Genomic DNA, 144,179 nt, shown 5'->3' with positions numbered 1-144,179 from the left:
CCACATAACCCTATTCTGCTAACGTTACCGTTATCATGAGAAAAAAAATAGGGCTTAAAATAAGGCTTAAAACCTGCTTCTAGTGTTTGCCAAATAAGGCTTAAAATCACAATTCAGAATAAAAAAAATCGTAATATTTCATGTATACAAATTTTTAATTACATAATAACGTTTATTATAAATTTACACACTTTATGCAATTTATTTCACATTTAATAAAAATTATTTACATAAATCACATGTATATAGATTATATTAAAAAGTTTAAAATTGTAATAGTTTTTAAGTTTATGATATCATAATTTAGGTTGAAAATAAAAATTAGGTTTGATTTCACATCTTGTCAAGCTTATGGTGCCAAATTTTTACATTTGTGAGTTATGCGGTTAAATCTCACAATTGGCTAAAGCTAAATGTTCAGTTACTACTTTTGTGGGCCTAGAGTTGCAAACTTTTGAGCCACGGAAGTGTGTGTTACTGTTTATCCAAGTTGAACAACCAATAAAACTGTTGGGTTCTCTTAATTGATGATGACATACCCATTTAACTTGTGTTATCTTAGTTTACTATTTCAGGTTTAATCGATCAATTTGCTAGTCCTAATCACTCAAGGATCGTCAAGTGTTTGCTACCCAAGACATAGAGTCGTTTGGTCATGCTATGTAAAAGTTGAAAGAGTAGAATACTTGTAATAGTGACACTCTGACATACTGTTACCTGTAATGGGTAGTAGTATGCTTGACTATCCTGTTTGACCCGTCACACTTGAAGCAAAACTTTCATTTCAAATATTTCACAAATGGGCCTTCTTAAACCAGTTTAACATCTTGAAATATTTGAAAAGGTGGTTGATGAGTAGCATTTTAGTCGTATTTTACCCATACTTTTACTCTTATTCAAGTCGATTTTGTGTGCGTTAAATAACTTAATAGCTCATTTATTTAATAATTTTTAATAATTAGTTGCATTAGTTATATTTAATATTTAGTCGGATTTTAATAATATTAGTATTTAATAATTCGATTTTGTCTATAGCGAATAAATATCTATATATTTATTAATACATTAGTTTTATTATAAATGTTATGTAAATAATGCTTTACTTTTGTGTTATTTAATTATGTAGGATTCAAATTCGGGAATAAAAGAAAGGTTAAGTGAAGCGGATTGGATTAAGGCCGAGTCAAATTAAAGGGAATGATGATGAATAATAGAAAGTCAATGCTTGACTTTGTCTAGCACCAACCCCAACTCCTGCACATCGTCTTCAACCTCCCTTCATACTCATACATACTCCATCTTATCATCACCATTTCACAACAACAATACACCACCAGTTCACTTCATCATCAACCTTGCATCACCACTCAACTCCCCATCACCATTTTCATTCATTCATCATTCTTCATCACCAATATCGCCTTCTTCACCCTCCATTATCAATCCCCTGCCATCATCACCATACATCCTAACATCCACCATTTATTCATCAACTTCATTCATATTCATCATCATCACCATTCTTATCCACCCTCCATTTATACCGCCTGCATCACCAACGCAACACATCACTGGCAATTCAAACCCGGTTTCGAAACCCATTCACCCTCACCCACTCAACTCAATTCACATCATTATCACCATTAATCAACCCGACCACCTCCATTATCGCACCTCCCAACATCAGCTGCAACTATATCATCACCTCCATCATCAGTCATTCACCATCATTCTCCATTCATTCATTATCATTAATTCACCATCACCACTGGTCCACTGTTATTACCCCGACATCACCATTAACATACTACAACAAACTCAGGCCGTCATCAAAGCAACCACCAACAACCCGTCATCAATCCACCATACCATCGTCATCTCCATCACCTGCAACTCGGCATCAACACCAAAAGTTCGTCCCTCCTCTGCTTCATCGTCATCATCCAATCAACAACAGCAACTCCACCATCACCAAAGCACAATCAGATTCGAACTCGGAATCGAAACAAGTCATTTGGAAACCATTGTTCTCTATGCCGGCCAACCGGCAGCCGACTCCCTCAACCGGCAGGCACACACTCATTTTTCCTCCTTTTTTGTGAAGGTCTCGCTACCGGCAGCCGACGAACCGGCATAACGCACCAAATCAAAATCTCGCATCAACTTTTGTCTATTCTACCGGTGCCCCGACAGTCGGCCTATCGGCATAACGCACATCACATTAATTCTGCCCCTTGCTTCATAAGGCCTCGCTACCGGTGCCTACCTCGGCCGCCGGCTGACCGGCAGAACCCCCTTTTGGTGATTTTGAGTCCCCTTTTCCCCTTTCCCCTTTTATTTTGTTTGTTTTGTTATGATAGGAAATTGTGTCGATGTTTTTTTTGAGAGAATTAGAGTTATTATTATTATTATTAGTATCATTATTATTAGAGTAGTATAAAGGGGATACCACATTACTACTACTACGATATGACACTACCATATTACACTACCACCTTCAATTTAGAATAGAAATTAGACTAGCTTAGATTATTTCCTCTCAAATATTGTAGAACCCTAATATTTCCCCTCATTTTCATTCAATAAAAAGTTGTAATCCTTCTTTAATTATTAGCTTAATTCTTCCTTTGTTTATGCAAGTTCTTCATTTTCTCAATAGTTTACATTTAATATTTGGGTTGTATTTGGAAGACAAGAAGAAATTCATCTTCCATTATTATCCAAGTTGGTTCCTTTCCTCTTTATTGGTATTAATTCTCATCTTTTGTTTACATTTACTTCAATTGTTTACATTTCTTATGTTGTTTAATCATTATTCAAAGTAGTAACCTTTATCATGTTTACAATGTTTACTTGTGTTTTGTTGCAATTTATTGTTGAATCCTCACCCTTGAATATGTGTGAGTAGTCTAATCTAGGGTCTAGGGGGAATTTGGGTAATTAAGGGGATGAATTTGGGTTGTTAACCTTTTGAATTGGGTGATTATGTGGTTTCTACTCTTAATGCATTTGAAGTGTTTGTGGAAATGCCTCAATGAGAATTGGACATTTCATTAACATGTTTGGCTTACCTTGGTGCATTGTGCTATTAGATAGTTTTAGAAGTGCTTATCGATGAGTTTTAATGAAAGTTAGAACATCTCTTTGATGCATTCGATCCGTCTTGGTGCTCATGCTTTTGGGTAGTCTTTATGCTTTATTTGTAGCTAGTTCATCTCGATCAAGTGACAACTTATTGAGGAGTTTAAGGTGACTAAGAAATTAGTCTTAAACCCTTGACCACTATTATTACCCTTCTCTTGTTAGACCTTGTTTCTCCCCCTAATTTCCCTTTGTGAACCCAAAGACCTTAGCCTCCCCTTATTAATTAAAAAAGCAATTTCATTTAGTTTAGTCATTTATCGTAGTTTGCATCTTAGTTTTATATTAATCAACCTCTTATTTTTATTTGACTAAATTAAGACTTAAACGGACTAAGTATACACCCCCGCCATCTTTGTGTTCGACACCCGAATAAATACTACTTTTATTGGGTAATTTATAAATTGTTTTTGATTGGGAAATGACGACAAACCCTCACTATCAGTACCCAAGCTACTCGATCGAGTAGCCTCTACTCTATCGAGTACCACTCACTTCTAAAGCCAATCAAGGCACAAGGTAACTCCGACACGCATCACTAAGGGCCATTGTCTGCCCCCAAAGGTCGGTCAGCGTCGGTCAACGGGTCCCTAAAAGGACGGGTATTGCAGCAGCCATCCACAACCGTCACCCACCATTGTCTCTGATGACAAATCAGAGAAACCAAACCCCGCGTATTATACGTGGCTCAAACAAGATGGCTTAATCCTCGGTGCCTTAATGGGCACTCTATCCGCCACCATCCAGGCGATGATTGTCCGTGCAACCACCTCGAAAGAGGTGTGGGACATTCTCGCTCACACATATGCTGACCCCTCACGCACTCACATCCTACAATTAAAGGATCGTCTCGATTCGATCCTTAAAATCACAGACCAGTCCATAACCGAATATATGCACGCTATCAAAGCGTGTATCGACCAATTAGCCCTAATGGGCAAAGTCTTAGACCCCGAAGATGTTGTTTTCAAGGTCCTAAAAGGCCTCGATTACAATCTCTTTAAACCCGTCATAGATGCCGTCCGAGCACGCGACACACCAATCTCGTTTGAATCCCTTCACGAGAAACTGCTTCAACACGAGCTCTTACTTAAGCAAACCCCGACTAATGACCCGTTTCAACCCACTGCCAACCTAAACTACCAACCAGTATCGTGGCCAAAACCACACCAATGTCACCACCTCTCATGCTGTCAACCCACCCACTGGCCAATCCTCCACCAACCCGAACCCCAGGCCCTTCAAAGGCCGCTGCCAATGGTGCCGCCAGGTTGGTCATGTCATAGCAGATTTCCCTCTGTTTCGCAAGCTATTTCCAACCATCGTGTTTCATGCTCCTCCCACCCGTCAACACCATCACACACCACAAGCCAACACAGCCACAACTCAACCACCAAACCCCAATTTTATGCTCGACAGTGGCGCCTCAAATCATGTCACATATGACATTGATACCCTTGCTCTCCACTCGCCGTACCTCGGTTCCGATGACCTTATTATCGGAGATGGCTCCGGACTCAACATCGCTAATATAGGTTCATTAACTTTACCTTGCTCTTCTGTTAAGTTATCTAATGTTTTACATGTTCCGAAAATTTCTCGAAATATAATTTCAATTTCGCAATTATGCAAAGACAATTATGCTTACGTTCTTTTTTCTTCTTCTCATTTTTGTGTTAAGGCGATAGCAACGGGAGCGACCCTTCTCCAGGGCCAAGCTAGGCACGACATATACGAGTTGAGCCCATCAAGCAAAACCGTCAACTCAACACAACCCGGCTCATCTCCAATCTCGTGGCATCATAAACTAGGTCATTCTACAAATGATGTAATGAGAACCATTAATAAATATTTACCATTTAATTTAGCAAAATTCTCGTACTGTGATTCTTGTTTAATTAGCAAAAGCACCAAGTTACCATTCGCGAAATCGTCCATCAAAACCAACGCACCACTCGACCTTATTTTCTCCGACTTATGGACTAGCCCAGTCCTATCACGAGAAAAATATAAATACTACATTATTTTTGTTGACCACTTTAGCAAATACGTATGGTTGTTTCCGCTAAAACAATAATCCGTAACCACGCAAATATTTCTTCGCTTTAAAGCACTAGTCGAAAAATATTTTAAAAAACAAATACGACAATTTTTTTCCGACAATGGCGGAGAATTTCAAAAATCAAATCCCAACCTACTCGACAATGGGATACGTCACTTTACTTCCCCGCCTCATATCCCGGAACATAATGGATATGCAGAACGATGACACCGTCACATCGTCGAAACCGAGCTTGCTCTCCTTTCCCACGCGGGCCTACCCACCACACTTTGGCCATTTGCCTTTAGTACGGCCACATACCTCATCAACCGTCTTCCTACTAAAACATTAAATGGTCACAACCCATATTTCTTGATGCATAACCAACAACCCGATTACACTAAATTACACAACTTTGGTTGTTTTTGTTACCCATGGCTCCGGCCTTATACAAAACACAAACTCGACTATCGATCCACACCGTGCATTTTCGTTGGCTACTCTTCCACTCAAAGTGCTTATCATTGCCTAGACCCAAAAACATATCGCTTTTATACCTCTCGTCACGTCAAATTTATAGAAGATGAATTTGCTTACACTCACCTCCTTACCACCGAGCCATCCACGTCTACCCACACCAACCCGGATGATTGGTGTTCACTAGTTCTTCCTATCCTCCCTCCACCTCCCACGACTTCCACCTCAGCTCCTCCATCGGATGTCCATCACCAACGCCCACCCATCACTCAAGTGTATACTCGTCGCCAACAACAACCTCCTATTACCTTACCTCTCACGGCTTCCACACCCAATGATATAACTATGTCCACACAACCAACCTCCTCATCCTCTATTCCCTCCCCTCACATGATGAGCAACCCCCCTTCAAACCCACCACCTCTTCCCAGCCGCACCATTGTCACTCGTCTCAACAACAATATCCGTAAACCCAATCCCCGATATGCCAATCTCGCTCATGATTCCGCTTCACCAAACTCGCTACCCAACACCGTTAAACAAGCCCTCATACTGCCCCAATGGCGGCACGCTATGAAGGAGGAATTCCAAGCTCTTGAACGCAACAAGACTTAGATAGTTCCCCGACAACCGTCTCATAATATAGTAGGTTGCAAGTGGGTCTATCGAATCAAATATAACCCTGATGGCTCACTCAAACAACACAAAGCGCGTCTAGTTGCAAAAGGTTTTAACCAACGACCTAACATTGATTACACCGAAACGTGTATACCATTTTGACAAATATTTTCAAAACCGACCCAAAACAACAAATACTTTATTTTTTAACATTATTTTAAAAACGAATTCATTTTAGTTTCACTCTTCTATATTGATGGGGCATATTCTGCACCCGCTGACCGAGTCAACATATTGACCAAGGTCAAAGCTAAAAGACAACAAGCCTGTGCAGACGGCCTAACCGACGCAGCCTGTCGGCCTGTCACTTGGGTCTCGGCTCGGCAACTAGCCGGCCGAGAGGCATATCCGCGTACTCACATCCAGTCCCCTCGGCATGGAGTCAACCAGGCCTGCCGGCCTGCCATGGGTCCCTCGGCCGAGGGTAAGATAGTCTTTCCACCTGCTCTGCCACTTGGCCACTACGTGACAAAAGGTGAAAGTCTATAAATACTCCACTTCTCTCATTGAGAAAAGGATCCCAAAACCAACGAATAATTTGGTATAAACTCCCTTATCTCTCTACAATATACTTTGCCAAGTTAACACATAACTTATCTCTCTAAGTTTACTGACTTGAGCGTCGGAGTGAGTACGCTCGGCCCCAAGCCGAGCCCTCAGTTTGTTCATCTTTACAGAAAAGAGTGAAAGGAAGAGACGAGCAACGACATAATTCTACAAGCTCACGTGGTCACAAACCTGCTCCGAAATTACACCCGGAACAATTGGCGCCGTCTGTGGGAACACTTACTAAAAGCTAGTCACCTACCTTACACAAAAAAAACAAAACCATCCAAAGAGCTAAGAAGATGTCAAAACAACAAGAAATTGTGAGTGAAGAAACTGCATTCTACCAGGATGACACGTTCCCTAATTCTGAGATCAGGCAGTCCCCCACCGGCCGGTTCATTGAACCGGCGTACGGGATGCCGAAAGAGCCAGAAACACCGCTGCCCGCCGACCAAGTCACTGTCATGGGACATGTGGTCGATGCAGCCAAATTGAAGCTATTCCTGGACCTGATGGGTAGTACGCCGGTCACCCCTGTCACGACGACGGTGACGGCAGCGCACCCACAGGTGACCAGGGCCCATAGAGTGATTCCGAAGAACTTGTCCGGAGCGATACAAGGAGCTGGGCAAGCTAGGACGCCGGCGGAGCCCGTGTTGCCAGTGGCAGACCTGAGTCCTTCCCCCACTCGCGGGAGGACAGCGTCACCGCGGCAACAACGAGGCCCGCCCCGAATAAATGAAAGAAGTCCGACTCACCAAAGTCGGACAAGAAGCCCTTCCCGCCAGAGGGAGGTAAGCCGGACTAAGGGTGCGAGGAGCCGATCGCCACGTGTCATTCGACACGTGGTCAGACAGCCCCTCAGTCCCCATGTCCTAGAGATCCCTGTGCCGACTAAACTTAAGCTGCCGCCCTTATCATACAAAGGAGATAGCGACCCAGCCGACCATGCCGAGGCTTTCGAGTCGTACATGTCGGTATGGGAGCAGCCTGATGAGGTGTGGTGCCGAGTCTTCCCAACGACCCTGCATGGGATGGCTCAGAGTTGGTACAAGGGGCTACCTAATGGCTCGGTATATTGTTATGCCGACCTGAGAGACAATTTCATAGCCCAGTACGCTTGCAACAAGAGAAGGGACGTGGAAACATCAGGTCTCCTAACTATCCGACAGGGGGAGGACGAGTCCCTCCGAAGCTACGTCAAAAGATTCGACGCTAAGGTTCAGCAGATCCGTGAGCTGAACACCGAACTGGCGGCCTTCGCACTAATGAAAGGCCTCCGAAAGGCGAATTCAAAAACGAGCCGATCAAGTGCGAAGACCTCAACTTAGACTCACGCCGAAAGATGGCCGACCGAGCCGTAAAGGTGGAAGACTATCACAAGACCTGGGTAGGCCACAGTGAAGCTGGGCACCCAGAGAGGAAGAGCCGCCGGGATAACATAGATGAAGGTCGCCGTGACGGGAATAGGTCACGACCTGAGAGATTTAATAGGAAACAGTTCTCGGCGGGCGCCGGGGGGAGTTCGGGACCGTACCACCAGAAGCGGTACAGTAGTCTCACCCCCCTGGTCGCCTCTATAGCCGAGGTCTTCACCCTAAGCAAGAATGATGGACAGAAGTGGGCAAGGCCCCCCAAGGCGAGGGGGGACGGTGACACGAGCCAGTACTGCGAGTAACACGACCACACCGGCCATAAAACTGACAACTGCCGTCAACTAAGGAACGCCATCGAAGAGCTAATCCGAAAGGGGAGCCTCAGCAAGTATGTAGCCGGAGGCCCAGGAACAAGCTCCAACGGGGCGACTAGAAAATCCGTTTTTCAACGGATGGGAGTAATCCAGGTTGTCATCGGGGGAAACGAGAACGGTGGATCAGCTAATGGGCACAAACGGCATCTAAATGAGTTATACCAAGCCATCAACTTTGTGCCCAACACAGCGATCCCCGCTTCCACTATACCCGATATAACCATTGGAAAGAAGGACTACGAGGGAGTCGTCGCCCCGCACAGCGACCCGCTTGTTGTCCACCTGGATATAGCCAACCACTTGGTAAAAAGGTGCCTGATTGACACAGGCGCCTACACAAACATCATGTTCAGGGAGTGCTTTCTTAATCTCGGTCTCAAGATTGGAGACCCGAGCCCCGCACTAACCCGCCGTATGCCTTCTCTGGGCCGACTGGTACCCACAGGGTCAATCGATTGCCGGTGATGTTCGGCCAAGCGGACGCGGCTAAGAATGTCTTATCTGAGTTCGTGGTTATCGACGGTTCGTCTGCCTACAATGTTCTCATAGGCCGGGTCACTTTGAGCAAGGCCGATGCAGTGATGTCCATCCGGGCCCTGACATTGATGTACATCTCGGACCGGGGGGAAGCACAGAAGCTCGTCTCAAAAGACGAAAATGATGAAATAGTCAATATCCAAGTATCTGCCAGAGGGTGCAACATGCAATCTCTCAAAGTGGCGAAGAAATCATACAAAGGGAAGAGCCCATCCTTACAGTAGGAGGGCGAGCCGATGAATACCGGCTGACAGACATGGAGGGTGTGCTTCTAATGAGCCATTGGAACACAGACAACCTTAGGAAATACTTCGTATGACGGCGGAGGTGTCCGAGACCGTTGTGGGCACCCCAACGCGTGATTATATCTTATGAAGAATGATACAAGTTTTCCATCGAAATGCTTGTCCCCTCCGAAGTCGTACCAAAGTAGACGCCACGGCCAAAGCCGGGCAGTCACTACAAAGTAGACTCCACGGCCGAAGCCGGGCAGTCACGCCAAATGCAGTTGATACTCGCGAAAGCGACCAACATGCCCAATGCAGTTGATACTCGCGAAAGCGACCAACATGCTTAGGAACGTATAAGTACATTTGAGACGCAATTCTAGTCGCCTCGGCCAACCGAAGGCCTGGCAGAGGAAGCGATCAATATGTCTACAGATACGAACGCTGTCGAGCCGTAACCTCGATGCCTCGGCCAAAGCCGGGAGTGACGGGGACACAACGACCGATACGCTAACGTGTTCACAACAGCAGTTGGGAAGCGCAAATCTGACCGCCTCGGCTAAGACCGGGAGTGGAGGAGGAAGCGACCGATATGCCAACATGTTTAAAAACGGTTAAGTATAGTTGAGATACGCAATCTAACTGCCTCGGCCAAGCCGAAGGTAAAAACGAAAAAGCGCTCAATGTGTTAAAAACGTAAGAAGACAACTGAACGGAGGGCAAATAAACGAACTTTATTAAAAAGGTTTACAAGACAAAGTCGACGGCCGTCCCCATAGGGATAGCCTAAACACAACCTACCAAAGTTTAACAAAAAAAAGGGAACAACAAAAAGTTTCAACATTGAGACATGAAGCGCCAAAAGGATGGCAGGGAGGAAAGGCTCAAAAGTTGGCCCCCGAACAGCTGAAGCTGTCCGAAATGCCAGGTGAGTCTGGTAACGACCGCCCGTCTCCCTATGCCTGTTGCCCACCGGCAGAAGCAGTAGCATCACCGTCGGCGGACGGCGTAGAGGACGACTTGGCAGCTTCACGTGCCTTTGCCTTCTCAGCCTCCTCTCTAGCCTCCTTCACCCTATCATCATGGGCCGCCTTGGCCGCAGCTTCCCGAGCAGCTTCCTGAGCAGCCTTCGCCGCCTTCGCCTCGGCCGCGGCCTTTTCCTCCGCAGCAGCCGCCTTCTCATCCAGAAGCTTGTCAAAATCTTGCCACGGAAAAGTGCCTTCAGGAAGGAGCTCCTTAATCGCATCCCTTGTAGCATCTTCAGCTTGGTCCCGGTACCGGGCACACATTTGGGGGATGACGACGGTTTTTAGCGTCTCAATATCCTTCTCCCTCTGAGCAAGGATAGCCTTTGTGCTCTTATGCTCCTTCGCCTCGGCGCCATGCATGGCCTTCCTGTGACACCCTTAAATCTAGCCTTAATTATATACGTAAATTCTACAGAAAAACTGGTAGGATATGTTTGTAAATGGTTCAACTAGTCCAAAACCTGCAATTTCAAAAAATTTTCTAACTAAACCATTCACAACCAATTCCAACTCAAGAAGAGTGTCATAACCCCGCAAAAATGATAAACTAACTTACATATATAACTAAAGACGCGGAAATATAAGGATACAAACCAAAAATAGAAAGGGAGACATATGTCCCTTCAAATTATATACAAACCAAAAGTGTAAAAGGTTTACTAATAAAATAGCCAAAACTAGGTCCAAGGTTCCATGCTCACTAGCCGTCTGTGACCCCAACTAGCATCAACAACCCACAATCGCATTTTATACAAACACGAAAGCCACAATTCAGTGGGGAGTAACTTCGAGTCCTCCCAGCCACGAATCGTCAAAATTAATGTAACATGTAGTGTAACATGTAAACAATTTGATAAACCATTTACTTATCATGTATTCTAACAAATGACCCCTAAACTGACCCAACTAACTATCATGTGAATCATATACCAAATTGTAATCCAAACTCTATCAACCATAGCCGGCTTGCATCTCACCTTCTATGATTCATAGAATCATCAAACAAGAAAGGGCAATATATCAAAGACATGCATAAGTTCTTAGCACCGTCAATAGTCACTTTGTAACTCAAGTCTATACCACGAGGTAGGGAAGGTAATCGAACCGGTATCTTGGCTCAGCGGTTACTATTAAGAAAACATGGCCAAGAGACAACACAACCCTAGCCTAAAATCTGCGCAGACCTAGACATGCGGATACACACCACCGCACCCAAGACTCACAACTTTTTTTTTAAAACAAAGTGAAGTGAGTACCCTAAGGACACCACCGAAGGGTCGGCTAGTACTTAAGCTGACCCCATACTATCAAAATAAGTACCTGAGGTCATGCCCCAACTTGGATAAACATCCACTAGTCAGGAACACAAAGGCTATCAAGCAGTGAACATATACTCGTCAGAGACTATAAAGACCTATCTATGATGAAGGCCGAAATACTCACCTAGGACCTAGTCACAAACTAGTCCCGGCTTGAATATTTTAGCCCACACCACCCAAGACTCACCACATAAGTCAAGTAAGACACCCACTTAACCTTAAGAGGGCAAAAAGTCCTACTTACCAACATAAATTCTAACATTCTATCATGTGAAAGCTATATAAATGTCTATTTACAAAGATACAATCCCAACAGTTCCTCAATAAGAATTCAATACTAACTTCCAATTCTAGCAATTTTAACAATATTAAAGGCTTTAGGGGAATCTAGGGCCATTACTACAAAATAAGAAGCTATTTAAATTCAACTAACTAAATAAGAAGCTATTTAAATTCAACTAATTACACATGTGAAATAGAGATATAATAAATGGCCTAAAACAAGAAAAAGGCCGATTATCTAATTCATTCAACCGAATTTTTACCCGCAACCCCAGCCCTGCGACAGGTACGGGTCAAATTGCGGCTGACCAATCACTCAATTAACTGACATCGCGTCAGTCAAAGGGACTAAGGCTCAGGTTTCGGCACAATCAACAAAGCATTACAATTATCCCTATACAATTCATTCTGAGCCTATTATTTACAAATTCATTTTTGTAAACTATCCTAACATGTGATAACTATTAATATAAGCACAATTTTTCCATTAACATAATTTTTGTTACTAGTATGCTTCAATTCAAATTACTACCCTTTTGTTACTTATACTATTCTAATATTAATTAACCCGAAAAGACCAAGATTGTACGAAAACCCGCGAAACAAGCACGGACCAACCCGGGCCAACCCCAAGACCGGCCGGGGCTGCCGTGGGCCTGCCGGCTGCTGCCGGGCCCGCTGCCGCACCATTTCTCCTCTTTTTTTTTCATTTTTTATACATTATAAGACCGTCTGAACATTAATTAATCGTCCCAAATTCAATTTTGATAATTTAAACTAACAATTGACATGCATGCAACCATTCTAAACATGTGAAAATTTCTACACCAACAAAAATCACCAAACATACAAAAATAAAAAACATGTGACGATCTTTCGTCGAGTAACTCGAAATATGTTACCTTAAGCTAGAAAAAGAGCAATTAACACCTTGAAAACCCAAACCCTAACGACACTAGCCGCTATCCTCTACAATATACGAGTCCCCTAACTCGTCTTCCAATCCTTCACCTAAATAAACAATTAAAACACAATAATTAAGCAAAAATACCGAATTTCCGAAAATTGGTCTTAAAATAACTTAATGAAAACTGAAATTAGAACATACTAAGTTGTAGATCGTGGCGAGGGGATTCTGGAAAGGTAAATTTCGCGAAAAACGGACAAGAAACGAAGGATTTATGGCGATTTTAAGCTTGAATTGGTAAAAATGGTGTTTGGAATTGTTTTAGACGATTGAAGAAGATGAACAAAGGCCAAAAATCAGAAAAATAAAGGATAGGGGGAAGGGGAGCCGTGTAAGAGGAAAAGAAAGGACGGGATTCGGGTTTGAGTCGGGATTTTTACGAGTCGGTTTTGACTCGTTTCAATAATAATTAAATCCGTAAGTCAAATGCAAATTCCGTCAAGTCCAAAGTCTTTAAACACGAGATTACAATAAAATTGAGTATTCATACGACCCACTTCCAAATTCGTTTACCCAACGTTCAAACGAGTTGTCATTTTCCCCCCGATACGCCCTTATTTCGAAATAAAAGATTTTACACGGTTTAAACTATTTTTAAACATTTCAAAACTATCAAAATAAATACTTTTCTTCAAAATATAATAAAATTATATTTCTTTGAATTATTTTTACTTTAAATACATTATTGTCAAATTTTACTTGATTAAATAATTATTTTCGAAACATATTAACGGTCCGAAATTTACGGGGCGTTACAATCACCCCTCCTTTTAAAAAGTTTCGCCCTCGAAACTTAGAAGGAGAAATTATAGTTATAAGAAAATATAGGTATCTTTTCAATGAAACGGTGATACTCTTGTTGATCAGACAAGAACATCCATATTCATATCAAGATATACAAATATTTCTACACCAATAAATGAGAAAATCCATTATTGGGACGTTTCCAACAACGAGATTTAACATTCACTAATGTTAAAACCATTGAAAATCATAAAAGCCTTTTCAACCTTTTAGTTTAAAATTCTATAGTAAGAATACTATCTTTACTAAATATGATTATACAAGGCTTAGAAACTCGGAACAAAAGTAAGAAAAAGGAATACCTTACGGAAATAAATCAAAATTTCATTTTCAAATCCTTAAAAATAGGTTAGATTTGCAGAAGTGACATAAACTTTCAAGAATGAATCGAAACTGGTAGCTTGAAATATTTAGAAATTCCCCGAAGTGAAAAGTAACTTAGACCTCATAGGAGCAGGTCTGCTAAAAGGATTCAAGCTTAACTGATCAAAAAGAGCTATGATGAATTTTATGGGGTAAGAATTGAAGTCATAATTACAAGGATGTCAAAGATAGAGTTTTATAGGTTACCAACATCAAACTTACGAGAGGAGTATGATGATGTAAGGAAGAGAGATATGAGCGGTAACGCTCATGATCAAGGAAGAAGGGGAATTAGACACCAAGGAAACGCCAGACACTCATATCCCCAATAACAACATCACTCCCAAGAGTCTCCTCAATTGCTTATGTTACTTCATCCTAACATATTCCCTGGAACAAGATATTTCACTATAAGTGTGATCTCAACGCTCCAAATTCTCAAACATCCCGAAACGACTTTCACAAGCCTAAGGTCAAGACTTCAACAAAGCTGTATTTGTATCCCACTAGTGTCAACTATGGGTTCCTCAAAAAGTAAACCTTCAATCAAGAGTCCCAATACCATGCTCTAAACTCCAAGAGAAGGTTCCTCAAAAATTCCACAAGGTTCTCATTTCAAAACAAGGTAGTAACATACCAACCTCAAATTATGAAAAATCAATAGGATCTCAAATTTCTCTATCCTTTTACTTATTAAGGATTCTCAAAAGCAGAACTACACCCAGCTCCAACATTGTCTCATCATCTCAAGCACTCAATGCGACCTCAAGGTCTATAAAACTATAGGATTAACAAATTCTTCTCAACACTAAATCTCTCTAAACTCAAGAACTCTCAAGAGTCAACTAGAATGCCAAATCACATCACCAAACCATTATGGTCATCAACATCCCCAAGGAGTATTCTTTCAAATTTGATATCCTAAACTTACTTACCATCAAATTCTCAAGGTACAAGGTCATAATTGTAACAACACTTTATCACCTCAGAGTTTCTAAAACCATAAATTGAAATTAGGTTCCTTAGCCTAACAATTGGTGTCATCCATACCATTACCCTTTCTAGTTACCAAAACAAGTGCTAAGACTTCCCAACAATGTAGCTTACTCTCACTCTCATAACATACTTCAAGTAGTAATCAATATCACCCTCTAAAACCAACAAATAATCTCACATTTAACATTTCCCACATGATAACATATACACTATCAAACCCTCATATCCAAAATGATTATGGAAGCCCAACCCAAACTCGGCTACTTAGTCAAACCTATATCCTCAAATCACATCTTACAAACTCTGTAAACATGGTCAACAGGGTACCAACTATACTAAGGAGGTAAGGAGTGATAACGGAATAGAGAAACAAGAAAAATTTTAAAGGGTGCATGCATCTGACAAGTTAGGAAACTAAGGAGTCAGACCGTAAAGATAACGGTTGACAAAAATAAGAGGTATTCGAGTTAAGAAGATATCTCGGGAAAGAAGAAGATACGTAAAATTTAGCATAAAGACAAGGTTCAACGATCGTTAAAGAGAAGGAAAGGAGAATAGAAGCGGCACAATGAAAGGGTTACCGCTTACTAAACACTCATCAAAGCTTATGATCGATATGATAAGGTTACTTCACTAAGGTGCTCAACAAAGCCCTAAATGTCTACTACATCATAGGACTAACAAGGATTCCACAATGGTAAGTATTCCTCAACTCAATTGATTCTAAAAGCCAAAATCAATTCACCACACAAATTCATTTGTTACTATCCATGTCCCAAAGTATCTCCCTTGCAATTCTCATCCTCGAACTTCACTTACTATGTCATCCCCAAGTACCATGGCTTGTTTACTCCCTCAACTCACGATTTAATACTTCTAGTCTCCGATACCATAAATTAGAATCACAATTTTGAACTCACGAACTACATCGAACAACATTCCACCAAAATTCCCAAATTCAGATATGATTAATAAGGTCAACAAGGGCTACCCTATACTAGATTTGGTCAACTCAAAAGGTTTAACAAACTAACTAATTCCAAAGTACAATACCAATCCATTAATCAACATCAATGTCCTATTGTATTCCTTTCAAGGCCCACAAGGATTAGGGCTAACTATCATACCTTTAATTCTCCACAAGAAATATCGAGACTCTCAAATGAAGTAGCTTAGGTTCATTCCATCCTACGTGCTAAGGTAGTACCCATGCTTAATCATCTATAACAAACAAGCTCTCTATAGACATAAATCCCAAGGTATTTCTCAATTCACTAAATTCTCATATCAAGCACAACTAACAAGACTAACCAAAGGATCCCAAATTATATTCTCCTATACAACTCAAACCTTAAACAATCAATTTCTCCACTTGTTCACGCCCTCCAATGATACATTCTCTCAAAACTGGGTTCTCTTGAACAAGGGAACTATCCTGTGGTATAAAAGGAAGGTGTCCACATGGACTTTATTATAAGAAGAAAACGAACCTAAGATGAAACGGGAGAAAGAATTGAAAGGTAGTTACCTAGGCGAGATAAGAGGAATTTGAAAGACGAATGACCAACGAAAATGGAAGATTAAGGTAAGATACACTGAATACGAAAAGAAATATCAAGAAAGTGGAAGCATTCTACATTTGGCATAACCAACCTTTAGTGGCACCAAAACTAATAACTAACAATCAACAAACCTAACAATTAACAATCACAAACAGACTACCACATAAAATCCTAATTCTACCCATCCTACCCTTCTCTCAAGTTTATTATTTTAAGGTCAAGTGATTTCTAAGTGGGGTGCACAAACGTGTGTCGGGAGCAATAGGCTCTGATACCAACTGTGACACCCTTAAATCTAGCCTTAATTATATACGTAAATTCTACAGAAAAACTGGTAGGATATGTTTGTAAATGGTTCAACTAGTCCAAAACCTGCAATTTCAAAAAATTTTCTAACTAAACCATTCACAACCAATTCCAACTCAAAAAGAGTGTCATAACCCTGCAACAGCTGATAAACTAACTTACATATATAACTAAAGACGCGGAAATATAAGGATACAAACCAAAAATAGAAAGGGAGACATATGTCCCTTCAAATTATATACAAAACAAAAGTGTAAAAGGTTTACTAATAAAATAGCCAAAACTAGGTCCAAGGTTCCATGCTCACTAGCCGTCTGTGACCCCAACTAGCATCAACAACCTGTCAATCGCATTTTATACAAACACGAAAGCCACAATTCAGTGGGGAGTAACTTCGAGTCCTCCCAGCCACGAATCGTCAAAATTAATGTAACATGTAGTGTAACATGTAAACAATTTGATAAACCATTTACTTATCATGTATTCTAACAAATGACCCCTAAACTGACCCAACTAACTATCATGTGAATCATATACCAAATTGTAATCCAAACTCTATCAACCATAGCCGGCTTGCATCTCACCTTCTATGATTCATAGAATCATCAAACAAGAAAGGGCAATATATCAAAGACAGGCATAAGTTCTTAGCACCGTCAATAGTCACTTTGTAACTCAAGTCTATACCACGAGGTAGGGAAGGTAATCGAACCGATATCTTGGCTCAGTGGTTACTATTAAGAAAACATGGCCAAGAGACAACACAACCCTAGCCTAAAATCTGCGCAGACCTAGACATGCGGATACACACCACCGCACCCGAGACTCACAACTTTTTTTTTAAAACAAAGTGAAGTGAGTACCCTAAGGACACCACCGAAGGGTCGGCTAGTACTTAAGCTGACCCCATACTATCAAAATAAGTACCTGAGGTCATGCCCCAACTTGGATAAACATCCACTAGTCAGGAACACAAAGGCTATCAAGCAGTGAACATATACTCGTCAAAGACTATAAAGACCTATCTATGATGAAGGCCGAAATACTCACCTAGGACCTAGTCACAGCTAGTCCCAGCTTGAATATTTTAGCCCACACCACCCAAGACTCACCACATAAGTCAAGTAAGACACCCACTTAACCTTAAGAGGGCAAAAAGTCCTACTTACCAACATAAATTCTAACATTCTATCATGTGAAAGCTATATAAATGTCTATTTACAGCATACAATCCCAACAGTTCCTCAATAAGAATTCAATACTAACTTCCAATTCTAGCAATTTTAACAATATTAAAGGCTTTAGGGGAATCTAGGGCCATTACTACAAAATAAGAAGCTATTTAAATTCAACTAACTAAATAAGAAGCTATTTAAATTCAACTAATTACACATGTGAAATAGAGATATAATAAATGGCCTAAAACAAGAAAAAGGCCGATTATCTAATTCATTCAACCAATTTTTACCCGCAACTCCAGCCTGCGGCACAGTGCGGTCAAATTGCGGTGACCAATCACTCAATTAACTGACATCGCGTCAGTCAAAGGGACTAAGGCTCAGGTTTCGGCACAATCAACAAAGCATTACAATTATCCCTATACAATTCATTCTGAGCCTATTATTTACAAATTCATTTTTGTAGACTATCCTAACATGTGATAACTATTAATATAAGCACAATTTTTCCATTAACATAATTTTTGTTACTAGTATGCTTCAATTCAAATTACTACCCTTTTGTTACTTATACTATTCTAATATTAATTAACCCGAAAAGACCAAGATTGTACGAAAACCCGCGAAACAAGCACGGACCAACCCGGGCCAACCCCAAGACCGGCCGGGGCTGCCGTGGGCCTGCCGGCTGCTGCCGGGCCCGCTGCCGCACCATTTCTCCTCTTTTTTTTCATTTTTTATACATTATAAGACCGTCTGAACATTAATTAATCGTCCCAAATTCAATTTTGATAATTTAAACTAACAATTGACATGCATGCAACCATTCTAAACATGTGAAAATTTCTACACCAACAAAAATCACCAAACATACAAAAATAAAAAACATGTGACGATCTTTCGTCGAGTAACTCGAAATATGTTACCTTAAGCTAGAAAAAGAGCAATTAACACCTTGAAAACCCAAACCCTAACGACACTAGCCGCTATCCTCTACAATATACGAGTCCCCGAACTCGTCTTCCAATCCTTCACCTAAATAAACAATTAAAACACAATAATTAAGCAAAAATACCGAATTTCCGAAAATTTGTCTTAAAATAACTTAATGAAAACTGAAATTAGAACATACTAAGTTGTAGATCGTGGCGAGGGGATTCTGGAAAGGTAAATTTCGCGAAAAACGGACAAGAAACGAAGGATTTATGGCGATTTTAAGCTTGAATTGGTAAAAATGGTGTTTGGAATTGTTTTAGACGATTGAAGAAGATGAACAAAGGCCAAAAATCAGAAAAATAAAGGATAGGGGGAAGGGGAGCCGTGTAAGAGGAAAAGAAAGGACGGGATTCGGGTTTGAGTCGGGATTTTTACGAGTCGGTTTTGACTCGTTTCAATAATAATTAAATCCGTAAGTCAAATGCAAATTCCGTCAAGTCCAAAGTCTTTAAACACGAGATTACAATAAAATTGAGTATTCATACGACCCACTTCCAAATTCGTTTACCCAACGTTCAAACGAGTTGTCATTTTCCCCCCGATACGCCCTTATTTCGAAATAAAAGATTTTACACGGTTTAAACTATTTTTAAACATTTCAAAACTATCAAAATAAATACTTTTCTTCAAAATATAATAAAATTATATTTCTTTGAATTATTTTTACTTTAAATACATTATTGTCAAATTTTACTTGATTAAATAATTATTTTCGAAACATATTAACGGTCCGAAATTTACGGGGCGTTACACTTCCATCTTTCCCTCTGCTCAACCATGACCTTATAGCCGCCCTGAAGTTTGTCTCTCTCCTCCCGCAGCTTAGCGGCATCAGCCAACAGGGACTCAGCCTTAGCTCTCTCGGCCAGGACCGCCTTGTCAGCATCCTCCCTAAGCTTTCGCTCAGCGAGGAAGTCCAGCTTCGCCTTCCCGGCCTCCCCCTTGGAAGCGGCAAGATCAAGCTTAAGTCGTTTGAGCTCAGGGGCAGTTTGAGCCACGAGCTTTTCTTGCTCGATAAGTTGAGTGCCGGCAGTTTCAGCCCACTTCACCAGCCTTTTGGCCAGCCTTATGCCGTCCTCCCTGAGCTGAACACAGGAAGCCTTCTGGGACGAGGCGTCGGCGGAGACATTTTGGTCACCCGTCTGCACAGGCTGCTTCTCCAATTGTCGTTCGGTGAGAACAACAGCTGGCGACGGCTGATCTACAAAAAACCCTGACAAAGCGTCCATGTCAACATTCATTGACATATCAGAAAGCCTGTCATCAGGAATGCCTAAAGAACCTGCTAAATCCGAGCCATGGGTTAGATCCGTACCAGTCTTAGCCTTCTTGGACAGAGGGCCGGCTGGCCCCTTTTCTTTCCCGGCCTCGGTAACAGCAGCAGCAGGCGTTGCCTCTTTTCTCTTATTTGAAGGAGGAGGACCCTCCACAACGGTGACCTCCTCTTCAACATCGACGACCACCCGCTCCTTTTGGACTACGGGGATTGCCGCCGTGGCCGCCGTAGACGTTGTCTTTGGTCTCCGGCGCGGCACGTTACTGCCAATCTCTGCCTGAGTCGCCCCCACATCCATAGCTTTCAACGCCTGCTCCATGAGTTCGTGAGGGGCCTGCTTGCGATCACGCGGCGCGGCTTTAGGGTGCAGCACAACAACTTTCCCGTCCTGGTCAAGTCCCAACTTGTTTAGGATGGAGACAGACAGATCCCGGCCAAATCGATCTGCAAAAGAAACAAGACAGGAGTTAAGCACGAGAAGTAAACCGGGGCTATAACATCGAAGCATAAAAAGAGGGGCCTCACACCGACCCTACTCACCCTGGCTAAGGGCCGGTATGAGGCCGACGTGGCAAAGCGGCTCGTCTTGAAGGACGATCTGCGTCGGAGGCATCCATCCCTTCGGCGTGCCATCCTTCGTCGCCTCGAACATGCTCATGGCCCGCACTTCGTCGTCATTAAGATAGACCTTCTTCGCGTCCATCTTAATCTTATTACGGGAGACATATCTGTCATGCTGCCCCTGACTCTCACACCGCAAATTGACGCGGCGCTGGAAGGACCGGGGCAGTGGATAATCCTCCGGAACCTCGACGTATACCCACCGCCCCTTCCAGTCCTTGCAAGATGTCAGCTTGGAAACGGTCACATAACCCGGCTCCATATTGTGACACATGGCTATGTTAGAATCTCTTGAAATAATGTGTTTTGTAATCCTACAATTAATTAATTATGACGGCATAATCAACACTACTTTTATATCTTGAGTTCCTAACTCTTTATTTCTATCTATTTATTGATAATTAATTCCTTTTACCAAAACAATAAACTTATTGTCCATAAATTTTTAAGTGAAATAATGGGTGGAGCTAAAACATGGCATAAACGAAGAGCCATATATACAATAACATAAAAATACTAGATTGAGTAGCTAATATAACTATACATGGTAGAATAGAATTACATGGTAGATAAAAAAAAATTAAAAAAAATTAAAAATGGAACACGAAAAGACAAAGTAGTAATCACCCATCTTATGTAAACTTTTATCTCCCTAGCATTAGTTCACCCAATAATCACAATATTTATCTCTCTTTAATGCAAAACTTTCAAATTCTACAATTATGAAAATACAAGATTTTTTTTTTTGGGAAAGGAAATTTATATTAAATCAATTTCCGCCAATGCCATAATAGCATCCGGAAAATTTTCAGAGTACAAAAGGTCCATATTCGCTGATGGTGACAACCAAGCGACATGGTGAGCTACTGTATTCCCTTCTCGCTTGACATGAGAAAACTTACACCTAGATAACAAACGGGCACGACTACAAATATCCCTAACACAAAGACCAAACGGTGTTCTAGCAAAAGACCCCGAGACCACTGCATCAATCACCATCTTAGCATCACTTTCGACCACCAATTGCCCCCAGCCTCCATCAAGCGCCATTTCCAAGCCGAAACACAAAGCCTTCGCCTCTGCCACCTCCGGTGTCCACCCTCCCACCACTCTCCTCGAGCCCACCGATAGGACCACTCCATCCTCATTCCTGACCACTGCCCCTAGCTCGACCTCTCCATTTTCAAAAATTGCAGCATCTGTATTAACCTTCACCCACCCCTGCTCAGGCCGACTCCACCCCACCACGGTAGACCCACCACCATTTTCCCCCAGAGCCCTTCCCTGCACCTTGAAGCTCACATACTCTTCAACCATTTTTAGGAAACCCAACATCACCACATCCCGCTGGGGTTCAATTTCCTCAAAGATTCGGGTATTACGGATATGCCATATCACCCACACCAAAGCCAGGTACCTCGGGAAAGCCCTTCTGTCCAGACGCTCTGCCATCCACACGAACCACCCTGCACAGGAAGACCGCGGGGCTCCGTGGTGTAATTCAGCAAATTCGCTTTGTTCCCAAAACTCCGTTGCCCATCCACAATCAAACAAGGCATGAATGATGGTCTTAGGAGCACCTAGACAAGTAGGACATAGAGGATCTTGCACACAGTGACGGAAAGCGAGATTTGCTCGAACACCCAACAAATTAGTGCTAGCACGCTACACGAAATGAGCTAATTTCGGAGGGATTTGGAGCTTCCAAATCTGTTTCCACCACCCTGCAACGCCCTGTTCATTGTTTAAATGCTTCACAGGCGAAACCGATAATCACAATACTTATCTCTATTTAATGCAAAACTTTCACATTCTACAATTATGAAAATACAACAAATTTTATGTATAAAAGGAGATCAATTGAAAAGAACTGTATGTAACATGTTCTTAGCAAAAAAAAAAAAAAATCGTTAAGGTACCCCTTTTTATGATTTACTCAATTTTCATTAATAAAATATTTAATTTAAATATTCGATTAGATTTTTCAAAGCTTTCTGTTGAAGAGATAAGAGGAAAAATAGAAGAAACTAGAAGAATATGACAAGTATTTGTATTGTATAGTTCGTTCTTGGTGTTGTTGAATGTTGATGAAGTCATTTGATATCGTCGATGATCAAATATGACTATCTTTTATGGTGGAGGGAGGTTAAGCTTTGGTGAACAAACTCTAGTATCTTAGCCAAATTATAATCTTAGTTTTTTAGCCTCATATCTTTAATAATGACATAATGTTTTTGAGAAAATTTTAATGTATTCATAATTGATAATGTGTAGTGAATATGTTTGAATTGTATTAAAGTATAATATAATTACAAATGTATCGACCAAAGCAAGTTTAGTATAATTTGTAAGTATAGTATTCTCTTATATTCTTAAGGAACTTGGTTAAAGAGTAGCATGTCTTTTAATTTCGAATTTTTAATGTGAGAATGTTTCATGAATATCTATATGATTTTATCTATTATGCCAATCCCATTTAATTTTTTTTTCCATTTGATTAATCGGTTAAGAAAAATGAGTGAGAAATATTTTTAATGATTAAATATCATTAATTATTTTCAAACTTACAACAATGGGAATACTACTTACTACTTTCATAATATTATCAATTTAATAAAGTTGCAAACTAAGAAAAGTATTATACCGATGTCGAGCAAAAACAATATCACTCCGTTACATTAGTAAAATAAGAATAATAAAAACATGATTTAATAACCATTAAAGAAGAGTTAGAGAAGTCCCGTGATTTTCACGGGAAGCTAAACTAGTTATCATTAAATAATCCTTTTTTTTTTTAAAATAAGAATGTCGTTTTTTAGTCTTACATTACAACCGTGTGAAATGAAATTTTGTAATTTAGAAAACCTCACCCCTTTGTTTGTCGCTAGAATGATAATATGACACAATTATGTTGGTCCACATTGGATATTTATTTATTTATTTATTAACTAGTTTAGATCCCACGCAATGAATGCGCGGTATTTATAGAGTTTTTATTTTTGTATTACTTAATCATGCTAACTTAACGCCTTATTAATTTTTCATATTTCACGTTATTATATTCTTGATATGAGAAAAAAAATTGAATTGTAAAATTATTCAAAAAAACTGAGTAAAATTGAACGGTAAAATAATAGTGGTATCTCATCAGTTATTCATTTTTCTCGTTATTGTATTTTGTTTGGAACACAAAAAAAAAGAAAAACTAAAAATTAATCGAAGTTAATTAAGTAATGTGCTAAAATTTTTTTTTTCTCAAAAAGTATTTTTTATGGCACTAAACTAACGTAAATTTTTTTGCAATGATTGATGGTTTTATCTACGTTTTTTGGCAATCAATTTTTACATTATTTTTTGGCAATCAAATTTTACATTGATATGATCTACATTTTCTGATATCTTATAATGATTTCAGCAACTATAATTTGCAGAATAATATATGCAATCAAATAATCATCCTTGGGCAAGATAATAAGTTATATTTTGCTGAAATCATTATCCGGGCAATCGAATAATATAATATATGATCTACATTTTCTAGCAATCAAATAATATAATATGTGATCTACATTTTCTGGCAATATTTTTTATGTTATTTAGCACTTAGTAGAATAGAAGTTATACATAATATTTTTTGAGAATCATTTTTTTTTACATTATACTTAGCCTATAGTAGAATGCAAAAAATAAAAGCCCAATTAGAAGATAAAATTTTAGGCGGGAAAAAACGTACATTGGCCTATTCATTTGGTAATTAGGGGATTACTCTATAACTAGTATAGCAACCCGTGCTACAACACGGTAATTTTATAAAGGTTAATTCTAGATATTTAGTATATTAATATTATTTTAATAAATTGAATATGAATTAATTTAATGTAAATGTATTTTTATATATAACACGTAACCATAAGAAATATTCCATATATGGAGGCATAGTGATTGACGTCAATATTATTATTGATTGTGTAGAATATTGTAGTAGAAATATTCCATATATGGGTTGACTAAAATATTTTGACTACAATATATTAGAAGAGAATATTTTAGAAGGAAATTTCCGTATGGGGGGAAGATGAGCGGGAAACTTGAGCGGGAATAACACACAGATGTGTTATTCTTTTAGTCTATAGGAGATTTTGAGGTCATTGTCATTTGACGATTCAAAATTGTTACAATTCCCAATTTTAGATAATTGTTTTATTGATTCAAATTCAAATTTAGATTTGAGATACCCGTTTTATTGATTCAGAGTAAAATTTGGCTTGTAACAATGTCATGTCGAGTGTCGACAATAAATTTAAATTACATTATTTGAGACGGTCATATTGAGCGATTAATCACACATGAAATAACTCATCTTTTAAATTCTACGAGATATTGACCCATGTTTTATCTATCCTTTAGGGACTTGCTAAATCCTGCACTAATTTCCAGTCTTTCCCGACTTTACCCCTCTTATTTACACCACACAACCTTAAACTAATTTAGAATAGAGAGAAGGGAGAACACCACTGTGTGACGGACTGGCGACTACAAGCAGGGACACGGACCAACGACAACGACGCGGCCCACTGCCCGCCAGCGATAACGTGGGCGTACAGGACACGAGACACATGCGACAACTCGACGACCGTAGACCACTAAATCGACGCGCTAACGGCTACAGTTGGGCCCATATACCCTAGGCAGCCGGTTCGACCACTGGTTCGACACGCTCACGACTATAGTAGCGTGGGCTCAGGGATATGAGACGAAGGTGACGAGTGTAGTTGGGCCCAAAGACCACGGCGATAAGTCGACGGTAGACTACCGGTTCGACACGCGCGCAGGTGCTGAAAATGGGGGAGGGAAGTTGAGTAAAAGCGCGGCCATGCGGGGGATGGGGAGAGTGATGCAGTCAATGACTTGATGGCCGAAGGCGCCGGGATGAGTAAGGGGGAATGGGGGTGAGGTGAGGGGCGGTCAGGGTGGTGAGGGAGAGGGGTGTCGGGGGAAGAGGCTGTTAGTTTTAGTTTTTTTATTATTTTTTTAATTTTTTTTTGTTAAGAGGAAGGGTAGGAAAGGAATGAATTAACAAACATAGTTGCTCATTCATGATCGCACTTTACTCATTCATGGACTTTTTGTCATTTGTTTTCCAAACTATACCCTTCTAAAAAATAACCAAATTATCTCTATCTCTCATCCTCCCTAAAAACTCATCAACACTCCTCATCAATCGATTCAAATGATTCAATTATGGATATTAACACTCATGTTACTCAAGTAATGGTCATGATTTAATTAATTAATATGTATGAATCATAATAAATTAGAGAGATTTAGTTAATTATTAAGGTTAATAAATTAGGGTTTATAAATTTTTGTGTTGATGAAAATTAGAAACACAGGAAGGCTGCTGAGGTGGAAGGGGAATGGGCAAAGTTTGGAAGTCGTAAGGCGGCGTGTGGTGGCCGGCGACGTCAGAAGGCGAGGGAGAGAGACGGAGATACGGCAGGGATGCGTGTTACTGCTGGCGTTTAGGGTATAATGTTAGTGTGGTTGCCGACGTTCTGGTGTGGTGCAATCGTGCAAAGGCTATGATTCTAGCCAGTCGCCTCACAACCTTGATTCCGGCGAGTCGAAGGGGAGGCGACAGGAAGAGGAAGGGAGTGAGGGACGGCGGTAGGGAGGCGATGGTTGTGGCGTGCAGGTTCACGGGGTCGGGGTGGTGCGACGGTTCTGAGGGAGCCCTATATGGCCTTACTGGACATCGCTGGGTGGGCGGTGGTTGGTAGGTGGTGGTTGGAATGAGTAGTTGAAAGGCTTATTTAATTGGAACAAAGTGGAAAAACATGTCACAAAAATGACAAGGGTATAATGGTTATTCGTGTACATGATTGAGTAAAAGCCGTCCATAAATGAGCACCACCCTTGACAAATTGTGTAGGATATAGTAAAGGTTTGCGGGGAAGTGGTGATTGACCCCCATAACTTTGTGCAATTGTGAAATTAACCCCCATAACTTTCAATTGGAGTAATTTAGCCTCATAACTAATATAATAAGTGAAATTAAGCCCTTTTATCAAAATATCATGAGAAATTCAATTTATCTTATAAAAAAAAAAGGCAATTTTACCCTTTTATTATATTTATTATATTTTTTTATTCCGACTTCTGATTTTAACACAACTACCTAACAATTTTTTTTTGCAAAATGAAACTTGATGGGGCATATTCTGCACCCGCTGACCGAGTCAACATATTGAGGAAGGTCAAAGCCAAAGGACAACAAGTCAACGTATTAGACAGCCTAGCCGATGCAGCCCATCGGCCTGTCACTTGGGTCCCGGCTAGGACAACTAGCCAGCCGGGATACACATCCGCGTACTCATATCCAAGACCCCTCGGCCGGCCTGCCATGGGTCCATCGGCCGAGGGTAGAACGGTCTTTCCACCCGCTAGCCACTTGGCCACTTGGCCACTACGTGACAAAAGGTGAAAGTCTATAAATACTCCTCAACCCTCATTGAGGAAAGGACCAAGAAATATAACCTAAACCACTCATAATCTGGTATAAACTCCCTTATCTCTCTACAACATACTTTGCCAAGTACACACAACTTAATCCCTTTAAGTTTACTGACTTGAGCGTCGGAGTGAGTACGCTCGGTGCCAAGCCGAGCCCTCAGTTTGTTCATTGTTGCAGGAGAGGCCGAAAGGAAGAGTCAAGCAAAGTCATCATTCAATAAGCTCACGTGGTAACAATACTCCTCCGCAACCCGGAACAATTGGCGCCGTCTGTGGGAAGAGATACTAAAAGTTAGTCAAATCCCTTAAAAACACAAAACAAAACCCACCCAAAAAGCTACGAAGATGTCAAAACAGCCAGAAATGATTGTGAGTGATGAAACCGCATTCTACCAAGATGAAGCAGTCCCTAATTCTGGGATAGGGCGGTCCCCCACCAGCCGAGTAATTCAACTGGCGTACGGGATGCCGAAAGAGATAGAAACACCGCTGCCCACCGGCCAAGTCACTGTCATGGGACATGTGGTCGATGCAGCGAAGCTGAAACTATTCCTGGACCTGATGGATAGTACGCCGCTGACCCCCGTCGAAACGACGGTTACAGCAGCGCATCCGAAGGTCCCCAAGATGACTCCGAACAATCTAACCGGAGCGTTACAAGAGGTTGGGCGTACCAAAATGCCAGCGGTGCCCGTGGTGTCAGTGTCCGACCAAAGTCCTTCCCGCACTCGCGGGAGGACGGCGTCGTCGCGGCACCAACGAGGTCACCCCCGAAGAAGTGAAGAAAGAAGCCCGACTTTCCTAAGTCGGGGAACAAGAAGTCCTTCCCGCCACGGGGAGAGAAGCCGGACTAGGGCTGTGAGGAGCCGATCGCCACGTGTCATCCGACACGTGGTCAGACAGCCCCTCAGCGCCTACGTCCTCGACGTCTCCGTGCCGACCAAACTGAAGTTGCCGGCCCTATCATACACAGGGGAGAGTGACCTAACCGACCACGCCGAGGCTTTCGAGTCTTACATGTCGGTATGGGAGCAGCCTGATGAGGTATGGTGCCGAGTCTTCCCGACAACCCTGCATGGGATGGCCCAGAGTTGGTACAAGGGGCTGCCTAATGGTTCGGTATACTGCTACGCCGACCTAAGGGATAACTTCGTAGCCCAATACGCCTGCAACAAGAGGAGGGCCGTGGAGACATCGGATCTCCTCACTATCCGACAGGGGGAGGACGAGTCTCTACGAAGCTATGTAAATAGGTTCGACGCAAAAGCTCAGCAGGTCCGTGAGCTGAACACCGAGTTGGCGGCCTTCACACTGATGAAGGGCCTCCCGAAAGGCGAGCTCAAAAATGAGCTGATCAATTGCGCGGACCTCAACCTGGACTCCGCCAGAAGGATGACTGACCAAGCCGTAAAGGTGGAGGATTATCACAAGACCTGGGTAGGACACAGCGAAGTTGGCCACCCAGAGAGGAGAAGCCGCCGAGATAACAGAGATGAAGGACGCCGTGACAATAATAGGTCACGGCCTGAGAAAGATAATAGAAAGCAGAACTCGGCGGGCGCCGGGGGGAGTTCGGGATCATACACCGCGAGGCGGTACAACAGTCTCACTCCCCTAGTTAAATCAGCGGCAGAGGTCTTCGCCCTGAGCAAAAATGAAGGGCAGAAATGGGCAAGACCCCCCAGGACAAAGGCGGAAGGCAACACAAGCCAATTTTGTGATTACCACGGCCAGCCCGGCCATAAGACCGACGACTGTCGGCATCTGAAGAACGCCATCGAGGAGCTAATCCGAAAGGGGAGCCTCAGCAAGTATGTAGCTGGAGACCCAGGACAAAGCTCCGACGGGACGGATAGAAAATCCGTTTTTCAACGGATAGGAGTAATCCAGTAACTCCCATCCGGCCCCTGACTCTAATAAACGTCTCGGACCGGGGGGGGGGGGGGGGGGACCACAAGAGACATGGGGGGTGCCATTGGAACACGGATTTTCTAAGGAAATACTTTGTATGGCGGCGGAGGTGCCCAAAACCATTGTGGGCACCCCAACGCATGATTATTCCTTATAAAAGGTGATCCAAGTTTTCCATCAAAACATTTGTCCCCTCCATAGTCATGCCAGAGTAGACGCCGCAAATTAAGCCGGGCAGTCACTACAGACATGTTCACAACGGCAGTTGGGATATCAAATCTGACCGCCTCGGCTAAGACCGTGCGCGTAAGAGGAAGCGACCAACATGCCAACATGCAAAAAACCGCGCAGTCCATCCTTATTAGGAAACACGACTTGCCAACAGCAAGTTGTTACTCGCCACAACGACCAGCTTGCTTAGGAACGTATAAGCACTGTTGAGACGCAAATCGGACGCCTCGGCAAGACCGAGAGTGAAAGATAAAGCGGTCAACACGTCTACAGATACGAACACCTCGGCCGTTAACCCGAAGAATGACAAGAACACAACGGCTGATTCGTAACATGTTCACAACGGTGGTTGGGATAGCAAATCTGACCGCCTCGGCTAAAACCGTGCGCGTAAGAAGAAGCGACCAACATGCCAACATGTTTAAAAATAAAAAACGTTAAGTACAGTTGAGATACGCATTCTAGCTGCCTCGGCCAAGCCGAGGGTAAAAGCAAAAAGAAAAAAGCGCTCAACTAATAACGTACGAAGACAACTCAGACAAAAATGAGAAAAAGACCTCGGCCAAGCCGGAGGCAAAATAAACAAACTCTTATTAAAATGTTTACAGGTAATACAAGAAAGAAGTCGACGGCCGTCCCCGTAAGGGATAGCCTAAACACTACCTACCAAGGTTTACAAAAAAAAGGAACAGCAAAAGGGTACAGACTGTAACACCCAGGATTTGTAGGAGCGTCGTTGACTGACCATGTTGACTAAACAGACCTTAGGAATGATTTGTGAGAGATCAGACTGGTGATAGGAGACATTTTGATTAGTTACTCGACCTAGCGGAGGCCACTCGGCCGAGTACCACCAATACTCGACCGAGTGGAGTCTACTCGGCCGAGTGTTCTTATACTCGACCGAGTAGGGCGGCTGTCGACGCGTTATTATAAATGCGAGTTCGCGAGATTCATTTCTATTTTCTCATTTCCTCGACAGTTCCTATTTCTCTAACCCTAGACCATCCCTTTTTCCTATCACTCCATAGCCTCATACCTCTAAGGAGTTAGCCTAACCCCTACCATGGGAACGTCGGGACTCGCGGAGCAAGGAGGTCGTGAAGGGTGGTTGTCTATGTCGTCACCGATGTGCAAGGTTAGGTAAGTTACCGCCTTGGGTTCTTTTGAGTGATTATTTGAGTATAGTTGTGTAATAGGATATGGTTACCATTGTTAGGGTGCTTAATGGAGTCGCGCGTGGCTATGAATGGAAGTCTTTCATGCTTTGTTATGAGGTAGGGTCTCCCTACTCAGTCTACTGTTAATTGAATTGAATTTTATGATTGTATTGTGAATCATGGCTATCCGCTGATCATCGGAGTATAGTGGTTGTGGTAATGTTGACGTTGTCGTGTGACAGCTGTGATGTTGTGAATGAGATTGTGGTGGAGTCACTTGCGGGAGTGGCTTCACACCCTAGTTCGCCCTCCGTGGAACCCGCCACGGGAGGGGATGTGCACATTAAGGGACAGGGACTGTTAGTCGCTCGTTGAGGAGCTGGACTAGGTGGGGATGGGCTGCGGTCACCCACTGGCGGCGAGGATTACCTGTTGCGATGGGTAATCTGGAAGGACTACGCACTTCGTGTGTAGTCGGTGTGTATACGAGGTGGTGAGTTGGGATAGTGGATGATCAGCTATTTACGTTATTGTTTTATCTTATATTTGATTAGCCAGTACTGACCCCGTGTTGTTTTGTGGTATCTGCGGTGATCCATTCGGGGATGGTGAGCGATTGGCTTAGCGGTATTGTTGATTACTGGCTGCTGGGATTGGAGGGATCGAGTCATCACGCTCATCGGTCTAGAGATGTAGAATCACAAGTGTTGTAATTGAACCGTATTCTAGGGAACTTGAATAGAATGGTATTGTAATGATTCTCTAATGATATAATATTGTTCTTGTATTGTCTAATTTGATCTACCTCCTCGAAACCGAGATGGTGACACTTGTCATACACACGGAATGGTCCTTGGTAAGGCGTTACGGTGTACGGGGTGTTACAAAGTGGTATCGAGCCGAGCGATTTTTGGAACCTGAACTAAGGAAAATAATGAACATAGGGTGTCAATTAAAATGAACCTGGTGTATGTACGTTGGGAGCCCCAGCCGATGCTAGATTTTGGGTGAGTAGGCGCCCTCATTTCAAAATCATGGCCCCATCGGACTTAAGCCAGACACGGGAAAAAGGTAGCTAGTGTGAGTCGTGAGTTGCTAAGTGTTGCGTGCTGTGTGCATCCATTGTGTGTGTATCTATTACTAGTGTGATATGTGTTAGTTAAATGTGTAGAAAAGTGGAAGTGAATATGGACTTATTGCAATGTGTGATCAATGACAACTTAATTAATTTGTTTCGTTTGGGACGTGTAGGTGTGGAATTATTGTATTACAAATGTGAATAAGGTGTATGTTTGGTGATTAGCAGAAGTGGAAATGATGTGATATAGAACTAAACCTGGTAATTATCGTAATTAGATTGTGACATGTGCCTTATGGGTACAGTAAAATAGTTTCTTGGTATAGTGAGAGATAAAGTGAAAGTAATGATTGTTGGAGATGAATGTGCAGGTATACGTGTTGTTGTGTGTTTACGTGGTAGGAATCAGCTTTAATTGTGACGAGCCGGAATCCCGGAACTCCGAACGATGTTATTTGGTTTTGCAGGAACAGTGAAAAGTTACGACTCCTTCCTTATTTCAAAAATTAGATTGAGTAGATGCGAGTACTCGACCGAGTGGACCTAACTCGGCCGAGTGTCAGGTTACATAACCAGGTGCCCATTTTGTTAGCATAATAATCTATTCTGGTCCTCAAGACTCGACCGAGTAAGAATGGTACTCGACCGAGTATTGCACACTCGGCCGAGTATAGTAAGCACTCGACCGAGTAGTGAACACTCGGCCGAGTATTCCCAACACTCGACCGAGTGTTTCTGTAGCAGGCCAATTGCGGGTTATACAAAAACCCTAAATTCGTGCCTTTCTTTCTTATTTCCGCCTCCCATCTTCATCTTTTCTTCTCTCTAAAACTCCATATTCCTCTCCTCTCAAGCTTTTGGGTAAAATCTTGGTGCCACACTTGTCCTTAGTTGCCCTAACTCAGTTTAAGGTAAGATTTAAACTCAAATTCCTTTATTGTTTTCAAATATTTTGTGTATCAACATGCTATATTTCGATTTCTTGCTACAACAATCTGAATCTTGTCCTAAACTATTTGATTTTTGAATGTGAACACATATAGAACTTGTGTACATCTTTGGTTGATTGATTTCATGAGGTAAAAAAAAAATTCACTTTCTGAATTCTAGGGTTAGCAAAACGAAATTCTTCTTATTGTTGATGAGTATTTCCTGATTTGAAGCAATTTGAAAACTTAAAACTAGGTGAATTGTAAAATACATGATGATTTCTGATAGTTTATCTTCCAAAGCTTATTCCAAAATCGATATACAAGTAGAACAGTCCGTCTTTTGTATTAAGAACTTTCAAGTGTCAATCCTTTGTTAAAAATGTTTCTCTTGCAGTATGGTGAAAACTAGAGGTTTACCCAACAAGAGACCTCGCGCGGAGGTCCAACTCGAGGTTGGGCAAGGTAGCAGTGGACCGGTTGTACCGCCGGTGGCGGCTCATCCATCAGTAATTTTCGCTAACTTTGATCATCGTAAGGCTTTCGTGGCTCTTATGCGTCGCCCTTTTCGCCCCACCCGTTGTGTCAACCCTAGTATTCTTGAGACTCTGGGGATTAAGGAAGACATAGTTCACATTTTCAAAATTTTGGGCATGGAGGGGCTGTATCACTTGAGAAAGAAATCATACCCTCACTTGACCCTAGAGTTTTTGAGTTCTTTTGTGTATGATAAGAAGGGAAAGACCGTCTCTTTTCGTCTTATGAATAAGGATCATGAGCTTACCATGGATGAGTTGGCTGAACATTTAGGTTTAGAGGCTGAGGAGGATGACTACCTTAGTGACGTGGCCAAGAACAGTGGCGCACCTCAGTACCTACCTTATTTGACCGCGGACCCGCCCCTACCGTCGATGCCATGCCGATTAATGATATTCAACACGTTTCCCTTCGTATGTTTCTAAGGATGTTGACCTGTCTACTTTACTCGAGAGAGGACGTGAGTAAACTCAACTCTCACGAGGTCATGCTTCTTGTGTCCTACCTTAACCTCCACCGCCGGAAACCGTTTTACTACAGTGCCCCTGGTATAGTGTGCTCTAGTCCGAGCGCATGGCACGATCCGAGACCCGATTTATTGCTTGCGGGGCCATAGTGACCCGCCTAGCTCGGGCCGATCGGCCGACTTTGAGGCCCCACCTCCTGAGGGGAATGAGTATGTTGAGGTTGTACCTACCATGGACGCCCAGTATTGGCGTCAGAACCGATGGTTGAGGAAGATGGATGATGGGTCGTATGCTTGGAGGGTGAGAGGTACTATGTGGATGGTGCTTCCAGACCCAGCTCACCTTCCTGTAGTTGATCATTTGGCCGAGTGGGAGCCTTGTGGCATTCCTAGACCTGAGCCCCAGACTTACCTGATTGACCCGCGGATCCTTCTGAACTTACCTGAGCCTGTCACCGTGCCTGAAGGGCAGCAGCAGGCACCTCCCCCACCTAGGGAGCGTCGTGGAGTTAGGCAGCCTAGGGTAGATCCAGTTGTGTCTGAGCCCTCTTTCTCTGTCCCCGACTCTTACCCTTACCACCCCTACCAGTTCTCGCCGTACCCTACGGTGCATGACCCTAGGATGCAGCCTCATGAGCTGGCTGAGCGGATCTCTTCTACTTTGGTGCTCCGCAACCTTCATGAGATGACCCTTAATCAGGGCATCGGGACTGGTTTGGCACAGCCTGTTTGGTGGAGAGGACCAGGAGTGGATACGGGAGTGTTCCACAGTTATGGGGTGGACCCGAGTTCCTGGAGACCTCCAGAGGAGATCGAGTTTGGCTACCTCGCGGACCGTGGGGAGCCAACTCCGGCCGCCGGGAGGGGGACTACTTAGCGGCAGCAGGTTTTCCAGTGCGGGGAGTTCAGTGCGGTACCTGCGGCGCGCAGTGGCGGTGATGACATGGAGGAGGGTCCTCGTTGCTGATCTTGGATGTTAGACTGATTTAGTTGATTTCTTGGATGTTAGACTTATTTGGTGGTGATAGACTTGTTTTGTTGTGTCAGAATTATTATCTCTTCTTTAGATGTTGCTTTCGGTATTTGGTATTTTTCGTTGGATGATCAGATATCCGCCATAAGGCCGTTAGTTAGTTAATTATCGTAGGCGGATGTGTGGAATGTCGACTCGGTTGGGATTTGTTATGTTTGTTCTTTAACTGAAAGTATTGTCTTTGTTAATTGTGAATACTCTATGTAAAATCGTTAAAACGCCCTCTGGATATGAAAACTCGGCCGAGTATACGCCGTACTCGACCGAGTAGTGATCACTCGGCCGAGTAAACAAATTCACTCGACCGAGTATTGCTCACTCGACCGAGTAGCCCTCATACTCGGCCGAATGTTGAGTTCACAGAAGGCACAGGTGTAGTTTATATGATAACTGTATAGAGGAGTGGTCCATGTCTTATCACGTTATTTTATACCATAATAATCCACATAGGTGAATAATAGTTATACCATGGATACGTGATTGAGTATGTTTTGTGTTACGACGTTGCTTGGATTGTCAGGAACTTGAGTGGTTTCAGGGAGGCAGACTCGAACCATTGAAATTAAGTGAAGGGTAACACCTTACGCAATCAGCGTAGTGGTTGTAATAAGTTTTATATGGAGATATGTTTGGTTACAGTGATAATTACCTCAACGATTTTCGCGTCACACTGCCATTTCTCATTAATTATACGGACCGTGTCATACGTTATTAGGTTGCTGTAATGTTTTGGTCCTTATGAGTCACGAGCATGTAGTGTCATAATCTGGGGTATGCTACAAGGGTTTATGAGTAATGTCACCGTCATGGGGTGCGCGTTAGCTTTAGTTAATAGTGAACTTCGGGGACGAAGTTCCTTTAAGAGGGGAAGAGTAATGTCGCAGAGTTAAGTATTTAATTAGGTAAGATGTGTGTTTAGTTATACCTATGATTTTGGAATCACATGTATGTAGTTAGCATTCGAAATTTATGTTCATGTTTCCTTGAAGCGATAACTTATGTCGATGTTTCCTTGAAGCGATAACTATGTGGTATTTGAGTAATATAAAGATTATACTATACACGGGGGTCTCAACTCAACTGTTATGACAAGTATTTCATTTATGAAAAATGTATCTTAATTATGTTTAAGTAGTTAATTTTATGAAATATTTAGAATCATATGTATGTTAGGTATGCTCACATTCGGGATTACTGGTTTACAATTATGTTTTCTTTAAGCTGCATCTATGTTGTACTCAATTAATATGAAAAGTCTTATGGCGCAAGGGTATCAAGTAATATGAAGATTCGATTCAATTGATGATAAATGATATACGTGTTCGGAATGTGGTGATGGTGTAGTTATGTGCTTCGCAATGGTGTATCGCCTTGCATTCGTGTATTGAATATAAACGTATGGAACGTGGTAGTACAAGTGTGTATGGTTTTCGTACATTGTGTAAAGTGTTGCAATTGCATATTTGTGTAGGTATAGGGCGAATACTGTTTTGTGAATAGGTTAATGTTTACGAAGGTAGCTGTGATAGGTGAATGTTGTGGAGTAAGATGGCTAATGGTAATGTATGGATAGTGCGAATTGGTGTACCTTTGTGAAGGTGGTTAAGGTCATGGTACGTAATCTTGCGGGGAGTGTTGTGCGGGCTGAACTTCGGGGACGAAGTTCTTTTAAGGGGGGAAGACTGTAACACCCAGGATTTGTAGGAGCGTCGTTGACTGACCATGTTGACTAAACAGACCTTAGGAATGATTTGTGAGAGATCAGACTGGTGATAGGAGACATTTTGATTAGTTACTCGACCTAGCGGAGGCCACTCGGCCGAGTACCACCAATACTCGACCGAGTGGAGTCTACTCGGCCGAGTGTTCTTATACTCGACCGAGTAGGGCGGCTGTCGACGCGTTATTATAAATGCGAGTTCGCGAGATTCATTTCTATTTTCTCATTTCCTCGACAGTTCCTATTTCTCTAACCCTAGACCATCCCTTTTTCCTATCACTCCATAGCCTCATACCTCTAAGGAGTTAGCCTAACCCCTACCATGGGAACGTCGGGACTCGCGGAGCAAGGAGGTCGTGAAGGGTGGTTGTCTATGTCGTCACCGATGTGCAAGGTTAGGTAAGTTACCGCCTTGGGTTCTTTTGAGTGATTATTTGAGTATAGTTGTGTAATAGGATATGGTTACCATTGTTAGGGTGCTTAATGGAGTCGCGCGTGGCTATGAATGGAAGTCTTTCATGCTTTGTTATGAGGTAGGGTCTCCCTACTCAGTCTACTGTTAATTGAATTGAATTTTATGATTTTATTGTGAATCATGGCTATCCGCTGATCATCGGAGTATAGTGGTTGTGGTAATGTTGACGTTGTCGTGTGACAGCTGTGATGTTGTGAATGAGATTGTGGTGGAGTCACTTGTGGGAGTGGCTTCACACTTAGTTCGCCCTCCGTGGAACCCGCCACGGGAGGATGTGCACATTAAGGGACGGGACTGTTAGTCGCTCGTTGAGGAGCCGGACTAGGTGGGGATGGGCTGCGGTCACCCATCGGCGCGAGGATTACCTGTTGCGATGGGTAATCTGGAAGGACTACGCACTTCGTGTGTAGTCGGTGTGTATACGAGGTGGTGAGTTGGGATAGTGGATGATCAGCTATTTACGTTATTGTTTTATCTTATATTTGATTAGCCAGTACTGACCCCGTGTTGTTTTGTGGTATCTGCGGTGATCCATTCGGGGACGGTGAGCAGTTGGCTTAGCAGGTATTGTTGATTACTGCTGCTGGGATTGGAGGGATCGAGTCATCACGCTACTGGTCTAGAGATGTAGAATCACAAGTGTTGTAATTGAACTGTATTCTAGGGAACTTGAATAGAATGGTATTGTAACAGATTCTCTAATGATATAATATTGTTCTTGTATTGTCTAATTTGATCTACCTCCTCGGGAAACCGAGATGGTGACACTGTCATACACTGGAATGGTCCTTGGTAAGGCGTTCTGGTGTACGGGGGTGTTACACAGACATAATGCATGAAGTGCCAAAAAATGGCAGGGAGGATAGGCTTAATAATTGGCCCCCGAACAGCTGAAGCTATCCGAGATGCCGGGTGAACCTGGTGACGACCGCCCGTCTCCCTATGCCTGTTGCTGCTCGCCACCGGCGACATCAGCAGCATCATCTTTAGTGGGCGACCCAGAAGGTGACTTGGCAGCTTCAGCTTCGGCTGCCTTTAGCCTCTCAGCCTCCTCCTTGGCCGCCTTCACCTTTTCAGCATGGGCCGCCTTCTCCGCAGCCTCCTCTTCCTCCTTTTTCACCGCTGCCTCCTCCGCAGCCTTCTCCTCCGCGGCCTTCGCCTTAGCATCAAGCTTGTCATCAAGCAGCTCGTCAAATTTTTGCCACGGAAAGGAGCCATCAAGAAAGAGCTCCCCTATCACTTCCCTGGCAGCTTCTTCGGCCAGGTCCTGGTATTGGGCGCACATGTTAGGAAGAATGACGCTTTGGAGCTTCTCAATGTCCAACTCCCTCTGGGCAATGATAGCCTGCATATTCCGAAGCACCTTCCCCTGGGCCTGGAACATGGATTTCCATTCGTCCCTCTTCTTGGCAGTGAAGTCAGCAACATCCTGAAGCTGGTCACGCTCCTCCAGCAACTTAGCGGCACCAGCATCCGCAGCCTCGACCTTGGCTCTCTCGGCAAGGACCGCCTTTTCAGCGTCCTCCCTAAGTTTTTGCTCAGCAAGGACCGCCTTTTCACCTCGGCCTTGGCCCCCTCGCTTCCTTCTTCGCGCAGCGAGCTCAAGCTGGTTTTGCTCGAGCCGCTAAGTGGGGGCAACTTCAGCCATGACTTTTTCCTGCTCCATCATATGAGCACCGGCCACATCAGCCCACTTCGCCACCATCATGGACAAACTCAATCCCTCCGACCTAATCTGGGCGGGGGTAGGCTTCGGGAAGGAGGAAACGACGGTGGCATCTTTGCCACCCGTCTGCGCAGGTCGCTTCTCAGCACGCCGTTCAGTAGGACCGGTAGACGGCGGCGGTTGATCTACAAAAAATGCGGACAAAGCATCCATGTCAACATACATAGACATGCCGGAGAGCTTGTCATCGGGAACGCCTAATGAGCCAGCTAAGTCTGAGCCACAGGTAAGATCCGTACCAGTCCTAGGCTTCTTAGGCAGAGGGTCGGATGATCCCATTTCTTTGCCGGCCTCGGCAGCAGCGGCAGCAGCAGTCCCTTTCCTCTTACGAAAAAGAGGAGATTCCTCTGCAACGGTGACCTCCTCCTCCTCAGTAATATCGACGACCACCCCTTTTGGACTGCAGGGATTGGAGGTTGAACTAAAGTCGACGCCGTCGCCGCCGAAGACTTTGTTTTTCGCGTCCGGCGCGGCACGTTACCAGCAACCTTCGCCTGGGCCGCCGTGACATCTAGGGCCTTCAACTGCTGATCCATGAGGTCATTTGGCGCCGGTCTGCGATCACGAGTCTGAGCCTTAGGATTCATATTAACAACTGTCTTGTCCTTGGCAAGCCCCATTCTCTTGAGGAAATCCTCGGACAGATCCGGGCCAAAACGGTCTGCAAAGGAAACGAAGCAAGAGTTAAGTGAAAGAAATAAATCAAAGTTCAAAAACAGAAACATTAAAAGCAGAGATGGGCCTCACACCGACCCCACTCACCCCGTTCGAGGGCCGGTATGAGGCCAACGTGGCAGAGCGGCTCATCCTGAAGAATGATCTGCGTCGGGGGCATCCATCCCTTCGGCGTCCCATCCTTCTCAGCCTCAAACAGCTTCATCGCCCGTTTCTCGTCCGCATTGAGATAATGTGGACAGCGGGCCGCCCACGGGGGCGCTTGGGATGGAAAAGAGAAACAAGCGTTTGCATTTTTGTATGGAGTCGCCACCAATTTTTATGGGAAATTGGAACCGTTCGAATACCTCATGTCATGTCAAGACATAAAGTAGTGACATGAACACTAAGCAATCGTTACCCTTAGCATTCTATGTCTAGAATGACTCTCGTGGATGCCAATGAACACGGGTGCTCACGGAGATCTGGAGTAAGGGGTGAGGGTACGTATTAGGAAGCTCTTTTGATCGAACACCTAATCCCGCCCGCCTCGATAGCGGCCTCTACTAATGATTAGGGAAGTTATTCATACTTGATATACCGTCGATTGTATGCATGCAATGTGACATCCATAAATTAATCCTAACATGTGAGAAATTAACTAAGTCGGTGAACAATTAGTTTAACATACAATTAGGTCGAAGTAGGATTTTAATGCTCAATTACGTGTGAAAACATTCAAGCAATAAAAGAAATACAATAATTATAAATTACAATAATGAAAATTACAATAATTACATTGGATTAGGCGATTTATGTCGAAAATACCTTTAAAACGGATAATTTGATAAAAAGGGAGGAATAGAAGAATAAAAGAATAAGAAATTAAATTAATGAAATAAACGAACAAGAATTAGCGTGATATTACGAATAATAATCAATTAATACGTAAGCTAAATAACTATGTCAAGGCAAAAACGGAGTTCAGGGACAGAACTCAGCCAGGAACAGGCGCAGCAGAGCTGCGTCCTTTGAATAGCGCGCAGACGCTGCGTCTGTTCCTTGGCTCGGTCCCCGGCCGTGAAGCCGTAATTGCAAGCCGTTAATGTTAATTGGTGAATTTAATGATCAATTGGTATTATTTACTCGGATAGAAGTGATTAATATGTTGTTTAGCATATGAATGAGTCATGAAAACAGTAAAACATGGATGAGACGGAATTAAGATGGATGAATTAATTACGATGAAAAATATATGAATTAAACTAACAAATGAATTAGATTAGTTGAATACAACGGATACGATGAATTAATAACAAACATATGATGAACAAACAGGTTAGAATATATCAATGACGAATTCCAGAAACTCAATATGAACAAATTGAACCTCTACAACCCGAATTTGAATTTAATGACGAAAACCCGCAAATATTGAATTACTTGGGATTTAAGTCGGATTAGCAATGAATTATACGTGTTAATGATGATTAATGTACATGTGAATAATTACTGTCGTGAAGAATTAAAGAACAAACGAATAACAAACAAACAAATACGAAGACGAATTGCAGAGGACGAAGGAAGAAGAAAGGAAGCAGGAACTGCGGCAGCCTCACGAAGAGGCGCAGCGATATGCGCTCCTTCAAGAGGCGCAGCAGTTGCTGCGTCCTTTCTCGACGTCTGTCTACTGGAAATCCGTAAAAAAGGTTTCTTTAAAGACGGTTTTAGAAATCGGTTTTAATGGTATTTTCGACGTAAATCTTACAATTGATGATACAATAAATAAAATACAATAAATAAAAGAGAGATTACACCCTCAGACTTACATGTTGACGAAACGAGAAGGACTAAGATATCGATTAGTGATGCTCGACGCGAATGTAAAGAAAGTGCCCTCGTAAGAGGAAAACGATTAAGTTGATTGATTAAGTTGATTAATTAATTGCGGAGTTGGTCAAATTGGTCGGTCATGCAACGGAAAGGCTGGTACTCAGAAAGATCCGAGCTTACGTGGTCGAAAGTTCAAGCACGTAGACGCCAAAAAGTAAGAACAAAGTCTAGAATGCAAAGGGAGAAGAGAAGGGCGGACACTCGCGTGAGAAATATGAGGAGCGAAGGCTCCTATTTATACTAATCACGTGAAGGAATTAGGGTTTCGGAGACTCTTTGGAAGTGAATCTCGGAAAGATATGAAGAAGATACGAGAAATACGCAGAAAAGGGCCTGGGAAGAGGCGCAACAGCCACTGCGTCTCTTGGAAGAGGCGCAACACCTGCTGCGTCTGTTCCCAAGGAGTTTCCTCCTGCGAAAGAAAGATCTCCGTGTTTGAGTTATGGTAGGACGGAAATGTTGGGAAATGTGTCCTCAACAATAGTGCGATCACATGATTTAAATATCATTATTAAATCTCATTACAAGAATACGAAAGGGATGATACATTACATATATATATAGTCAACTGGTCCACACATATCGGTAATGATTGGCTGGCTAGAGTTTGACATTACTGTCGTGCGACGGTGGTGATCAGTTGATCCCTTGAGGTCACACCTAAAGGACGATTCCCTTAGTTGAAAAGGTTAATTAGTTGTATACCGATACAGATTAATTAATTCCTTAAAATTGAACAATTCGATTTGTGAGAGAGAATATTGATATCTTATTGTAATGGGATTAAATAAGATTTATTTTAGTAATAAAATGCTTTGTTGCTAAAATTATTTATTGTTTGAGAAACAATAAAAGATAAGAATGAATGGTTAATTATAATTACAAGAAGTTGTGAATTATAACTATATGACCCATTTTATTTATGTGATCAAGTATCACTAGTCAATTTGTTGTATGAAATTTAATTAATTCATAAAATGATATTTATGTGATAAATATGCATTAAATTAATTAATAACATGTATCATGCTACATATAACATATTGTGTGACAAATGACAAATTGACAAAATAAAATGGTAGTCCATTTTAAGTACAATGGACCGAAAATGGAGGGTGTGTTAGTGGGTTTTGGTTGTTTTATTTTAATTGATAAAACAAACATAATGATGCCTACCTACTACTAGTCTTACACCTCTTACACACCTACTATTTTTGAGAAGAGTAAAAGGAAAAGAAATGATGCCAATGTTGGCTATTCCAACCGTGACACTCCCTCCTTTTGTGGGTGGTTGGTTATTTTATTTTCCTTACACACATTCATATGATGATATAATTCATTCTTACAAAACATGCAAAAATGGTTCATGTTTCTCTCTCTTCTCTCTCTTTAATCTTCATCAAAAAGGTGAGATTTTAATCCAAATTTGTTCAAAAGATTACTAAGATTACTAGAAGTAGTATATGAGTATTAGTAATAGATTTTAAGGTAAACTACACTACAAACATCTAGTACATGTTAGTTTGTGGGATTAAGGGATAGTTTTGGGTGCAACTAATTGGAGAATCTCTACTTTGGGATTTTTGTATGTTCATCCATTTTTGGAGAGCTCAAGAACTAACAAGAAGGAGATCTTGTTGGTGCCCAATATGACCGAAATTATTATGGTGAGAAAATGTTTTCTTATCTTCTTTTATTAAAGTTTGCATGCATAAAATCCACTTTTAATTTTATGACAAATTAATTTTAACATATATGAGTATGTTAGTATGTATATAGATCTACATTTCCTTCAATTGGTATCAGAGCCACGGTTGTTTGCATGCAAATTGGTTAAAAGTTTTTCCGAGTTATAAGAATAACAAATAAAACTTGTAAAATTTGTGTTATTATGATATATCACGAAATTATTACATGCATGTTAATATTTCTGGTCCTAAAGTGTTTTAGGATATTTTGGTTAATTTTTCGGATTTTTATTGTTCATAATTTACAATAATGGCATTTAAATGTGATTTTATGAGTAAAAATGTCATTTTTGGTCTAAAATTTGCTATACTTCGAATTTTCCAGTAATTTTTGGATATGTTGTCACATATATTATTTTGAGATAACCTGTAAATTTTCATAATTTTAGGACTTGTTATGCTCGAAAAATGGATTTTTCATTTTTAATTCGGATTTAAAGTGAAAAATAGGTTAATATGAGTTAAATTTCGAATCTGGTCATAGAAATTTTATATGTTGTCACATGCAATTTTAAAAGATGTGTGTAAAATAATTGGCCATAAAGAAGTCCTTATGCATGATTTATGGATTTTTGAAGAAAAATAGCATAAATAGTGACATTATTAGTTAAAAATTAATAAAACATAATCTATGACTTAGGAAAAACGTCTAATGTTGCATTTTATTATCATTTTCAGATCTAAAATTGAAAAGTTAATGAATATAATTTTTCCTCATGTTTTATGATTATTTTAGTAAAAATCGATAAACCGCAACATTGTTTTTCCGGAAAAATTTCGAAATGTTTTAACCTAAGATTTTGAACATTATGAGTGTCATGGTATTTTTCCAGAATGTTCATGAATTTAAATTTCAAATTTTGAATTTATTTGTAGTTTTGTGACTTATTTGAAGTTTAATAGCTTATTTTTGTAATTTTTGGTCCATTTATGAACAATTTTATAAGATATGGGTTAATTATGGTCAAATTATTAGTGAAGACTAAATTTTGAGTCCTAAGTGGTTAGGGTAATTAACTTATGCATAAATATGAGTTTATGTATTTTTGTGATTATAAAATGTTGAAATCACGCAAATCCGTAAAAACCGAGTAATATACGATATTGGCAAATTAAAGGCGATTTGGCATAAAATGGAGCATGTTCATACATATTATAATGCTGCATTTTTCTTATGATTGTCATAATTTTAATTTATGTAATTTTGAATTATGTAATTTTACTTAGTATGGCCTTAGATTTTCATTGGTATTTCCCGAAATGTATGGGAATATCGATTCGGTTGTAATTTTATTGTGATCTCGTATCACCGGTTTGTAATTTAATAGATTTATTTCATTTTAGTTACAAATGTATAATAGGAAATTATGTAATTTATTATGTAATTTTATTCATTCCGGAGTTCCCAAAGACGGATTTCTTCAAGAATGGCGATACATAAAGACGGTGTTACCTCGAGATGCGTGCCACAACCGAAGTTCAAGGGACCAATGGAGTTGGTTTCCGAATTTGTAATAGTTAAAGAGTTTTTCTATTTTAGGAAAGGCCATACTAGGATTTATTTATTTTATGCTTGCATTTTACTTTATGTCACATGCATTGCTAAATCGCCATAACTAAACATGCATTGTCTTATCGAGTTTATCGACCGTGTCAATTAGAATTATCGTAGTTCACCGCTTTAGTTCACTTAAAACGTGATAGATAATAAATTGACATGACCTCTCGCTAAAACAATTAATTGAGACATAGCCTTACCAAATAGTAGAAACCATGAAAACCTATTTCGTGAGGGAGTGCACTCGGCCACACCGGGGTACAAACCTTGTTACGTAGGGGAAGTGGGTGATAAATGTCAATCCACCGAATTCATGTTGATGAGGGTTTCATCGGCCACACCGTGCCCAAGTTAATGTGGGTTTGGATCATGGACACATTTATTCGAAGTTTGGATTGAACTCAACAAAAGTTTTTCGATAAGGGTTTCATCGGCCACACCGTCCCCTTGTTGAATGTGTTTTGGGCTAAAGATAAATGTTAATGTAATATTATCGACCAAGAGTTCTAAAAGTAGAATCGATTAAAGTGTTAATCCACCGAGTTATATTGATAAGGGTTTCATCGGCCACACCGTGCCCAAGTTAATATGAATTCGGATCTTGGAATCATTTATCATAGTTGGGTAGAGGTCACTATGTAAATGCTTTACTTGTTATATACAAGTATTAATAAAACGATAAATGTTAAGTTTTCCACTATTCCGTTTTTATATTGTTCTATTTCTTTACCACAATTCATATACGATATCTTTTCGTTTTTGATTCAAATCTCCATTAAAACATCGTAACTAAAGACAAAATTTGAATTTACTTCTAAAAACCTCATATGAACCATTGTTAAGGATCTCTTGCAAAGAGTATAGATTAATGTTATTTATTATCAAACAGGTTTTTGATTCTAGACTAACACATCTACTTACAATGGATTGTTTTTCATATACTTAAATGAATTAAGTACCTTGAAGCGATAAATTGTTTTGGTAATTAGATTTGTAAGAATTCGTAATTGACCAAAATAACGCAACCACTTCAATGAAAGTTTTAAGACTAAAACGAACAAATGAAGAGTGATCTTCATGAATTCAATTTTGCTTCTCAAAGCAAAGACTCATTGAAATAAGTGGGAGCATTCTCTTAAACCGTTAAGATGAGGACGAGGTTCAAGAAGTAAAGATTATAATGGAATTGATACAAGGTAATGTTAAAAGTAAAGTTGTTGAGAATGACGATACTAAACCTATCAATCCCGACCGATAAAGTTTCCATTGTCTTAAATGTTAGACACTAGAGAGGAAACTACCCCAAATTATTGAAGAATCAACAAGTTAGTTGTGGGACATCTAATGGGACCTTCTTCTTTAAATGTTTATTTGATTAAACATAAAATTTTGCTAATACTACTTCGTCAATATTAGAAACCGGTGGTGGTTTTCATCATTATGTTTGAGACATAGGATGATAAGAATATGACGACTAGCAACAATAAAGTCGAGAGATAGAGTAATTGTGTACTCAATCTAGTTTTTGGATTTAAAGTGGTACTTAATTGTGACTATTAAGTGCATAAACTCTAAATAAGAATATAAACTTGTTAAGAGACAAAAGAGGTTTTCACTTTTGTGACCCTATACACCACGATTTGATATATGGCTAGCCCATTATCAAGGTGATTATATTCTAAACCAAAACTAGAATGATATGTCATGTAGATGATGTAAGATTCAAATTGGTAACCCAAGATTAAACCTTAAAAGATGGAATAATGAACGCAAAGAGTTATCGAGTACTCTTGAAACCATTAGATCGTTAATGGTATATGCGTATCTTGTATTCAAAGCAAGATGTCTCGTGCCTTTTTGGTTGAAAAGGAGATCGAGGTTGTAAATCATTGATCCAAAATAGGTTGATCATTTTCTTTTACCAACGATTTAAGTTGACACTAGTGTGTTCACTTAATAAGGTAAATAGAGAAATCTTTGAAGAAGTTCAAGAGTTCAAGGAATCACGATTTAGTCATGATGGGATTATCAAAGTGAAGACTTTGATATAAGCCAAAGGAAATGTGATATTGTATCACATATTAATCTCTCTTAACACACATTATGGAATAATGTGTGATTGGATAAGAAATCAAACGCTATTCGATATGGTTTGGACTTCAATCAAGTTACTTTGAGTTACTTGATCCTTTTGGGGATTTTATCATTTTTGTCTAAATTATTTTTCCACTAATATCAAAACATATGAGATATGAAATGGTAAGGGTACCATGCTTGTAAGTTCTCACAAGAAACAAATGCTCATTTTTCCCTTTCTATTTTCACGAGTACGACGGGTTTGCGGCTCATGAAGCTGTCTTTCTAAAATACAAGTTTATTTTTAGAAGACAGAGTGGGATAAATTATTCAAAGAGCCACAAAGATGTTATGTCGCAAGAAACTGGTCTTTCTTGGCTACGTGAGAAGTTTTGTGTAAAACGTTGTCGCAAGAAACTGGTCTTTCTTGGCTACATGAGACGTTTTGTGTAAGACATTGTTTCTTCAAAACCTAGGAGGTTAAAATTCGTCACTTGTTAAAAATGATGAATTCATGTTACTTTTAAGAAAGTAAAGAGCTTATAACTTACAAAAGAAATTGTTTGATTCAAGTTGATTACTTCTAGAAAGTAATGAACATATGACTTACATAAGAGTGTTTAAGTCACAACTCAATATAAGGCTTAGAGCCATGAGAATCCGAAATAAAAGGCTTAATTAGTGACAAAGGGTGTTGCACTAATAAAGAGATATTTCAAAGCAAGATTGGTTGCAAAGGGTTTTGCACTAATTGAATTGCTTAAGTCTATTTGGATCTCCTTAGGGATTGTGTTTCATTATGAGGTTATGAAATACATAGCGAGTGAATCTAAAACCCTCTTCTTCAATAGAAGGAATGTATTCAATACATGTCATGAGTTTATTAGATTCTTGCAATCCTAAGATAATGTGAAACTTAAGAGACGGTCTTAAGTAGGACATCAATGAGTAAGAATCAATATTTTGATCATGTGATAAAACGTTTCTCGATAAGTCGAGAAGTTGTGTTTATACATGGAGTTTAGTGGGAGTTACGGAAATTTTAATTAGTCCGATATGTGGATGACATATTGATCATTGAGAATGATTTAAGACTTTTGGAGTATTATAATACATCTTGAATATCCGGATTTATGAAGATAAATCCACATGATAATAGCGTCAGTAAGAAGTCTTATGTTGATAAGATTCATGACTAGTTCAATTAAATTGAACATATTTGATTGATTCCATTTGCTTCCGCTGCCAAATCAATTAAATAGAAAATGATGTATAGCACTTCATATACTTTGAGTATGATGAATTGTTTCAAAATCGAATTTAAGTAATCTTTACCTAGTATGTAAAGATTACCCTTAAGTGCATGCAGAAGCATTAAGGAAGTAAAGCAAAGTGTTTATGATGCAATTTTGTGTAAGGGTGTTACACAAGTGACAATTGACAATTGAGGTTGCGCATGGTTTCCGACAAAACCATAATCAAAACACATTAGGATGGTTAAGATACCATTGTTGCTATGATAATTAAGAAGTAGATTTTCTAGAATCGTTCTAGGCAATAAAGAACAATGAGAGATATTTATAACGGAAATTGAGTACACTTGCAATCATGAGATGTGCAAGAGGATGAGTCCCGCACACTGTGAAACCAGTGGGAGCTATTCTTAGGCTAAGAGGGCCTATGTCTTGATTGGATCTCGACACGTACTCAGAAAGTTTTGTAATGCAAATGTATACATTACAAAGGAAAACGAGTATGTAGTGAGGTTGAGTAAGGTACAAGAAATTGATAAAACCTACTAACCAAAGCCTTTTCAAAGGCTAAACATGATGAGTCATGTCATTTCAATTGAATTGAAATGAACAACTACATACAAGATCAAATTAGATTATAGAATATGAAATAGTAATCAGGCATTGACTATTCATATGTGATAATCGCATTTGTCGTTCGAGTTTTTCTTTAAAAACTCCTTTTATACTTTGTTACATCCAAACGGGTTGTAGTGACAATTGAACCCCGTTAAAGTGAACACGAATTAACATTGTATTCGCCCATAGTCACTTGTATGAGGTGACGTCTCGAAGTGACTAGATTGTGATGCGATTGATGGCAAGTTCAAGTGCCATAGAGTCATGTGAGATGACTAATCGATCACATAGGCAGATTGTTAGGAACACCTTGTCGGGCCTTATGACCGCTTATAGAGTTCTGGCAAATTTATAAAGCCTGGTCGTGGCGAGAGCTACTATAGTATTCTAATGAGTCGATTCTTTTGACTAAAGACTGTTCACCTAAGATGGCACAGTTTCAGATTAACTTTGATTTGTGTTACTACGACCTTCGTAAATGGGGTCAAATAGGCATATTTTGGGTTATGATGGCTGTGGCTAGTCGAAGGGAATAAGTGCGATAGGAATTGTCCATCCCCTTGTCAGGGTTAAAACAATATCTCAGGGCCACTCGAGGAGTAATGAATCGAAATGCGTGGCCACGCTCGGAAGGTATCCGAGTGGATAAATCCGGTCAATCGCTTATTCTCCAGGATCGAGGAAACCACTCTCGATATGATCACTTGCAAGTACGAACCAAAAGACACCTTGCATTGAGTGGGAGATAGTAATAGGACAAGAGAATTGGTGACGCACACTTGTCGAGGACAAGTGGGAGATTGTTGGGAAATGTGTCCTCAACAATAGTGCGATCACATGATTTAAATATCATTATTAAATCTCATTACAAGAATACGAAAGGGATGATACATTACATATATAGTCAATGGTCCACACATATCGGTAATGATTGGCTGGCTAGAGTTTGACATTACTTGTCGTCGACGGTGGTGATCAATTGATCCCTTGAGGTCACACCTAAAGGACGATTCCCTTAATTGAAAAGGTTAATTAGTTGTATACCGATACAGATTAATTAATTCCTTAAAATTGAACAATTCGATTTGTGAGAGAGAATATTGATATCTTATTGTAATGGGATTAAATAAGATTTATTTTAGTAATAAAATGCTTTGTTGCTAAAATTATTTATTGTTTGAGAAACAATAAAAGATAAGAATGAATGGTTAATTATAATTACAAGAAGTTGTGAATTATAACTATATGACCCATTTTATTTATGTGATCAAGTATCACTAGTCAATTTGTTGTATGAAATTTAATTAATTCATAAAATGATATTTATGTGATAAATATGCATTAAATTAATTAATAACATGTATCATGCTACATATAACATATTGTGTGACAAATGACAAATTGACAAAATAAAATGGTAGTCCATTTTAAGTACAATGGACCGAAAATGGAGGGTGTGTTAGTGGGTTTTGGTTGTTTTATTTTAATTGATAAAACAAACATAATGATGCCTACCTACTACTAGTCTTACACCTCTTACACACCTACTATTTTTGAGAAGAGTAAAAGGAAAAGAAATGATGCCAATGTTGGCTATTCCAACCGTGACACTCCCTCCTTTTGTGGGTGGTTGGTTATTTTATTTTCCTTACACACATTCATATGATGATATAATTCATTCTTACAAAACATGCAAAAATGGTTCATGTTTCTCTCTCTTCTCTCTCTTTAATCTTCATCAAAAAGGTGAGATTTTAATCCAAATTTGTTCAAAAGATTACTAAGATTACTAGAAGTAGTATATGAGTATTAGTAATAGATTTTAAGGTAAACTACACTACAAACATCTAGTACATGTTAGTTTGTGGGATTAAGGGATAGTTTTGGGTGCAACTAATTGGAGAATCTCTACTTTGGGATTTTTGTATGTTCATCCATTTTTGGAGAGCTCAAGAACTAACAAGAAGGAGATCTTGTTGGTGCCCAATATGACCGAAATTATTATGGTGAGAAAATGTTTTCTTATCTTCTTTTATTAAAGTTTGCATGCATAAAATCCACTTTTAATTTTATGACAAATTAATTTTAACATATATGAGTATGTTAGTATGTATATAGATCTACATTTCCTTCAGGAAATAATTCGATTTTCCTTAATATATTATGTGAATATTACGGGAAATTGTTTACTAAAAGATAAAATTTATGAAATATGGAATAGAAATATCCGGAACATTCCAGAACATTCTGACTCGGGATTTAACGGTTATCAGGAAATGGAGACGGTTTTAGGCCCGGACTCCGAATGTTCTCTAATTACTGCCAAAACGACCGTATCGGGACGTAGATGACAACTAAGAGGTAGACATTAATATTTGAGCAATCACTTGACGATAATCTTACGAATTGTCACAAATCGTTCCGCGTAGCAAACATGCGGCCCAATCATCACCGGGTGGTTTGCGGAAGGTGCAGAAATGAGGTATCTACAGAGCCCCCACTTTGACTGAGGCTTGGACAAGGCGAAAGTCAAAGTATAGCCATCAGGTCAATCGAAGATTACAACCTGACGACTATGGCGACGCGAGGCGGCTCAAGGGGTCTGAGCCAAGGACCTGTCGTCGGGAACATTTTAGAGTCTGTCGACTATCGGGGAGTGTCGTTTAAAGTCCATTAGACTACGTAAGGAGGCTCGCCAGCCATAAGAAGAAACCATACCTGAGATACCCCTGGGTGAAGCGGGACTGAAGACGCTTCGGCAAAACTCTTTGGTCTGAAGATAACTTAGTGTCTGAAGGCATTAGGGGTCATAGGGATTCTAAAGAAACTTCTTAACACTTCTGAAGGCTAAAATCTGAAGGCTAATCCCTCGAAGGAAAGGCTGAAGGATAATTCTCTGAAAAAAGGGCTTAACTGAAAAGGGTTATCTGAAAGATTACTGAAAGTTTCTGAAAGATATGAAGGCTTTGATTTGGGAACTTCTGGAGAACGACACCCTTGTCGCATTCTGCAGGGAAACTAGAAATATTGTGAGTAGCAGGACACAGGCGGGAACTGCTGAGGAGAAAACTGCTTCGGGTAGTCTTCGGGAAATAATTGCGAGTAGCAGGACACAGGCGGGAACTGCTGAGGGGAAATCTTCTTAGGTAGATGTCAATCCTCGCGTCTTGAGAGAGACAGTACGTCCGCTTACTCTCGCTGGAGACACGATTGGGAGTTATTCTTCTTGTCATGAGAGGGAAAGTATATCCGCTTACTCTCGCTGGAGACATAATGAAGGTGTGTAGAAGTTTGTGAAGGAACAAATGCTCGTTGCGACAAGCAAAAGGTCTTGGAAGGAATAAATGACGTGCGGCAGTCAGCTGTTGGCTTGGAAATGCGGGCCGGAACGAAATAAAATCGCCAAACGGACCAAAAGAATAAAAAAAATTGGGGAAGAGGCGCACCAAAGATGGGCCCACAAATAACGAACTCATAACGAATTTTCGAAAATCCGTATGGAGGGAACACAAGGAAGAGGCGCAGCAAGAGCTGCGTCTCTTGGAAGAGGCGCAGCGCCTGCTGCGTCTATTCCCCAAAGTGGTTATTCTGCGTAAAAACGCGAAAATCAGAAGGTTTATGCTCATTATTTCGAAACACAAATCACACATTTCTCTCTCAAATCTTCACCACTTCCGCCAAGGTTTGATCCAAAAGCTTGCATTAATCATGACTAATCGAGGTATGTGTCTCAATCTTGCATTAATCGTCTATATTTGTTCAATTTTGAGCCGAAAAATCTAAGGTTTATGACCCTTTTGATCGAAAATTTGGGGCTTTTCCCCCAAACGCATTTGCCTTGTCAAATTGACATTAGAAACGGATAGTAGGTAATATTAGGAACATAACCATGTATTTGTCTTGAATTTTCATCAAGTTTTGAGCCTTTGAGCGAATTTTGAGACGCTTTTACAGCTAAACCGTAAATTGCTTCGAAAATGGCCTTAGGATTGCCCATTTGCGATGAAACTTGATATTTGGGATCTTTGAATGATGGGTAAACTTTATACCATCTCGGAATTTTGGTTTGTGACAGCTTTTTCAGGACACTTTTCTAGGGCATAATTACCATTATAGCGAAATGCTGCCGAAATTTTGACTCAAACCCGGAAATAGGCTTCAAACTAGACTTGACTTGACCCAAATTACCACATGAGTGATCGGGTTGGCGAGCATAGGGGCCAAAGATGGCGTGAAAGAGCGATGTCAGGGCTTCCAAGGCTCGAAAATCCCTTAACCAAGGCTTGTCGTCATGTGACGCGGCCTAAATTTGCTTTAACGTTGCAGGTGATGAGGCTTCTACTTCTGGGAGGACTCCCATGGAGATAGACGCTACTGAGGTCGAGAGGGCTTTAGAGCAGGCCTTCACCGCTGCGGTGATGGCTGCTGGAGATGAGGCTCACGAGGAGGAGGCCGTTGAGGAGGAGGAGGCCCCGAGGCGGGCCAACGTCGGACGCGGAGGTCGTCAGCTGAGAGGGGCTCCCACGTGGGCTGAGACTTGGGAGAGCAGGCACCTGGTGTGGGCTGCCGAGGGTCACCTGTCCTACAGGACGGTGAAGAGTTTGGTAAATAGGAATTCCCTACTCATTATCCATCCTCTTTCATTCGAATTTCAAATTCCTTTCAAATTTTATTCAAAACTAAAGATAGCTTTGTTTTAAATCACAACAGGGGGCCGGGAACATCAGGTCATTCTCGGGCTACACGACAGCGATGGAGCACTACGAGCAGCTGTCAGCGGAGGAGAGGGCCATTATCGAGCGCGGAGCGTTCGGTCCTTTGGTTCAGGTTTGGAGAGACATCGCGAAGAGGAAGTTGCGGGCTAACCTTAGCCTGGTCCGCGCTTTCTTGGACCGATTCTGGGATACGACTTCCACATTTCACCTGCCTTTTGGTGAGGTGGGAGTCACTCTAGAGGATTACGGCATGATTTATGGTCTGCCGTGCGGGACCGAGGAGGTGATGTGGCCGGAGGCTGCCATGAGAGCGGATTCGGCCGAGGCGAAAAGACTGATCGGCTGGAACTTGTCGCCGAAGGTCATTGCGATCTTGGGTTTGATACCCGTTCCTACGTTCGAGACTACTTTGCGGGAAGACCCGGCGGCGGTGACGATTGACGGGAGGGGAGACGGCTCCTCCTCCCCGCACACCGAGCGAGGGCTCGTCCGTGGCTTTGGTGGTTTCTGTCTTCGATTTACCTCGGAGACAAGGGCGAGAGGTCAAGGCAAGGTCGGCACGAAGCTTCTTCCCTTCCTTTCGACTGAGTTCCCTAGGACGCTGGGACCGGGTCATCTTGGTTTTGCGGTCCTCATCCGCTTCATGAGGGCCATGGTTCGTCCGGAGTTGATGGAGAAGGGGACTTCTCCTGGCGCTGTCGGACCTGGACTACTGCTGGAGGTATGAACCTACCTTTAGATCAAAGTAAATTCCCTTCTTTATCAAATCTCGAAAGATCGTTATTGATTATTTTGTTTTACAGGCATGGGTGTACTCCTACTTCCCGAGCCTCGCGCCCAAGAGGACGGAGCCGTTGGAAAGGCCTATCCCGTGGTGAGGGATTGGGTGATGTGCCGGACGAAGAGCAAGCGTTCTTCTCACAATGTCTACCGGCGGGACGTGAACGCTCTTGCTGAGCAGCGTGAGCATTTCACATATATTAACTTGCTTCTTATATTGTCTTTTAATTGATCATAGGAATGATCCTTATTTATCTTGTCACAGTGGGTGCCCAGACCTTGGGTGGAGTACGCTGGAGCGCCTCCTTTCGTGGCTGAGGTCCTTCGACCTAGGAGCTCGAGCCGACTGCTGTTGAGGACGCCGATGGGTCCCGTGTGGTACTTGGGCGAGCGCTTGGCTCGTCAGTGCTCTCGAGATGCGTTGACGGTTCCCATCGACCCTCCGAGGACGATGTTCAGGGAGCCTACTGAGGCGGAGAGGGAGGCGGACTTGGCTGGCGCTAGTGGTGACGCCCTCCTTCTTCCTGGCGAGGACCACTCGGCGTTCCTCTACGGGAGGTTGGCGTACTGGCCAGTAGTGGTGAGCATTTATGCTCTTCTCGATTCTTGATCTTCTTTCGAGAGCTTATGATGAAAGATCATCGGTTGACAAGTGATATTTGACTTTGCAGGAGGTCGAGGCGGTGGGCATCGAGCCCCCAGCGTACCCCGAGACCCTTGAGTACACTGACCCGACTAGGAGGACGACGATCTCCGTGCTGCGTGACTTTGACGTAGCTGTGACGGAGGCTGGCCTAGACGACTGGCAGCATCTGATTCGGAGGGTGAGCCTCTAACTTGTATAATTTTTGTGTAAGAACACATTTGATTGAGCTTGTTCAATTATTGAGAACTTCTTTTTGAAAATGCAGGTTGCGCCGTCTCGGTTCGTGGCGTTGTGGAGGGTGGCCAACCGGCTGCGAGCTACTGCCGTAGAGGCACTTGTCGGCGGTCGAGGTCGTCAGGTATGAACCTTACGCCTATTTCATTTTTGATTTTTGACTTTTCTAGTTTTGCTTGAAACGATTGACATGAGCCAATTTATTGTTTACAGGGTGGCCGCGAGTCGGAGCGAGAGTTGGCGCAGTCCCGGGAGGAGACAACTCGCTTGTTGAGGGAGCTCGAGTTTCGGGATACCGAGATTGCCGCTCTTACGGCGAGAGTTGCAGAGTTGGAGGGCGCCCAGCAGTAGTTTTTGTTTGTTGGCTTTTGTCGTATTTTGCTCATTTGTACATTGATTTTGAACACACATTTTGGACCTTGTTTGGGGCTCGAGCCCCCTGTTTGTTGTACATTTTCTTCATTTGGTATATATACGATGGCCTGAGTGCCTTTGCTGCTGGGTTGTGTTGCTTGTACCTGCAGGTTAGTTTCGAACAGGTTTGGTAGGTGACGGTTTGCGCCGTCATGCTGCCGAAAATTACATAGAAATCATGCAAAACATACATTTGTATATACATTTGGCTTTGATTAGCGCAAAATGAGAGACTCGAAAGAATGCAAAACGCAAAAATTTTGCCGGAAATGACCGGACGGTAGGGAGGGTTACCCCCTAAAAAAAGAAAAAAAGGAAATCTATAAGTTAGAAATGTAGAAATGAAATAAAGAAATTAAAATAAAGGAATTAAAATGAAAACTATTTCCTAAAAAAAAAATGAAAATGTGCATGTGTGGAGAAATGGCGAAATGTCGATGTCGTCTCGAAATGCGTGCCCGCGGAATTAGGAAACTTGAAACATGGTAATATTCCCGTATTTACCAAAATAATAACCCGTAGGAATAGGAAATTATTCGTCATGGCATTAGGAAAGATCCAACGCGGAAAATCACAGAAGTGAAGCTGAGGAAGAGGCGCAGCATGAGCCGCGTCCCTTTGAAAAGGCGCAGGTCTTTGCGCTGTTCCTGCGTTCTTGTTCTGACGGATTTTTGGAAACAGCAATTAGTATAAATAGAAACGTCGATGGAGCTTTTATTCATACAAATCTTCCGTCTCTTCTTCGTCTATTACATAAAATTCTCAAGACAAAATTTTCATCATGAATACTTTGGAGATCCGCTTGAAGGAATGGACCAATGAATTTTCAAATATGGAGAAATATGATATGGGTTCTTATAATTTCGGATCGTTGTTGAGCTTGAAACTCATCAAGGTTGTGAGACCGTTCTTGGATGCTTGCCTTGACTACTGGGACCCGAACTATCATGTTTTTGCGTTCCCTGGGGGTGATATTTGCCCCTTTCCTGAAGAAGTTGCTGCTATTGGTGGATGGGACCCTGAACATTTACCCGCTATTCCTTCCACTTCTCAAGGGTATAAGAGTAAGTTCAGAGACTTGCTTGGATGGACTAGACTTGAGGTAGACCGTCTTGTTACCTCGAAAGGCGTGAGAATGTTGGACTTCATAGATCGATTCATCAACAGGGCCGACCCCACCGTTTCTCATGTTGCTAGGCGGAGGGCATTTGGCTTTTGCGTGTTGCATGTATATGTCTTCCAAGGGCATGTTGACGAAGATTTGAGAGGTGATCCCCGTCTTCTGGGCCTTATTGAACAGATGGAGCTGCGCAGGAGCCCAGCTTGCTTATGCTTAGGAGAGATTATATTGGGTTTGGATAATAGGAAATCCAACCGTGATTTGCCATATTTGGGAAGTCCCGTCATCCTACAGGTAAAAGACATCTTTTTTTTTTTTTTTTTTTTTTTTTTTTTTTTTTTTTTTTTTTCGTTTTTTTTTTTTTTTTTTTTTTTTTTGATGTCTAATACCCGCTTTTGGCAGGTTTGGCTTATGGAACGGCTCCGATTGATCGAGCCCCCAGTTCATGCGCTTTCCTATCATGCTCGTTCGATCGCGATGAGGACGAGGTTGTACATGGTGGACTTCACCCGAGTCTGTGATTATTGGAAGAACAAGCTGAAGAGTGATGATGGCCCGTTGATCAGGTGGGTCGTGCCATGGTGGCACCTTAAGTCCGTCACTGGAGTGTCTTCTTTGGATTCCACTAGGTCCGTGCGCATTCCTGGATTGGAATTTATGGTGTGCATCTTCCCGGAAAGGCTAATGAGGCAAGTTGGGCTGAAACAGACGATCCCGAGGCTTGATACCGTTCCGCAGATTGCTGTGGCGCTTACTACAGAGAGCCGAAGGGAGTGGCCCATCAAATGGGCTCAAAGAAACATGTGGTTCTTGAACTTCTCCGCCAATGCTTTGTGGGTGTCAGATTCTTATCTGAGATGGAGAAAGGCTACTACTCCGGAAGAGCGCGAGAGATTGAGGATACGCGAGCCCGTTGACTACAAGGTGCGCGAGGGAGAGAAAGAGAAGGAGAAGCACCTGACCGAGGGAGAAGAAGAAGCTGGGTTTCAAGTCATTCATCCTTCGAAGAAATCAAAGACTACTCCTGTCGCGGAAATGGTGATGGGCAAGAATGGAAAGTCTAGGCCTCGAGAAAGACCGTTGGTGATTAGGTCTGAAGTGGCGCAAGAGCGTCCGGCTCGAGGTCGTGACAAGAAATATGATAGGAATGACAAAGGCAAGGGGAAGATGGAGGGATAGCCCGAGTCTTTATTTATTATTTGATCATTATTATTATTGTTGTAATAAAAAGGTGGGGTTTTTAGAATCCTAGCCTATTCTATTTTTATTATGTAGCGTACTATTATTATTAGGAAGATGAATGAAATAAAAAAGGTTAAATGGTTATGAAACCGTTGTGATTTTCTTTTTGCTATTCTTGTCGAATTTCAAATGCAACGCAAATGTCCTTCTATTTACATTTTAGATATGATGGGTTGAATCCCGTGAAGGATTGCCTACGTATTCACTTAAAAAGCGAAATCAAACCCATGCGCGTAGTTCGAGTAAATGTAAAAGAATAATTGTTCTAAGCAAGAGCTTGTAATGAACTTAGAAAATAAGCATGAGCTTCTTGCTTGTTCTCAAGGTGCGAATTTAGTTTATTTGATGATATGAGGATGACAAATTTGTCAAAATGCAAGAGCATATTAACATTAGCTTATTTCAGCTTGGCCGGGGGCCGTTTATTTAGTGCCACAAGAGCGACACGTGGGGTTACGCGAGGCGCGTTTTTGTTCCTATTCTAGGCGTAGTATCATTTCAGTTGGTCAAGGTTTGTTGGGTTTGAAAATTCATTCCCATCTAGGTCTGTGATCCTAACCGCACCCCCTGGGAGTATGGATTTGACTAGAAATGGTCCGGCCCAATTAGGTTTGAATTTTCCCCGTGGGTCAACAGGTAAAAGAGCTCTAACCGATTTAAGCACCAAGTCTCCTTCTTTGATGTTCCTTGGCCTAACCCTTTTGTTGAAAGCTCGTTTGATACGTGCTTGATATGTTTGGACATTATGCAAGGCGCGTAGCCTACGTTCATCCAGAAGGATGAGTTCTTCATATCTATCCCTCTTCCAATCGGCTTCCGGGATTTGACTTTCGAGTAGAATACGCAAGGATGGTATTTCTAGCTCGACTGGTTGTACAGCTTCCATGTCGTAGGTCAAATAGAAAGGAGTAGCCCCAGTGGGCGTCCTAACAGATGTACGATATCCCCACAAAGCAAAGGGTATCTTGCTTGGCCAATCTCTATAGTTGTCAATCATCTTCTTGAGAATTGTGACAACGTTCTTGTTCGCCGCCTCTACCGCGCCGTTAGTCTGTGGTCTATAGGGCGAAGAGTGGTGATGTCTAATCTTATATTTGGCTAGCAATTGCTCGGTCTCAGCTTGGAAGTGTGATACGTTATCGCTAATGATCTCATGTGGGCAACCATATCGACAAATGATGTTGTTTTGTATGAACTTTGCCACATTTTTAGCTGTAAGACCAGTGTAGGAAGCCGCTTCTACCCATTTGGTAAAATAGTCGATTGCTACTAGAATGAAACAGTGACCTCCTGTTCCGGCTGGGGTTATCTTCCCTATTATGTCAATTCCCCATGCAGAAAATGGCCAAGGGGATGTCATTGTATAGAGCAATGAAGGAGGAACATGTTGCACATTCCCGAAGATTTGGCAGTTATGGCAATGTCTTACGTATTTGATGCAATCGGATTGCATTGTGGTCCAATAATATCCCAAACGTGTGATTTTCTTTGCCATCATATGCCCACTCATGTGAGGACCGCATTCCCCGTCGTGGACTTCTTCCATCACCTTTCGCGCCTGTGAATGATCATGGCAACGTAGGACTACACCAAGAGGTGTTCTCTTGTATAATTCTCCTTGCATGAGGATGTATTGGGAAGCTAGTAGGCGTATAGCACGTTGTCCCCTCTTGTCCATATCTGGCGGATAGGTACCATTAAGCTTAAAGTTCAGGATTGCTTGGAACCATGGTTCCTGTGCGATTTATTCTTCATCGGTGATTTGGTGGACATAAGCCGGTTCTGACCGTCGTTCAATACACAAAGGCATTTCTACCATGTGATCTGGCATATTAATCAAAGATGCGAGTTTCGCAAGAGCGTCTGCAAATTGATTTTCTTCTCGTGGTAGGTGTAGGTAGGTTACGTGGTCAAAGAATTGAGCGACTTGGTCTATTCTAGCCTGATAAGGTGCGAGACTTTCGCTTCGGATTTTCCAAGATCCTGTAACTTGGTTGATGATCAGTGATGAATCCCCATGCACACGGAGGTTTTTTATGCCTAAACTCACTGCTGCTTGTAGTCCAATGAGACAAGTCTCGTATTCTGCGGCATTGTTTGTCACCTCGAAGTCGAGTTTGACAGATATTGGTGTATGCTCGCCTTCAGGAGAAATGAGCAACACCCCTATTCCAAATCCTCTTAAGTTTGATGCTCCATCGAAGTCAAGGTCCCAGGAGTCTATGTCAGTTTGGAGTATATCCTCGTCGGGAAATGACCAAGTATCTATTGTTTGCGCGTCATTGATAGGATTTTCTGCGAAGAATTCGGCGACGGCGCGACCTTTTATAACTTTCAGTGGCACGTATTTGAGGTCGAATTCTGAGAGCATCAAGGTCCATCTTGCTAGACATCCGTTGAGGACGGGTTTCTCGAAGAGGTACTTGACTGGATCCATTTTAGAATATATTTTGATGGAGTAGCTAAGCATGTAATGGCGTAGCTTCTTCGTTGCCCACACAAGAGCGAGGCATGTCTTTTCGAGTTGCGAGTATTTGCACTCGTATTCCAAGAACTTCTTACTAAGGTAGTAGATAGCTCTTTCTTCACTTCCTACAGTTTGGGCCAGCATGGCACCCATGGCTGTTTCAGTTACTGTGAGATATAAACCAAGAGGTTGATCTCGTTGTGGTGGCATGAGCACTGGTGGTTTAGCCAATATCTCCTTGATTAGGTCGAATGCCTTTTGACAATCATCGTCCCACATGGTGTGATCTGTTTTCTTGAGTTTCTTGAAGATAGGCTCACAAATCATTGTAAGTTTCGATATGAATCGACTTATATACTGTACATTTCCTAGGAATCCTCTGACTTCTTTTTCTGTTTGAGGTTGTGGCATTTCGATCAGAGCTTTGATTTTAGAAGGATCTATTTCTATGCCTCTTTGACTAACGACGTATCCCAGGAGTTTGCCAGACGTTACCCCGAATGTGCACTTTTGAGGATTGAGCCTCATATTGTACTTTCGTAGTCTTGCGAAGAATTTGCGAAGGTTCGCAATATGCCCTTCTCTTTCCTTGGACTTGACAATCATGTCGTCTACGTATACCTCAACTTCTTTGTGCATCATGTCATGTAAGAGCGTAGTTGCGGTACGTTGATATGTAGCTCCGGCGTTGATTAATCCGAACGGCATTACCGTATAGCAGTAGGTTCCCCATTGGGTGACGAATGCGGTCTTATGCATATCTTCCATGACCATCTTGATTTGGTTATATCCCGCATACCCATCCATGAAGGATAGTAATGCGTGATCAGCAGTATTGTCCACCAATATGTCGATGTGAGGTAGAGGGAAGTCATCTTTTGGACTTGCTTTGTTTAAGTCCCTAAAGTCAACACAAACGCGGATTCTCCCATCCTTTTTGGGTACGGGTACTATGTTAGCTACCCAGTCAGAATATTCAGAAACTTTGATGAACCCGGCTTTGAATTGCTTGTCCACTTCTTCCTTAATCTTTAGAGCCCATTCTGTTCTCATTCGTCGAAGCTTCTGTTTCACAGGCTTGAAACCTGGCTTAATCGGAATTCTATGTTCGGCGATATCCCTGTCGATCCCTGGCATGTCTTTGTAGGACCAAGCGAAAACGTCTTTGAATTCATTTAGGAGGTCTATGAAATCGGCCCTTTCGGTATAGCTCAAGGTAGTCCCTATCCTAAGTTCTTGGGGTTCTAGTTCGGTTCCTACATTGATGGGTTCGGTGTCTTCTATTACTGGTCCCCCTTCCCCTTCCTGCAGTATTTCTTTGGCTACGTAGGGAGGTATTTCGGTCAAGTCCGGTCTTGGTCATCCTCGATATCATCGTAAATGCAATGCACTCGAAAGAACACGAGAGTAAGCGAGAACCTGATTTATTCATATTAAAATTTGAGTAGAGTTGGAACAAAGAAGCCAACTGATCCATGGTCGATGGCGGCAAAGGGACAAAGATGGTTGGGGCATTTCCGAACTACTCGTGACTACTTGAGGCTAAGCTAGGAGAAACGAAGGGAGTGGGGATGACGACAGGAGTAGACTCTCTAATGACTTCTCTAGACTCCGACTCCGACTCGAACTCGTCGTCTTCTGGTTCTCCTTTGAACATCTCTCCTTCTCCAGTAGTGAGCTTGAAGAGTCTTCCTTGATTGTTGGTCCACTTGATTGATTTTCTCCATCCTTTCTGTTGTTTTGTGTCGGTTTCTGTGATCAACGCGGCGGGGTTGAAGCGATCGTCTTGAAGTATCATGGTAATGATCTCGTCCTGCGCGGCCCTAACAAATCGATCTTCTCCAAACAACAGGCTAACAGCTTGTTCGTCTAAGCAAGGCGCTTGACGGGTTTTTACGGTAGGAACCGTTTCTGGAGGGATGAAGTAGCAATCGTGAAAGATCTCGATTCCGGCTAACTTCCTCTCGAGATAATGCCAAGGCTCGGGAAATCCGTGGAAGAGTTCTAGACTTCCTTCTTGAACAAAGTACCCATTTAAAGTAGGGCGGTAGGGTCGCATTTGGACTCCCACGTATTTGCGGTTTTGAACTTGAGCAAGCATCTCGAGAACCTCTTCTTTAGTGGGTTTGTACCCTAGCCCAAGTGGTATCCTCTTTGAGTTTCCTTCCTTATATGGTGCGAATGTGTTCTTCCGAATAGGGTTTAAAGGCATTCCAGGGAAGTATCCCTGGGATTTGAGTATGTGGTTGACCACCAAGTTGGAGTAGGGATTATAGTATAAGGGTGCCAATTCGCTTTCTATGACACTTACACTTTGGAAGCCCCCAAGTTCGTATACGGGATCCGCAAGGACTTGATTGTTCGACTGTTTTTCGATTATTGCCTTGATTGGTGACGAAGTGATCGTCACTACTTTCCCATTTATTGGGATCTTGATCTTTTGATGAAGGGTGGATGTTACCGCTTTGGAAGCGTGAATCCAAGGCCTTCCCAGAAGTATGTTGAAGGAAGCTTCAATGTCCACTATTTGGAAGTTAACCTTTCGTTCGATTGGTCCTGTGGCTATGGTTAGATTAACAAGTCCTACTACCTTTCGTCGTGTACCGTCATATGCACGCACACCTTGATTTGTAGGGGTCCAATCCGACTCTTTCATGCCTAGCTTGTATGCCGTTTTGAGGGGTATGACGTTGACCGCGGAGCCATCATCCACCAAGGTCATTGGCACATTTTTCTTTAGACAAATGACAGTGATGTATAGAGCAAGGTTGTGACTAGCGCCAAAAGGTGGCAAGTCTTCGTCTGAGAAAGTAATAGGATTACTTAGCTTAGGTGATTCTTGGAAGACCAAGTTGACTACATCTTCAGGAGTGGAGTTATGTGCTACGTTTAGCTTGGCCAAAGCTTGCGATGAAAGCTTGCGATGTGGGAATGAGCTTGCTACTAATTGCCGGTCGAAAGATCACCTTTATTTTCTGTAATTGCTTGAGCAAATGATCAGTGGAGTCATCTTCGTTGTCATTTGGTGTGATGACGTTGGTTGGACCATTTTGAGTAGCGCTTTGATATGGACGACCCGAACGAGTTAGGTGGTCCACATCTTGGTCTTCACCGTTTTGGACTATTTCTTTGACTACGGAGTTTTCAATGAGATACTCGTCCTCATCATCGTCGGCCCAAACTCCATTGATTGCAGCTAGTTCCCTCATTCTCATGATATCATCTTCTAGTCGTATGATCTGGTCGACTAGTTTATCAACTACGGCGACTACTTCTTGCATAGTGGCATTCCGAGAGAAGATTAATGGTACACGTTCTTCGGGTATTGCGTTGGGATTGCGTAAAGTTGTTACCATGTTTTCTAGTTCCCAAACTTGTCTATCCACACTTCTTACCCATATGATGAAGTCGGAAATGGTAGGGGAGATAGTAGAGTAGAACCCTTCATTCTCGATTGCATGGATTTCATTTTCGATTGGAGAAATGAGGTGTGAGCAATCTAAGGTAGATTCATCACTTGTGATCACTATAACTCCAAGAGGATTCTGAGTGTTGTTGGGCTTACCTCCCGGTGGTATTGGCAATCGACCGTCTTCAATCATGTCTTGAAGCACGTTTTTCAACTTGTAGCATTTTTCTGTGTCGTGCCCCTTGCCCCTATGGTATTCACGATGATTTAATTCTCATCCCGAATTTGGACTTCCTTTCAGGTTCGGGAGTAGGCCCAATGGGTTGGAGTTTACCTTGCTTCATTAACCTTTTTAGAGCGTTGGAGTAAGTGTCCCCAAGGTTTGTGAATTTCCTTGGTGGGGTAGTTTTCTTGGATGGCTCGAGAAGGTTAACCTCATCGGTCTTGCTAGTAGAGCCGTATGAACGACTTGTGGACCCTTGATATCCTTGACCTATCGTTTTGGACAAGAGTCCTTTACGGATGTCATCTTCAATCCTTGTCCCTAGTACGGTTAAGTCCTTGAAGCTTTTGATGTTTTGATATCTCAAATGGTTGGCATAGATGGGCTTGAGATTATCCACAAACTTCTCCACAAGGGTGGCCTCATCCGGACGTTCAACTAGTTGAGTGCTAGTTTTCCTCCACCTACGTAGGAAGTCGGTGAATCCTTCTTTGTCATTTTGGGTAAGAACCTCTAGAGTGCGCATGTTGACTTGGATCTCGGCGTTATCCGCATATTGTTTAGAAAACTCGGTTGCGGCATCTTCCCAAGTAGCGACCTTCTTATGATCTAAAGAGTAGAACCATTGTTTTGGGATAGTGTCAAGAGATGAAGGAAAGATCCTTAAGAACATCTCGGGTTTGATGCCTTTGATAGACATGTAATCTTTGAAGGCACGGATGTGGTTCAAAGGGTTCTCGTGCCCCTTGAATTTAGGGATATCCGTCATATTGAAGTTAGTTGGCAATTTGGAATTGACGGCCTCATACTTGCGATTGTTCTCCATGTAAATATCATTCCCCTTAAGGTACATCAATTGCTCCTCTAGATGTTGGAGTCTTTTTTCAGCCACAGTCATCCCCATGAAAGGATTTTCATCCCTGGATTCCTCATCGGAGTTACGTAGTACTTCGTCTTCCTGAGGAGGTAGTCTCCCCTCTACGGAATAGATCCGGCCTTCGATAGTTTCAAGGCGATCATGGACTTGATCTTGGGTGATTTGGATTTGGGCTAGCGCGGCTAGGATTCGATCATTACCATCTTGAAGTTGGTGGAGGTTTGCATCACCACTGGATCCAGGCATATTGAAAACTGAATAAGAGATCGGCGACGAATCAAAACACGATCGACCATTCTACCACACTTGCTAAAAGAAAAAAGAGTTTTGACTCGTGAAGTGGGTGTGTGCCACTTGTGTTGAGTGAGCTTTGAAGAAAGACAAGGTCTTTAAAAATGTATGTCCTAGTCAACTGTAGTGTAGTTGTAGGAGTGGACTCGAAGTGAGGTTTTGAAATGGGCTTGAGGGCCGAATTTTGACACGACAAACGGACAGAGTTTTGACCGGATTTTGCGCTAATCTAGGCCCATTTCGAAATTTTTGACTTGAGAAAAGGTGTTGATTTTTTTGAAAAAATCGTCACGGTTTTGTTTAGAAATGGTGATCACGTAAGGTGATGCGTGTTATTTATATGATGTTTTACATCCCATTTTACACGCATTTCAGAGCTCATTCTTGTAGTTTATGCTACATTTCTCCCTATTTCCGTCTACTTCCGTATTTTGTACATTATTGCAGAAATGTGAAGAATTCAACGGGAAATCGAGCCAAATCCGTCCCCGAGTAATCTGCATTGCAAATGACGTAAAGGAATTGCTTAAGGAACGAGCTTGGTGCGCGATCCAAGGCCCAAAAGACAAGTCCACGAGTTTAAAGAAGTCAAGTAGCAGCTCATTTAGTCGATCGACCACCCCCTTCAGTCGATCGACCAACTATCGGGATCAGAAGCTACTGCTCACTGACAAGCAGTCGATCGACTAGTTCCAGCAGTCGATCGACCAGATTTCTATTCCAGACGGGAATTAAAAGATCGAGAAACTTGAAGCCCGTGAAGTTTAGGTTTAGGAAATAAGGTGTTACGTTGATTGCTATATAACGTAACATAAACAATAAAGTTGGGGATCAGTTTTTCTATCCAAGTTTTTATCACAATACAGTACTTTCAGTTTTAGTTTATTCAAGTAATTAGGGTTTGGAACATCGGTTAGCATTGGATTTCCTGTTCTTGTTCTTAATCGTTCCTCTGAATCTCGGTATTCCTTCTGCCCTAATTCCACTTTATTGTTTTACTTTCTTTATTAGTATAGATTTGATAGTTAGTGTCCCGAAAGCCAATTATCGTTTTATCATTGTTGTTATTTACTTTAAGCATGAGTTCAATAATCATTGTTAGTTTTATTGTTGTTATTACTTTCATCATGAGTAGCTAATTCTATAGTGCCAGGATGTAGGCGATTTATGGAAGAGGCGGCATTAGATTAGAAAGGACTGTCTCGCGTGTTGGTCGATCGACTGACATTGCCAGTCGATCGACAAACCTCGTAGGGTTTTCCCTCGTTTTAATTGAATTTAATCCTGTATTTAACGAATCGAATGCATGCGACCAGTTAGATACCTATTTCGTGACTGACCCATTAGATCGAAAGATAGGGAAAGTTATTAGACCATCAATTAAATCGACTAAACTGTGCTAAGATCGAAAGATAGGTATAGTTTAGACCGTTAGTCACTTTTCAGGACGAAAGTTAGTATTAGTGACATTAGGGACCTATAGCGAGATCGAAAGATGCTATTTGTTAGGAGTGGGCCGAGAGGACCTCTTATTTCCCGCCTTACCTGAGTTTGAGTTAGACCGATTTAGTTTGCTGCTGCCGAAGCTATAATGACCCGATCATCCTAATACCCTTCTTTTATCTGTTTAAATCGTTAATTTAGTTTTATTGTCTTTTATTACTCGTAGCTATAGACCAATTCAAATCAACCCCCACGATAGTTACCTTAGACTTTTATTAGACAACTAGAATTTACAACTGCCTACTTGTGGTTCGACCCTGTTACCACTAGCCTAGGTTAGTCTTAATAGGAGATTATAAATTTTATCTTTGGTACTCACAACGACGGGTATCAAATTTTGGCGCCGTTGCCGGGGAGGCAATAGTCCTAATTTTAGTTGATTTAATTTTAGTCTCTCTTAGTTTAAGGAACATCCGTTCCTTAAACTTTTCTTACCTTTTGTTGTAGTTTCCTCATATGCGCAGGTCACAGGGTGGTCCACTACTACCATTCGATCCGGAGATTGAAAGATCCTTGCACGTAAAGAGGAGATTATTTCAAGAGCAACAGACAGAGGAAGAGCTGAGTACTCTGTCAAGCTATTACGAGAACGAGCTGTTCGAAAGTAATCCACCATCTTCACACGTTTCCACTTCTTCAGTCGAGACAGTTACTTCTCTATAAATTTCAGTTATGGCCGAGGAAGGAAGTATAGCTAGTTATTCTGAGCCGACAGCCGCGAACTTATATAAGGGGTTCGAATTACCAGGAGATGCCAGGAAGTTCGAACCAAAGCCTGCTTACATTACTATGGTCGGGAGAAATCAGTTTGGGGGAGCTGCAAATGAGGATGCAGCTAAGCACATGGAGACCTGTATTGATTACTGCTGCTCCATACCTCCACCAGCTGGCGTGACCCAGGATCAAATCAAGGAGACCATGTTCATCTTCTCCCTTCGCGATGCTGCAAGGGAGTGGTATAGAGATTTGGACCGAACTGCTCAAGGGATCACTAATTGGAATACATTGGCATTGGCGTTCTACAAGAAGTACTTCTCCGTTTCAAGGACGATCGCTATTAGAGCCCAAATCACGGGCTTTAAACAAGGGCCAGATGAGAATTTCCACGAGGCATGGGTCCGATTCAAGAAGTTGGTGCGAACCATACCGCACCATGGGTTTGAAAAGTGGAGTTTGTGCAATCATTTCTACAATGGGTTGTACGATGATCAGAGGGCCATTTTGGATGCTGCAGCCAATGGAAGATTTGCTGAAAATTTGGGAGCAACAAAGGGGTGGAAGATTATTGACGATCTAGCTACCCACAAGGCCGAGTATGGGAATTCTAGAGGGAACCAGAGGAGAGCTGCTGAATCTTCCTCTGTTGCTGCGCTTGAGGCTCTAACTGCGAGGTTCGATAAATATGAGCTAGGAGGAGCTTCTAAAGGGGGTATTTATCAAGTCAATGCTGTGTCAGACGGTCCTTTCGTCTGCGAGAGATGTGGAGCTGAGGGACACGTTTCGAAGAACTGTCCCAGTCCTTTTGAGTCTTGTGCTGCCTTTCAACACTATAGGCAGACAAACACCTACTACGAGCCACCACATCCAAACTTGAGTTGGAGAAGCCATAATGTTTTGAATCCAACTCAACCTCCGCCACAGCAACAACCTTATATACCCCCTCATCAAAAGCAACAGCAATATCAAAAGCCTCCTTATGTGCCGCAGCAACAACAAACACAAAATTCTGAATTTTCTGAGCTTAAGAACCTGTTGCTGAAGGAGTCCCAAGCAAGAGAGGTCGGGATGAAGTTACTAGAGAGCCAAATTGCTCAACTGGCTAGTAAAAGTAACACTCGAGCTCCCGGACACTTACCCACTCAACCCGAACAAAAGGAGACCCTAAACGCCATCACTTTGAGGAGCGGGTCCACCCTTGAAGGTCCTGCCATGGTCGAGGATGTCGTTGAAAAGAATGAGGCAGATCCGAGTCAAGAGAAAGCTTCAACGAACAGTTCAAAGAAAAAGACGTCTGCCAGGCATTTCAGTCGATCGACTGAAGTACCTAGTCGATCGACTGAATCACGGGTTACTGAGCTTAATCAGGCAACCTTGATCGATCGAGGAGGGTGGTCGATCGACCAATATCACCTTTGCGATGTCGAGGAATTTCGTCCTTTAATGCCAACTAATCTGCGAGACCACTTGTTTCGGTACCACGGTCCCGAAAATTTTGAAAGGGGCGAACCAGTCTTGATGGGTCGATCCCCGGCTCAAGTTCGATCCGATGACGGTTAATGGTTCTCATTTGAGACGGTCTGAGGAAGGGTCAAGCTTCAACAAGGAAAAGGTGATGGACTTCCAGCCAAAGTCCAAGGATGCCGGCGCGCGCGATTTAGAGGAGAGGGCTAAGGTACTCCTTACAGCCCCATATCCGGAGAGACTCATGCCGACGAAGGAACAGGTATCTTTCAGTAAGTTTGAGAAAGTTATTCGTAGCTTGAATGTTCAGGTACCCTTCCTTGAGTTAGTTAACCAAGTGCCAGCGTATACTAAATTCATGAAACAGTTGTTGTCAAAGAAAAAATCGCTTGATCATGTTCACACTGTTGCGTTAACTAAAGAGTCTTGCTCCTATCTGTCTCACACTGCGCCCCTTAAGTTAGAAGACCCGGGCAGTTTTTCCGTCCCTTGTAGCATAGGTACCTTCTCAATTGAGAAGGCTTTATGTGACTTAGGAGCTAGCATAAGTGTCATGCCCTTGAGTCTAGCTAGGAAGCTTAAACTGACCAGGTTTGCAATAACTGAAATGACAGTTCAGATGGCCGACCGATCTGCGGTCGAGCCTATAGGAGTCCTAGAGGACATACCCGTCCAGATAGGGAAGTTTTTCTTCCCTGTTGACTTTGTTGTCCTTGACATGCCTGAGGATGACCATATTCCTATCATTCTAGGAAGGCCATTTCTGTACACTGCTGGTGCAGTCATAGATGTCGGTCTAGGAACCTTGACCTTCAAAGTGGGAAAGCACTCTATTGTCTTTGCCCAGCCGGCTAAGAAAAAGGATCCCATGTGGCCCGTCACCTGTAACACGGTTTCTGAAAGGAAATCGTACTTTGTACTTCCCGATATGCCTACTTCTATTCCTGTTATAACCCCTCCGCCCCAGATTGGGAGCAAAAAGGAGGAAGAATTTGTTGCTTTGGACATTGCAGGAGCTGGTTTGGGGAAGAGAGAGCCGTTGGATGCTCCAGCTGCGACAGAGCAGATTGTTTCGAGAGGCGGTCTTGGATGCCTAAGCTATGAGACTGATGAGGAAGTGGAAGATGAGCCAGTCAAGGTGAGATGGTCTGATTTGGAGTCTGACGATTCCAAGGAAGTCCTTGATTGGGGAGACGACGAAATTGTCCCGCTGAGCTCTCCGACTGTCGAAGCTAAGAAGGGTGCAGCTGATAACATGAGCACCATTGAGGCTACCTCTAGTAGCCAGAAGCCGACGAAGTGGGCCATACCTTGGTCTTTCCTGATCAACTACTAGTTGATCGAAATACTTTATCGAACATTTTATTTGTTGAGGCATTTTTATTGCTTTTGTGTGCGCGAAACTTCGCCTTTATTTCGTCTGTTTAGGATTTTTATGAACTTTAGACTTTGCCATGGGTTTTGCGCAATTTTAGGCGCGTATTATTGTGCATTTGCAGGTATTTAGAGCTTGATAGCTCAAATCATTGGGCAAATACGAAGAAATAAGACGCTGCAGCAGTGTTTTCAGTCGATCGACTGGCCTGTATGGTCGATCGACTGAATTGCAGGTTTACAGGAGCTACTGTTCACGCCCACCTGGTCGATCGACTGATCTCTGTGGTCGATCGACCACTGCTACTGCTATATTCGTTCACGACCTCTCCCCTGCCGTGTTTGGTCGATATGCGGACTCAAGGGAGTTTTCCACTCCACTTTATTTTCCGTCGAATCCTCTATTTCTTCTATTATCTCACCTGTGCACAATTTTTCCGCTTTAAAATTGTTTTCTCGGTTTTATGCGTGGTTTTTGTTTGTCTTTTCAGGTCTTTATTAGTAGCACTGCTAGCTACTGAAACCTCCTAGCTCCCGCTGGTTTGGGGAGGTTTGCTCTGCTGCGCTTAAAGTCTTGTGAGTTCCCAAGTCTCTACCTTATGTCATTGTGTTTTTATTTCTCTTTTCTCGCAAATTCCCATTTCTCTTTTCTTCATTACATGATTTTGCACAATGGGGACATTGTGCGATTTGGTTTGGGGAAGGGTTTTGCGTCGCATATCATTTGCTTGCATTCACGTTTACATTTCTGTTTACATTGTTTATTTCATTTGTTATATATTTCAAAAATCCAAAAAAATTGAAAAAATTTCAAAATTTTCCATAAAATGCACGTTTATTTTAGCATATAGGTCGAGTCGGAACGGTAGTATTTCTATGATGATTTAGCATTTGCACCTGTTTTGCCTGAGCCTTGCTTGATTAACATGTTATTAGTAGAATCGTAAATGCATATCTACGAGTTTTCGTTACATTCTTGCTGAACTTGAGACTTGATTTTGAAAATTGGCAACCTACATCATATTTCTGAGTTTTAGAGCCTATAACTGGTGACATCTATGACCAGTTCATCTAGGGATGTGAGTAGTACTCCTTATGAGACATGTTTCCTTAATTTGCATAAATATGAATTTGATCTACTTAATACCTGTATGCATTCGGTCTGTGGTTAGTTGACACATGTGGTAGAGGTTTCCTTTTCTCATTATGCCCATAAGCTCCACACTGCCAAAAATAGCCTTTTTATCCCATTTACTACATCCTACATTTAGCCTGTCCTTTGTCAAGCTAGTAGTCTGTGTTTTCGGGATTGTTACTCAATTTTGGTGGCAAATGCTCTGTTGAGACGATGGTTGGGAAATGAAAAGAAAAGGAAGGAAGGAAAGAAAGAAAGAAAAATAATAAGAAAAAAATAATTCGAAAAAGAAAAAAAAAGAGGTTCTGTACTGTTCAATTGGGTCGATCGACTGCCAAATATGGTCGATCGACTGAGGTCCGAGGAAGAGTCAATTCGCATAATTTATCCTGTATCTTTTGGCGATTTTTGCTCCCATGATTCATCTATTTCTTATGGGGAGTTAGTTGATTACTTTCATATTGGAGTTTGTGAGATTTGTGCTTGCTATAGCACCGTTTCATTTGTTTATGAGAAAGAAGTTGGATGTTGTCCTTTGGTTCCGTTTTGGTACTAGCTTGATCACCTGTACCTCCACTTTACCATAAAATGTTTTGCCTCTTCTTACCCATACCTCACATATCCCATAATTACCTCGGCATGTGTCATTGGTCATTTGTTTGGTTGGAATGCGTATGTACGGTCGTAGAGGTCATTTTCATATTTTATTGCTGGCATGTTTTCATAGGTCGTAGTTAGGTGAGAGTCTTTACAAAATTAATTCTTTCTATCCTCCTATATATTCACCTTGTGCTTATTGAGTGATTTGAGCGACCCGTGAGAGTCCAATTTGATAAGTCTCTATGGTCAACGGTTCAGCAGCCTTTTAACGACTACATAACTCGTTTGCATGATTCATTTGCTAATTGATTGTTGGTTATGCATTAAACTGGTTTAGGCTTTACAGTTGTCAATTCGCTCTGAGATTGAACTCGTTCCATTAGGTCATTAGATCGAGTCTAGTTCTTGCTTGGGGACAAGCAATGGTTTGGTTTGGGGAAGTTTGATGCGTGTTATTTATATGATGTTTTACATCCCATTTTACACGCATTTCAGAGCTCATTCTTGTAGTTTATGCTACATTTCTCCCTATTTCCGTCTACTTCCGTATTTTGTACATTATTGCAGAAATGTGAAGAATTCAACGGGAAATCGAGCCAAATCCGTTCCCGAGTAATCTGCATTGCAAATGACGTAAAGGAATTGCTTAAGGAACGAGCTTGGTGCGCGATCCAAGGCCCAAAAGACAAGTCCACGAGTTTAAAGAAGTCAAGTAGCAGCTCATTTAGTCGATCGACCACCCCCTTCAGTCGATCGACCAACTATCGGGATCAGAAGCTACTGCTCACTGACAAGCAGTCGATCGACTAGTTCCAGCAGTCGATCGACCAGATTTCTATTCCAGACGGGAATTAAAAGATCGAGAAACTTGAAGCCCGTGAAGTTTAGGTTTAGGAAATAAGGTGTTACGTTGATTGCTATATAACGTAACATAAACAATAAAGTTGGGGATCAGTTTTTCTATCCAAGTTTTTATCACAATACAGTACTTTCAGTTTTAGTTTATTCAAGTAATTAGGGTTTGGAACATCGGTTAGCATTGGATTTCTGTTCTTGTTCTTAATCGTTCCTCCGAATCTCGGTATTCCTTCCGCCTAATTCCACTTTATTGTTTTACTTTCTTTATTAGTATAGATTTGATAGTTAGTGTCCCGAAAGCCAATTATCGTTTTATCATTGTTGTTATTTACTTTAAGCATGAGTTCAATAATCATTGTTAGTTTTATTGTTGTTATTACTTTCATCATGAGTAGCTAATTCTATAGTGCCAGGATGTAGGCGATTTATGGAAGAGGCGGCATTAGATTAGAAAGGACTGTCTCGCGTGTTGGTCGATCGACTGACATTGCCAGTCGATCGACTGACCTCGTAGGGTTTTCCCTCGTTTTAATTGAATTTAATCCTGTATTTAACGAATCGAATGCATGCGACCAGTTAGATACCTATTTCGTGACTGACCCATTAGATCGAAAGATAGGGAAAGTTATTAGACCATCAATTAAATCGACTAAACTGTGCTAAGATCGAAAGATAGGTATAGTTTAGACCGTTAGTCACTTTTCAGGACGAAAGTTAGTATTAGTGACATTAGGGACCTATAGCGAGATCGAAAGATGCTATTTGTTAGGAGTGGGCCGAGAGGACCTCTTATTTCCCGCCTTACCTGAGTTTGAGTCAGACCGATTTAGTTTGCTGCTGCCGAAGCTATAATGACCCGATCATCCTAGTACCCTTCTTTTATCTGTTTAAATCGTTAATTTAGTTTTATTGTCTTTTATTACTCGTAGCTATAGACCAATTCAAATCAACCCCCACGATAGTTACCTTAGACTTTTATTAGACAACTAGAATTTACAACTGCCTCCTTGTGGTTCGACCCTGTTACCACTAGCCTAGGTTAGTCTTAATAGGAGATTATAAATTTTATCTTTGGTACTCACAACGACGGGTATCATAAGGTATACACATTTATACAAGCATTATAACGGGATGCTGAGTGCATTTAAAAGGGTTTTGGTTTAAAAGGTGGGTTGCCATACCGAACCATCAAACCCGAAGTCTGTGGAGAGGCTCGTGCCAAACAAGAGTAAGGCCGATTCCTAGTCCATTTCCTCAAGTAGTGAAGGCCCTTGATACAAACAAGAGTAAGCATCATGGTATGGATGACGTCAATCGCTATTCATCCTTAGGCCCAAATAAGAATTAGGACCGTTTAGACGGGACGATTGGTCGAATGGGTTGGGTTGGGCCTAGGAAGGCCGGATAAAACGGTCTAAGAAGACCGAGTTATGAAAACCGACAATTGTCTTGTACAAATTATTCCCTAACCTTGTTCAAGTTTCACCCTAGCTACACGTAAGTGTATTCCCCAGCGGAGTCGCCAAACTGTGGACAGCGGGCCGCCCACGGGGGCGCTTGGGATGGAAAAGAGAAACAAGCGTTTGCATTTTTGTATGGAGTCGCCACCAATTTTTATGGGAAATTGGAACCGTTCGAATACCTCATGTCATGTCAAGACATAAAGTAGTGACATGAACACTAAGCAATCGTTACCCTTAGCATTCTATGTCTATAATGACTCTCGTGGATGCCAATGAACACGGGTGCTCACGGAGATCTGGAGTAAGGGGTGAGGGTACGTATTAGGAAGCTCTTTTGATCGAACACCTAATCCCGCCCGCCTCGATAGCGGCCTCTACTAAGGATTAGGGAAGTTATTCATACTTGATATACCGTCGATTGTATGCATGCAATGCGACATCCATAAATTAATCCTAACATGTGAGAAATTAACTAAGTCGGTGAACAATTAGTTTAACATACAATTAGGTCGAAGTAGGATTTTAATGCTCAATTACGTGTGAAAACATTCAAGCAATAAAAGAAATACAATAATTATAAATTACAATAATGAAAATTACAATAATTACATTGGATTAGGCGATTTATGTCGAAAATACCTTTAAAACGGATAATTTGATAAAAAGGGAGGAATAGAAGAATAAAAGAATAAGAAATTAAATTAATGAAATAAACGAACAAGAATTAGCGTGATATTACGAATAATAATCAATTAATACGTAAGCTAAATAACTATGTCAAGGCAAAAACGGAGTTCAGGGACAGAACTCAGCCAGGAACAGGCGCAGCAGAGCTGCGTCCTTTGGAATAGGCGCAGCAGACGCTGCGTCTGTTCCTTGGCTCAGTTCTGGCTATGAAGCCGTAATTGCAAGCCGTTAATGTTAATTGGTGAATTTAATGATCAATTGGTATTATTTACTCGGATAGAAGTGATTAATATGTTGTTTAGCATATGAATGAGTCATGAAAACAATAAAACATGGATGAGACGGAATTAAGATGGATGAATTAATTACAGAAGTGAAAAATATATGAATTAAACTAACAAATGAATTAGATTAGTTGAATACAACGGATACGATGAATTAATAACAAACATATGATGAACAAACAGGTTAGAATATATCAATGACGAATTCCAGAAACTCAATATGAACAAATTGAACCTCTACAACCCGAATTTGAATTTAATGACGAAAACCCGCAAATATTGAATTACTTGGGATTTAAGTCGGATTAGCAATGAATTATACGTGTTAATGATGATTAATGTACATGTGAATAATTACTGTCGTGAAGAATTAAAGAACAAACGAATAACAAACAAACAAATACGAAGACGAATTGCAGAGGACGAAGGAAGAAGAAAGGAAGCAGGAACTGCGGCAGCCTCACAAAGAGGCGCAGCAGGTACTGCGCTCCTTCGAAGAGGCGCAACAGTTGCTGCGTCCTTTCTCGACGTCTGTCTACTGGAAATCCGTAAAAAAGGTTTCTTTAAAGACGGTTTTAGAAATCGGTTTTAATGGTATTTTCGACGTAAATCTTACAATTGATGATACAATAAATAAAATACAATAAATAAAAGAGAGATTACACCCTCAGACTTACATGTTGACGAAACGAGAAGGACTAAGATATCGATTAGTGATGCTCGACGCGAATGTAAAGAAAGTGCCCTCGTAAGAGGAAAACGATTAAGTTGATTGAATAAGTTGATTAATTAATTGTGGAGTTGGTCAAATTGGTCGGTCATGCAAACGAGGCTGGTACTCGAAAGATCCGAGCTTACGTGGTCGAAAGTTCAAGCACGTAGACGCCAAAAAGTAAGAACAAAGTCTAGAATGCAAAGGGAGAAGAGAAGGGCGGACACTCGCGTGAGAAATATGAGGAGCGAAGGCTCCTATTTATACTAATCACGTTAAGGAATTAGGGTTTCGGAGACTCTTTGGAAGTGAATTTCGGAAAGATATGAAAAAGATACGAGAAATACGCAAAAAGGGCACTGGGAAGAGGCGCAGAGCCCATCAACGTCTCTTGGAAGAGGCGCAAAGACTGCCGCGTCTGTTCCCAAGGAGTTTCCTCCTGCGAAAGAAAGATCTCCGTGTTTGAGTTATGGTAGGACGGAAATAATTCGATTTTCCTTAATATATTATGTGAATATTACGGGAAATTGTTTACTAAAAGATAAAATTTATGAAATATGGAATAGAAATATCCGGAACATTCCGAACATTCGACTCGGATTTAACGGTTATCAGGAAATGGAGACGGTTTTAGGCCCGGACTCCGAATGTACTCTAATTACTGCCAAAACGACCGTATCGGGACGTAGATGACAACTAAGAGGTAGACATTAATATTTGAGCAATCACTTGACGATAATCTTACGAATTGTCACAAATCGTTCCGCGTAGCAAACATGCGGCCCAATCATCACCGGGTGGTTTGCGGGAGGTGCAGAAATGAGGTATCTACAGATAGACCTTGCCGGCGTCCATCTTTAGCTTATCCCGGGAGACCCATTTGTCATGCTCCCCCTGACTCTCGCACCGCAAATTGACGCGGTGCTGGAAGGACCGGGGCAGTGGATAATCCTTCGGAACCTCAACGTACACGGTACACCCACCGCGCCTTCCAGTCCTTGCAGGAAGAAAGCTTATCAACGGAGACGTAACCCGGCTCCGTCTGCACGCTGTACCATCCCACTCGACCGGGGGTTGACGGCCGAAGGTGATGTAGCCGGCGGAATAAGTTGACCGTTGGGGCCTCCCCCTTGAAGAGACAGAACCACACGAAGCCGACTATAGTCCTAATAGCCAACGGATGCAGTTGGGCCACAGCGACGTTCATGGCTTCAATGATAGCCATAACGTAATTATTCAGAGGAAACCGGAGCCCATACTCCAGGTGCCTGATGTATACGCCTATACAGCCCTTGGGAGGGCAACAGACCGCCTGACCCTCCCTAGGACTAACAATCCTATACTCCCTGCCGAAGGAGAAATGATGTTCAAAAAATTTAGAACCAGAGCAACTGGCGAACTTGTTGGTCCAAGCACGATCCGGGCCGATCTTACAGGCGTCGCCATGGTCCAAGACATGGGGCCTCTCACCATCAGAATCAGTCACCTCATCGTCATCATCCTCCCAATCCTCCAAAACTTGTGGATCAACTTCGGGAGACGGAGACCTGGGACCCCCAGACCTTATCGGGGTGGCGGCCAATGCCTCCTCTTCATCAAGACGCGACGGGGAGCCCCCCGGCGCAGGGTTACTAGGTCCAGCGTCAGCGGAAGACATAACAACAAATACTTAACAAATAAGAGTTGAAAAGTTTGATTGTTTACCTTGAAGAAAAAGTGCTACGCCGAAGTAACGATTATGAAGATTAGAAAGAAACCCTTGAAAAATCTAGAAAGAGGAAAATTTTTCGAGAAGATAAAATTTGTGCGGAAAATTAAGGGGCATACTGCTCTATTTATAGAGCAAAGCCCACGAAGAAGGGCCAATCAGGGCACATCCCATGAAGCGTCAACCAACCAACACCGAGACACGTGTCAAGCATGCAGCCATGGAATGTCAATCAACAAACAGTTACCAAACTTCTCCAACACGCTCCTTGACAGAATGCCAATCGACATATCTTCTTCAAACATGATCCTTGGTATCTACTTGCCAAACGGCCCGCTGTTCAACCGAGTTAGGCAGCACCGGCTGGGGGCAATCAAAAGCACACGGCACTCACAACCTCGGTCTCGGCCAGCGCCATTTTCTTTCCCACATCTGATGTCCATTACACATCCATGTGGAGGGGGGATAGTATGATACGGCCTAAGCAGAACCAAGCCGAGGAAGAAGAAGCCGATGGAGAATTTCAAACATGCGCAGAATATACGCTCAACATACATCGGAGCCCATACCACGGCATAGACTACGCTGGGGGCAAATTGATGGGGCATATTCTGCACCCGCTGACCGAGTCAACATATTGAGGAAGGTCAAAGCCAAAGGACAACAAGTCAACGTATTAGACAGCCTAGCCGATGCAGCCCATCGGCCTGTCACTTGGGTCCCGGCTAGGACAACTAGCCAGCCGGGATACACATCCGCGTACTTATATCCAAGACCCCTCGGCCGGCCTGCAATGGGTCCATCAGCCGAGGGTAGAACGGTCTTTCCACCCGCTAGCCACTTGGCCACTTGGCCACTACGTGACAAAAGGTGAAAGTCTATAAATACTCCTCAACCCTCATTGAGGAAAGGACCAAGAAATATAACCTAAACCACTCATAATCTGGTATAAACTCCCTTATCTCTCTACAACATACTTTGCCAAGTACACACAACTTAATCCCTTTAAGTTTACTGACTTGAGCGTCGGAGTGAGTACGCTCGGTGCCAAGCCGAGCCCTCAGTTTGTTCATTGTTGCAGGAGAGGCCGAAAGGAAGAGTCAAACAAAGTCATCATTCAATAAGCTCACGTGGTAACAATACTGCTCCGTAATCACACCCGGAACAAAACTGTTTTAGAAAAATTGTAATTTTTTTTTGAAAAATATGTACTTTATATAAAAATAATAAATTGTTTGATTTTGGTAAAGTACTTTTCCTTTTTTTTATCTAATTTATGCTTTTTTTTATTAATTTTTTGTAAACTTTTTTTTTTTTGCATTTTCATAAAAACATAACCATTTGTATTTTTGTAATACGATAAATTGAATTTCTCGTGAGATTTTGATAATGGGGCTTAATTTCACTTATTATGTTAGTTATGGGGCTAAATTACTTCAATTGAAAGTTATGGGGGTTAATCTCACAATTGGACAAAGTTATGGGGGTCAATCACCACTTCCGCATAAAAGCTTGTGTAAGATTTAACAATTACGATACTTTATTAATACTCCATATTTTCTTACAATAATAACTTGGATTTATTGCATGCACATTAAATGCAATATCTATCCGTCTACACGGATAGTGATCCTCTCATAAAATGTAATTGAAAGACAAGTGGGATATCCATTTTCCACCCATTTACACTTCTATTCTCATTTTATAAAAGTGTCACTATCCGTCTAGAGCTTTAGACGGACACAATATCCGTTTAAATTGAGAATTTGTGATGCAATATAACACCACACAAGTCACAAAAATTTGACTTTATCACTTTATCAGTCAAGCACATGTTATATACTACAGTAGTACTAGTACTAGCAGACCTGCTAATTTGTTATCAAGTCTATCAACTACTAGTCTACTAGTACTACAAATCAAATAATACCCCATGATTATTCAGAAAAGTCTACACAACAAAAACTCCATTAATTCATCTATACCTCCCTCTCTATAATCTCGACACCGTTCTTGTGTAAATCTTGTCTCCGTCCCATTTAACAGTTGTAACTTAACTCTCATATCAGATTCAATGGACCGCCTCATACGTGCAGCCTCAAGAGGCGAATTAGATATTTTACGTGAAGTTTGTGAGGCTAATACTGAGGAGTTGAGTTCGTGTTTCCTAGGCCGGAAAGAGTCGTTGATTGGTAATTTCATTCATAAGGCAGTGAAAAAAAGTCACTATACATTTTTATCTGAAGCTGTGAATATTTTACCATCTGATGTGGTTCTTGAGTTAATATGTCAAGTTGATAAAGTTGAAGGGTCAAACCCTCTTCATTATGCAGCTAAGGAAGGTAATATTTTCACCGTCAAATTGTTGGTCGACGCCTATGTTACTGCCTCTACTGCTCTTGGTATCCAGGAGGTAACTTTTAATTAGTTGATTAGTGTTAATAGTCATTTTAGTTTGAAATTATTTTTTGGGTAAAGTGAGTCACATACTCGCTTACAATTAGGAAGATTTGGACGATTTGATCCAAAAGTCTTTAGTTTGGATCGGATATCCAAATTAAAATCCTCAAGTTAGATATCCAATATCCAAACCAAATGTCCTGGATATCCAATGTTGGATGATCCAAAATAATCGGATCGGATGCGGATATCCATCTGATATCCATACTTTTGAATTTACTTTAAAATTAAGTTTGAAACACGATTATATTCATAGTTTTACGTGATGATTTTCTTTCTTATTCTTATTCCAATGTTCCTTATAAAATCAAGTCTAACACCTAGATATTTCTTTAATATTTCAAACATTAATTAAGTTGTTATATCAAATAAAATTTTATTTTCTCAAAATTATGAAAACTATAGTTTCGGATCAGATCGGATATCCAAATGTTTTAATTCTAATATCCATATCCAAACCAAAACCAAAGATTTCGGATCAGTTATCCAAACCAAACTTAACTTTCGGATCGGATATCCAAAAATTCGGATCGGATTCCCATTCGGATATCGGATCGATTTGGATCATCGGATTTTTTCGCTTCAAATTTAATTCTGATAGTAATACTGGGCCCACTTTTTATGAGAAGAAAAATGAGTTACGTATTCTACTGAAATGGTGGGAGGGAGTATATACATAGTGTTGAAGAGGTTTGAACACATATCATATGATGAATATTATGATTTGACAACTAAACAAGTTAACACATGCATAATTATTGCCATTTTAACATCACTAGAGGCCGTTTTATTCTAATAATGGACCGCTTTACTCTTAATTGTGAAATTGTATTGCTATGAGGTACGGTAAGCTGTGATGGATAAGGAGACCGGTGAGGCGGTGACCCTCTAAACAATGATAAATTATGGATTCTTTAATTAAAATTTTCCGAAACTACAGAATTTTCAATCTGTGTTTTAATTATTGTGACATTGATGAGTGTGAGATAATTATAATACACGAAATAAAATGTATGTTCTTATCTAACGCATTCCGCCTTCATTAAATTTTCAGGGTACGCCCCCATGGTTAACGAAGAACAACAACGGAAACACGCCATTACGTAGTTCCTTCATCAAAAAACCGAAAAAGGCGCACGAGTATGTAGCAATGTACTTAGTTTCAAGGGACCATCATTTGCTAAGGAGTTTAGGAGAAAAAGGATATCCAATTTCAATAGATCAAAGCTCCACAATGGCGCTTGATAAAACCGGCGCAAGCGTCTTCTTCCGCGCAATGCGCGAAGGATTCTCACTCCTGGCTGAGCAAATTCTCAATTCCGGTCTTCCTTATAATTTGAGTGGTAGCTATGGCGAGAACCCTCTTCATTATGCTTCTAAGTGCAACGGTATGTGACTTTTCCTAGTGTGTGATATTAGAAACAATATATGGGAAAATATGTTGATTATCATTCACGTTTATTGTATCTTACACAAGCATCTGACTATCTATATATACAAGCTAGAGTTCTTCATATATATGGTAAAGAATAATATGCAACAGCTATATGTACAAATAAGGGAAGGATTAATCAAGGATAATCCCTTGATTTGTGAGAGCAACGGCTCTTTAGAGCCTTGGGTTTATTACCCTCCCTCAAGTTGGCGCGTGGAGGTTCGAGACGCCCAACTTGGGTAGTAATTCTTCGAATGGAGCACGACCCAATGCTTTAGTAAAAATGTCCGCCAAGTGATGCTTTGTATGAACGTAGCTTGGAGAGAGGACCCCTTTTTGTATCTCGTCACGAACGAAATGACAGTCGATTTCAATGTGTTTGGTTCGTTCGTGAAAAACTGGATTGCGAGCAATATGGAGAGCGGACTGATTGTCGCAATGTAGTTGTATGGGACGAGAGTGATGTATGCCGAGGAAATCAAGGAGGCCTTTGAGCCATTTGAGCTCGCAAGTAGCATGAGCCATGGAGCGATATTCGGCTTCGGCTGATGATAGCGAGACTGTTTTCTGTTTCTTTGTTTTCCATGAGATCGGTGAGTTGCCTAGGAGCACGAGATAGGCTGATATCGAGCGGCGAGTAGTCGGGCATGCCGAGTAATCAACATCGCAATAGGCTTGCAAGTGTAGGTCACTAGCAGCTTTTAGTAGAATACCTTGTCCTGGTGCGGTTTTCAAATAGCGCACGACCCGAATTGCTGTGTCCCAATGGTCCGTGGTGGGGGCGTGCATAAATTGAGCAAGTATATGGACCGAGTATAATAGTTCGGGGCGTGTTATGGTTAAGTAAACAAGGCGCCCAACAAGACGGCGATAAGGTTGTGGGTCTTGCATAAGAGGAGCCGTGGAGATGCCCAATTTATGATTCGGCTCCATAGGTGTACTAGCCGGTTTGGAGCCCAATAATCCAGTCTCGGACAAAATATCGAGGGCATACTTACGTTGAGAAATGAATATCCCGATGTCATTGCGAGCAATTTCGAGCCCGAGAAAGTATTTGAGATTCCCCAAGTCTTTCATGTGAAAGCATGTACTCAAATATTCTTTAAATTTGTTGATGATAATTGTATTGTTGCCGCATATAACAAGATCGTCGACGTAGATAAGGACATGGACCTCGGTGTTGGTTTTATGCATAGAAAATGTGGCTATGATCATATGGACATTGTTTAAAGCCATAAGAAAGGAGAGCGGAAGCAAGCTTTGCGTACCAACATCGAGGAGCTTGGCGGAGACCGTATAGTGATTTTCGCAACCGACAAACTTGTCCGTTGGTGGTCGCGAGAACCCAGGAGGTGGTTTCATGTACACCTCTTCGGATAAGTCACCGTGTAAGAACGCATTATGAACGTCCATTTGATGTAGAGACCATTTCTTAGCAGCTGCAATGGCTAGTAAGGTACGAACCGTAACTAGTTTGACTGTAGGAGCAAATGTTTCGTTATAGTCAATACCTTCAATTTGCTTGTTGCCCATGACTACAAGACGAGCCTTGTAGCGCTCTATTGATCCGTCTGCATTATACTTGATTTTATACACCCATTAGGAGCCAATTGCTTTCTTGTTTGGAGGAAGTGGTTCAAGTGTCCATGTATTGTTTTGCTCAAGAGCGTTGATTTCGAGCCGCATCGCCTCTTGCCATTCGGGTACCTGCATTGCCTCGTTAAAATGTCTAGGCTCGTAACTTTTGGTCACGGCCGATAAGAAAAGTTTGTGATTAGTTGAAAACTTAGCATAGTTAACAAAATGAGAAATAGGGAACGAGGTACCTGATGATGTTGATGAAGCGTGTGAGGTCGATGGGGGGCGTGTGAGCTTGACGAAGTCTTTGTGTCGGGAGTTGGGAAATTTGACGCGATGTCCACGTCCCAAATCTGATTCGTGATTTGGTGTGGGAGCAGTGGTGTCGATGTGGGTCGGCCGTGTGGTCGATCCGAAGAAGGAGTAGAGGCCGGGGTGTCGACCTCATTGGGAGTGGGTGTGGTCTCGGGTGAGGTTGAACTAGTTGGGCCTGGTGGGTCGGCTTGGCGATCTTAGGTGTTGGAGGTGGGTTCAGTGGAGGTATTTGTTGTTGGTGGGTCAGGAGGGTTAAGAAGAGCTAACTCATCAATTGGAGTAAGGTTATTATGTGAAGGGGAGCTAGGGTCATCAATGTTGTCGTGTATGTGTAGAGTTTGATAGGGGAATTGGTCTTCAATAAAGACCACATCACGGGACTCAAAATAAGTCCCGGTATCAAGATCGTAAAGGCGCCACCCTTTCTTGCCAAATGGGTAACCTATGAAAAGGCATTTACGGCTCCGTGGAGCGAACTTGTCGCGGGAGCGATTTATATTGCGGGCGTAGCAAAGGCAACCAAAAATACGTATGTTATCCATAGATGGGGGTTTATTAAAAAGAGACTCATAAGGAGTTTTACCATTAAGAAGTTTGGTGGGAGTGCGGTTTATTAAATGGACCGCGGCTAAAACACACTCGCCCCAAAAAAATATGGGTAAGCTAGCTTGAAATAATAAAGCGCGGGCAACGTTTAAAATGTGTCGATGTTTGCGTTCGACCCGACCATTTTGTTGAGGTGTGTCGACATTAGAACTTTGAAAAAGAATACCATTGGTGACGAAAAAATTTTGAAGAGATGTAAATTCACCCCCATTGTCACTACGTAAAATCTTAATTTTCTTGTGAAATTGTCGTTCAATCATGGCAAAATTTTTTTTCAAAGTTTGTTGTGTGTCACTTTTGTGACGTAAGAGATATACCCATGTGGAACGTGAAAAATCGTCAACTATAGTTAAAAAATATTGCGATCCACATGAGCCGTTAGCGGAGTATTTACCCCATAAGTCGCAGTGAATGAGATCGAAAGGTTCAATAGCATTATTTGAGCTTAAAGAAAATTGTTCACGTGTTTGTTTAGCACGAAGGCAAACATCACATGTCTTACTTAAAAAATGAGAATTATGACGATAGTTTGTATCAATAAATGGTAAAAATTGCGAAATATTTGTGGACGGATGTCCCAACCTTCTATGCCATAGCTCGACGGTATTATTGAGGCTCACAGAAAAAGCTTTGACTTCGTCAGTGTGGACACCCGTTAAATAGTACAGCCCCTCACGTTGCTCACATGCTCCGATCAGCATCCTCGAGGAACGGTCCTGGATGAGACATAATTGTTGAGAAAATTGAATAATTAGAGAGTCATCAAGAAGTAGACTCGAAACAGAAATAAGATGACATTGTAAGTTCGGGGCATATAAAACATCTTTTAAAATAAGACGGGATGAGAGAAATATATCACCACATTTGGTAGCATTCGTAAAATCTCCATTTGGTAAACCAACAGATAAGGGTGGTATTTGACGAATATTTGTAAAATGTGAGAGACATCCCGACATGTGTCGAGATGCCCCGGTATCCACAATCCAAGAAGAAAAAGGAGTATTACCATTGAGACGGTCGGTGGAAGCGGACTTGTGTGATTCCCACAAGTGTTCGAGCTCCACCAATTCGGCAGGGGACATATTGTTGACATCAAACCCGTTGTTACCCGACTCGGGGAGGAAGTAGAGGACCGCCCGCAACCATGTGAGCACGGGGTTGCGGACCAGGTATTATGACGCCTATCCACCGCCACGTCGCTTTTAACGACGACGGGATTGTTGGGGTCACTAGCATCCACGACTATAAGGTCACGCGATCTGTCCCCCCACCACTCGGAAAAGACCTATGACACGAAAAAGACTTTATAATTATGACCGAAGCGATTACAAGCAATACAACGAGTACGATTAATACCAGTAGGTGGTGGATCATTACGAACCCCTCCTTCCCCTCGACTTCCCTGGTTTATACGGGTAGCAAAGGCCATGGGTTCGGGTTTGGATTCAATACGTTGGGCAGTTAAATTTCGAACGCCTTCTTCCTGTAACAAACGATTATAGGCAAAATTTAAATTGGGAAGAGGATTGGTACCGAGAATATGAGAACGTGCGTTGTCGAAACGTTCATCGAGACCAAGCAAGAAATCCCGAACCCTTTTCTTCTCCCTACAAGCATCCATGACCGTCACCAAATCGCAACGACATGGGTTACATGAAGCGCGGACGGACGGAAGGGATCGTTTTCGAGTATTTCATCCCAGAGGGTTGTGATGCGACCATAGTATGACATTAATGATTCCGTAGGTCCTTGACGGCAGGCGATTAAGTCAGCCTGCAAGCGATACACACGTGCGTCATTGGCTTGGCAGAAACGGGTCTTGATGTTGTCCCATACTTGTTTTGCCTCAGGACGTAACGAGACTTGCTTACGAATGTCAGATTCGAGGGCATTATATATCCAAAGAGTGACCAACGCATTTGCACTTCGCCATGATTCGATATTTGAGTCGGAATCAGGCGGCTTACTGATGGTGCCATCTATATATCCCAATTTACCCTTAGCAAGGAGAGCAAGCTTAAAGGATTGGGACCATTCGTCGTAATTAGTGCCGTTGAATGCGATTTGAGTGATTTTGCTGCCGGTATTCTCGACATGGATGAGATTATATGAAGACTCGGTTTTTGATTCGTGAGGTTTCTCTGTGGAGACCGTCATTGATGAAGACGGCTGTTTGTTTTTTTTTTTTTTCAGAAAAGAAAACAGAGGAAGGAAAGGATTGTTTTAGAGGATTGTTAACCTAGTTACTGATACCATATTAGAAACAATATATGGGAAAATATGTTGATTATCATTCACGTTTATTGTATCTTACACAAGCATCTGACTATCTATATATACAAGCTAGAGATCTTCATATATATGGTAAAGAATAATATACAACAGCTATATGTACAAATAAGGGAAGGATTAATCAAGGATAATCCCTTGATTTGTGAGAGCAACGGCTCTTTAGAGCCTTGGGTTTATTATGTGACACATGTATGACTACTATAATATCGTACATTGAATACTCCTATTAAGTTACTCCACGTCCCGGTCAATTGTTGTCCTTTACTTTTAACACAAAGATCAAGGAAAAAGAAATGGCCAAAAACTAAATGATAAGTGGTACAAATTGAGTATGAATGATCAAATTGCTCATCAAGTTCATTATTAAAATAGAAAGGAAAACAATTCACTAAAACACCCCAGTATAAAAAGTGACAATAAAATAACCAAAAAGAGGAAGTATTTTTTTTGTGTGTCGTAGTTGACTGCGATTTTTCTAAATACGCGGAGTTTTTACATCCTCATAAAGTTCATGATCTACAAGACTTACAATGTGTGAAGAAACTTAGAAGAAACTCAAAGTCTCCACATGAGAGGGTTATCCCACATAGATAAAAGAAGAGAAGAATTACTATTTGTAAGGCAAAAGGCTACTCCCTCTATTGTCAATTGGTTTTAAAGCGGAACCTCCTTGGACCTAAATTATGGACTCCTTCTCCGTTTGGGTGCGACCTAGACCCGTTGTTAAATTTAACACAATATTAATAGTTTAGTGGTTGATATCAATTATATGGAGGATAATAGTTATCGTGTTCTCGAATTAGTGTTTGCAACCGGGTAATGCTTAAACTGAGTGCCACCCGGGGCATAATAGTAATATTCTTTCGTATTCTCACTTTTTAGCAATATTGAAACTGTTCGTCATAGCAAAGAAGACCCAACAAAGAAGACTATCTTTCCATTTGAACCATGAATATGACCAAGTTTATAGATGCGCAGAAATGACTTCTTCAGGGACGTCTTAAAATATATGGAGGTCCGGTGTACCAGAAAAAAAATGAGGCCCAAATATGAATGCACTACAGCACTATACTTTGAGATTTGTATTAAATTTTATCAATAAAGCTTGTAAATTCGATGACCAAAATCGGAGGTCCGGTTCCCGCGCCCGTGGTCGCCCGTGGCCTTAGACGCCCCTGGACTACATATAGTCGTATAAAAGAGACTTAAATTCATTAGAGGTTGTGGCTGTATGGTAAGCTGTCAAGTATGTCTACAGTTGATCCGACCCAATCGACTTTTTTCAGGTCATATTAAATTTTTTTCGCTTTTGTTGGCTTGCAGATGAAGAATTCGGTATATGAAAAACGAGGTTAATGAGTAACATATTTCAGTGATGAAGAAATGTAATTATGACGAAGATAAATTGTTTTGGTTTAAAATATTATTTAGAAAAATGATTTAGTTAAAGAGTTTGATTTTAATTGATCGAATAGATATAAATTACATTACTATCCTTAAACATTTGGGGTAAAAATGAAAATTGATATTCTATTTTTTATTTTTTTATAAGTTATGGTGGCGCCCAGATTCAGCGCCACTAGCTCGGTGGCGCCCTATCACCATCCGAGAAGAATGAGTTTGTTTTTCGATTTTCATGTCCCAAGACTTCCCCACAAAATGGTAGAGCCGAACGAATGCTTCGTCACTTAAATGAAATCGTCCTTTCTCTCCTATGTCACGCCCATCTCCCTCCCACATTTTGGGTTGAGGCTCTCCATGCTGCCATGTATCTCCACAATATTTTACCCAGTGCTCACCTTGACTTCCGCACTCCTTCCTCGGTGCTCTACCTCAGAGCACCGTCTTATGATCACCTAAGTGTTTTCGGATGTTTATGCTTTCCAAATCTGTCCGCCAATCGTCATCAATAACTTGAACACCGATCCACTAGGTGCGTCTTTCTAGGCTACCCTCCTAATCATAGGGGCTATTGTTGCCTTGATCTCACCTCGGCCAAAGTCAATATTTCCCGTCATGTCACCTTTGATGAGTCAGTCTTCCCATTCGCGTCTTCCCCTCCCCGTTGTGTGTCTACATGCATACTCTATTACTCTTTCCTTAACCCCCATGTTGTTCCTCTATTACCTCTCGTCTACCCTCACGTCACCTTTCCACCTTGCCCCACCCCACAACCTACCACTAGAGATGTCAATGGGGCGGAGTGGGTGCGGAGGAGGGGTAACCCGCACCCACATCCGCGAACCCATACCCGCCCAAACTTTAGCGAGTTGAACTTTTCAAACCCTTCTCAGCCCTGTTGACCCGCCAAATTACCCATCTTCACACAAAACAATTTTTAAAAATATAAATCTTGAATCTAAAATGTACGAATCTCGTACTCCCGTACAACTTATGCAAATACGTTTTCGGAAAATGTTAAACATTCAATTAACTAGTACACAAGTTTATCAAATCACGAAATAGTTTTACAAACAATGAAACACATGCCTAATGGACGTTCTTAGGTATTTGTGTAGGTAAGAAGTAAATGGAATTTGTCTAGGTTTATGAAAAAGCGGTTTGGGCTTTTTATCTAAGTTATAAATTTTATTTTTATTTTTATTTTTATATAATATAAATTTGTATAGATTTATGAGTAAGACGGGTATAAGCGGAGCGGGGACATGCGGGTGGGGAGGGGCGGATAGTGTGGGGCGGGGTGGGTATGGGGCATGTCTGATGTGATATATGCACCCGCCCCACGACCCGCGACGAATGACACCTTATGAAACCAATCCCCGCCCAACGAACCATCAAATCATTACTCGCACCCTCCCCACACCCTACCTACCACCCCCTAACCCTCCCACTCGCTAGTCGCCTGCCTCTCCTACCCACCAGTCCCTTCCCTCTCGTACCCGGCAATCATCTCTCACCTCCCCTTCTCTTTCCACACCCGCCACCACAACCCTCAACCAAAGCAAAACCCTTTTAACCAGCCCAACAACACTCTTCCCTCGTCCCCTCCCTCCCCACCTTATCATACCCATACCATGGCCACACGTGCACATCACAACATTTTTAAATCCATTGACCGACTCAATATTCACCTCATTGTCACACCACCTCTCTCACTCGTTCCTCGCTCCCCTCTTGCCGCACTTCGTGACTCGAATTGGGATACCGCCATGCTTGGTCAGTTCCGTGCTCTTATTGAAAATGGCACTTGGGAGTTAGTTCCTACTTCCTAGTGTAACACTCCCATATACCGAGGTGCCTTACCAAGGACCACTCTAGCATATAAAGATGCTATCATCTCGGTTGCTCGATGTACAGTATATCAAAAGTGACCATAAAGAAACATAATTTAAAGTTCAAATGTTTAAATGTGTACAACCGAACTGAAACCAAAATAATTACAACTGGCAAAACCAAATATCCAAAACTATAACAACTGTCAGCGGAAGATTCAAGACTCCAAACTAAATTATGACTCTATCCCAGCTAGATCCCGCGAGTTATCCATAGAAATAGTGCTCACCATCCCCGAATGAATCACCTCAGTTTTGTAAAACATAAGCGGGGTCAGTTCACCGAATAACCAAAATAAGAAAATAACAAAACCACATCCAAACAACTCATTACACATTCCTCCAAACTCCAAAAGTAACCAGTAACTGACTACACATCAAAGTATGCAGCCCTGCCAGATTTTCATCGCAACGGGAGACCCACACCGCTAGTGGGGGACCGCAGCCTTACCCACATAATCCCCGCTCATCGCAACGAGCGAATAACCCATGTCCATTAATGTGCGCATCCCCCTTGTGACAGGAACCACAAGGGGCAAATCAAGGGCGTGAAGCCATTACCGTTAATGACTCCATGCAGCCGAGGGCGCACCTCGAGAACCACAGACAATCAAACAACAACCAAGCAAACTCATCCAATATATCACAATCAGTCAATCACTATAATCATATTAATCATGCCAATTAAATCAATCATCATCATCATAATTTTATATTCAATTAATCAGGCAACTGAGTAGGGAAACCCTACCTTTTCGCAATCCGCTATAACGGTAGCCAATCATACAAATGTACAAGAGTACCTCGTCGTCACCTACGACAATAAACGACAACTACACATCATAAACCGATTTCTACCCAAAACCCCCAAATCACCCAATTAGGGTTTGCCAAAACTTACACAAGATACTAAGATAACAAGGTATAAAGCTTACCAACGATTGACACGAGACTAGATGCGAAAAGCTCAAGGAATGAAGAACCCTAGCTTGGAATTGCTTACAAAAATGGAGAAGCAGTAGAACGTTGTTATTCTTTTTGTGAAAAGTGTTTTTAGAAATAATATAAAATGATAAAAGACTCCGGAAACGATTTATATACTTCTCCAATTATTATAAACAAAATCGCGGAAATTAATCTCGTCAGACCGGGTACTCGGTCGAGTACGACCAACTCGGCCGAGTGTCTCCCTACTCGGTCGAGTGCTCCTGGACAGTGACCCGACCAGAAGTCACACGACGATGACTTACTCGGTCGAGTACTACCTACTCTGCCGAGTAACTAAGGATCAGAAAACCATAGTGTTACCGTCTTCCCTCCTTGAAACGAACTTCGTTCCCGAAGTTCACACCCATACCTACGTAGCATGCTTACATAGCACCCCATGAACCAACACCACTCAACTCTCATCCTCAAACCTTCACACTAACTCACCCAACAACGCCTACCTCAACAACGCAGTTCACAACATAGCATCAACCATAGAATAACCCTCCTAACTACGTAGTATTATCGAATACCAACACCAGTGCCGCCAACTTTGTCTTTTTTCCATACCGTTCACTAGCAAATCCAATACAAACACAATCCACCAAGCGAGATGTTACATTTTACCACCCTTAAAATGAACTTCGTCCTCGAAGTTTACTCACACTCATAAACGTCATCACCAAAACTGTTAACACTGTCGCAACCATACTTACCTACAATCTTAGTCCATAACCATACATATAAAATACATACTACTACAAACATAACCTTTACATTTAATTATATCAACGACAAGTCCATCCTTATTCTACCCCAAGACTCAAAATTTCCAAATAAAATACACTGAAACATGCATAAGAATATGAGTCTTGTTGACGAAGCAGCGAGTGTTCTATTCCCCATCGACTTCGTCTTAAGACGCTCAGCCCTTAAGCGGCTTGACTCAAAATCACATGTTGGGATAATTGTTATAGGGTGACAGTGATAATGATCGTAAATTTAGATATCCATCGAATCACGAAGAGCACGCTTTATTTAAGAGTATTTTGACCCTATTTCATGCCTTGGGTTACATGAAATCCCTTGTAGGATAAGACGGTTGAGGCTCTCTTCATCTAGACAAACATAAAAAGACTACTTAATAGAGTTTTATTAATGCTTTGTATTTGCCAAATATGATTTTTTCATGAATTATTTATTCTCACATTTATCTCTATATATATACTCCCTCCGTCCCGGTCATTTGTTGTCCTTTGATTTTGGCACAAAGACCAAGGAAAGGGGAAGGAGCCAATTACTAAATGACAAGTGGAATAAATTGAGTGTGAATGATCAAGTTACTCATCAAATTCATTCTTAAAATAGAAAGGACAACAAATGATTGAGACACCCAAAAATGGAAAAGGACAACAAATGTCCGGGACAGAGGGAGTATATGTTAAGTATGGATAAGATTTTGCATGCAGGTTTTGGAATTTTTGGGTTAATTGGCGTTAATTAGCAAAATAATTGGGGAATTAGCATTCCTTTCAAACTATTTTGCTCCATGGTGTCCACGTCATCACTTTTATTTTATTTTATTTTCTATTTTTATGTGAAACCTAATAGAATATCATCAACAATGGGCAAGTTTGGAACGTTTCCCCAAATCAAATCAAAGGCTTCTCAATACCGTTGCACATATTATGGTGAATCATTTGTATGATTCATTCTTCCTTATTTAGCATACAAAATCAATTCCTTCTCCCATATTATTCTCTACCTTATTTTGTATAAATAGCAATGGTTCCATCAATTGTAAACACATCAATAATCATAATCAATAATATATTCCAATGTTCATACGATCCCCAATTTATACATGGTATTAGGTTAGGTTTTCTTAAAAATCTGCCCCCTTTCATCTTCTTCCTTGATACAAATTTGATCTATAAAACATCATGTCCGGTGACATTGTTAACACCGATTCATCTTCAAATCAAACATTCTCGGTAATTCAGGTCGAAAATCCGAGTCAAAACATCACCCAAATCCGTTTCAATGGCTCCAATTATGATGAGTGGTCCCGATCTTTCCTTTTGGCTCTTCTCGCTAAAGGCAAAGACGGCTATCTCGACGGTTCAGAAACAAAACCCGCCGACACCGCCGCCACATTCAAACAATGGCGTTCCAACAACGCTTTAGTTACGGCCTGGATCTTTAATTCAATGGAATCCGAGGTCCGTAATCAGATTTCTTCTCGGCCAGAGGCTAAGTTGCTGTGGCAGGACATTAAGAAATGTTTCTGTCAAGGAAACGATCCCAGAATTTATCAATTACAAGCGGAACTTGTGGCCTGCCGTCAGGGTCCCACCGAATCACTGATGGCCTACTATGGGCGTATGATCAAGCTCTGGGACGATCTTGTGACTCTTGATCCTCTTCCTAAATGCTCTTGTGATCCGTGTGCTTGCGATTGGGTCACCCTCATGGATGCGAGGCGCGAGAAGAAGCGGACACGGGATTTTTTGATCGGACTAGATGCTAAATTCGACAATATTCGGTCACAAATTCTTGGTATCACTCCTTTACCTGAACTTAATTTAATTTATAATCGTCTTTTACAAGACGAAAGTTTGCGTTCTATGTCACTGTTATCTGCTACTCCCGCCCCTGATATTATGGCTCATGCTGTGCGTACTCCACACCAGGCTCCTCGTTCATCTGGTGGGAGTCGTGACTCTCGTGGTAATAAAAGTTCTAGTGACACAACTCGACCTTCCTGTATTGCTTGCAAACGCCCCAGTCATATTTATAAAGTATGTTATCGTGTGACGGGTAATTTTCCGGAATGGTGGGGAGACCGTTCTCGTGATCGTATTTATGTTAATGATTCCGACCCTAATAACATTGTTGTGACCTATGAGGGGCGGAACCGACCCCCACAAGATCGTGCTAAACAAAGTACTAATCCCGCTCCAAGAGCGCATATGGTTGCTGGTGTGTCCGTCACTGCAGGACAAGCCTGTAGCTCTGCTGGTGCCCCTTCCTTGGACAAAATAGACTTGAATTCCATGAACCAGACACAACTTAATGAACTGTTACAAAGGTTGCAGGCCCACCAAGCAAGCTCCGCTCAACCCGTGCACGGTAATGTATCTAACCCTTCTTTACCGTCTTGGATTATCGACACCGGAGCATCCCGGCATATGTCCTGTTATCTGTCTCATTTCTCGAATTTACGGTCCATTCGGCCGCTTTCTCTCGGGCTGCCAAATGGAGATGTGGCTTATGCTACTAAATGTGGGGATATTAAGCTATCTGACCGTCTTATCTTAAAAGACGTCTTATATGCATAAAATTTAACTTGTCATCTTATATCCGTCTCAAATTTATTACTAGACACTTCACTCACGATACAATTTTCACACCAACTTTGTTTAATACAGGACCGTTTGACGAAGATGTTGATTGGTGCGGGTGAGCAACGTGAGGGCTTGTACTACTTGACGGGTATAGGAAATGACACAGCACACGCCTTTGCCGTGGGGTCTTCAAACTCGTCGGAACTTTGGCACCGAAGGTTGGGTCATCCCTCCTCCCAAGTGTCTCGTTTTTTACCATTTATTTCTAAACATTCAAACAATAATTTTGATTCCCGTTCTTGTGAGATTTGCTTACGCGCAAAACAAACGCGCGAACGATTTTCTTTAAGTTCTAATAATGCTACCTCTATTTTTGATCTTGTTCATTGTGATTTATGGGGAAAATATTCCCCCAATGGCTCATGTGGTTCTCAATTTTTTCTTACCATTGTTGACGATTTTTCACGATCAACATGGGTTTATCTTTTACGTCATAAAAGCGATACGCAACAAACTTTATTAAATTTTTTTGCAATGGTCGAACGACAATTTAATAAGAAAATTAAAGTGTTGCGTAGCGACAATGGAGGAGAATTTACGTCTTTAACTAATTTCTTTAATACTCATGGAATTTTATTTCAAACCTCTAATGTTGGCACTCCCCAACAAAATGGACGGGTAGAACGAAAACATCGTCATATTTTAAATGTCGCCCTTGCCCTTTTATTTCAAGCAAGTTTACCCATTTTCTTTTGGGGCGAGTGTGTGATGAGTGCGGTTCATCTCATCAATCGCACACCCACTCCACTTCTTCAAGGCAAAACGCCTTACGAAATGCTTTTCAATAAACCCCCTCCTATGGAGAACATTAAAGTTTTCGGGTGTCTTTGTTACGCTAAAACTTTAAATCGTAGCAAAGACAAATTTGCCCCGCGTAGTCAAAAATGTATTTTTATTGGGTACCCTTTTGGTAAGAAAGGATGGCGTCTCTATAATTTAGACACCGGATCTTACTTTGATTCCCGAGATGTTATTTTTCTCGAAAATGAATTTCCTTATCAACATTTGGGCCTTCAAGACGATGACTCGACTTCTTTTTTACAAGACATAATCACTCCGATTGATGAAGTCATTTTAATTAGTCAACCTAATTTAAACTCAGCCCAATCCAATCCTTCTTCTGACACGGCCCAATCCTCACCAAAGTCTGCCCCAAAGTCCTCTCATAAGGATTTAGATCAGGCCCAAAATATTTCTCCAGCCTCCGGTGAGAATCAGGCCCATACCAACACTGACCAGCCCTCCTCTACTAATGATTTGGGCTCGGTCAGCCAGCCCACCACAGTCACACACAAGGCCCCAAAGAAAAACAGACCCAAACTGCCTTTAGGCAGTTCTGAACGCGATCCAACACCAGACAATGAGTTGGGTCGCGGACATCGTTTAAAAATTCCGAACTCAAATTTCAAAGACTTTGTCCGACCACCCGTCCATCCAACAACTCACTTGCTCTCCGCATCGTCATCATCGACAGGTACAAGATTCCCGATTTCACATTTTATTAGTTATGATAAGTTTTCTTCTAACCATAAAGTTTTTTTGACGGTCGTGACCAACAATTACGAGCCGAGTTCTTTTAACCAAGCTGTGCAGGTTCCCGAATGGAAAGAAGCCATGAAACTCGAGCTCGATGCGCATGAAAGGAATCACACTTGGACAATTGAAGACCTTCCACCAGACAAGAAGGGCAATTGGGTCCAAATGGGTGTATAAGATAAAGTACAACGCAAATGGCACTATCGAACGCTACAAGGCTCGCTTAGTTGTCATGGGGAACTGTCAAGTCGAGGGAGTCGACTACAATGAAACTTTTGCTCCCACGGTAAAACTTGTAACTGTCCGGACCCTCCTTGCCATAGCCGCGGCCAAGAATTGGACACTCCATCAAATGGATGTCCACAATGCTTTTCTACATGGTGATCTTAATGAAGAAGTGTACATGAGACCACCACCCGGATCTCATAATATACAAGAAGGGAAAGTATGCAAACTTCAAAAGTCTCTTTATGGACTCCGCCAAGCACCAAGATGCTGGTATGCCAAACTCGCTTCCGCCTTACTTAAATATGGTTTTAAACAAAATTCATATGATCATTCTCTTTTCTCATACACAACCAAGGACACAGAAATTCACATCCTTGTGTATGTTGACGATTTGGTTATTTGCGGGAACATGGGTACAAAAATTGCCGAGTTTAAACATTACTTAACCACGTGCTTTCACATGAAGGATCTCGGCACCCTTAAATATTTTCTCGGGCTCGAAATTGCGCGCAATAAAACCGGTATATTTGTATCAAAAAGGAAATATGCTCTAGATATTTTAACTGAAGCCGGTCTTCTCGGTGCAAAACCCGCAAATATACCCATGGAGCCGAATCATCAACTTGCCTTATCAAAAACACCGCTCCTACATGATCCCCAGCCCTATCGACGACTTGTTGGACGGTTAGTCTATCTCTCCATCACTCGCCCCGAATTAATATACTCGGTCCACATCTTGGCCCAATTTATGAATGCACCCCGAAAAGAACACTGGGATGCCGCCCTCCAGGTTGTCCGATATTTAAAGAAATCACCGGGCCAAGGTATACTTCTTCGGTCCGCAAGCAACCTCCGTCTACAAGCTTATTGCGACTCCGATTATAACAGTTGCCCTATAAGCCACCGGTCCATCTCCGCCTATATTGCTTACCTTGGGTCCTCGCCTATTTCCTGGAAAACAAAGAAACAAAATACAGTCTCTCTTTCATCCTCCGAAGCCGAATATAGATCCATGGCCCAAGCTACATGCGAACTAAAATGGTTGAAGGGGTTACTTGAGTCACTCGGCATACCACAAGCAGCTCCCATACCGTTACACTGCGACAACCAATCGGCAATACACATTGCAAAGAATCCCGTTTTTCATGAACGAACCAAACATATTGAGATCGAATGTCACTTTATCCGTGACGAAATCCTCAAAGGTGTTATCACTACCCCCTATATTCACACAAGAAGTCAGCTCGCCGATATTTTCACCAAAGCTCTTGGGCGTCCATCATTTGACGAGTTGCTATCCAAGTTGGGCATCTCGAACTTACACGCTCCAACTTAAGGGAGGGTAATAGAATATCATCAACAATGGGCAAGTTTGGAACGTTGCCCCAAATCAAATCAAAGGCTCCTCAATACCGTTGCACATATTATGGTGAATCATTTGTATGATTCATTCTTCCTTATTTAGCATACAAAATCAATTCCTTCTCCCATATTATTCTCTACCTTATTTTGTATAAATAGCAATGGTTCCATCAATTGTAAACACAACAATAATCATAATCAATAATATATTCCAATGTTCATACGATCCCCAATTTCTACAAAACCGCTAAAATTCTTAGCGGCTTATAAGCATACAATTTTTGTAGTACTAAGTGCAAAAATTGTATTAGCGTATCGAGGTTGTTGCTTAGTCTGGACATGAGGGGGAAATATTTCTGTTCTTGTGTTGATAGGACAAGTATTTACCGTCTTTCAAAAATGATTATGCAGAGCAAGTATCGAGGTTGTTGCTTGAAAAGCATCCAAAACTTATCAGAAAAGAACCTGGTTATGGTGGCACCGTGCTTGATAGAGCTGTTGAAGATAATGCTGCATGGTTGGTTAAACTGATGCTTATAGAGGAAGAGGGCACTAGTCAACATAACCCACAACCTTGGAATAAAGCATGCAGGAGACTGATCTGGCACACGAATTCAAACTCATTTAGTGATACTCCACTTCATATTGCAGCAAGAAAGGGCAACATTGATATTGCAAAACTTCTAGTACAAGGTTACGAGTCTGCAATCCGAGATGAGGCTGAACAGTGGGATGTTGCTGAGGCTCACCCTTCAAATGATCAATTGGGTGTTAATCCTTTGAACATTGAGAATTCCCAAAAGGAAATACCGTTATTTGTGGCCCTAAAAAAGAAACATGATGATCTTGGTGTCTACTTGCTATCAGTAACCATTTTTAATGTGGCTCATTTGAGGGATGAAGAAGGCAAGAATGCTTATGAGATTGCTGTAGAAAATGGCTGTGAAAAATCGAGTATTTCAATATCTGATATATCAGTACGTATAAGTGCAGCAGATTTGTTAAGTTGGGGACCTTATGTAAAGAACATACTCCATCCCAGTGTTCTCAAGATCGTCCACCATTTTGCTTCAGGAGATGCAGGTTTTACTCTAATTCCGTTATTTGATTGCAAATCTTACAATTCCCATTTTTTGTGTGAATATATGAATTTATGTTTGGTGTGCCCATTTTTTAATATTTCTTTTTCTACTGCAAGAGATGGGTGAAATGTTAAGATCAAAGAGTGTCAGAAGACTTGCGATGGAAGGATTTTCCATGTTCGTGAGAGAACCGAAAAAGGATGCAAATTCACACCTTAAAGAAGCAGCAGAAAGGGGAGAAGATTGGCTTGTAAAGTTGCTTTTGAAGGGAGACAGTACTTTGATGAATGATTCAACACCTGCGTGGGAAATAGCATGCGCAAATGGTCACTTATCTACGTTGTTTGCCTTTGTTGAGGAATGTGGTCAACAAGAATTCATCAAGCTTTGTTACGACAACCAACAAACGCCTCTTCACCATATAAAGTTGGTAAAATATGGGGATTACAAGAACTTGTTCGCGAATCCCATGATGCAGGGGTTCAAGAATCAACTTGACAGCTATGGTGCCACTCCATTGCACAGAGCCATAGAACGCAATGACATTAGATTGACAAAAGCATTGTTAGAAATTGAGGGCATACGGCTTGATATTGAGGATCGGGATCATAAAACTGTTGTAGATTTACTGGAAGAAAAGTATATCACCAATGGTATCTTCTGGGAGCTGTACAAAGAGTTGCTAGCAAATCCAGTCATGACACAAGAATTGAAGAATCGGGTTGACAACAATGGAGCTACGTCTTTGCATCGAGCCATAGAACGCAATGACCTTCAACTAACAAAAACACTGTTAGAAACCAAGAGTGTAAAACTCGACATTGAGGACTTGAATCATAAAACAGCTCTGGATTTACTGGAGGCACGGTGTGTTACCAATGATAATTTCTTTGAGCTCTATAAAGAGTTGTTAGCAAATCCAGTCATGACGCAGGAATTGAAAAATAGGGTTGACAACAATGGAGCTACGCCTTTGCACCGAGCAATAGTACAGAATGCTCGGGAACTAGCGAAGGCATTGATGGAGACTAAGGGAATAAAACTAGAAATTAAGGACAACAATGGTATAACAGCATTGGATTTACTGGAGAAGCGCTGCTATTCCAGAAAATGGGTATGTGCGATTAGTTCTTTTGATTCTTTTAGGCGATGTTGAAAATGCCCATTTGAGTAAGCTTGCGTATATTTGACAATGTCAAAAATGATACGGAGTACTTCATATAGTCGACATTGAGGATAGCAAGTGTCTCTTTCTTTACTTTTGTCATGCAAGACTCCCTTTCTATTCCACTAGAAAAGTGTGAAGCGAATTAACTGTTGAGAAAATATGGAATTGATTGCTTCCTATTAAACATATTGCAGTTGGAGATGTGCCAGGAACTGAAGTTAGACCCAAGCAGCAAAATTTTCCGGTTAAAGTACTTACAACGGAGGACATCTCTCAAAGACATGAGTAACACACTTTCAGTGGTAGCAGCTTTGTTAGCCACAATCACCTTTACGGCAGGGTTTGCTGTTCCAGGTGGCATAAGTGACGAGTGGACAGGGACGCTAGGAACAAAAGCATTGTTTCTTGTGTTCTTCATTGCAAACACTGTAGCAATGAGCAGCTCCATGGTGGTATTGTTCATGATGATTGGCATAATGATTTGGGAGTCCCACCCTAAAGCCGTTCCTTTGATTGACTTATGTGTGGCCTTGCTTCAGCTATCCTTGTGTTGTACAATTGTGGCATTTATGACTGGGTTGTATGCAATTATGGCCCCTAGGGTTGTATGGGCTGCCTTTGTTGTGATTATCTTGTGCTCAGTAGTATTTGTTGGGGCTTTGGTTGGTGTTACCCTTTTCTGGCCCATCCTTTACAAGCCCTTCAAGTTGATGAAACATGGTGTGTGTCAGCTAGTCAGGCACTTGAGATGTGGGAATTTCTGTGGTAGTAAACCCAGTTCTGATGATGATGAACCATTTGTTCCTTGAGATAGGCCAATCTGTATTGGTGCAACAATGGCTTTCTTACAACGGAATGAAACTGGCGCAGCTACAAAAGCAATAATCCTGTACCTGTTGATGCTGATTAGTGTTATCAAGCATCTCTGTAACATTTATCAAGTTTCAGCTTTGTCATTCCAAGCTTCACTCTTTCTTTTGCGGTACCATTGTTCCAGTGTAAGAATATTGGGTCCAATACTATTTATGTGAACACACTATTATACAGATTGTATTTGTTTGTTAAGTTTATCCCAATATGTTGATACATCTGGATAATATAATACGGCATATTAATTACGTCTTATAAAGTATGGGCCGGATAGATACCCATTAGGTTACTAATGCATGATGGGCGCATTAGATTAAGTAGACTATATATATATATATATATATATAAGTCACCTGGGTTATGGTCCCTGGTGGCACACAATAACCTAATTTGCCCGCATACCATCAGTAGAGAGATCCTGTCAGTGTGTGTCTACTAGAAGACCTAATCCCGAACACCGCCCCTTCAGGCGGTTCATCCCAATCATTCGTTATGTAATCAGGTACGCTTCCGCTCTACAGTTTATAACGAGTAATTTAGTATGAAGTTTATGGTCTCTATTCGGATTAAATTTAACAAGTGGTATCATTAAATTATTTGAGATTGGGTGTAGTCAATTTGGTAGCTTTATGCGTTTTTGTATGAGGGGTGATTTATCGTCATTATCTTGTACTCTGGTTTAATAAGTGTTATGCATGTTGTGTGCCATAAAATATTTCTTATATTTGCTAATTATAACCATCTAAAGACATGATTAAATTAAAATCCTAATTCGATATTGGGATAAATAATGGTCGTGATTCGTAAACACCGTGAATACCATACACCAAAATAAAGGTTTACATTGATTGGTTTATTTGGCTTTTGGGATTAAGTTTTGGTCTAAGTTCGCAAACATGAGTATGTACCACGGTATGATTGACGTCAATCGTTATCCATCTTTAGGCACAGATAAGAATTTGGACCGTCCAGACGGGAGATTGGTCGAATGGGTTGGGTTGGGCCTAGGAAGGCCGAATAAAACGACCTAAGAAGGTTGAGTAATGAGAACCGACAACTGTCTCATATAAACTATTCCCTAACCTCGTTCAAGTTTCACCCTGGGTAACACGTAAGTGTATCATCCCCAGCGGAGTCACCAAAATGTGGACATGGACGACCCGCGCCGCGCGTTGTGTGTTTAAGGCGGCGACATTTCTCCCACGGAGCCTTGGTAAGCCAAAGCACGTCATGGGCCGTTACCGATTTGTGAGGCATTGAAACCGGTGAAAGGTTGAATAAGCCTGCATTTGTGGAGTCGCCACCAATTTTTATGGGAAATTGGAACCGTTCGAATACCTTGTTTCATGTCAAGACATAAAGTAGTGACATGAACACTAAGAACTCGTTACCCTTAGCATTCTATGTCTAGAATGACTCTCGTGATGCCAATGAACACGGATGTTCACAGAGATCTTGAGTAAGGGGTGAGGGTACGTATTAGGAAGCTCTTTATTTGAACACGTAATCCCGCCTGCCTCGATGGCAGCCTCTACTAATGATTAGGGAAATCGTTTGTACTCGATATGTTGACGGTTATATGTATGCAATGCAACATCCATAAATTAGTCCTAACAAGTGAAGATTAACTAAGTCGGTTAATAAGCAATTTAGCAAACAATTACGTCGAAGTCGGGATTTAAATTGATATGAGAACATGCGATTAAATAAATCATGCATTACAATGAATAAATACAATAATTAAAATACAATGATTACAATGTTTATTTGATTTATGTCAAAAGTATTCTTAAAACGGAATTTTGAAGAAAATAAAAGGTTAGAAATTAAAGTAGGAAAATATGTCAAATTATAGGCGATACTACGATTATTAGTCAATTAAAACCGTAATTAGAAGGCTACGTCAAGGCGAGAAGGAAGCCATCTCAGAACAGGCGCAGCATATGCTGCGTCCCTTGGAAGAGGCGCAGCTCCTCCTGCGTCTGTTCTTGAGCTAAATTCTGTCTGTGAAGTCAGAACCACGGGTGATTAATTTTCATGGGTGAATTTTAGATTGATTATCGGTGTCATAACTAGAGTGAAAGTGATTTAATTGATTAATTATATCTGGGATCGTCATAAAAAGCGATAAAACAGATTAAAACGAATTAAAATGGATTAGATTTATATTTACGGTGTCGAAATCGACTTATCAATTAAGCTCATATTTAGAACGGATAAGAAAGGGATACAATAAAGCACAAAAAAGAACATGTACAAAGACGAATTCCAGAGACTTGATATGAACAAATCGAGCACTTGAAATCCGGGTTTGATTTTATGACGAAAACCCGCAAATATTGGATTATAAGGGATTCAAGCCGAATTAAGATGTTTTATATAAAAGGGATTTAATAAAATAAGCTTATATACTGAAAAGAGGAAGAAAATAAGAAAAATGGAGAAAAATAAGATAAAACAATGAAAGCCCGAGGAAGAAGAAGAAGAAGAAGAAGAGCAGGAGCAGCGGCAGCTTCTGGAAGAGGCGCATCAGATGCTGCGGCTCCTCGGAGAGGCGCAGCTGCTGCTGCGTTTCTTCTCGACTTCTGGCCTCTGCTGTTATATAAGAAACGGTTTTACAAAAGGGTTTTAAAGTCGGTTTTAAATGTACTTTTGACGTAAATCTTACATTAATTGGTACAATAAAAATAAAATACAATAAAAAGTGGGATTTACACCCTCAGGCTTACTTGTTTGACGAAACGAGATTGACTAAATTAACGCTAGTGATTGCTCGACTCGAATGTATGTAGATAGTGCCCTCGTTAGAGGATTTAAAATTAGTCGATTGATTGAAAGTGTAGTGGTCAAATTGGTCGGTCTATGCAACGTGACTGGTACTCAGAATGATCTGAGCTTACGTGGTCGAGTGATCAAGCACATAGGCATCAAAAGCGTTAGAGCAAGGTCTAGAATGCAAAGGGAGAAGAGAAGGGCGGACACTCGCGTGAGAAATATGTGAGGCGGATACCCCTATTTATACCAAAATATGTGAAGGAGTTTTGGAATAACACAAACTTTGGAAGGAAATCACGGAAATATTACGTAAACAGTCAAACGCTTCAATAGAATTCCATTTTTTTAAGGGTAGAATACGCCCCATGGTCGATCGAAGGTCATGTACTACGGCTCCATTGCGTGTGCTCGGGGTAGAAGTTTTGTAGGATCTAACCATCGACAGTTCTCAGTCCTGAGAGTCCATAGCTTTCACTCGCTTACTATAGAGACGTAACACTATAAACTTCTTAAGGGGACATTTACATAAAAAGAAATTTTAAAGAAAAAATATAATAATTAAAGTCTTTTCTATTAAAGAAAATAAATTAAGAATTAAAAGAAAATCTTTTTAATATAAAAATTATAAAGTTAAATATAAGAGTTAAATAAATTAATAACTTTGTTACGACTTCACCCTAGTCGAAGACCCCACCGTGGTATCCAATCAGAGATTTAAGCCGAGGTCATAGGCAGAAGTCATTTAGATAGACTACAGGCTCGAATATTACGTCTCACCTACGGCACGCTCCTTTTTATAGATATATAGATGATTGTGCTTCAATCTTAGAAAGAATCTAAAACAAATTAAATTATCATCTTATTGATGCAAGCAAATTCCCTAAAGAAAAGAAGAGAATCAAGGTTCGGTTCAGAAAAAGTGTGGAACACTTTACTATATCTTCTTGTGTTGAATTCGTTCAAACCGACCAACTGAGGGAAGTCGCATCTGTCCCATCGCAAGCACCTACAATGTCATGATTACATTGGTTTAGCCTTTTTTCTTTGGTAGTTTAACGGACGGTCGCCCCTCCAACAAGAAAGGGTATAAATATGAAAATTTCTCTGCCATTTGGATCGGAGAATTTATGGAAGAAGTAGGGCTCAACCTCTACTACAAATGAACAATTACTGCTCTAAAAGGGCTGCGGAAGAGGCGCAGCAGCTGCTGCGGTCCTTCCAAGAGGCGCAGCATTTGCTGCTTCCTTTCCCCAGAGGTTTTCTCCTCCAGAAGAAAGATTTCTGCATTTCAGTTATGCAATTGCGGTACATCTATGCTTCCTTATACAATATACGGAAGATATTTTGCCAAAAGATACTCCCTCCTATTCATTTTAACTCTCCCCCTTTCTTTTTTCATCTATTCATATAACTCTCCCCCTTTCCTTATTTAGTAAAGTTTTATACTTATTTTAATCACCTTACCCCACAACAATACCCCACAATACTCATAATTTATCTTATTTTAATCATTTTATCCCACAACAATACTTATTTTAATCATCTTACCCCACAATAATACCTTTCCTCTCTCCAATTACCTTACACCACCACAATACTTTACAATAAAATAACTCTCCCCTTAATTTGCGTGCCCTTTTGAAAGGGAAGAGTTAAAATGAATAGGAGGGAGTATAAAATTTGATTGGGAATAAATATCTAGAACATTCTGACTCGGTATTTTAAACGGATTTTTAGAAAATGAAGCGGTTTTTAACCTGGACTCCAAATGTAGTCTAATTACTGTCAAAACGACCGTATCGGCGCGTAGATGACGACCAAGGGGTAGACTCGAGTGCTTGAGCTATCACTTGACAATAAACTTACGAACTGTCATAAATCGTCCCGCGTACCAAACATGCGGCCCAATTATCACTGGGTGGTTGGCGGAAGGTGTAGAAATGAGGTATCTCCAGGTTCATTGCGTTGTAACTTGTAAGGAAGCCGTTGTTAGACCAATAGGGCGATCAGAAGGAACAAATGGTGCATCGTCGTCAGAACTGGCTTCACTACCACAAAAATTCCCATGTATCAAGTGGCTAACTAGCTGACTCACACCATGTATCATCAACTTGAAGGGCTTGTAAAGCGTAGGCCAAAAAAAGGGTAACACCAAGCAAAGCCCCAACAAATGCTAACGAGCACAAAATAATCACAATAATGGCAGACCATAGAACCTTAGGGGCCATAATTGCATACACCCCCGTCATAAATGCCACAATTGTACCACACAAGGAGAGCTGGAGCAAGGACACACGTAAGTCAATTAGAGGAGTGGCTTTAGGATGGGCCTCCCAAATCATTGCCCCAATCAACATGAACAAGACCACCATGGAGCTGCACATTGCTACAGTGTTTGCAATTGAGAACACGAGAAACGCTGGTTTTGTTCCTAGGGTGGCTGTCCCATCCTCGCTGTCCAAACCGCCTGTCCAATGGCGTGTTTCATGAGGAAGACATGCCACTCGTAATGGCGTGTTTCATTTGTTCCACTTAGCTCAGCTACTGGAATGGAGGTGAAAAACCCACTGGAGAAACACGCGATAAGTATTGGCGTGTTTTCTGAATTAGACACGCCATTAGTAATGGTGTGTTTGCTTGTTACACTTAGCTCAGCTACTGGATTGAGGTTGAAAATTTGACTGAAGAAACACGCCATATCATATGACGTGTTTTCTTAGCTAAACACGCCAATACGTATGACGTGTTTAAACCCCACATAGGCTCGTAAAAACCGAGCCTACGTGGACACCATTTCGATAATTATTTTCAAACCGACCCAAAACGATAATTATTTTCAAACCGAGTCGGTTGGGAGGATGTCTTATGTCCTATGTGTCAGTGTCAAGTTGAGTCAAGTATTCATTTATTTCGTGATTGTGGTTTTGCAAGCGAGATTTGGGAAAGGTTGGGGGTGCGCTTTGAGGAGGCTGAGGGACGTGGGGGGATTCGGGATTGGGTGGAGGGTTGTTGGAGGGAGACGGGCAAAAGGGAGTATGGGAGGTTGATGGTTGGGTGTTGGGCTTTATGGGAAGGGCGGAATCAGGCGGTCTTTGAGGGGAGGATGGGTGATATTGATGCGGTGGTACAGCGAGTGCAAAGAGTTTTGGAAGAGATTGAGGGAGATAGGGTGGCGCAGGTTAAACGTGATGGGAGGCAGACGGTGGAGGGACGGGTCGTGAATGATGGGGGATGGACGGCTCCTGGAGAGGGATGAGTCAAGTTGAATGTCGATGCGGGGGTTAAGGAAGGCATTGGGGTGGGAATAGGTGGGCTAGGTTGCACAGACACGGCAAAAATTCGACCCAAACGTGTCGGACACCGTGTCCGACACGGACACGCCTTGGACACGGCAAAAAACGTGTCTGACACTCCGTGAACCGTGTCTTCGGTTTTATTTTAATTCTGGAAGTGTCGGACACAGTCCAATTGTCTTGGACACGGTCCGTTTTATTGGGACACGCCAAATATGCCACACACCCAAATTCAATGACATTACATATCAGTATCACGACATAAACATAATCCCAAACCTAATCACTTGTTCTCTCATCGCCGCCAACAACCTCTTCTCCGCCGTCCACCGCCCTCTCTTCGCCGCAGCCTCTTCTCACCGCCGGCCACTGCTAATTGCTCACCAGGTTTGAGTTTCTTTCCAGATTTACACTTTTCCCCAATTTATCAATTTAGGGTTAGAGTTGTATTTTGATTTCTCTGATTTAATATGTTGATAAATTATAGTGGATGTTGTTGTTATAAAGTAAAGATTTGAAGTGTTCTTGGTTAATTTAAGTACGATTTTCATCATCTAATTTCATATACACTCCAACGGCTCACCTCCACTGCATACCGATTTTGTTGCCTTTCATCATCTAATTTATTATCTTTTATCAATTAAATTGTATTGTGTTTTACTTTTGATGTTATTAATACAAGTTTTGTTGCATCAAATTGGTGTAATGTTTGTTTGTGCGGCTAAGAACAAGGCATCAAATTAAGTTGTAAATAATGGCTTATGGATGTTTCTTATGTTAGGCTGATAATAGCTTAGTAAATGGCCAGAAACTTGGTAAATAATGTTGATTTATGTTTGGAATAGTTTAATTGTTACTATTATAGTATTATGTATGATCTCTGTTTTTGTTGCTTGGATTCATATTTTGCAGACGATATTCGGTAATGGATTCTAGTGGTGGTAGTGTTAGTGCTCAAAGTGAGGACATTGAGGATAATCCTTTGTGGAGATTTGTTGATAAGGGGGGTAAAATAGCACAAGGTGGAGGCAATACCAGTTTTAAATGTCACTTTTGTAAGGAGGTTAAGGGTGGCACTTATACTAGAGTGAGGGCTCACTTGTTGAAAATTTCGGGGAAGGGAGTTAGTGGTTGTGAGAAAGTGTCTGACGATGATCTACTTACATTGCACAAACTAGATGCCGCCGCAGAGGCTAAAAAAAAGGCTTCACAACCAAAAGTTCCTCTTTTTCCTAATGAATCGTGTTCCTCCGGTGTTAGTTCTAAACAACCACATATCCAAACTAGTAAGAAAAGAAAATCCACCAATACCATTCCTATGACTTTTAATATACAAAGTCGTAACCATTTGGATGCGGAAATTGCTAGAATGTTTTATACGGGAGGGTTGCCTTTTAATCTAGCAAGGAATCCTTATTATGTGAGGTCTTACTCCTTTGCCGCTTCTAACTCGATTCCGGGCTATGTTCCTCCGGGATATAATAAGCTGAGAACCACCTTGCTCCAACAAGAAAAGCAAAATGTTGAGAGGTTGTTAGAGCATATTAAGAGTACCTGGAAAGAGAAAGGGGTTAGTGTGGTAAGTGATGGATGGAGTGACTCACAAAGGAGACCTTTGATCAATGTCATGGTTGCTTGTGAAAGTGGTCCTATGTTCATGAAAGCGGTTGATTGCTCGGGTGAGGTGAAGGACAAAGAGTATATAGCCGCTTTGCTAAGTGAGGTAATAGATGAGGTTGGTGATCAAAATGTTGTACAAGTGTTAACGGATAATGCAAGTAATTGTAAAGGTGCCGGGGAACTAATTGAGGGAAGATATTCACATATATATTGGACGCCATGTGTTGTCCACACTCTTAATCTTGCTTTGAAAAACATTTGTGCGGCTAAGAACACTTCTAATAATGAAGAAACTTATAATGCGTGTCATTGGATAACGGAGATTCATGTAGATGCTTTATTTATAAAGAACTATATAATGACCCATTCGATGAGGCTAGCAATTTTCAATAAGTTTTCTCCTTTGAAATTGCTTTCCGTTGCCGACACAAGATTTGCTTCTATTGTTGTGATGCTTAAGAGAATGAAACTTCTCAAAACCTCCTTGCAATCAATGGTAGTTAGTGATGCGTGAACTACCTATCGAGAAGATCATCGTGGGCAAGCTGTACTTGTGAGGGAAAAGATCTTAGATGATTGTTGGTGGGACAAAGTTGATTATATCCTTGAGTTTACACGTCCTATCTATAACATGATAAGAGATTGTGACACCGATAGGTCTTCACTTCATTTGGTATATGAGAGGTGGGAGGTTATGACTTGCAAGGTCAAAGAGGCTATATACAAGCATGAGCATAAGTGTGCAAGTGAAGAGTCCACTTTTTTCAAAAGGGTGGAAAGCATTCTTACAAGTCGTTGGAGTAAAACTAGCACTCCTCTACATAGCTTGGCACATTCTTTAGTTCCAAGGTAACTATTACTAACTTATGTTTTTTTTTTCTTACCATTCTTCCCTCAATTATAGGAAATTTAAGTAGAAGAGAACTAGAGAATGGCTGCTTGTTTGTGTCCAAATGATTGCTTGTCCAAATGGCTGCTTCTGTGAGGTGGAGTCCAAATGGCTGCTTGTGCACAGCTATTAAAATTTAAGTCAGTCCGTATGTAGTTCGTATGTGATAAACTGGCTGCTTGTTTTTTTTTTTTTAAAATTGTTGAGTGTATTTAAATAATGTTGTTTGTCTTAAATCTCATTTAAAAATAGCTTAGCCTGTTTGTGTTAAATCTCATCCATATTACTTGTGTTTTTTTTCTCTTAGGTTTTATACTCAAAAGTGGCTTGATGAAATTCCCGGTCGAGTTGCTCCACATGTTGATAATGAAGTTTCTTCTTCAAGATTGTCTTGTTTTAGGAGACTTTTCCCATGTGTGGATGATAGAAGAAAAGCCAACACCGAGTATGCCATCTTTTCGAGAAGAGATCATGATATCTTTAAGGACTTGGAATGTGTAGAAGACATGTCTCTAATGGAAGCAAAGCATTGGTGGGCGACTTATGGTTCCATGGCTCCTAATCTTCAAGGTTTGGCATTCAAGTTGTTAGGGCAACCTTCTTCTTCTTCTTGTAGTGAAAGAAATTGGAGCATCTACAAGTTTATTCACTCTTGTGCTAGAAACAAGCTTACTCCAAAACGTGCCGAAGACTTGGTAAGAATTCATAATAATTTACGCTTGCTTTCTAGAAATAGTGAAGAATATATCAAGGGGCGAACCAAGATGTGGGATGTTGGTGGAGATGAGCATGATAATCTTGATGATGTTGGTTGTCTTGATGTGGCTAACCTTTCCCTTGATGAGCCCGACATGGAAATGATGCTATTTGGTGATGATGAAATTGGCGACTTTGATGATAATGCGTCGGGTAATGAGGTTTGATGGTGTTGTAATACTCGAATTTGGGTTTGTAATTTGGACCATTTGATGTTTTCATTTATTTTGTAAGACTTTAGTGTTCATTTAAATTTGTGTTTGTAATTTGGAACTTTACAATTTGTAAGACTTGTTTGAGTTTTTGACGTATAAGACTATAAGACATAAATATTGGTTGTCCTTGTCATTTTACGTCTTTGTGGCCTTTAAATGACCATAGTTTAGATGTTGGTTATAATGTTCTTCAAATTCCCTTTAATTTAATATGTATATATATATATTTTTTTGCCGTTTCCGTGTCCAAAAAATTTCGGATTGCCGTGTCGCGTGTCCGTGTCGTGTCCGTGTCCCGTGTCCGTGTCCGTTTTCGTGCAACCTAGTAGGTGGGGTGTGCCGGGATAGTGGAGGTAAAGTGTTATGGAGTTTTGCAACTCAGAGGCCGGAAGTGTGGGAAGCCCATGTTGCTGAAGCGGTGGCTGTGCTCGAGAGTCTCCAGGAAGCGGCAAAGGCAGGTCATGATGCGGTGATTGTTGAAAGTGATTGCTCCCAAGTTATAGACGGCCTGAAGAATAGGAAAACGGGTCGTAGTGTGTTTGCTCTTGTGTTAGATGATATCTTACGTTTTTGTAATTCTTTTGGTTCTGTTGCTTTTTCTTTTGTGTCTCGAAAGAACAATGAGGTAGCTCACGCTCTGGCTCATGCGCTACCAGTAGTCTCGGGTCGCTCTGTTTGGATTGGGAAACTTCCTGATGTAGCTAGTCGCTATATTTCGTTTGAGTAATATATTTACCCCTGTGGGTTTCAAAAAAAAAAAGGACTCCAAAAAAAGGGACAATGTTGTTAAAATTGGGAACATACTTTGATATTAATATGTGGCATCAACCCACCAAAATTTAATCTATGGTATCAAACAGTTTTTCTTGAAGATAAACATGAATTCAAAATTGGGTCGAGGGTTTTGATATCATTTGCAATAATTATTTTAATTCTTTTATATAACCCGTTAAAATAATTCATTGTTGTAAAATCAAGTGATAATTTACTCATTTACCCATTAAATAACTTGAGAAATACTCGTGTTCTCCGGGGGGACACCCTCAATAGAGCATGTACAATAGAGAGGATTGTGCCTCCTCTTAGCACTCTCTTTTTTCTAAGAGGAGGTCCTCTCTATTATAGAACGATGTAGAGTGTCCTCTTAATAAGAGGATGAAGAGGACTTTCTCTAATTTTAGAAGAAGTTATGCCTTGGCCCTTGTGTCATTCAACCAATCAATATTTGTCATATATTATCATTTTCTTATATTTTTTTTTTAAATTAAAGGTTAGAATGTAGTAGTTAATATAAAGGGAAGAGGAAGCTTTCCTCTCTATTGTGCAAAAATATAGGAAAATAATAGAAGAAGAGGATGGAAATAGTGGAAAATGAGGTGGTTAAAAAGTGACCGAGGTGTCAAAAAAATAAAAGGCGAGCAAAAAATTAAGAGTATCAAAAGTTCCTCAAAAGAGGAGGACCATCCTCCTTATTTTCAATTTGGTCCTCCTCCTTTTTAAGTGTAAGGAAGACTATTTTCCGGAGGACAAGTATTTTCCAAATAACTTATACCAATCAGGCAACCATCACTTTTCCAGTTTTCCATGATATGGCCGGCTATGGATGTAACACCCCCATACTCCAAGTGCCTTACCAGGACCACTCAGGTATGAAGACATTACCATCTCGGTTGCCCGAGGTATGATAATCAAACAACAATAAAGAAACAACGTTTATTATAAATAGTTTAATGAATAAATACAATCCTCAAAACCAAACCAAAGTACGATACATTATTCAAACTGACTGTCTAACTGAAAAGTAAATAAACTAAGGCTACAGCGGAAGACTCCTATCATCATGTCGTGGCATCCCAGCTATCCCAGTACTCATCTCAATACCTGCTCAATATCTGCTCACCATCCCCGAATGGATCACCGCAGGTTTACAAAACAACACCGGGTCGCACTAATCACACAATCAATATAGATAACAATAATAAGATAAAAGACAAACAAACCGTCACACACACACACACACACACACCCAAACAACCGTCTCAATCACCGATCGTCCACTTTGGACCCGCCCGCGATGGGGACCGCAGCCGTTCCCACCTAAGCCCCGCTCATCATACCGAGCGATAACCCTGTCCATTAATGTGCACATCCCCTTCCGTGGCGGGTTCCACGAAGGGCGAAACTAGGGCGTGAAGTCACTCCCGCAAGTGACCCCACTCAGCCGAGAACGCATCTCGAGAACCATCAACAGCAATCACAACCACAAACACAGTACAATCATTATATCAAACAACCAAATACAACACATCACCAATATCCCATTATGGGACTAATACTGAGTAGGAAATCCTACCTGGAAAGCACACAATCAGACGGTCTCTACTGCTGAATCAAAAAGCCTCCTCTATGAACCCTCCTTCTATCATATAACACATAAAGGCTACACATCACATACTACACATAAAAACCCCCAATCTCTAAATTAGGGTTTAACCAAAACAAGGGAAAGACAATAAAAAGGGTACGTAGATCTTACCCTCGACGCAAGGAACTCAACGATACGAACAACGACAAGAACTGACCGTCTGAACTCCGGGAATTGCTAAGAATGCGATTAGGAAGATGAACTGGTGGCTTTCTCTCTTAAACAGGGTTTTAGGTTTTGTAAAAGTGAATTAAAACAATGACGACGAAACTTAAATACCTTAATCGCATAATTAACAAAACCCGAGAAATCTCCCCGTAAAACCGGACACTCGATCGAGTACCCAAGGCACTCGATCGAGTACCCCCCTTACTCGATCGAGTACCCCAGCTACTCGATCGAGTACCCAACAGGTCAGAAACTATTTAACTTCGCAACTTGCCCTTACTCGACAGAGTAAGGGCTACTCGATGGAGTACCCCAAGACATATAAATACGGAGTATTACAGTCTTCCCTCCTTAAAAAGAACTTTGTCCCCGAAGTTCAAACCACTACTAAACAAAGGTACTCCCTCAACCTTACCGACTCAACAATCAAACAAAATACAACATAAACATGATACTAACCCAACTCATCCCGACAAACATACCGACACAACATATAAAAGGGGTATAAAACTCTTAAAAACTGCTCGCGATCATCTCCTACCCCCCTAAAAGAAACAAGGTTACGTCCCCGTAACCATACATACCTGATCAAAAAGAAAAGGGTAACGCTCTTTCATGATATCCTCTGCCTCCCATGTAGCTTCCTCAGACTCGTGGTTAGACCAAAGGATCTTAAGCAAAACTGTCTCACCACTCCTAGTCTTCCTAACCTTTCGGTCAAGAATCTGCTTAGGTACCTCAAGATATGATAAGGACTCATCTAGCTCTAAGCTCTCTGCCTCTAACACATGTGACGGGTCACTCACATACTTCCGCAGCTGCGATACATGAAACACATTATGCACTCTCTCTAACGCAGCCGGTAAAGCCAGACGATAAGCAACTTCCCCAACTCGCTCTAAGATCTCATAAGGCCCTATAAACTTCTGACTTAGCTTGCCTTTCTTCCCAAATCTCATAACTCCGCGCATAGGAGACACTTTCAGAAGAACCTTATCCCCGACCTGAAACTCTATATCCCGGCGATGTAGATCTGCATAACTCTTTTGTCGATCCTGAGCTGCTCTCATCCGTTCCCTGATCATCTTAATCTGTTCCACCATCTCATGCACCATCTCTGGTCCTAAAACCACTGCCTCAGCACTATCGTCCCAACAGATTGGACTCCTACATCTCCTCCCGTACAAAGCCTCAAACGGTGCCATACCTATACTAGTGTGGTAGCTGTTGTTGTAAGAAAACTCTATCAAGTCCAACCTCTGCTCCCAGCTAGCTACCACCAAAATCCATCACACAAGCTCGCAACATATCCTCAAGAGTTTTGATTGTTCTCTCAGTCTGCCCATCTGTCGCAGGATGAAATGCTGTACTCATCTTCAAGGTTGTTCCCAACGATTCCTGCAACTCTTTCCAAAACCTCGATATAAACCTCGCATCTCTGTCAGACACTATGTCCTTAGGGACTCCATGTAACTTAAGCACGTTCTTTCGATAGGCCATAGCCAATTGTGCCTTAGTCCATGTATCTTTCATTGGAACAAAGTGAGCTGACTTGGTCAGTCAATCCACTATCACCCAAATCATGTTGTTACCTTGTTGACTCTTTGGCAAACCCACGATAAAATCCATGGAAATGGATTCCCACTTCCACTCAGGTACCTCTAAAGACTGAATCTTACCTTGTGGTCGTCGCTGTTCCCCTTTAACTCTCTGGCATGTCAAACAACGGGACACAAACTCAGCTGTCTCTTTCTTCATCCCAGGCCACCAAAACGTTTTCTTCAAATCCTTGTATAGCTTGTCACCACCCGGATGAACTGAATATGGTGTGCAATGCGCCTCTGTCATGATTGTCTTTTTCAACTCCTCATCATTAGGAACACACCACCTACCATCAAACCTCAAACTACCATCTGTATGAATAGAAAACCGGGACACTGTCCCTTTCTCTACTCCAGCTCTCCACTCTACTATCTTAGGATCCAAAGCCTGTTTACCTCGAATATCATCATAAAACTCAAGCTGTACTGTCATATCACCCATGGCATCTCCTTTCTGCATCATATGTATCCCAAAGCTTGCTACCTCATCCCTCAGCCTCATCAAAGATAGAGCTGTACACAAGGAATGTACACTCTTCCTACTCAAAGCATCAGCAACAACATTGGCCTTCCCCTCATGGTAGATAATTTCCATGTCGTAATCGCCAATCAACTCCATCCACCTCCTCTGTCTCATGTTCAACTCCTTCTGCGTGAAGATGTACTTAAGGCTCTTGTGATCAGAAAATACCTTAAAGATTGCTCCATAAAGGTAATGTCTCCAAATCTTGAGAGCAAACACCACTGCACCCAACTCCAGATCATGAGTAGGGTAGTTCTCCTCATAAGGCTTCAACTGCCTAGAAGCATAGGCAATCACTTTACCATTCTGCATTAACACACATCCCAGCCCATTCTTCGAGGCATCTGTATAAACCTCGAAATTCTCGCTCCCTTCAGGCAATGCTAGGACAGGAGCTGTGGTCAAACGCTCCTTTAATGTCTGGAACGCCGTCTCACAACTCTCATCCCAACGAAACCTGTTCTCTTTCCTCATCAACGCTGTCATCGGTCTAGCTATCTTGGAGAAATCTTTCACAAACCGTCTGTAGTATCCAGCTAAACCCAAGAAACTCCTAACCTCAGCAACATTCTTTGGTGCTTCCCACTTTGTCACTGCCTCAATCTTCGCCGGATCCACAGCTACCCCATCTATAGAGATCACATGCCCCAGAAAAGCAACTTTCTCTAACCAGAACTCACACTTGGACAGCTTAGCATACAACTCATGATCCCTCAGCGTTTGCAACACTATCCTCAGATGCTCTTCATGCTCCTCTTTAGTCTTAGAATAGACTAAGATATCATCGATAAACACCACTACAAACTGGTCCAAAAACTGTCTAAAGATCCTATTCATCAAATCCATAAACACTGCCGGCGCATTAGACAACCCAAACGGCATCACCACATACTCATAATGGCCATACCTCGACGTGAAAGCTGTTTTTGGTATGTCCACCTCTCTAATCTTCACCTGATGGTACCCCTACCTCAAATCAATCTTAGAAAAGACTGTTGCACCGCTCAACTGATCAAACAGGTCATCTATCCTTGGCAAAGGATACTTGTTCTTTATCGTCACACGGTTCAGCTCTCTGTAATCTATACATAGCCTCAAACTCCCATCTTTCTTCTTCACGAAAAGAACTGGTGCTCCCCAAGGCGATACACTTGGTCTAATGTATCCCTTCTCTATCAAATCATCCAACTGCTTCCTAAGCTCCTACATCTCCTTAGGACCCATACGGTACGGTGCCTTAGAGATTGGCCCCGTCCCTGGCTTCAACTCTACGGTGAAATCTATCTCCCTCCTCGGTGGCAACCCCGGAATCTCCTCTGGAAAAACATCTGCAAACTCTCCCACCACTGGTATCTCATCTACTGTCGGGCTCTCTATCCGGTCATCTCTCACATGGCACAAGATCAGAGGACATCCCTTCCTCAGGTAAGACTTCAAGGTAACAGCTGTAATCAACTTAACTTTGGGTTTGACTAGAAACCCACGATAAGACACACTAACACCCTTTGGACCTTTTAAAGACACTTTCTTTTGATGACAGTCTATCTTAGCTTTATACTTTCCTAACCAATCCATCCCAACTATCATCTCAAAACCGTTAAAAGGAAACTCTAGCAAGTCTACAGGGAAATCAACTTGCCCAACTATCAAAGATACATCTCTAAACAACCTCCCACACGATACAGACTCACCCGAAGGTATGAAAACTTGCTCACTAACAGATTCATATACTCTCAAACCCAACTGTTTAACATGACTCGAAGATACAAACGACTGAGAAGCCCCCGAATCGAACAGAACAAAGGTAGGAATACCATTAACAAGAAATGTACCGGTGATAACGTGCGCATCTTCCTCAGCTGCTTTCTTCTCCATCATGAATAACTTGCCACTGGTCTTCTGCCCACCTCCCTGGACAGTGCTGGCTGACGCGGTCGGCTTAGCACCCGACCCTTGATTGTTGTTGTTGTTCGTTGGTGTTTTATGATAAGAATTACCGCCGTTGCGGTTGCCTCCACTCTGGTAACTCTGACTTCCCCGGTTTGGCCATGATCCAGCCGGTCTGTTGCTCGCGAAGCTCTGTGCAGGTCTCTGAAAAGATCCTGGTGCACTCGTGCACTCATGTCTCTTGTGGCCTACTCCACCGCAACCAAAGCAGGTCACTCCCCAACTATTACTCACACTCCCACGGCCACGCCCAAAGGAAGTTCCAGCACTAAACCCAGACCCAGAAGAAAACCCCTTTGACTGATTGTAGTTGCCTTTCTTGTAATTAGATTGGCCACCACTCTCGCTCTCAGACTTCCTCTTCTCACCACCAGACCTCTCCTGAGCCATCTCCACCAACCTCTCTGCTCTCCCAGCCCTCTCATAGGCTTCCTTAACATCGGTAAGGATCCCCACGGGTAACTTATCCATAATCTTGGTGGTCATCCCCCTCTCAAACCTCAATGCCAGGTTCTCCTCACTCAAACCCATATCCTCAGCATACATGGACTTCTCATTGAACTGTCTGTAGTACTCGGCTCTGGACATCTCGTGATCATCTTAAACTTATCAAACTCTTCCCTCAACTTACTCCTCACATGCTCCGGTACGAACTCCTTCCTCACAGCCCTACGAAACTCCTCCCAAGGTATAGCGGGTAAGCCTTGGTTGGTATACATTTCCTTAGCACTCACTTTCACTGTATCCCACCACTTGCCTGCTGCCTCCCTCAGATAGAACGCAGCCTGTTCTACTCTCATCTCATCAGGACAATGAACCAGGTCTAAGATGTTCTCCATCTCTCTCAGCCAACTATCAAGCAGATTAGGCTCCCCAACTCCCTTGTACTCTTTCGGGTTAAACCTCGCAATATAGAGGCTGATTTTTGAATGATCAACCTCCTTCTCCTTATCCTTACCCTTGTCCTCATTCACTCTCTTCAGGGTCTCAGTAAGAGCATCCTGGTGCTCTAACATCTTAACGATGTCATCCGTGGTCATAAGCTCAGCTCTCGCATACAAAGCAGTTCTCTTGGGCGGCATCTTGAAGCTATATAAGAAAGGGTAAACATAAACACACGTACTAAACCTCAAAACACGAAAACACGCTGCCCGGAACCTACTCGATCGAGTTCCCCAACACACTCGATCGAGTAACGGGCTACTCGATCGAGTGCCCCACGTACTCGATCGAGTACCCAAACTCCAGAACCCAAACAGACCTTCTGATCTCTTACCTACTCGATCGAGTATCTAGGCTACTCGATCGAGTGACCCCCTACTCGATCGAGTACCCCTAGTTACTCGATCGAGTGCCCCAAAACTCGATTATGGACTCAAAATCGCCAAAAACCCACCCGATCGAGTCAGTCTCACTCGATCGAGTATCACTAATTCGTAAGAGCTACCCGCATGTTACGTCATATGCTAACATGCTAAACTTTATAAGTCACATTATATCATAACAAGCATACTACGCATCTTTTCTACTATCCGCGAAATCATTTCATCATATTATTAAATGCCACATTGTAAATCATCCAACATGTTATCATCTCATCAACAAGTTTCCTCATATCACCATTTTCTTTCACATGCTCAACTTTCTACTTCAACATCCAACAATTAACACACTTCATCACATTCTTACACAAGTTAACCAAACACACATACGACTCGACAAATACTCCCCCCATGTGACCGGTTCAAAATTGTAGGGCGACCTCGCGACTTTAGGACGTCTCCCAAGCCTTTGCATTAGCTCCTACAACTTTTACCCCGGGTTCATTTTAGTTGACTCCCTATGTTCATCAGGTTCATTGGTTAGAGGTTTCAGGATCGTCGCTCTGATACCATTTGTAACACCCCCATACTCCAAGTGCCTTACCAGGACCACTCAGGTATGAAGACATTACCATCTCGGTTGCCCGAGGTATGATAATCAAACAACAATAAAGAAACAACGTTTATTATAAATAGTTTAATGAATAAATACAATCCTCAAAACCAAACCAAAGTACGATACATTATTCAAACCGATCGTCTAATCGAAAAGTAAATAAACTAAGGCTACAGCGGAAGACTCCTATCATCATGTCGTGGCATCCCAGCTATCCCAGTACTCATCTCAATACCTGCTCAATATCTGCTCACCATCCCCGAATGGATCACCGCAGGTTTACAAAACAACACCGGGGCCAGTACTAATCACACAATCAATATAGATAACAATAATAAGATAAACAGACAGCTGAACTGTCACACACACACACACACACCCAAACAACCGTCTCAATCACGATCGTCCACTTTGACCCATACACCGCTGGGGGACCACAAATGTTCCCACCTAAGCCCCGCTTATCATACCGAGCGATAACCCTGTCCATTAATGTGCACATCCCCTTCCGTGGCGGGTTCCACGAAGGGCGAAACTAGGGCGTGAAGTCACTCCCTCAAGTGACCCCACTCAGCCGAGAACGCATCTCGAGAACCATCAACAACAATCACAACCACAAACACAGTACAATCATTATATCAAACAACCAAATACAACACATCACCAATATCCCATTATGGGACTAATACTGAGTAGGAAATCCTACCTGGAAAGCACACAATCACACGGGCTCTACTGCTGAATCAAAAAGCCTCCTCTATGAACCCTCCTCCTATCATATAACACATAAAGGCTACACATCACATACTACACATAAAAACCCCCAATATCTAAATTAGGGTTTAACCAAAACAAGGGAAAGACAATAAAAAGGGTACGTAGATCTTACCCTCGACGCAAGGAACTCAACGATACGAACAACGACAAGAACTGACCGTCTGAACTCCGGGAATTGCTAAGAATGCGATTAGGAAGATGAACTGGTGGCTTTCTCTCTTAAACAGGGTTTTAGGTTTTGTAAAAGTGAATTAAAACAATGACGACGAAACTTAAATACCTTAATCGCATAATTAACAAAACCCGAGAAATCTCCCCGTAAAACCGGACACTCGATCGAGTACCCAAGGCACTCGATCGAGTACCCCCTTACTCGATCGAGTACCCCAGCTACTCGATCGAGTACCCAACAGGTATTGTAAAATCGTTTTACAAAAGACTTACTCATTTATTCGTCGCATACTTTCATTAAAGTAACATTTATTTGTTACTAGTTGTTGCGCCGCGCCCTACCGGGCGCGGAGCCCCAATTTGTTCTTATGTTTTCGGAGACTCGAGAGGAGTTTCGTGTATGTGTTGTGGCTATGCTTAATTTCCTTTTCCGCCGACAGCCCTTCCTGTGGGTGCGCATCATCCAAAGGACCCCAGTAAATCGTTAGCTTAGCATATTATACAAGATTACGATGTGCCAAAGCGGAAGATATATATAAAGAGAACAGCATAGTCTTGCAGAAAAGATAGTTACTTATACACAATATCTAGGGTGCATCTAATAGTCGTTGGTTACTTATTAACCGCTACTGCCAGGAGCCAATTGTTCATATTCCTTTGCCGTTTTTTAAAAAGGCAACCTAACATTAGATTATGCGTCCTTACACTGGTAGGTATTCAGCGCCTTCAAAACCGGTTCAAAACTTGCTAAGGTAGCTTAATAGAATCTTGGTGTTTAGTTTAGAGAGACCTGCTTGAGCACCCATTCCAGTTGTTGTGCTCTGGAAAGAGCTGTGCTAGGCACTACCTGTACATACAACCTTGCGTTCTGTAATTTGATCTCAATGTACTTGAGGTAGCTTTCTCTTTCCTGCAGGACAACATGTAGATATATAGTACGTTGTTGAATTTAGTTTGTGCAGCATATCTACATTTTGCATAGTGCATACACAGCACACTATACCTTCCATAGGTGCCCTAGGTCTACAGGTGTTATATTTATTGTATAAAATGTCTACAGTGATTACCTGCGCAGGCATCGCGTACAAGACGGTCGCTTCCACTTCCACGAGTCTCTCTGCATTGTGAGTGCATGCTGTGAGAGTGTACTCTCTCGACGCATCTACCGCTTCAAATGTTATTGTCATTCTGTATACACAAACCATTCTGCATGTAAGGATCTAAGTTTTGGGTGCTTGGGATTTGTATTGTTGGGTTATTACCTTGGAGTGGATTTTACGTTTTCTGTTAAACATGTAGTACAAATATATGCAGCCCTTCTTCTTGAACGCTGCCAGCGCCGCAGAGGCTGCAGCCAAGGTACAAGTGCACATCATATATGCTAAAGTCATTCAGCTTCACATGTAGCCAGTGGCTCTCCCCTTGTAAAGTGTTGGTAGTCTGTCATTTGAAGCAAGCATTAAACGAGACTTTGTAATAGCCGTTGCTGATAGAGGAAACTAATAAAAAAATGCAGCCTCTTGCAATGCTAGTGATATTCATCGTGCATGTGTTTTTTTGGTGTTAGGTTCGTAAACCAGAATGAGTATGGGTAGGCTTTTATAAATTGGTCTATGTGATAAGCAGGTTGCCTGAACAGGGAACTTACGTTCTTTTCGAGGAGGCTTTCGATAGTGGTTATTCTGCGTGTGGGGGCTGGCAGACGCATTTCGAAAACCTTTTGGTTTTTTTCAGCAAGCATGTCCTTGTTTTCCCTAGCCATGTATTAATTTAAATAGCGTTCATAATACGGACTAATTAGCGAGAGGTGGTGTATAAAGATAGTTGTTAAAGTGGGATGTGTTATATTTGGAATAGTTCAGGTTATTTGTTTTGTATACCCCTCCCTTATTTCATATTTCTCTCCCTTTATTCGTTTCTTTTTAATAATGTGATTGTATTTTTTTTCTTCCACTATATATGTTTGGTTTTTGTGTGTAAAATGTAAATCTATTAATCTTTTAGTTCAATTGTCGCTTCTTTTACGTGTTTACTATTACAAGGCTATAACGTAATTCTATGCTGTCTTTATGAAGCGACTATTATAAGGGACGTTTCCATAGTAGAGTGCCTAATTTTATGATGTTACGTTAAATATTGTCACGGTTGTTAATAGATACTTTTATTGAATATCAGCGAAAGTTTACAAATTGCTTTGGTGAGGTTCTGATAATTTTGGGCTCACACTCAAAGTATGTTTTTTTTCTTCTCTATCTTTTTTTTTTTTGGAAAAGTAAAAAACACCCTTTAAGGTGAGGACGTTTAAGTGTGTTAAATAGAATGTTTTACACCAGATAATTGTAATACCAACTATGCAAGATTTCATATTTTGTTTACATAGAGGGGAAGAAGTTGTTCTCATAAACATACTATTAAATCTGACATTCATTTGTCTGGTGTTCTAGTGACCACCTTTCAGTACACACAACAAGCAGAGCAAGGTAATTTACAACGGTTGGCGAGTGTGCAAAAACACCAACATCCGGCAAAGAAACTTCGGGAAGAATCTAGCGACGAATAATGTCGCTTAGATGAGAGTACATGCTACGTATTCTTACGCATGGCAATGGCAGGCATTGAAACTTTACCGCAAATGCCGAATTCCAAATGTAGCGTGCCCTTGTTTGTGAGTCAAAATTAGTCTACTGAAAAATGAAAGAAAACGCCACATATCATTGTTGATCTTAAATGGAATAAAAGAATATGTAGACAAATGTTATGGTCGGTAGTTTACCTTGAAGTGGCAGTCCCTTAAAGAATTCCAGCAAGGGTGAGAGCATCGTATGATACGACGTTTCTGACAAAAGTTGCGGGGGATTTGTTTTCGAGGCCCAGTGCCGCCACAACAAGAACTGCTTGGCTTGATTTTCGAGTCCGGGATAGTGCGACATCTGGTGACCATGAGAGAAGCATGGACGCGGTAAGTACACTTGCTACGACTTAAAGTCTCACCCGACACTTGTTAATCGACATTGCAAAGCTCAGCTTTAAAGGGAACTGATTTCTTTGAAACTGAAAAGGATAGTTAGCTGAAGGAGCTGGCTGAAGCTTGATGCGTGGTATAAGTACACAGTCTCCTTTGTGTTGGCCCGTCATAATTACACATTCAATTGTGTTCGGTAAAAATCTCTTGCAAATCAAGCGTGTGCCGTTGCATAAGCCAAATGATGGTTGGAGGTTCCGGATCAGAATAACAGGACAATTTTCTTTAAGAATAAGTTTGTGAGGACTCATTCCACCAGGATTTAGTTTGTTGATAAATTCTGCCGGGTAAACTGCACAGGTATCATCTAACATTGAATCATGGCTTGTGTAGGTTACAGCCTTGCCGGGGAACTTGTCAATCAGAGCATCGTTAATGGCATCCACATCGTCGTTTAGCGGTGTCAGAATCGCTCGATTTGTAAAGATGTCGGGATCAAATGTGCCAAGGTCCAATTCTGGAAATGCAAGTGCCGCCAAACCGCTTATCGGGTTTGGGTCATCGCTGTCCAGCACCCTGACCAGCCCATCTGGTAGTTCAATGTTTTCATATTCCTTGGTTTGCAACTCGCCGTTACCAAGTGCAAGCAAAAACCGTGCAAATTCAGGATCATCTCTTGCACGGAGATTTTCAGATAAGCTAAACTTTGTTAACTTTGGCCAGAGGTGTGAGCTGAACAAACTGGCTTCCAATACCTCACGTTGCGACTTTATGGGTAGGATTGGAAGTGTTTGCCTAAAGTCACCGTCAAACACAACGATTTTCCCGCCAAAAATCTGTTCTGGGTTACATAAGTCTCGGAGCAGATGGTCTAGAGACTCGATATTCTACCGCTTTGACATCGAAGCTTCGTCCCAGATTATCAAGGTTGTTGCCCGAATCAACGCAGCGAGACTACTTTGCTTAGGAATGTCCCATGCTAAAGATATGTCACATTCCAAGGGAATTTTGAATTGTGAATGGGTGGTTCGCCCGCCCGGTATGTTCGCTGCAGCTATGCCTGATGATGCTGTTGGCAGGACTATCTGCCCCATTAGGCGTACTTCAGCGTACAACGCTTTGTATAGGAAGGTTTTATCAGTGCCACCCGGCCCATCTACAAAGAATGCACCTGGTTTAGACATGCGTACATGTTCCATAATTGTGTCAAACGCCTCCTTCTGAGCTGAATTTAGGAGTGCCTTACATAACGTGCAGTCCTCAGGTATTGCTGCGTCAAGGGCATCAACTATATCTCTAGTGCGCCTCATTTCATCATCGTTGCAAGTATCTAGATGTTCCAGACCAAACTCCGCCATAGTTTTCCCCATAGCTTCTAAGTACCTCTCCACTGAACGAGCTGTTAGCTGGCTAACTTTCCGTGGGTCGGCTGGGAACTTTAGTCGAAAATCGTCTGACAATGATTCATAGTGTGTATCCCACAACAAATATGGATCCTTTGGTTGTGCGAAAATGAGCAATGTTGAGAAAAGGCGACGAAGTGCTGTAGGCATTTGTACTGCGCAAGCCTCCGCCATGCATAGCTCAGCAGCATCTTCTTCTTCAAGCAGCCTGTGTCGGAGCGCTGCCTCCTGGAATGTTGCACATATATACCCGTTGACTGTTTTCAATGACTCAAATGATGTAGGACCCCGGATGTGTAGGAGCAGAAGTCTTAGGAAAAAGCGCTCCCCTTCAGCCGGTGCTACAAAAACAAGCCTGCCAATCACAATAACTTTGTTTCTCCTTTTTTTCCCAAGTTCTGGTTCCAGTATCCCAACGGTAATGTTCAGTAAACTCCCCGTATAATAGTTTGGGGCAGTCTTTAGTTGCGCTTTTCTTGAAAAACTCAGTAAGAGGGGTGCGACTCCTTTTCTCATCAGCAATTACATCAGCCAAGTTATCTGTTGATCTCAGGCGTATTGTCTGCATGTTGGGTAGGTGCACTTGCAGGGGCATTACTGGTGGGTATGTTTCAAATAAATCAAATCCGAATATCCGCCAAGCTGCTTCGCACGGAGATACCCATCGTCCTGATTGGAATTGCGCTATTTCATCTATTGTTGTGGGTTCTTCGGCGTCCGTAACACTAAAGGAAATTTTGTCGTGGCCTTCGTATATATACTTATACAAATATTTGACTGCATGCATTGTTGAGCATACCTCAACATTCAGGTGACAGTCGAATAAAGCCAACAAGTACGGGTTATACGGGATAACCCATTTGTTGTCTAGTTCATGATCCCGGATAAGCACCTTTTCGCCTGTGTTCCGCCTTCTATACTCTGGATATCCAGCACCATTAACTGTTCTGTCAGCTGTGTAGGACTTTGGGTATTCGTATTTGCAACACCCAGGACTGTTAGCATGCTTCATGCATGAACATGCAGGGTTAAGTTTGCCACAAGGACCGTGCATCATGTGTTTAAGCACAGTCTTACGGAGGGCAGGGTTAGCCATTGACGGTATTTCAGCACAGACAAATTTGTCAAAATCTGCCGGACATTTCAGCCTATACCCGTCTTTTAGAATTATCAGGAAGTGTACATGGGGAAGGCCTCTTTTCTGGAATTCAACCACGTATACGTAAGCTGCAACTTCTCCAAAAATGTGCTTTTCCACAATCTGTTTCTTCAGAGCTAAAAGCTTAGCACGGAAAACTCTTGCAACTAAGTCCGGCCGATTATGAGCCTCTTCTCTTGGTGCTAGGTGGTTTTTTATTTCGGGCCAGGTAGGATTGCATGTCATAGTGACAAACAGGTCAGGTTTTCCAAACCTGTGTACCAAGGCCATTGAATTCAGATATCTTTTTTTCATGTCCCGAGGTCCCCCCAAGAAAGTCGGTGGCAGAATCACTCTCTTGCCAACGTTCGATGCACGGCATTCACCCGTTCCGACAGTATCAATAATTCCCTGGTATAATTCAGCCCTTATCGTCTCTTGATTATTTCTGAAATAATCAAGCCGCGTGTTTTCGATTTTAACGTACATGTCCACCACATACTGTTGGAAGCACCGACCTGTCCGCAGGAGCATATTACCGGGGCGGTTTTGTAACTTGTAGCAGTAATATTGCCGGCACGATATAATTTTATCCTTTGGACCATAGCCTTGCTCCGCGCCTATTTTTTTATTCAAGGGCAACAAAACAGTAAGTGTATATACCATGTCAAAATGTCAAAACACGTTAACTGAAGAGTGATGCACATGGAATAAATAATAAATAAATGCTTGTAAGTTTACATACGGTTTAATTCATCTTCTAATAGGCCTTCGACAGTTTGTGTAAGTTCTAAAGACGCCCTGTCAGGAGCGTGGCTTTCTATTTGGGTCGTGCCCGGGGTTACTTTTCGAAGCCCTTGCACCCACCCACATTCCCCGGACGGGAAAAGCAATGGGTGTTGCAAAGGATCATAACAACCATAGTAGTGCATTATTCGATGGGACTTGTTGTCCTTTGCAGTTACAGTTATATGTGGGGTGCTAGACTCGCTAGAAGATGAACTTTCCGTCCAAATAACAGCTACCTCATCAGATGTGGGTGCGTTGTACACTCGCTGGTCCAAAACAGTGTTCCTGTTTAGTTTTATTTGGGTATTTTCATCTATGGGTAATTCTTTAAGGGATCGAAAGAAGCGCGCGTAAGGATTGGACTGGGTAATCTGCATTAGGGTGTTAATTATATCTCCCCTTACCTCTGGGAAGCAACCAGTTCGATTAAGCGCCTCATGCCGCCCATCATAGAAATAAAGTTGTAGATATTTTGGCCTACCATCATTGGGAAGTAAAGTAGGTACGTGATGATATATTTGGCCATGGAGAGTAAAGACATAAATACCTTTGAGGGTGGATGCAGCATAATTTCCGCCAATAGAGCTAAAAGCAAAGAGATTGTTGTACATCCTTGCGTACGCACGGAAATGAACTGCATCCTCATCAGGGGAGGTATACAAGCGCACTAATGTAGGAGGATATGCATTTGTAGGTAACTGAATAGCTCCATTAGCACAGCAGAAAAACGGGGTTTCGTATGCAAACTTTTGTGCGTTGCACTTAACACATACCCCACCGTGCGGCAACTTCAATTGCTCTGTAGGTAACGGTTGTGCCGCGTGAGCTGTAGGTAACCCTGCGTATGAAGTGGACATAAGAAAGTTAGCAGCAGTATTAGTTCACACGATGTTGCAGTAACATCAACAACAAAGTGTTCATGGAACTTACTCGGTTGTCGGTTAATTTGGGCCTTTCTTCGTCTTTTAGGCTGCGGCTGTATAGGTGTTTCAGGCACATTGCTGCAGGGGTGAGTATTTGGGTTAGCTGAAATTTTTTGTATCAACAGCAAAAGGAATGCACACAGGACACACAGTACCTTATTCCAGTACGGTCGCAGTAAATAATTGTCGTTCTGGCTCGTTTGCCGCCACGCATAACTGGCCTAGGTGGAGGGGCAGTTGTAAGTAGGCCTCTATCTGGCGGTCGTCCCGTTAAGGAGCAACCTCCCTGTACCTGTGGCACCATTAGTTAAGAACAGAATTTAGGCAAAGCTTAGGGGGACTTGTACTACGGAACAACTATATGCTCAAGAGACCGGGGCATTTATAGGCTCGCAAAGCATGGGTAGATGGTAGGCTGTTTTGTTAGGTGCGGATGCTCGGTTAATCGCCACACTACACACAGTAAGGTCCATATGCGAAATGGTTACACTGTAACTAAGAAATACATGTTTTCCCAGAAATGCATGGAATATGGTCACAAGAATGACGAACTGTTATGGCTAGGCTTCTTAAGTACCCAGTCCTATAATAAGCTATGATCATTAAATACGTCTTGGAAGCATAAAAAGTTTCCTGGTATGCGTATGCGGTACCTAGCTTATTATTATTATTATTATTATTATTATTATTTTGTTGTTTGTTTAGCTGGGGAACTTGCAACCATCTAGAAAAAAAATACCGGCTATTCCGACCACTACAAGTAATATACTGCTTGTTTCCAAAATTTGCAGCAGGTAATTACATGTTCAGTTCGTCCTACTCTCTTCCTTATCTTCTCTTTCTAGTTACTCTTTTTTTTTTATGTGTGCTTTCTATTTGGCTTACCTTGTCCTTTTTTTCTTGTCTATAATTGAGTTGTTTACATAACGAAAAGGAATGCGTCTGTGCATTTGCTAATTAATGACAAAATTTTAAACCCAATTTGAAGAAATGTACAGGACTACGCAACAATGTTGTTTCACACATTTTTTATTTAGAGAAAAGTGAACATAGTATTACAACCGAGTAGTAGCAAGCTTTAAAAACATTCATTCAAAATACATCATAAACCTACCGAAACATACACGCAGCAAATATATACAAACACTATTATAGTGTCAAAAAGTTACAAGTTCATCCCTATCTATTAGGATTATGAAATAGTGGATTAGTGAAGTTCTAAGCGTTCCATATCAAAGGTTTATTGCCAAAACGGTACGCGAGCCACACACTCATTTCATTCTTAGGTCTCCTAGCATGGCATGCAGTTATGCCTTTTTGAAGCGGTCAAACATCGACTCAACATTCTTAGAAACCCTAAAATAGCGGGTGGGCTTTGCTCGTGCAGGCCGAACATGTGCCCTATGCTTGCAAGTCGCACACAATTTCATTTTTTTAGGTGGTGGAGGGGGGCCGTTGGGGCGAGGGATCTGAAAAGCAAAGGCACGTGGCGTGGTGGCCCCTTCCTCAAGGAGTAAGCATGATGGTTCAAATTCTTCCTCTATGCCATTAGGCGCTTTTCTGACAAGGTAACTTTCTCGCTCCAGTGCTGAATCGAGGGTAACACGATTGGTGTCAGGAGTATCATAGTTTGCATCTATGATCTCAAGGTTAAGTATTGGTATGACTTATTCGATCGCCTTCTTAGCTACATCATTTTTTGCAGGTTCGGGAAAGCTGAAGCAGTCACTCACTATGTCTTTCTTCCCAATAACCACCCCAGGGAGGGACACGGTCATGAATGCAGTATACCGGTCTTTCCCATGCCGGAGAACATCCAATGTTGTACAGTGTATTGGAAACTTTTGATTTAGGAGCCTCAATAAGGAAACACAATCAAGAGCCACATTTTTTGGAGGACCTGAACAGGCATTTGGGGGCTCTTCATTCAGCGGGGTGTTAGTACGGCCTTTCATAAGCTCCTGTAATTCTAGGCGTTTCAACCTATACAGGCCACCAAACCTCTGCAACAGTTCCCTCTTGGAGTGGGTAAAATCTTTAACTGTAACATTGTATTTGGTCATGATATCGCGAACAGCTTGCATAGCTGCATGCTCACATGATTCCTCAGGGGTTACGGCTGGGCCACCAGTGTATATGAAGGCAACTTGTTCACCTTCTGGGCGGACTGAAAGGTATACACTATTACTGGTCCCATTTACGTACCGGTATTCAGGGCTTGAGAATCTTAAGCATTCTGCTATTTGCTCAATCAAGGGTTGGAAAGGAATTACTACTTGCGTAGGTGCAGGACCTATGACCTGTAATTTAATTATTTTTCTGTATAGTAAGAAGTCGTCTAGAAAAAAATAATGGTGCATACTCGTGATAAAGGGAACGTGCAGAGGTGTGCGTGAAACAATTCACTTTAAATACATGTTAGGCGGATCTAAGGTTAGCTCGATGTGCTGCGAGACTATGGGTTTGCAAATAAACAAGCAGCTCCAACTGCAGGAACATTGATCTAGGCTAAACTTCTATGGTTTTTAGTTGGGGTATTTTTGAGCAAGATATTTTAAGAAAGCACAGATTTGAACTCTGCACATTTCAGCGCACATTAGACATAACCAATGTAATATTGAGTGGTTTGTACAAATTATTATAAACTTGAAACGATCAAAATCTAAATGGATGTAGTCATGTTAGCTAATCCTTACCCCTTTTATCATTTCTTCAATATTTATGAATGGACACTGTTGGGCCCTAAATTATCCTGCCTTGCCTGATATAGGCCAGGCAACAGCCAAGGACAACTTCCAGGCAAAAGATATCTAAAATCAGGCATTACTTCAACACGGATAGGCACCAAGCAGGAGTTGGTAAAAGACAAAGTGAAAGATAACCAAAGACCTAAAAAGGAGAAGCACCAGGCCACTGCAGGCGACAAAAAGGCAGCTGATATATGTTCCCTACAAAAAAGGAAGACCAATTCCAGAAAGCTATGATAAAGGAAGCAGTCAAAACAACGGCTAAGAGAGAGGCAACCACCTCCGGGTAAATAGGGCACATTCCCTATTTACCAGGAAAACCTAAACGGCATAAGAGGAAGGAAGAAATCACCTATAAATAGAAAAGAAGAGAAGATCAGAAGGATCATCAGATAGACCCTCACTTTTACTTATATTCTTTGTATTCTTAAGCTATATATTCGCACATCACGCCCGATATAACAATACTCAAATCAGGCTATCTAAAATCATAGTAACAATCACTCCTGGCTTGGTGCCCGTGGTTTTTTCCCTTATTCCCAGGGTTTTTCCACGTATAAATATCTTTGTGTCATTGTTTATTAGTTCGTTTTACACTTAATTATACCAATCAGGCGAGTTATTCGAGTTAGATCACCCTACATATAAATCCTGGCGGGGGACGCTCTAGATCGGTAAAAAACTGTCAAAACAATTGGCGCCCACCGTGGGGCATCTAACTCAAAAATAATCAAAAGCCCACCACCAAATACCACAAAAACTAAGAAAAATGGCAGGAGATAGCGTTGAGCAACAATTAGTCATTGCCAAACAACATTGTTGGAGATGGAACAACTGAAACAAAAATGATCCATCTTTGACGAGTAAGTGGCAAAATTGAAAGAATCGAATCCGGCCTAAAGATACAAATGGGAGAAAAAGCTTCAGGATCAAAGTTGAAAGTCCAGCCTGGCACACCATTCTCCTCTATCATAAGGAACATTGACTTCTCCAATATTGGTACTCCAACTCCATCAAAATCCAAAGCGGGAGAAGGAACGGACTCGGAGAACTCCAAAATCAAGAAACCTCGTCGATCGGACTAACACGGCCATTATGATGGCTATGCTCCAGGAAATCCAAAAACTTCACGAGAGATTTGAAAAGATCCCAGGAGTTCCTACCTCAATTGAAGAAGCAAATCCAGAGAGCTATCTTTGATTCACCCTTTGTGGATGAAATAGCAAAAATAGACTTGCCAAAGAAATTTGTGATTCCCTCAATGAGAATCTATGATGGAACCACTGATCCACAAAACCATGTTGCCTATTACAAGCAAAGGATGCTTTGGCGGCATCAATTCCCGATGAACTACGTCAAGTCTGCATGTGTAAGGGATTTGGAACAACTCGAACGGACTGCCTTGCAATGGTACATAAACCTCGCCAAATGGAAGCATCAAGTCCTTTGGCGACCGGTCAATTCTTTCAATCATCGGTTTGCCAGGACAGGAACTAGAAAAGAGATCCGGTGACACATGTACAGGTTAAACAAAAGCCTGGAGAATCCATCAGATCTTACATGACAAGATTCAACAAAGAAAAAGTTTCAATCCCCGGATGTGATGTTGGAACAGTAGTTGAAGCTTTCGAGCAAGGGCTACCCCTGACGGTGACTTCTACGATGCAATGACCATGAAGCCCTGTCATACCTTTGAAGATGTCCAAGCATTAGCCATAGGCTATATCAGTGGAAGAAGACAAAGGCTACAAGGCGGATAATGCGACAACAACTCGGGATATGACAAAACCAACAGAAAAAGCTTTAACCACAAAGGAAGCAGTTCCAGGCCATCTCCCTACACAAGACCTGACGGATCGAAGTCAACTATACACATGAACAACGAGGTAACTCCTATACTTATCCTCCTGTCCGGGAATATAACTTCTCTGTTGACATTGCAGATCGATCAAGAGACTTGACCATATGGGAGACATTGTCAAGTGGCCAAAGAAGTCAGACAACCCCAACTCAAGAAAGGACACCACCAGGTGGTGCGAATTTCACATGGACATAGGACACACAACAGAGGAATGCCTGGGATTTCGGAGACAAGTGGCTTACCTGCTAAAGAAAGGATACCTGAAAGACTTGATGCAAACGAAGAACAGGGAAGACGATGGAACAAGAAAAAACACGAAAGGCAACAACGTGACCTACCCCTGCACCACCCATTTATGAAGTCAAATTCATCAATGGAGGATCGAAAATTTGTGGCCTGACCAGCTCAAATCAGGTGCTAAGAAAATTGCCAGGGAGTCAAAAATGAAATCTCCTTTTAAACCTATCAATTTACCTCAAATTACTTTTGACGACAACGATATGCGGGCATTCCAGGACCTCCACCATGACACTGGTGATCACCATGCAAATAGGGACTCGCACATGTCATGAGAATCCTGATAGATGGAGGCGATTCGAAAACCTGATCATGCTTGATGTCCTTAAAGCAATGAAGATTGATGAAAGCCAAATCATAAAGAAGTCTAATGTCCTAGTAGGATTCAATGGAGAAACAAGAAACACACTGGGAGAAATACACCTGCCCACATACGTGGAAGGAGTATCTTCATATGAAAGATTCGGAGTCCTGGTGCTGTCATCCTATAATGCCATATTGGGAAGACCATGGATCCACAACGTAAGGGCCATACCCTCCACCTATCACCAATGCATCAAAATACCAACAGAATGGGGAGTAGCAACCATAAAAGGTGAACAAAAATCTGCCCAGGAATGCTATCTTGAGTCACTCGAAGCCTTCCAAGGCGGGTAATTCCCTCGCCTAGCAATTACGGTACCACTGTCGGGACAACTCATGTGGCGAAACCAAAATGGAAACGATCAAGTAATTTTAGACCACCGAGTACCCTGACAGGCACGTCTTGGTAGGATCGATGTCCCCGATAATATCGGGCGGAATTAGTAAATTTTCTTAAAGGTAAATCTTCATGTTTTGCCTGGTCACATTTTGATATGACCGGAATAGATGCCAATATTATTACACATAAACTAAATGTTGATGAGTCTTATAAGCCTGTCCAGCAGAAAAGAAGAAAGTTTGCCGCTGAAAGACATGCTATCATTAATGAAGAAGTAGAAAAACTATTGGACATGGGGATGATAAGAGAAGTCATGTACCCTAGCTGGCTAGCCAACGTAGTGGTGGTACAAAAGAAGAATGGCAAGTGGAGAATTTGTGTAGATTACACAGACCTCAATAAAGCCTGCCCAAAATACCCATTTCCACTTCCACACATAGACGCAATGGTGGATGCTACAGCAGGACATGAACTCCTGACATTCATGGATGCCTCAAGTGGATTCAATCAAATCAAGATGCACCCATCTGATCAGGAACATACTGCATTTATCACGGAAAGGGGCATATCTTTGCTACACAAAGAATGCCCTTTGGCACGAAAAATGCGGGGCAACATACCAACGCCTGGTCAATACAATGTTTAAAGACCAAATAGGGGACACCATGGAAGTCTATATTGATGACATGGTAGTTAAATCAAAGAAAGCTGAAGATCATGTTAGGGACTTGGAAACAGCCTTTAAGATCCTAGAAGAATTCAATATGAAACTTAACCCATCCAAATGCCATTTTGGGGTATCCTCAGGAAAATTCCTGGGGTACATGGTGACCAAAAGAGGAATAGAAGCCATCCCAGAACAAATAAGAGCCATACTAGAACTGAATCCCCAAGTCGATCAAAGATATTCAAAACCGACGGGACGAGTTGCGACCCTGAATAGATTCATTTCCGGATCATCGAAGGTGCAAGGCATTCTATGACCTACTCGGGAAGAACAAAGCATTCAAATGGTTGCACGAACACGAGTCGACCTTCCAGAGCTCAAAACATACCGACTACACTCCGCTACTTGCCAAACCAGACAAAGGAGAACCCCCGACGGTCTACCTATCTCATCACGAAAACAATGAGTAAGTGGAGTCCCCAAAAAAATTGATGGCCAACAGCATCCAGTCTACTATGTAAGTAAAAGTCTCCTAGACGCAGAAACCAGGTATGGCCTACTTGAAAAATATGTACTTGCTTTAGTAATGTCCTGCACTAAACTTCGACCTTATTTTGAAAGTCACCCAATCATTGTAAGAACCAACTTGCCTATCAAATCTGTCCTGAGAAAGCCTGAGTTGTCGGGCGGATGGCAAAATGGTCAGACAAATCAGCACCTATGATATAACCTTTGAACCCGGGACGGCAATTAAATCTCGGGCACTAGCGAGACTTCGTGGGTGAATTCGGTCCCTACCCTAGAACCAGACCTCATAAAAGAGGTCAATCTTCTTGACACCCAAAAAACAGACCAGGAATGGACTCTCCATGTAGATGGGGCAACAAATATGAAAGGCACTGGCCTAGGATTAGTCCTAAAATCACCACAGGGAGACCTGATTGCACAGGCTATTAATTGTGAATTCAAAGCCACGAATAATGAGGCTGAATATGAAGCCCTGATTGCTGGATTAAAGGTATGTATAGAACTCGGTGTAGCAAATCTCAAGGTAAAAACTGACTCTCTCTTAATCTCCAATCAAATCAAAGGAGTATATGCTGCAAAAGATTCAAAGATGATACTCTATCTGGAATATGTCAAAAACCTTTGCAAAAAATTCAGAACCTTTGACATTGACCAAATACCAAGGGACTTAAATACCCAGGCGGATGCCCTAGCCAGCCTGGGATCAAACTTCAGCCCTGCTGTGTTTGACAAAATACCCATCGTCCACCTGCTGGAACCAACCATAGAAAGGCCTGAACAAATTTGCCCTATCCAGGAAGATACAACCTCCTGGACTAAACCTTACTATGATTGGTTCCTACAGGGGATACTCCCTACAAATAAAAACGAAGCAAGGGCCCTGAAAATCAAAGCATCCACTTATACCATTATAAATAACACCTTGTTTAAAAAGTCTCAGCTGGGACCTTACTTACGTTGCACTGGAACCAAATGAAGTCACCAGGTCATAGAAGACATACATGATGGATACTGCTGAAATCATAAAGGTGGAAGGAGCCTGGCAAGCAAAATTCTCAGGACAGGCTACTTCTGGCCAACCCTGAGAGCTGACTGCATAGCATATAGCTCAAAATGTGAAGCCTGTCAAATCCATTCCCCTTATATCCATCAACCATCAGAGCTACTACATTCCATCTCAGCCCCCTGGCCATTCATGAAATGGGGCATGGACATAGTAGGGAAGCTACCTCAGGCGCCTGGACAAAAAGTCTTCATGCTAGCAATGACTGACTACTTTTCCAAATGGATAGAGGCAGACTCCTACAGGCAAGTCAAAGAAAAAGATGTCATATCATTTATCAAAAGGAATATCATATGTAGATATGGAATACCTTGAAAATAGTCTGTGATAATGGTACACAATTTGTGGGAAAAAGAACAGCTAACTTCTGTGCACAATGGAATATCAATCTAGTCACATCTACACCAGGCTACCCTAAAGCCAACGGCCAAGCAGAATCAAGCAACAAAGTAGTAATCAGTTGCCTGAAGAAAAAGCTGAAAAGAAGAAAATGAAGATGGGCAGAAGAGCTCCCCCTAGTCCTATGGGCTGACAGGACCACACCCAAAAAACAGCCACAAAGCCGGACACCATATTCCCTGGTCTATGGTCTGCGAAGCGATAATACCAGCAGAAATTCATGTGCCAACTACCAGAAGCAGCCTGAACACAATAGAAGAGAACAGGCCCATATTACAGGATAACCTACTCTTAACAGAAGAACTGAGGGATGCAGCCAAAGTCAGGATAGCCGCCTACCAACAGGCAGTAGCCAGAAGTTACAACAAAAATGTCAACATCAGAGTATTCAAAGAAGGAGACCTGGTACTAAGGAAAGTTTTCCCCAACACCAGAGAAAAGAACGCAGGCAAACTAGCCCCTACATGGGAAGGCCCGTACTTAATTGATTCAATAGTGGGACAAGGAGCTTACAGGCTACAAACTTTGGAAGGATAAATGATCCCCAGATCTTGGAACATTTCCCACTTAAAACTATTTCATATCTGAGAAGCAGGTAAAACTACCCACCCTATATACATGTCAATAGAACTTCCTGCTATGTGTTAAGTTACTTGCCTGTTATTCTTAATTTCACCTAAAACTTTATTTCAAATCCTGAAAACTTGTTTTACGCCTTCTTTTCACTTATTATATGTTACACTTTAGGCTTAAACAAATGTTTAGGATTGAGGGCCACTCCACCCAACCTGAACATCATTTCTAAAAATGCTCTAATTTGGCACCTGCCTGCCTAACCCGAAAATTAAACTGAGCTCAGTACATAAAAAGACAAGTACAAAAATGGAATAGACCATAGTACTTGTCAAAGAAGCCCTCCTGACAGGCTGAGGGCCATAAGCCCTCCTGACCGGCAACCACCCTCATTCTTAAAAGCCCTCCTGACAGGCAGATAGAGCCACCATTTCCCATAAACACAGGAATGAGGGCCATAAGCCCTCCTGACAGGCATTACTCTAACAAAAAATATCACATGAATGTACATGTACAAATTCCAGTCAAACACAGCAAGAAAATCAAGAAAAGAAAGGATATATATATATTAAAACCTACCCAGGAATACACCCTTCCCAGGCAGAAAGAACACACCGTTTATCCAGACAAAGCCAACAAAAACCAAAACAAATCCTAAATTATTTGTTCAGGGAACATCCCCCCCTGAATAGGCCAAAACAACACAAAATCCCACAAACAGAAAAAATCAAACTAGCCCACCTTGGACACGGTAGCAGAGCCAATCCCCTCATCAGCAGCCTCCTCTTCTTCATCTCCATCCCCTTCAGCATCACTATTTTTCCCTTTGGATGGAGGTGAGTCCACCTCCTCGTCAGCATGCAACTTACAAAGCTCAGGATAAGTGGTATTGAGATCAGCCAACTCCTGATCTGGATTCCAAAAAGGCCTGACTTCAGCAGGCTCTTTCATAGCATCCACACGGCCCTTGCCAAAGAAATACAGTGCAGCATCTTTGTACCTGGCCTGTACCTCATCCCTCTCTACAACCAATTCTTCATTTACCTTTAACTGCTCCTGCATAGCCTGCTTTTCAGCCTTCAATTCTTCCCCGGGCAATATCAAACTTAGCCCGAAGAGCTTTCGAGCATCCCGAGCAGATTTCACTTAGAAGACTCCACCAAAGAACCGAGCCTTCCCTGCCTCATTATCCTCCTTCAAAGAATGATTCTCAACCTTGGACACCTCCAACTCGACTTTAAACTTGTCAAAGATCTTTTTTCAAAATTTGTACCTCCCAATCCAAGGTATTTTTTAGACCATGGACTGATTCCAGTTGACAGCGCTCCTCAAAGACATCATTAACATTCTAAAACAAAAGAAAAATGCCTATCTAAGCCACAAAAAAGAAAACACACACAAAAACCCACAACAAACAAAGACAGAGAATATATACCTCCTGAAGCATGGTAACCAGGTTGGCAGCATAATCCCTGGAACGATACATAGCAGCCAAAGCACGAGCAGAAGCTTCCTCTGCCTGGTACTTGAAATAGGGATCATCAACCACAAAAGCCTGAGCCTGAATTTGATCCTTAGCAAACTGGACCTCATCCATACGAGCCCTGACCCCCCTGACCTCATGAACTCCTCCTAAAGACTCATCCACTCTCTTCCTCTTCTCAGGACGATCACTTTCATCCACAATCTTTTCAGGCGACACCAACTGAACCCCCGCACAGTTCCCCGAATTTGAACAAAGACTATCACTTCCCGTTGCCTCACTGCTCTTTGACTTCTCCCCTGTAATTTGAGAAACCCCTGCCTTCACCAGAGACAGACCAAAGCTAGCAATTCTGGCAGAAGCCCTAGTGGCTGCACGACGAGTATCTAAAATCAGCAATATAAGCATGAATCCAATACAGGAAACAGAATGACAAAACAAGCAAAAGAACTTACTCCCTGACGAAGATGCCCCTGGAACCTTAGTGCTCTTCACAGGCTTATACGTGCTCAACTTAGCCTTCTTAAAACGAGGCATAGAAGCTTGCCCCAGACAGGCAGGCCAAGCCCTCTCCTCTTCGAGCAACGCCATAAACGCCGTATCCGGTCACCGACCCCTCAAAGATCGGGATCATTCTCCCGGTCATTTACTAAAAGAAAGCACGGGCAAAGTAAGTGAACTCTCCAAAAATATTATTACCAAACCAAAAATAATGCAGGAAAGAAAGATTACCTCCTTCAACAGCTGGGTAATTGAGATAGTCCAGGTCAGGGGCAATTGAATCAGCCTTGATAAACATATAAGTTTGAGCCCAGCCTTTATCATCCCCTGAATCAAAATTGGTGATCAGGTGAGCCATCTTTGACCTGACTCAAAAATTAAACCTCCCAGTAGAATGACTCTTCAGGTGATAGACATTCTTAAAATCATCCAGGGTAATAACCAATTTATGCTTAGAACATAAATGCTCAATAGAATGGACGATCTTCCAAACCATTGGCATGAGTTGAAACGGAGGAACCCTAATAGCCCTAATCACCTCAGTCATAAAAGGAGAAAGGGGAAGTTGACCACCACCCCTGAACGCCCACTCAAAAATACAGAACCAACCTGAGCTACTCCAATTAGCCCCGACAGACCATTCTCGGAATCCAAACCTCAGCCCCATGAGGAATAAGGCCCCTGCCCTTTATATAATGCTCAAAAGAAGGTTTCAGTTGATTGGCCTCATGAAAAGAAACCGCCAAAGCCTTATTAGGAGAATATTCAACCCCTTATAAGACATAGACAGAATCTCCGGAGGAGCAACAACCTCCACCACATCATCCTCGGGGATGATATCGGGGACCCCTCAACCTCGGCAGAAACCATTTCAACTTCAACAGAACTTTTTCACCTCGGCGAGAGCTTTTGAAGCTGCTGTCCTTCTCCTGCCACCAGCCGTATATTATTTTTTCTGGAAGATGAATTTTTCAAAGAAAGAATTTTTAGAAAGGGAAAGAAGAAATTTGGAGATTGAGATATGGAAACAATCACGGCAAAGGAAGGCTATTTATAACCGCAAATCCTAAACGGCTAGAAAAGCAAGTGGTAGAAACTAGTCATGACTCTCCTAGGGTTTTGTGAACCTACCCTATTAATGACAAATAACCGTTACAAGAAGTTGAACCAAACACCAATTCTAAATCCGATAGAAAGTCCCCGCACAAATCACTTGCACAGCCCAAATTTTTATCTCCTCATTCCTGGCGGACCCAATAAAGGAATAAGCGAGATAAGGGGCAATTGTTGGGCCCTAAATTATCCTGCTGACCGATATAGGCCAGGCAACAGCCAAGGACAACTTCCAGGCAAAAGATATCTAAAATCGAGGCATTACTTCAACACGGATAGGCACCAAGCGGGGAGTTGGTAAAAGACAAAGCGAAAGATAACCAAAGCGACCTAAAAAGGAGAAGCATCAGGCCACCGCAGCGACAAAAAGGCGATTGATATATGTTCCCTACAAAAAAGGAAGACCAATTCCGAAAGCTATGATAAAGGAAGCGATCAAAACAACGGCTAAGAGAGAGGCAACCACCTCCGGGTAAATAGGGCACATTCCCTATTTACCAGGAAAACCTAAACGGCATAAGAGGAAGGAAGAAATCACCTATAAATAGAAAAGAAGAGAAGATCAGAAGGATCATCAGATAGACCCTCACTTTTACTAATATTCTTTGTATTCTTAAGCTATATATTCGCCTGTCACGCCTAATATAATAACAATACTCTGTCAGGCTATCTAAAACCATAGTAACAATCACTCCTGGCTTGGTGCCCGTGGTTTTTTCCCTTATTCCCAGGGTTTTTCCACGTATAAATATCTTTGTGTCATTGTTTATTAGTTCGTTTTACACTTAATTATACCAATCAGGCGAGTTATTCGAGTTAGATCACCCTACATATAAATCCCTGGCAGGACGCTCTAGATCAGTAAAAAACCTGTCAAAACAGACACGAAAAAACTAACATGGATGTATATTTCCCTACCCCTAAATGGATGTATATTTCCTTAGCCCTAAATGGATGTAATCATATCAGAATCATTGGTGAATCATTGATGTAATCGAAAACTAAATTATAAAAAAGGAAATGATAGAGTTGTACATATACCCATACATGTATACAGATGAATAAAATAATAAAACACAACGAATAGTTTCATGTTGATGAACCAAACTGTGAATTTCAGGATGTTTACCTTAATTGTTAAAGGCTGACCACATCAAGGCACATAATTTATTGTCTAGGTACGACATTTTGTTTTGTTGTTTTCATCTAGTTTACACCATATATCTTAAACACAGAGATAGTAAGATGCAGTTGGTGACATAACCATGTAGTAAGAACTATTCGCCAGACAGACGTATTTTTTATTTTAGTTTTTTCCATAAGAATGTATAAAGCATAACAAAGAAGAATGCACAAAACAGACTATTTAAAGGTAGCCTATAGAGTGTTTTTTTTGTTAAGGAAGAACTGCAAATATTTGTGTACATATTAACCAAAGTAATGCAAATGTAATCATATGGGCATAATATACCTTTGGTGAGGCAGAGGAAGATCCTGGTGTATGCTCCGCTGCATTATCCATGCTACTTTGTATTGAGTAAGCTTTACCCTTTGGTATGCCCTTGGTGTTTAGTCACTGAGGATATAGAAATTTAGCATACATATACCCATGTATATATATAAACAATTAAAGGGTACATTGGTTGTCTAAAGTTAATGTTATAATATACCATCTAAACAAGTACAAGTACAACATCTATGTAGATCAGATGCTAACTATTATTTTACACGGATAAGGCGTGTTTAATTGTTAATTCTGTAATGGGTCAGTTCGGCTGTTATCTAAACGTATAATTAGTAATGATAAAATATTCTCGCTCACCACCTTTTTTTTAAAAAATAAAAATTACAACGATATGTTTACCATTACAAATTTGACTTAAGTTTATACAAGTTTGATCTCATTTTTTTTTTTGGTTGTGTTGGGGCTGGTATTATGAATCGCAGCGTAAAAACATATTTAAGTTGAGTCACTAATAGAGATTGCACACTATCAGCATTGGAGGGGAATCCCGAATTGAAGTGGACAAGCGTTGTTGTTTGCAACCAAGTTTAACAAGTGAATATCACTGAGTAATACATGCGGCGTTCATTTGCGAGACCCCAAATTATATTAAATACAATAGGCCATTAGGAGTCCAATATCAATAATACAAATACAAGTACAACACTTCTGTCCAAAATCAATAATACTGTCTAAACAAATACAAGTACAACACTCTTGTAAACGGATGTAAATAAATATATATGTGGCGGGAGTCGAGTCTAATCGTTTTTTTTTTTTGCATATATTAGTTCAGGCTAAATGTCCACATTTTTTTTCCCAACAGAAGAAAAATATCTAATGCTATCACTCCTCCCAACATATTTAGTTAGATCATGACCAAGTTGATATGATTATTGGCTGTTAGATTGAAGAGAAATTTGTGTATGATGTCATATTAGTTGCATCATCTCTACAATTCTATCCATGTTTAACGGCAGTCTGAATCACCCCTTGCAGTACACTCCTTTTTTGCACAATTAAGGGGGTTGTGTTATTTAGGTTGACTATTGGGTGGTATAGTGTTAGGTAATGGGCATAGTACTTTGTTTGTGTGACCTCTTATTTTTTCTGTGGATTTGTGGTTAGTATAATTCGTGTATTTGGGAAACCGTCTTATTGGTCATCCGAACACCTCTCTTTGTGGTACGTCGCATGCTCTACAACCTCGAATTCTGATGCATCAATCAATGTATTACGTTCGCTTCGAATGTTTAGGTGCATGAACATTTTGCCACCCACACCTATCCGTATGGCGACCATAACCGGAAAACCCCAAACACCATCGTAACTTACGCAAGGGGGGAAAAGTACGCATTTATTTAGTAGACTTATAGGAAAAAAATAATGCCTGTGTTACAAGTAATAGCACTGTTTTTGGGACAAATCAGAGAGGTTAAACTTACTTTATGTACAAATAGAAGACTTGAACACTATTAGTTATAACAATAAACAGTAAGGTTATGACACACAATTTTTATTTAACGCTATTAAGGACTTATTAAGCCTTGTGCGTATCCTTAAGTCTATGGCAAAGCTTACAATTACAACGGAGAACGCGTCCATGGTCCTCTATAATAAAAAGTCACCTACAGATACAAGCATAGAATAGTGCTTGTAACAGTGGTGTTGTCTGAAAAAAATAATTACGGTGTATGTGTGGTGCCTTATTTGGCCGTCATCGTTTGTCCTTTTACAACTAAAAAGCGGTGCCAGTTGTTAATTGAGCCTAGTTTATTAAGCAAAATTGTAAACATTACAGTACGTAGCACACGCATGAAAGGCAACAGGTTTCTTAAATAGGCAACTTGGCAATGAACTGCCATCCAAAAAGGGACCTCAACGTCATGACGTTAATTTGATAACGGGTGCTGCTGTTGTACAGGCAGGTGGCCTGTGTACGATTTAATTCAACGATTACCCACACACGTGTTCCTAGATTAAAACAAGTCTTCCTACCCTCTGCCTCTTCCCCTCATCCTCTTCCGACGACAGCGTGAACTTAGAAATTGGGTCACAAAACATTTTAATTGTGAAGAAAACAGTCCCTATACGCCTACAGGTCTTTTAATGCTGGGCATTTTCCAGGAAATTAGAAACAGCTCAGGAAAGATAAACTTACTTTGAATCACGTCAGAGTCTATGGGCGTTTTAGCCAGTTCCTTCTCTCATCGCCCCACAATCTGGCTCCTCTTTCTCCCGTTATCTCCTTTTCTCTCTTCTTCTGCTGCTTTTCCTAATTCAAATAGCTCGTTAGAGATCTATTCAAGAATTGGTTTACTATGAGAAATGGCATCCTTTGTACGATTGGTGCCTGGGCAATCTTCAGATGTGACAACGTGTGGTGTGGGTGGCAGTGGGCAGGGATAGGCCATGCCGCCTGTCACGGAAATAAGGATATGCTTCGCGATGTACGCATTTCATCAGCCAAACTGAGGGCTCTGCAAGAACGCTTAAAACTACAACGGTTATGTACATGCACCGCTTGATTATGTGATTTAGCAGCAGTTAACCCAGTAAGATAGCATGTAATCAGACTCAAACCCCACCCCGTACTGATACACATACCCAGTCAAAAACGCAGACAACTGACGCTAGAGGTGGGACGCTTTATATATAGTACTCTCTGATCGCACTAAACTTAGGAAGGGGAACAGGAAGCTGCAAATAATATGTTAGGAGCACGCAAGTATCAGAAGCAGCAGCAGCACTGACATTCGTTCACCACACCGGTGTTAAAAGGTTAGCCTTAGTGTTGCTCTAAGCACAAATTGATAGAGGAGAACAATCATACACAAAGAGTCCTGGGTTAACGCGCCAGTTAGGCAGGTATGCGAATGGTTAACAACGGTCTACTGACTTATAGTCTAAAAGCTATGCTAGAATTACAATTGCCCTTCAAGCACGGAACATCAAGAAGCACAAAAGGCAGACCAAGGAACTAATGTACAATCAGTAAATGGCATCTAGCATCTAAACTGGCAGAAACAACATACCTGCATATTGCAAGTCGTAGATCCCCACCATTTGGTAATACAGGCTACAGCGTGTTCATGCATTTGGTTGTAGCATGCAGGCGCTTTATAGGAGGCGTTTGGTTTGCCTAGAACAGTACAGCTGCCAGTGTGCCTGTTTTACGAGAGACATATATGCTCATGAATGGTAATTGTAATGGCATCAACTTTAAAAGGATCCCAGAAAAAAAAGAGGTTAGGTAAGCTTTGCCACCCCAAAAAAAATACAAGAACGCATCTACAGATTAGTGTTACGGCAAAAAGCCTAGGGAAATCCAGTCAGTTGTAAGAAAAAGCTAAACTTGTCATCCATAGCATTCCATTGCAAAATGTTAGCATACAAAATACAGACTGAGTGTGCATGCGCTTGCAACACATTAACTTAGCAGTACAATTTACAAGTGCCACAAATAAGCCTAAAACATAATAAGAGTAAAAACATATCATTAGAGTTGTTTACAAAAAGACACACATAGAGTTGGCAGGTGCACTATAATTATATTGGCATCAACCTAACAGTAAGAATTGTAGTAACCCTCGCTCCCAGAGTTGTCCTCAGGCCACATAGTGAAGTCTTCCACAAGTGGGTGTGCTTTTTCTAGGCGACGATAAAATTCGTATTTTTCCCTTTTAGTAGTATATGCCCTGCATGCACAACACATCTTCATCACCTTTTGACCCCTTTGAGCCGTTATCAAACCACGTTCATTTTCTGTAACTAATTGACTATTATAATCCACAAGTACTTTTGATGTTTCGGTTCCCACAAGGAACAATTCTGTCCACCACTTGCAAACCTCTGCTACATTTCTCTTATGAGCTTTTGAGAGCCTATTAAATACATTAGAAAGCACAACCTCTAAACCAAGTGACTGATGGTGCTGTGTATCACCATTTTCTGGTATTGCCTTCTATACATCCGCTTTTACAAATATCCATTTGCAATTGAAGCGACCTTTCTTCGAGTCCTCATATTTCTCTATAAATTCTTCTTTGTCACCCTCATCTTGGAAGAAGGGGCGTGTGCATGTGAAGGTATTCATGTTAGGGAGGTAGTGTATTTGTGTGTAAATAATAGTTGCAGAGTTTTGATTAAGGCAGGATGATGATGAGGAGGTAAATTGTAATGCACTCTATTACCTTTATATAGAACCG

General features: G+C 41.7%; 5 protein-coding genes and 1 long non-coding RNA gene across 7 annotated transcripts; 4 read left to right on the top strand and 2 right to left on the bottom strand.

Annotated features, from left to right (window-relative positions):
- Positions 1-17,011: 17,011 nt before the first annotated feature.
- Positions 17,012-19,424, bottom strand: LOC141655894 (uncharacterized). The gene is made up of 3 exons (XR_012548225.1): positions 19,338-19,424; positions 19,132-19,240; positions 17,012-17,367 (listed from the first exon to the last, which is right to left on the bottom strand). It is a non-coding gene; the product is annotated as an uncharacterized LOC141655894 (long non-coding RNA).
- A 35,048-nt stretch (positions 19,425-54,472) lies between these two features.
- LOC141655893 (uncharacterized) lies at positions 54,473-55,515 on the top strand. The gene is made up of 4 exons (XM_074462901.1): positions 54,473-54,752; positions 54,844-54,996; positions 55,084-55,176; positions 55,266-55,515. Exons 1-4 carry the CDS (start codon positions 54,537-54,539, stop codon positions 55,401-55,403), a joined length of 600 nt encoding a protein of 199 aa, XP_074319002.1. The 5' UTR covers positions 54,473-54,536; the 3' UTR covers positions 55,404-55,515.
- Positions 55,516-79,440: 23,925 nt separating this feature from the next.
- On the top strand, positions 79,441-100,492 carry LOC141656687 (uncharacterized). The gene is made up of 5 exons (XM_074463676.1): positions 79,441-80,013; positions 81,115-81,448; positions 97,511-98,182; positions 98,298-99,295; positions 99,544-100,492. The coding sequence occupies exons 1-5, from the start codon at positions 79,675-79,677 to the stop codon at positions 100,156-100,158; spliced, it is 2,958 nt and encodes a 985-aa protein (XP_074319777.1). The 5' UTR covers positions 79,441-79,674; the 3' UTR covers positions 100,159-100,492.
- Positions 89,002-97,502, top strand: LOC141656688 (uncharacterized). Its single transcript, XM_074463677.1, has 2 exons — positions 89,002-93,698; positions 93,998-97,502. The coding sequence occupies exons 1-2, from the start codon at positions 92,510-92,512 to the stop codon at positions 94,030-94,032; spliced, it is 1,224 nt and encodes a 407-aa protein (XP_074319778.1). The 5' UTR covers positions 89,002-92,509; the 3' UTR covers positions 94,033-97,502.
- Positions 100,493-107,111: 6,619 nt separating the features above from the next.
- LOC141656682 (uncharacterized) lies at positions 107,112-109,868 on the top strand. 2 transcript variants are annotated; one of them, XM_074463665.1, is made up of 2 exons: positions 107,112-108,756; positions 109,104-109,868. In XM_074463665.1, the coding sequence occupies exons 1-2, from the start codon at positions 108,539-108,541 to the stop codon at positions 109,717-109,719; spliced, it is 834 nt and encodes a 277-aa protein (XP_074319766.1). In that variant the 5' UTR covers positions 107,112-108,538; the 3' UTR covers positions 109,720-109,868. Both variants share the same exon structure in this region; 1 of them encodes a protein (XP_074319766.1).
- A 10,736-nt stretch (positions 109,869-120,604) lies between these two features.
- Positions 120,605-143,129, bottom strand: LOC141654817 (uncharacterized). Its single transcript, XM_074461932.1, has 9 exons — positions 143,007-143,129; positions 139,939-140,043; positions 126,688-126,824; positions 126,540-126,610; positions 125,566-126,447; positions 124,038-125,440; positions 123,171-123,910; positions 122,309-123,074; positions 120,605-120,757 (listed from the first exon to the last, which is right to left on the bottom strand). The coding sequence occupies exons 2-9, from the start codon at positions 139,987-139,989 to the stop codon at positions 120,605-120,607; spliced, it is 4,203 nt and encodes a 1,400-aa protein (XP_074318033.1). The 5' UTR covers positions 139,990-140,043; positions 143,007-143,129.
- Positions 143,130-144,179: the final 1,050 nt, after the last annotated feature.

Source organism: Silene latifolia, chromosome 5, assembly GCF_048544455.1.
Source record: "Silene latifolia isolate original U9 population chromosome 5, ASM4854445v1, whole genome shotgun sequence".
NCBI lineage: Eukaryota > Viridiplantae > Streptophyta > Magnoliopsida > Caryophyllales > Caryophyllaceae > Silene > Silene latifolia.
Note: the sequence above shows the minus strand (reverse complement) of the source record. Positions and strands in the feature narration are given on the sequence as shown.

Excerpts from the sequence above, each read along its gene's own strand:
- LOC141655893 (XM_074462901.1), top strand. The coding sequence starts at position 54,537 with ATGGGTCCCGTGTGGTACTTGGGCGAGCGCTTGGCTCGTCAGTGCTCT. Across the intron at positions 54,753-54,843 it reads TGGCGTACTGGCCAGTAGTG|GAGGTCGAGGCGGTGGGCAT; the intron begins GTGAGCATTTAT and ends TTGACTTTGCAG. Across the intron at positions 54,997-55,083 it reads GGCAGCATCTGATTCGGAGG|GTTGCGCCGTCTCGGTTCGT; the intron begins GTGAGCCTCTAA and ends TTGAAAATGCAG.
- LOC141656687 (XM_074463676.1), top strand. The coding sequence starts at position 79,675 with ATGGACCGCCTCATACGTGCAGCCTCAAGAGGCGAATTAGATATTTTA. Across the intron at positions 81,449-97,510 it reads TTATGCTTCTAAGTGCAACG|AGCAAGTATCGAGGTTGTTG; the intron begins GTATGTGACTTT and ends ATGATTATGCAG. Across the intron at positions 99,296-99,543 it reads GCTGCTATTCCAGAAAATGG|TTGGAGATGTGCCAGGAACT; the intron begins GTATGTGCGATT and ends AACATATTGCAG.
- LOC141656688 (XM_074463677.1), top strand. The coding sequence starts at position 92,510 with ATGTCCGGTGACATTGTTAACACCGATTCATCTTCAAATCAAACATTC. Across the intron at positions 93,699-93,997 it reads CTCCGCTCAACCCGTGCACG|GACCGTTTGACGAAGATGTT; the intron begins GTAATGTATCTA and ends TGTTTAATACAG.
- LOC141656682 (XM_074463665.1), top strand. The coding sequence starts at position 108,539 with ATGATAAGAGATTGTGACACCGATAGGTCTTCACTTCATTTGGTATAT. Across the intron at positions 108,757-109,103 it reads GCACATTCTTTAGTTCCAAG|GTTTTATACTCAAAAGTGGC; the intron begins GTAACTATTACT and ends TTTTTCTCTTAG.
- LOC141654817 (XM_074461932.1), bottom strand. The coding sequence starts at position 139,989 with ATGGATAATGCAGCGGAGCATACACCAGGATCTTCCTCTGCCTCACCA. Across the intron at positions 126,448-126,539 it reads CCAAATTAACCGACAACCGA|GGTTACCTACAGCTCACGCG; the intron begins GTAAGTTCCATG and ends CTTCATACGCAG. Across the intron at positions 125,441-125,565 it reads ATTAGAAGATGAATTAAACC|GCGCGGAGCAAGGCTATGGT; the intron begins GTATGTAAACTT and ends ATAAAAAAATAG.